At 37.0% G+C, this 144,179-nt stretch overlaps 1 protein-coding gene across 3 annotated transcripts; it reads right to left on the bottom strand.

Moving 5' to 3' along the window:
- Positions 1–44,029: 44,029 nt before the first annotated feature.
- Positions 44,030–113,811, bottom strand: DMRTA1 (DMRT like family A1). 3 transcript variants are annotated; one of them, XR_009223471.1, is made up of 4 exons: positions 113,337–113,811; positions 103,903–104,050; positions 101,506–101,689; positions 45,340–45,391 (listed from the first exon to the last, which is right to left on the bottom strand). XR_009223471.1 is itself a non-coding variant. In XM_058565905.1 (2 exons), exons 1-2 carry the CDS (start codon positions 49,368–49,370, stop codon positions 44,547–44,549), a joined length of 1,497 nt encoding a protein of 498 aa, XP_058421888.1. In that variant the 5' UTR covers positions 49,371–49,444; the 3' UTR covers positions 44,030–44,546. The 3 variants fall into 3 exon arrangements, 1 of the variants encoding a protein (XP_058421888.1); XR_009223470.1 differs by lacking the exon at positions 45,340–45,391 and adding an exon at positions 89,137–90,906; XM_058565905.1 differs by lacking the exons at positions 101,506–101,689; positions 103,903–104,050; positions 113,337–113,811 and adding an exon at positions 48,719–49,444 and having other exon boundaries at positions 44,030–45,391.
- Between the last annotated feature and the right edge of the window lie 30,368 nt (positions 113,812–144,179).

The following is a 144,179-nucleotide window of genomic DNA, read 5'->3' as shown; positions in this document are numbered from 1 at the left end:
GGGATGCAGGATGTTTAAAGTCTGCAGGATGTTTAAAGCTGACTGCATCACCGGCACTTTTGTTTACTGGGAAATCTTAGTTAATCTTCACAAAGAGATGTGACAAAATCATTTGTCATCAGGGTCAGTTACAGCGGCGTCTGTGCAAAGCAAAGGAGAGGATGATGCCACAATGCTATAAAAGATCTGTCTGTGTCTCGTGCCTGCTCTTATTAAGCCTTTCTTCGGCACATCTTTCTTTCTACATGGATATCCGAAGTATCCCCTGCTCAGAAGTAAATGACCTTTGTTCTATGCAATTTACAAAATTTTCACATCTCATAAAATAACCTCTGACAGAGTCATTTTCAATCCATCCATTACCATCTATAATATCTAAATCCAGCACAGACTGAGGAGCCAAACTGCCTAAGTTCAAATCTCAGCTCTGCTGCTTACTAACCAAGTGACACTGGGCAAGTTCCCTTAACCCTCAGTGCTCAGTGTTCTATCTGTGAAACCGGGAGGATAACAATAGAATCTACCATAGACAGTTGTTTTGAGAATTAAATGAGTTAATACATGTGCATGGCATATAGTAAGCATCAGTAAACATTAGGTACACTGAATCAGCTCATATGCAGTGGGCTGACCACTATCAAAGAATGGACAAACAGGCGACTCACAGAGAGTTTCTTATCACCACATTTCCTTAAAGGACATTATTTAGCAATAATTTTTCTTTTAAATCCTATTAGAACTGTTCCACTGTTTTCTACTACTTCCAGTGATTAAAATCCTATTTAATAGATAAATGATTTTGCTTTTAAAGGTTTACACCCAACTGTTTAAATAAAGCAAAATATTCTTTTAAAAAAAGAATTATGAAAATAAGATTAGAGAGTGTGCTAATATCTTTATTAGTTACTGCGCAAGAAATTTGTTTATTTGGACCATGTGATCACAACCAAATCATATCACTTGTTTTTTGGCATAATGCCCTAATTTCAAGGTAAGGTATCTAAAGGAAATAAGCAGAATTTGGGGTGTTGGGTTTTCAGGTAAGATCTATATTACAGGAATATTACAGCAGTAGCACACAATACAGTGAAGCAATAAAGATGACTACACCAAAGTGCAATTATGGTGACACACTAGAGAACCTTAAAGGATATCAAATCAGTTAGTGGCTATTATGTAACATTCCTTATATAGAAATATTACAATTGATTGTTCAAAAATATTTTCTTCTACATCAGAGCAGTCTATATGAAATTGCCATTGAAGATTGACCATTGGAAGAGAACGATCCCCAGGTGAAATACTTTAACCATATAGCAACACGCATATGCATAACAAGTATATGACATAATTTTTCAACACGTATATGCTTACCTAAACTGCGGTAATGTATCCTCAAATTATTCTTGTTCAAAAATTGTGTGACTTCTATTATGGTAATTTTTGTTAAAAATTTTCTTCCCCAATCTCCTATGCACATTCCAAAATCAGTTAGGAATGGACCACAGGTGCATAAAATCATCAGTGTCTAAATCACTGAGTGTATATTCAAAGATCTGTGCACTCTTTTGCATTAATTCATACTTCTATAGGAAAACGTTTATTTCAAAAGTCATCACAGTTTCAATTCAATTCCATTACAGGTTATTTGCCTACCATTAAACAGGAAAAAATATCTCTCCATCCAAATTAACATAGACCTTGATTATTGATCGAATGGAGATAAGTGATCCCTGGCCCCATGGCCATTTTGGATAAAGATTCCTCCAAAAGATCTGTCTAGTGTTTCAATATAAGAAACTCAGAGGCAAATGTCTGGAGGCATTAATTCCTGTAATGCTTCACTGGATAAGAAATGAGGTCCAATATCCCTAACCAAATAGTCACTGTGTAACACACACCAGACACTAAACTCAGTTTTCTGCTTGGGTAAAATGGAACAATAGTTTGCCTCCTTTTCCTATTTATGGCTTAAGACTACTGATGACACTCAAAAACAAAAAGTTAAAACTTCAAAATAGAGATATTATTGATAATTTCAGTAATCATCATTTAAGAAGTCTATAAATTTTAAATATCTTCAAGTAAGGAGGCATCAATGAAAAATAAATCATTGCTGATACTAATTTTCAAATTCCAGGCATTCAAAAGCATTCTGTAGTAGGCTAATCCAACAATGGCCCCACCTCAAGTTAGTTTTCAGAGAGTTTAGGACATAACCTGTGAATTATAAATAAAGCAAACATAACTTTAAAAAATCAAAACCTATTATCCTGATCAGGAGAAATGTATCAGAGTCAAATGAGTCACATAAATAAAATTCAGAAAATTGCATATGCCAGCTATAAAGTCTCAAGACTTGTGTTAATATTGCTCAAGTCTAGGCACATGCTGACTATATTCAGCTTTAATTTGGAGTTCAGAAAGTGATACAGACTGCTTCTTACAAGTTTAGATACTTTTTCTTTTATTAGTATAGCACTTTTAGCATTAAAAAAAAGGGAGCAAAAGAATCATAGCTATCTTTGCCTTCATACACTCTAATCTTGTTATAGGGTTTGCCTATAGCTGAAATGCAGCTGTACAGCTAATTGCAGGCCCACCAGCCTTAACAACACTCTCCTTCACAAGCAGCTGGTGATTAGCCGTATGGGAAGTGTGATTGAACTCCAGATGGAGTTGACTTCATATAGCTCCAAACTGGTCGATGTGGGGACAGATATCTTTAGTGCTACTGACTGTTGACTCACCTATTTCTTTAAAATTAGATGATGCCAAAGGATTCTAATACGTGAAAGAGAAAAGTGAATTAAGACTAAGACTATGGTTCTTCTCTATCTGTTGGGAGTGACTACAACAAAGAGAATACAGAGTTGGGTAGCACTCTCCAGCACTGACCCAGCTAGCAGCACATTTACACACATGTGCAGAGATAAAATTCCAAATGAGGCAATAAGTGTTCTACCACTTTCTATCTGTCTTGAGAAGAAGAATTTATGACCAGAGAAGTTTCAAAAGATATCAACGATAAGTGTTATTCTGGTCAAAGTAATTAAATGTTTACTCCCTCTGGGGAACTCAGCATACACTACTCAAAATGAATGCTTTCCTAAATAATTACTCTGTTTCTTCCAAACATTATCGGAAGTGGCAAAGGCAATGAGATAGTCAAATCAAAGCAAGGCAGTAGAATAATTTTTCTTCCTCCTAGAATAAAATAACCAATTTACTGCATGTATAAATGTTAGATTTATAGCCCTTGAATTTGAGAGGCCTTATTTTTACTTAGAATTTACACAATATTTTTGGAATAAAACTATACATTCCAATTAAATTCATAATTTCCCACAGAGCAATTCATAGAATTTTGAAATTATAAAAAATTTTTACATTCATCTGTGTTCATCACCTATGATGTACATGACCGTCCATAATTTTGTAGTAAATACAACACTTCAACTTCAGGCTAGAGCCTCATTCCTATAATAATCCAAAGCACCCATATGAGATTTTTTTTTTCTTTCACTATAACTTTTAATTTGAAATTAATCTTAAAAATTAGTGAAGTGTATCTCCTTTTACTCTCATCTTTTACTTTAAAAAGCATTACTAAAAACTTGTATTAAAATGAATCTACCATAAGTCAAAACTCAAAAACTAAAGCCAATGCACATTATTTAAAAGATCTGTACAACATATACAATAATTCATTTCTTTATTAAATCTGTCTAAAGCTATAACTTTCTTTAAATTATTTTTTTCTAGATTCTAAGTCCTTGTACTTACCAAATAGATAATATTCACTCATTGCTCCACCAATTTATGTAAGAATGTGGTTAATGGATTTATCATATGCAATCTGGTAAATCTACTTAGTACAACAGACCACCCGTCATTGAATATACAAGCACCAAGTACACATAGATAAGAACAAACAGAATAGACAACCCATGTCAGCAGTGGTTTCAATGATTAGTTGACTGAACTGCCTCTCAGACGGAAAGACGATCAATCATATTTCTCATACAAGCAATTTACCACGTGTTGAAATACTTAATGAAATCTCTTTGTTGTATATGACTAATTATGCAATCTTAGCTTAGAAAGACATATGTAAATCAAACATTTCTAAAAAACTGTACAAACAGGCTGAAATAAATATTTATAACATACAATAAAACACAATAATATCTCATTAAATCCTGACCCACAATAATCTAAGACAATAAATAGCACAATTAAGTCTCTCTAGTCATTAAATTAATTTATCCCTTGTATAAATAAAAATACACACAACAGACAACATTGCTGATAATCTAGGCTCTCTCACAAAGACAAGAATGAGCTGGAGGAACCATTCAGAATAGCACTGTAAGAATCCAACTCTATCATCCCGCATCATGCTAACTCTGACCTCTATATTTTTCACATCTTGATTTTTTCACCCTAAAACATCTCCTTCCAAAGCCAAGCATCCATATCTCTCAAAGACCACCTCTTCTATGAAATTTTCCATCATATTCAAGCCATTATTGATTGCTTCTTCCCTATTGCATTGTCTATGGTGACAATGGATATCCTAGTCTTTTTTTTTTTTAACTTTTTCCAGCTTTATTGGGGTATAATTCATGTTACGCTTTTATCTATTTCTCTATTTTTTATCAAAAGTTTCTTTATTAAATTTCTAATTTCAAATGACAAAAGTAAAATAGAATTATTTAGTATGTGGCCAAAAAGTCCTGTTTTTTAAAGTAATCCCTGTAGTTTACAAGTAGATACTGTAAAAAAGACTTTTTTGAAGTGATATTTTACTAACAATTCCAAATAAACATGGCAACTTTGCTGACCCAGGGCAAAACTGCTGGTTTAAAAGACAAAGCTATAAATGTTGCTTATTTATTTATTTGGATCTTGTTTTGTTTTGTTATCTTTTGTTTTTGTTTTGGGAAATAGCATTTAACTTCAATTTCTTGGACCACTTTACATTTCTCCCAAACAGAAAAAAATCATACAAACTACTAAATAAATTTCATTTATAAGCTTTTATACTTGCAATTCTCTGTAGGGAAAAAATAGTATGCTTTCAATACTACACACTTTGGCATTTTTTTTTTCCTCCAATTAATGTTGTCTACTTTAGATTATATATTGAATTGGTCACATCACAATCAATTCAGGGCACTTGGGTCATATTAAAACTGTTTTTCTATAGCATATTGAAGCATGTAGGACACTGTATATATTATCCACTTAGCTTGTCTATATGTCTGGTCTGCACATATCCCAAAACGTTTCTTCTTTGCAGCTTGACATAGTCTTTGATTCTAATGTTTAACAGATACTGTATTTGACCAACTTGCTCTGTGCCAAGTCACCTGCAGATGGACAATTATACATTTTCTGTTGATATCCACAGACTCCATTATGTTAACATATTCTTTTTTTCATTTGATACATCATTTTCACAGTAAAAAAGGAAAATAGAGAAAGATAAATAAGAAGATCTACAAATTGTAATGTGTGCATTTATGGACAGCAGCTATCATTTGTTGAATGTCATCTATGAGCCAGGAATTTTATATACATTTTTAAAATTTATACACATAGAAAGAGAGAAAATATTGCAAATCATTCATCTGACAAGGGGTAACTATCCCGAATATACAAAGATCTCCTATACCTCAACAACAAAAAAAACACATACAGCTCGATTCAAAAATGGGCAAAAGACTTTGTATTAGTTTGCTAGGGCTGCCATAACAAAATACCACTGACTAGGTGGCTTAAGCAACATAAATTTATTTTCTCATAGTTCTACAGGCTAGAAATCCAAGATCAAGGTGTGAGTAAGGTTGATTTCTTCTGAGGCCTGTTTCCTTGGCTTATAGATGGCCATCTTCTCCCTCCATCTTCAAGTGGCCTTTCCTCTGCATACACACTGTGTATCCCAATTTCCTCTTCTTATAAGGACACCAGTCAGACTGAAATACGGCCCACTTTGAAGATCTTGTTATAACTTAATTACCTCTTTAAAGACCTTGTCTCCAAATATGGTCACATTCTGAGGTACTAGGTATTAGGGCTTTAGCATATAAAATTTATGTGCCATAATGGACTTGAATAGACATTTCTCCAAAGATATACAAGTTGCCAATAGGCACATGAAAGGATGCCTTACATCACTAATCAGTTAAGGAAATGCAAATCAAAACCGTAATGAGATACCACTTCACACCCATTAGGATGGCTGTTATCAAAAAAACAGAAAATAATGAGTGTTGGTGAGGATGTGGGGAAACTGGAACAGTCATGCACTGCTGGTGGGCATGGAAAATGGTGCAACCACTGCAGAAAACAGTTTAGCAGTTCCTCAAAAAATTAAAAATAAAGTTAACCATACGATCCAGCAATTTCACTTCTGAGTATATGCCCAAAAGAACTGAAATCAGGGACTTGAAGAGATATTTCTACACCCATGTTTATAGCAGCATTATTCACAATGCCCAAAAAGTGAAAGCAACCCAAGTGTCCATCAATAGACAAACGAATAAACAAGATGTGGTATATACATGCAATGAAATAGTATTCAGCCTTAAAAAGGAAGGAAAATATGACACATGCTACAGCATGAATGAATCTTGAGGGCATTATGCTAAGGGAAATAAGTCAGTCACAAAAGAACAATTACTGTATGATTCCCCTAGTACATGGAACTTAAAATAGTTAAACTCATAGAGACATAAAGTAGAATGGTAGTTGCCAGGGGCTGGTGGGAGGAGAAAATGAGGAGCTATCATTTAATGGGTACAGAGTTTTAGTTTTACAAGATGAAAAATGTTCTGGAGATAGATGATGGTGATGGTTGCACAACGATGTAAATGTACTTAATGCCACTAACTGTATACTTAAAACGGTTAAAATAGTAAATTTTGTATTATGTATATTTTACCATAATTGAAAAATATTTAATCTATACAGCAAATCTAACAACAACCCAGCAAGTATATATTCTTATTTGAATTTTTCAGATGAGATAACAGAGGCTCAGAAAGGTCAAGTTGATATATTTAGTAAGTAGAAGAACTAGATTTCAAATCCAGGTCTGTCTCACATGAAAGAATTGCATATTCAAACAGACCACACTCACCCACACTGACCACACTTCCTCAACGTAGTTCAAATATTTGCTGGAGAAAGTGTTGAGAACTCTAAGACATTTCAAAATATAAAGGAGTTTATTATGATAGTTTGCTGTATTGATACTGTATTGATCATAAGTGTTAGCTAAGCTCTTTTTCTAATGACTTTTCTTTTGGGCAGCAATGATGCACTTCTCCTGTACCAGAATAGTTCACCATTTCAAAGAACTAGTAATAGAAAGTTTTATATATCAATATTAAGGAAAAAAATACACTCCATTGCTGCTCATTCTCCTTTGGAAACCAGTGTTTGGTTTTCCGCCTTCCAGGTGAGAGGAGTATCTATTGAACTGCTTAGGAACCTGAAATGCAAAAGATCCCAGTGCTTTGCCCCAGTTTGTAAAAGAAATTAGTGTTAATGTTTATGTAAGGTATCTGCAATACCAGGCTTGGTGCTTCATTTTCACACTAATAAGCCAGACATCTCTAAGGCTCCAAGGTTAGACTCTCAGGAGAAATTGTTCCTTTAGCCAATTTCTTCTTGACTTGATAGTTTATAAAATAAAACACCATCCGAGATACAAAGAAAATACAAATTAATAAAACACAAGACTAGAGCCCCATATCTGTGCGTCGAGGATTTACGCACATACACTGCCAAGCACAGGTTTTGAAACAGACCCTATAGACTTCCAGTTGCCATAGTAACTGCACAGTTTTATTGAATGTAAAAGTGTAAACAGATGAGCACAGCTCAGGTAAATCATCAGTGCTGCCGTTGTTGGCCTCTGAGTGGCAGAAATTAGTAGTACGTGCTGTCACTTTCCAAAATAAAATAATCATGATCATAATTTACACCCTTGACTTCTTGGTCTGTGAACATCTTCCCCTTAGAACCTTCTTCCAGTGCTGCTTGACTAATACTCATGAAGAGAAAGGTTCTAATGAATTATTAATAATTTTGTTATTGAAACAGGTTGGCGAACTACACTGCAAACAGCAAATAGCGTAAATACCGCAATCCTGCCAAATGCTTGCATTCTGCTCTTTCGTTCTTGATCCTAAACTATTCTTTCATTTGCCCATGAAAGAAGAAGGGTGCGGTGGGCACTAAAACAACTTTTAGACGTGCAAGCCTTCCTCTGAGATGGTTGCAGGTTATTTTCAGAAAAAAAATAAACGGAAAACGCTTTCAGTTGGAATAAATTAAAGGAAAGAAATGTTGGTGGAGACAGATGTGAAAGAGCTATAATCATTGAAATACTTGAACACAAAACTACTGCTTCTACAGTGGTTCTTTCTTTTTTCACAACTGCAAATATATGTTTTTGCTCAGAGTTCTAATCCCATATTTAGGCCTATTCTAAAATCTTTGAGAGAAACAACAGAAAATAAATAACCCAAACCTTTCTTTTTTTGGAATAAGGAGAATACAACCTGTAGTGGTAAAAATAATATGCTCAAAGTCACAATATTAGTTAATTTCAATGGCTAAGATTTACATTCCGCAAACTAAGCATTTCTTCTTTTAGAAACCAAATGAGAATATGGAATACGTATTCTTAATGCCATAAAGTTGTTAGAGGAAAGTATGTTTGATTTACTGTTTGATCATAGGGCTGGGAATGAGAAATCTCCTAATTGTTTCATTTATGAGGAATATATTACAGGAAAATCTTGCGAGAATAGTAGTATAGAGTTTATGAATGTATGTGATAATAATAGAAAGACAGACTAGAATGCATTTATTCATTCATTAGCAGGCCCTCAAATCTTATGCAAAGACAGTCTTCATGCTAATAAAACTGCTATCACTTATTGAAGACTTACTCTGAGCTGGTGTTAAATGCTTACATATATTAAAGTTGACTGTTTAAGAGCATAAGTTTTGAAGTCAATGTTGCGTTCATATACTAATCCCACTGCTAATGAGTTATAATCTTGAGCAAATTACTTCACCTCTAAATCTTAGTTTCTTTGTTTGTAAAATGAAGATAATAATAACCTCAAAGTGTTATTATAAGACATTAAATGAAATACCCATGTAAAATATTCAGTTACGGTATTAGTAATGCACAAATGTTAGTAATTTTGTATTATTATCACATTTAATGTTTACAACAACAGCAGAAGGTTGATAATATTATCTCCATTTCACAAACAAGAAAATTGAGGCTTAAAAGATTTCACTAACTTGGTGAATTAATAGAGCCAAGATATAAACTTTGAGATATACCTTGTTCTAAAATCCATGTTTTTAACTGCCATGCATACTGATTCAATGTGGGAACTAATGTTTTGTGGTCTGGTTACATTTCTTATTCTTTCTCTGTAGTCTTGAAAAAGTCCTTTGGTCAATCCACAAGTGTTTATTAAGCTTCTACAATATTCTAATGTTTTTCTACATATCAAAGGGATACAAGAGAAGCACAGTTCATGACCTCATGAAGGTTATAGTTTATCTGAGGAGACAATATGAAATAAAGACACAATAAAGGATTAAACTGCATGGTCTCATGTCTAAGATTCAGGATTCAGTTACAGAAAGCAGAGGTTTAGGTGTACAGGCATCAGAGAAGAATTCATAGAATTAATCTGAGTTTTGGAAGATGAATATGTATAAATATTCTTAGAAAAGGAGAATAATTTTAGTGTAAGAAACAGAATCAGGAAATACTTCAGAGTGCTCATTGAAAAATAATTTGGAAATAAATTTGGAAGCCATAAATTATAGAGCTGGAAATGGAAATAAATGGGTAAATTGAAGATGTAATTGATAGGATAATTGTATAATATTATTTTTAATTATATAACATTACATATACATAATAGAACTTAGAAACAGATTTGATAAAGAATGTGAACACAACAAAAGAAACAAAAATGGCTTGCAATATTCTGGCCTGGGACATGAGAAAATGTTTCCATGTGCCAGAGACAAAAGTAGAGAAACTTAAAAAGAGAACACTTGTATTGGAGAACATGGGGATGATATTTTCAGTTTGAGACTTATTTTTTGAGAAGCTGCTAGAATAACTATTGGCTTATTCTGAAGACAATTGTAAAATAAAGAACAGCAGCAGGTGATATTCAAGACCTGGAAAAAATTTTAAATACTATGCACGTAATGACAATTAAAGACACAAGATAGGTTTTGTCACTTTGCAGAAAGATTGATATCATCTTGGGAGAATATATTGGGTTAGTAGAGATGTTAAAAATAAGAGTGGTCAACATCCAAGGTAAGGAAATTACAGGCAGAAAGGAGGAAGATAACCAGAAAAGTACAGTTTTACAGAAGCCAAGGAAATGCAACCAGGATGTCAAGGATGATTAAAACAGAGCTTTATCAAGACGCTCCTCTTCTTGTAACATCTACATTCCCCATTCTTGTATCTGAAAACAGATACTTAGTATAATGTTATACAGCTTGAGCAGAAGAGTTTAGGTTTTGTAATTCATTGACAGCGTTTCGGTATTATCTTCTGCAACCTTGATTAATCTAGGCCTCTGCTATGTGGACAAATTTTATTTCCTCATTTGTAGAACAGGGGAAGTTACACAGTCCTCTGAAAAATCACAGCAAGGTACCTCAAAGATATTACGTTCTCAATAAATGGTAGTAATATTTAGTTTTGCTTTTATTTGAACAAAAAAGGGAGCTGATTGGGATGGTTATCCTGCAAGTACAGTTCAGATATACAGGTCTGCTTTGGCCTGAAAGATCTTCAGTTTCCTATGTCTAAATCTGAGGTGGTGGAATCTCAGCAGATATTTTTTGTACCCAAAATAATTCCCATCGCAACCTTAAAAGACATTGATATGCCACTGAATGCATGGAGTGCTACAACACCATCTCATATCTACCCTTTATCATCCAAATGCAGAATTGGTTGTAGTGCCCTTATCCATGTGTATGCCTTCAAATGTCCTCCTCCTTATTTAAGATTCATCTTTAAGGCTGCTTCTGAGAAGACTTCTTAGCCAAGGTGGAGGTTCAATCATTTTGTCCACGGGACCTGCTCTCTCAACCTTATTTAGTACTCTTGCTGTACTTTGGTATTGCTTAGTACAGAGAGCAATTTTAGCCCTCACTTTACGCTTAATATACAGGTGAATTCACAACATACATATTATATGTGTGTGTGTGTATCAGGTTTCATACAATACATTCCCATAAACTTTATTTTCCATAACAGTACTGAGTTTATAAAAAAATTTTGTCAGAGCAAAGAGAATGTCTTCTGTCAAGTGTAAATTTCCCCCAAACCCTTCTCCATCACATATATACTTCAACTAAGCAAATAATACTTTTCTGTATCAAAAAAGTGTTTTGAAAGGTACACTCATTCATTCTTCTAAAGATCACAGAGTATGTTAGAACTATTCTCATTTAAGTTTTTGTTGTTGTTGTTGAGGAAGATCAGCCCTGAGCTAACATCTATGCCAGTCCACCTCTTTTGTGCTGAGGAAGACTGGCCCTGAGCTAACATCTATGCCCATCTTCATCCACTTTGTGTGGGATGCCACTGCAGCATGGCCCGACAAGCAGTGCGTCGGTGCGCTCCCAGGATCCGAACTCCGGCTGCCAGCAGCGGAGCACGAGCACTTAACCGCTACGCCAGGGGGCTGGACCCTCATCTAAGTTTTTTTGTTGCTTATATAATGTACCTGGGTTTATGGTCAAACAGAATACCGGAGCTTTTCTCCTTAGAGTATGGGCTGAATTCTAAAACTGTGCTCCTCTTTATACCAATGATGTTCTGACTAGTTTTAATTATGAAAACAAGGATGCTTTTGCCTATGACAATAATTTTCTTTTTCTTTTTTCTTTTTGTGAGGAAGATCAGCCCTGAGCTAACGTCCATGCCAATCCTCCTCTCTTTTTTTTTGCTGAGGAAGACTGGCTGGCCCTGGACTAACATCTGTGCCCATCTTCCTCCACTTTATATGGGACACCGCCACAGCATGGCCTGACAAAGGGTGCATCGGTGCGTGTCTGGGATCCGAACCCCTGGCCGCCAGCAGCGGAGCACGCACACTTAAACACTACGCCACGGGGCTGGCCCAATGACGATAATTTTCTTAACTTAGCTAGTAGCCTAATAATGACCAATTCAAATAATCAAATTTCAGAAGACCATTTGGCAACAAACAATACCCTCTAAATAAATGTTTTTTTCATTTCTTTGGTTTTTTTTTAAATTTCCCAAAAAACAAATTTCAAAAATATTTGTGCATATTCACTTTGACACTTAAGTTCAAGGTTAACAGATATGGCCTGAGGCCAATTAAGGCCAATTGGAAACATCAAAACTTGGACAGGTATGGTAGACCTTCTCAGCATAATCTCCTACACACATCAGGTGCTCAAAAAAATCTTTGATGAAGGTAAAAGAAAGGAAATTGTTTTTTATATACAGATAAAAGTGTTGTATAATAAAGGATTGTAAGAATGAATCTTTTTGGAAGATTAATTTTTGTTCTGTTTGTATTCTTTCCTTCATAAAATGTGCTGGTACCAGGATGCTAAATAGAATTGGTTTTATAGAAAAATTCACTTGAGTTACCTATACATGTTCCCTTTCCCAAACAGAAGAGATAGAACATAAAGATTTTGCCTTCTGGCACTATTTTATTTTAAGGCCAGTTAAAAGAGAAATCATGTAAAGTTCTGATCATTGCTAAGGTTGAAACCCAAGAGTTTGCCGATTAAGCTTTTCTCTATGTTAAGTTGAGTTCAAATACACATCTGTACTTTCAAAGCTCAGGAGAGAGTCCACTTAGGAAACAAAACCTCAAGACAACAGTCTCTCCTAGTTCTTTACAAGGACTAGAAAAATATAAAAATATAAGTATGTATATATTTGGTTTTACCAAAATTTCATAAAATTTAGAAGATGTCTGATTCATGTTTTATTTTGAGTGTCTCTTCAACCCCTTCCTCTCCCATTCACACCACAAGAAATGGTAAAATCATAGCTTTTCTCTAGGAAGGCAAATATTTAGTCACAAAATAAAAGTAATCAAATCTTAGAAAAGTAATAAATTCTTGGATACAGAGAAATGTTTCAAAAGTTAAGAAATAATGTAAAAAATGTAGTGTAATGCCTGATACATAGTTGACTCAATCTTTTCTCATCAGTCTTTTGAAGATATTCTACAGTAATATATGAAGCTAGAATTTTGTATCTGTGTGTAACAGATACTTTTTAAAGAAATCAACAAATGATAAAATCTCCCAAGGATGCTTTAGAAAATGTACCTCATATTTTTGCACATCTCAAGGCATTTGGTAGAATCACTCTTTTAACCTCTTACCGCCAAAAGAACAACATTATCATTGAATCACTGTACTGGGAATAAAGAGGAAAGATGAACGGGAGAAGATATCACTAATGGCAAAACTGAGAACAAATGTGTAGACTGTGATTGCCATAATGGACATTTGCCTAAGACAACCAGATAAATACCCACAATCCGTAAAATGTGTTCTTCTGTCTCTAACCGTTGGATGCAGGCTTTCAAATTTCCCATCGTCTTTGAAATCAGATATTTATGGTGCAATTCTCTCAGCATAGCATATGGTAGGTATTCATCTAACATCCTCAGCCAGAGAACATTGCCTAACAACACAGCATTCAGGAACACTAGTGTGTGTTTAGCAAATGCTTGACCCGCCAGGACGGAAACAAAAAGTATGGAAACAACCGGCTCTATTATACATTCCCACAAGTTTGTAGATTTGACTTCATATGACATGGCAACAAAAATCACTCTGCTCTTCCCAAAGCAAATACGGCTGTAGTTATTAATCAGCATCTTTGAAAGCCTAAGCCTGGCTTATATATTTATAGATGCAGACATCCTAGAGTTACCATAGGCTTAACTGGATAAGTCTTGTCGAGGGACTCTGTAGCCTCTGCTATATGCAGAACCAATAAAATCTGCTAATGCTGTTATCAAATACAGTCCTATCAGCACTAAACACTTGGCTTGGCATTTTGATAGTAACATTTTAAAGGAAGTGGACAAAATGAGATTCTCTTTTGTACGGTAAATGGATAAGAAGAAGCTTCTCATATTGGTTTTGCAACTAAGAAAACTAGATGAAGTTTGTAACATAGGAAACATAAGAGATGGCATCCATGATAAATTCTCACGCTGGGAAATGAACTCTCTAAATAGCTGTTTGTGAATTTGTACTGTAATTCCAGCTGAAAGGCTGCTCATTCACATGACTATTTCACAGGGAATAGTTACAGACCTTGCAGCGTTATACCGTAAGACTCCCCAGCGTTACATTCTACTTAAATTCTAGCTTATTCCAATAAGGAAATTGTAAGGAAAGCCTTATTCACAACTCACAGAATAAAAGAGCAAAAATCCCCTACCTCAGAGAAGGAGCACTATGCAGATATAGTTGTAGAAATAAGACTAGAGAAGGAAGAAAATTGTGGATCTCTCTTGACCACAGCAACCCCGTCTTCATTCACCAGCCTGCTCTCTGCCTTCCTGCTCAGCCCTTCACTGTGCCTCTCTAGCTTGCGGCTTTTCTTGCTTCTTGCTAAAATTAAGAAAAGAGGAAAAGTGTTGTCTGCTGATTTTTAAATCTTTCTCATGGATATGTTTAAAAAAAAAAAAAAAAGCTGACCACTCATTTGAGAGTTAGCAGAAGGAGTTTTTCTGCTTTTGCAACTACTGTATCTCTCAGCAGTCTGGTGAGTAGGGGCAAGGAAACAAGTCCTGTGAGGCTGAGAGACTTGTCCAAGGCACATGGTGAGCACAAGGCAAAGGTATGTTACCACTCACATTTTCTGAAATCACACCTCATATTCCTCCCACACCTCTATCCTCTCCTCTTAAAAGAATGGTACTACACAAGTAAGAATTGTCTGTGTGGTTTTTCTAGTGACCAAAATCTCTAAAGAAACCAAAATCAGCCAAGTTGTCCCTGATTACCTTATCTAAAGTAACTCCCTCCCATCCCCACTATTCTTTTTTTTTTTTAAAGATTTTATTTATTTCTTTCTTCCCCCCAAAGCCCCAGTAGATAGCTGTATGTCATAGCTGTACATCCTTCTAGTTGCTGTATGTGGGACACGGCCTCAGCATGGCCGGGGAAGCGGTGCGTCAGTGCGCGCCTGGGATCCGAACCCGGGCCGCCAGCAGCCAAGCACGCGCACTTAACCGCCAAGCCACGGGGCCGGCCCCATCCCCACTATTCTTAATCTCAGCTCTTTGTTTATTTCCTTCTTGCCACTTGCCACAATGTATAATTATTTTTCTGATTATGTACTTATCCGTCTTATCCACTAGACCATGATGTCTCTGAGGGAGGGACAGTGAGTGTCTTGTTCATTGCACTCACTGTGTCTAGCTTCTAGCACAATGCCTAGCACATAGCAGAATTGCAATAAATATTTGTTAAATGTATGAATAGTTAAATTTTTTCATAATTTTTCGCAGAAGAATTAAGCAGAGTTTATTGTAATATCACCTAGAAACAAATGCTCCAAGTGCAAGAATTATTCAGTAGGAATAAAAATTGTGGAATTTTAGAACCATAAAAGGCTATAGAAAACACATAGCTTGACTATTTTGTATAATCGGTGAAGCACTGAATCCCGGAGAGGTTATTCAGCTTACCCAAAGTCGCACACACAGTCATAGAACTGGGACTAGAACCAAGTGAAAGTTTATTAACTTTATTCATTTACATGTACTCTGCATTACCGAAAAAAGAGTCTAGGGGAATTGACTAATAACGTTGAGAAATGGCAGAAGTTAGTACCCTGAAACAAAGTTCAATAGTAATTTTTCTTATAACTGGAAACATCTGATTCGGCTTCCAAATAATACTAATTTACACAAGAAAATGTGGTATACTGTATATCACTGGTGAAAACATGCATCCTGCTTCATAACTTACTACACTGTGTTTCAGGATGAAAGACATATTTTAACATGCTTTAGCCCTTCCCCAACAAAAAATCCAGCATTGCTGAAATAAAATCACTTGGGAAAGTAGAATAGTATATCAAATAAAGCCACAAAGAGGAACTCTATGCCAGATTTTCCAATACCTGCATCAACTCAGAGAAAATCTTTAGCCTCTGTGTGGCATAAATAAAATTAAAGCAAAGCAAAGTGTTTTCTCACTTACCTACCAAATATACCATCTCGGGTACTTACAAATAACATTTTGCATCTTGGAATGCAGGCTGCTTATAAATATATACCAAAGATTGCTAATACTGTTTTAAGTTTATACTACTGTATAACAAAAGGAAGGAAAAAAATATCCAGACTGAAATCATCTGTAATTCACACCACAGCCACCAGTTATTACAACCCATATGGAGTGAAGATCACCCTCTGTTGAAAGTTCCATGAGGGGGTGACAAGGTGACATACCAGGAGTTAAGTGTTGTGTGCTAGGTGTCAGCTCATGTCACAGGGGCGCAGAGCTGGCAATATGAAAAGGATGTACGGGAGCAGCCATGCCGACAGGGGTGAACCGGGGAAGCAAACAAACAAACATTGCTGATTCAGAGTTGTTCTCCTACAGTAACAACCAGCCCCAAATGAGCTGCCGTGGTGGAGAGCAAGCTGTGCTCAGAGACTAATTGCTGCACTTGTTACAGTGTGCAAGAAGGTGTTTATTTGTTTTACATGTGTTTGGTGCCAAGACATCCCGGGGATCTGGAGCTGAAGTGGAAATAGAATGACAGTGTTTAGAAAACTAAACACAAAAACAAAAGGGAAAGAGAATTTTTTTTTTGAAAGTGACTTGAGCATTAAACATATGAAAAGCTTGAGGCTCTTATCCTGGGTGATTAATTCTTCAGTGTCCTTCAGATCAACCCGTGGGATCCCACGCTGGAATGGAGTGTATTAAGTCTGGGATGCTTTGATGTTGTTACTTTTATTTAGATGGTGAATTATTCAAAGCAGGGAGGATCGCTTTAAGAGCTACCAATAGAAGTAAAAAGGAATGAACTCAGGAAAAGGAAGGAAGTGAAGCACAAAATGTGGGTGTTCAAACAGTTCCACCTGAATGGCAAAGTTTAGAATATGTACTATGGGGAATTTGCTACACTGTATCTTTCTAGCTTCAGAAATAATAACTAGATTTTGACTGACATTTTTAAAGGTTTAATGATGGAAATACTCCTACTGAACAACCTTGCTTTTCTTCTCTCCTGCTTCATAGGCCTCCAGAGTCTTCCTCTGGACAGAAAATGCTACTCTAAATCTAAGCCTGTAATATTTCTGGAATATGATTAAAAAGTAAGTTAATTCCTCCAACCAATGAACATGGTAAGAATTAAAAATAATTATTGTTACTCATTATTTTTCTTTTGATGTGCAGAGATATTTGAACACCAGTAACTCCTCAAGGACAAATTTGATATGTTTACATTTTCCATGTGATTAGCATATTATGTGGATTATTTCTTATTTAAAACTGAAAGATAATATGAATAATATTTATTATGTATCATATATCATTTCTGACGTACCTGTTCTACATAAACTACATCACAAAAATGTCAAGATATTAGATTTTTTTTAACGTTCCCTTTATTACCTCAAAAACGTATACAAAAATTTTTTTGCTTGGTTTCATACTCTCTCTCTCTCTCTTTCTTTCTCTTTCCCCATCCTTGCCTCTCAGGTATTTGAAAATTTCTCAGGAAGGAGGAAGTGATAACATTCATTTTACACACAAGGACAATGATGCAAATCTACACACACCATAGATAAAAGCTTCATTTCAATGTCATTTACTTTCTATTTTTCACTGCTTCCTGACACTTATAGTGTGAATGGTTCTTTAATGTGTAGTGAAAAACAAATGTCAAATTGGAATTCATGCAAATCACCAATCCTACACAGAAAGCAAATTTCATATCCATGAAAATCTTACACTGTCTCCAAGATTAAATTTTTATTTAATCTGTACTTTGAAACTGTACTCATTTGATCTTTGAAAAGTTATCAGGAAGAGGTTTTTGTTTGTACCCTCTGTAATGAAAATTAATTTCATGCTTTTTATCTGTTCTTTTGTACATATAAGGGAATGTGTTTGCAAAAACAACTTTATGGCAAAGAAAAGTCAACTTGCTTACTGGGGGAATCAGCTTTTGTCTCTGGTTTAATGCAAAATACATTAAGTCAGTCAGCCACATATTATTAGCCCAACTATTATAACTACATAGGAGAATAACACTACTGTTATTTACTGTATAAAGTGATATATAGAGAGAATGTATTGTATTTATAACATATGGAAATGTAATATATGAGTAATGTATTTGCTAAAACAGCACAGAGGAGGTAGGAAAGAGCAAAGATGTAATAGGTTAAAGGAATAACTACAGATGGTAAAGTAATAATTAAGATAATGTATTGTTGGGTTTGTAACATTAATAGATGTAATATGTATAATAATAATAACACAAAAAGGGGAGAAAGAGAATAGAGTTATATAGGAGTAGTATTTTCTATATATTACTGGAATTAAGTTAGCAAAATCTGAAGCTTATTCTGATAAGTTAAAAAATATATATGGTAAACCCTAGAGCTATCACTAAAAAAATATATCTCAAAAAGTATAGTGATAAAATCAATAATGAAGATAAAATGCTACATGAGAAAATATTCACTCAATGCAAAAGAAAGAAGTAAAGGAGGAATAGAAGAATAAAAAAGATACTAGACACATAGAAAATAAAATTTTTAATAGCAGATATAAATCCAACCATATCAATATTAACATTGAATGTGAGTGGATTAAACAAGCCAATCAAAAGATAGAGATGGTCAGACTAGATTGAAAAGCATGATTCAACTATATGGTATCTACTGAAGAAACACTTTAGATTCAAACAAACAAATAGATTGAAAGTAAAATGATGGGAAAAGATACATCACGCAAACGGCAACCACAGGAAAGCTAGAGTAGCTATACTACGATCAGACAAAATAGGCTTTAAAAAAATGTTACTAGAGGGAAGGAAAGACATTTTATAATGATAAAAGGGTCAATCTATCAGGAATGTATAACAATTATCAATGTGTACACACCTAATAACAAAGCACCAAAATATATAAGGCAAAAACTGACAGAAATGAAGGGAAAATAGACAATTCAAAAATAATAGTTGAAGACTTCAATATCCTGCTTTCAATAATAGATAAAAGCAGCTAGACAGGAAATTCACAAGGAAATAGAAGATTTGAACAACACTATAAACCAACTAGATTTAACAAACATCCATAACATGCTCTACCCAACAACAAAAGAATATATATTTTTCTCAAGTACAAATGAAACATTCTCCAGAATAGAACATATGCTATGTCACAAAACAAACTTCAATAAATTTAAAAGGATAAATATAATACTAAGTATGTTCTCTGAATGCAATGAAATAAAATTAGAAATCAATAACAAGGAAAAATTAAGGAAATTCACAAATACGTGGAAATCAAACAATGCATTCTTAAACAACCAATATGTCAAAGAAGAAATAAAAAAGTAAATCAGAAAATACTCTGAGATAAATGAAAATAAATACATAACATATCAAAACTTATGGGATGCAGCTAAATCAATGCTTAGAAGGAAATTTATAGCTCTAAATGCCTATATTAAAAAAGAAAAAATATCATATATTTCAAATCAATAATGTAAACTTCTACCTTAAGACACTTAAAAAAGAAGACCAAACTAAACCTAAGGCAGGCAGAAGAAAAGGTAAATATTAGAGTGTAAATTAATAAATTAGAGAATATAAAATCACGTTCTTTGAAAAGATTAACTAACCTTCACCTAGTTTGACCAAGAGAAAAGACTCAAATTACTAGAATCAGAAAAGAAAGAGTGAACAATACTACCAACCTTATACGAATAAAAAAGATTGTGAAGGAATACTGTGAACGGTTGCACACCAATAAATAGATGACTTTAAAGAAATGGAAAAATTCTTAGAAAGACACAAACTACTAAAATTGACTCAAGAAGAAATAGGCTATGAGAAAAGACCTATAAAAAGTTAAGAGGTGGAATCTATAATTAAAAACTAATCACAAAGAAGCCCAGGCTGATATGGCTTCACTGCTGACTTCTACCAAACATTCAAAGAAGAATTAATACCAATTCTGCACAAACTCTTCCAAAAAATAGAAGAGGAGAGAGCACTTCTCAACTCGTTTTATGAGGTCAGTATTACCCTTATACTAAAATCAGGCAAAGAAAACTAAAAGAAAAGAAAATTACAGACCAATATTTCTTACGAATATGGATGCAAAATCCTCAACAAAATACTAGCAAACTTAATCCAGCATATGAAAAGAATTATACACTATGGTCAAGTGGTTTTATGGATTTATCCCATCCTACTAGGTTGGTGTAACATCTGAAAATCAATTAATGTAATGCATCATATTAATAGAATTTTAAAAATCACACAATCGTCTCAATAGACATAGAAAGAGCATTTGACAAATTCCAACACTCTTTGATAATAAAAACACTCCTCAAACTAGAGATAGAGCGGAACTCCCTCAACCTGATAAAGGGCACCTAGAAAAAATCCATAGTTAATATCATACTTCATGGTGAAAGACTGAATGCTTACTCCCAAGATCATGCAGAAGACAAGGTAACCACTCACTACTTCTATTTAACATCATGCTGGAAGCTTTCACCAGGTCAGTTAGGCAAGAAAAAGAAATAGAAGACATCCAGATTGGAAAGGAAGAAGTAAAACAGTATCTTTTCATGGATAGCATGATCTTATATAAAATCCTAAAAAATCCACTCAAAAATTGTCAGAACTAATAAATAAGTTCAGCAAGTTTGCAGGATACAACATCAATATGCAAAAAATCAGTTGTATTTCTATACATTTGCACTAACCTATCAGAAAATAAAACTAAGAAAATTCCGTTTGCAATAATATTAAAAGGAATAAAATAGGAATAAATTTAACAAAAGAAATGCAAAACTTATTCTCTGAAAACTATAAAACATTGTTGAAAGAAATTAATGAAGATCTAAATAAATGGGAAAGTATTCCATGTTCATGGATCAGAAGACTTACCATTATTAAGAAGGCCATACATGCCAAACTGACCTACAGATTCAATGCAATTCCCGTGAAAATCTTAACTGATTTTTTTTTTAATTAACAAGCTGATTCTAAAATTCATATGGAATTGCAAGGAGCCTAGAATAACCAAAACAATTCTGAAAAAGAAGAATAAAGAAGGAGGATTCACACTTCCCAATTTCAAAACAATTTCAATGCGACAGTAGTCAGAAAGTATGGTACTGGCACAAGGATAGACATGTGGATCAATGTAATAGAACTGAAAGTCCAGAAATAAACTCAACACCTATGGTTAACTGATTTTTAACAAAGGTGTCAAGACCATTCCATGGGGAAAGAGTAGTCTTTTCAGCAGATGGTGCTGGGACAACTAGATAGTCATAAGCAAAAGAATGAAGTTGGATCCCTATCTCATACTTTGTACAAAAATTAACACTTTCTTGGCATGAAAAGGATATTAAGGTTAAGTTGACTCATGACTGATAACAGTTTATTATAGTTGAGAACAGTTCCTAAGTGTTTATATCTGTAAGAAAAGGGGAATAATGTTTTCAAATATAATAGTTTATAAGCAATAAAAGATATTATCGATTTACTGGGTTAGAGTCTTAGTGAGTGGAAAAGTATGAGATTCTCTTAAACTAGTCAGGTTCTTAGTTATCAGGAGCTTAGCATTTGGTACATAATTAAGGTAACACTGAAACACGATTGCATGTTAAATACATATTGAATGTTAAATACAAAAATAAATAAATACATAGTGTACAAAATGAACACTACAGTCCTTATTCCCATAGCATTTTTTCTTTATGTCTTCATAATTTTTACCTTGGAATGCAATGCAGCTTGAATGTAGTGATGGCAACTTTTTCAATCATGGTGGCAAGGTCATCTCTAGTATAATGGGTTCTGGGCTTAGACTTCCCAGTGCAAATCATACTTCCATTATCTGCTAGCTGAATAGTCAGGAAAGTTTTCTCATCAGAAAATGGGTATGAATATAATAATAATTCCTACTTCATTAAGTTATTGATAGGATAAACATACTGGCACATATTATGTGATCAATGAATAATAGCAATTGATATTTTCTCAGTTTCTTTAGGGTTCAGTAGAGAAAAATATTTCTCTGTGTCCTTACGTAAGTCTGATCTAAACCAGAATTTTATTATGATTAATTTCAATTAATGAACACAAGGAGCAAATTTGTTTTCTCTGAAATTTCAGTTCTTTTTCTGGTTTATCTGTTATGTTGAAGGTGACAGGAGACCTAGAGTACAATTTATCTCCAGTCATAAAAATCCTTTTCACAGGGAGTCATTCAACAAATATAATTTGAGCACTTACTATGGATAAGGTACCATGAAAAGTGCTATACAGGTTGCTATAATTTTAAGGCTATAGATGTACAGTTTTAATGGCTCTTGGGTTTAAAATAATATCAACAAGTAAACTCCAAGAAATTGCTTACAATAATAGAGAGAAAGAAAAATGTGAATTGGAAAGATAAATTATATATTGCAAGAAAGTGAGCCCCCAAAAAACAGATTATTACATAAGCCAGAAGTGAAATCATTCTGGTCAGTGATGCTCCAAGCTGTTATTCCAAAAAGACATCTCCTAGTGCTGTAACATAAAAGTTATTGGTCTTTAAATGAAATTTTGCCATTTGCCATACAATAATTAGACTTCTTAGTCAATATCTTTCCTATCATTATCTTCCCCATTGTTATCATCATCATTGTTATCATTGTTATAATTATCATTACCCCCATTAGCTAAGTATTTTAGATATTCAAAATTTCTCCATATCCAAAATATGTTTTGTTCAGAGATGCAAAAATATAATCCCAGTCACTCACTGACAGTAAAATTGTCGAAAAGTATTTGGACCATATTTCTCTAGCATAACCTAGTCCTCAAATCTAGACCTCCAAAATAACTTACCTAGTGAGCTTGAAAATCACAAACCAAAATGTGAAACAGCTTCATGTGGTGACCATAAGCAATGCATAAATATTCCTGGTCTCATGCTTCCAGGTTGAAGATAGGATTGTATTCCCCTTCCCCTGCTTTCAAGCTAAACATGGAAATAATTTGCGTGTGCCGGTGAAATGTGAGTGAAAATGATCCTTCCCACTTCTAAGCAGAAGGGGTGACAAGCCCACACAGGATTCACTATGTTTTTTTCCCACATCTACCAAGGCCAATAACACTCCATTCTGCCTCCAAATCAAACTGTAGCTAATTCATTTAAGTAGTCATTGTTAAATCAAGAGATCTGATTAAATTAGCTACAATGAAATCAAATATACCTCCCATTTTAACAAACATAAAAGACTATCATTCACTGAAAAATAGAAAACAATTATCAGATTGAACTGCAAATATGAACCAAATTCTGTGTTGTATGCATAGATACTGCTGAAAACAAAGTGACTCAGAAACTTTGAAAATAAAAGAATAGTGAAAGGCATACCATATAATGCAAAAAATGGAAGACAAGGATTGTGATATTATTATCAGATGAATCAGATGAGGTAGAATTCAGGTCAATATATTAAAAGTCAAAAAAGTGAAAACGGGCACTCTATAAGTCTAACAGGTACAAATTACAATGAATATATTCAAGTCATTAATATCTACACATCTCATAATATGACAGCCTTTTAAAGCACAAAATAACACAGGAGATACAAGCAAAAATTGAAATATATTAATAGTAGGATATTATTAGGCCACACACAGGAAAACACAATAAATATTAAAATGTAGAAAGAATAGAGGTAATAGTCTCTGAGCAAAACATAGAAAAATAAAAACTAACTTTAAAATCAGAAACAAGTCGTTTTCACTTGGAAATTTAAAAAATAAAACTCTCAAATCTTGTATTAAAGGTATAAATATATATATTTGATGCTTTATTAATAATTGAATATTAATGATACATATTAATTGTTAATTAATTTGTATTATTAATATTTTATTTTATATTTATATATTATTCATATTTATAAGTTTATTTTATTTTAATGGTATTAATGTTTGATATTCATTAGTAATTATAATAATGTATAACAAACCAGTAGAGTAAAACTTGGGGCAATTATTTTATTGCTTTAAAGTAGGCAAGGACTTTCTAACTTGTACTCAAAGTTCAGAAACCATAGAATAAAAGATTAATGTATTTTATTATATAAATTTATAATTAAAAACAAACCCTCTGCAGAAAACAAAATGATGATCCTAAGTAAAGTCAAAGACAGGAGAAAAATTTATATCCCAGAAATAAAATACTAATCTCCTTAATACAGAAAGAGTAGATAAAAAGTTTGTAAGAAAAAGAATAACAACCCAATGGGAAAATGAGTACAGTACATGTATAGATGGTTCACAGAAAAAGAAATAAGAAAATACGAATGGCCCCTAAGTATCTGAAGAGATGTGTAACTTTATCATAAGAGAAGCAGATTAAAACTACGTTGATATGATTTTTATCCAGAAAGCCCAAACTTATTTTGTGTGTGTGTGTGAGGAAGATTGTCCCTGAGCTAACATCTGTTGCCAATCTTTCTCCTTTTTTGCTTGAGAAAGATCAACCCTGAGCTAACATCTGTGCCAATCTTCTATTTTGTATGGGGGATGCCACCACAGCATGGCTTGATGAGTAGTGTAGGTCTGCGCCTGGGATCCGAATCCGTGAACCCCGGGCCACTGAAGCAGAGTGCATGAACTTAACCACTATGCCACCAGGCCAGCCCCCAAAACATTTTTAATCTATTAAAAAACCAAAACATTTTGGATATATTGTATTAATGAAGCTCATGAGTTGCTGCTGAAACCACAAATTAGCTTAACCTATTGAGAGTAGTTTGGCAAGATCTTTCAAAATTATAAATTACCTGGATTCAATTTTATAGAGTTTATTCTGTAGATATCATTGTGCACAAGCAAAACGGCATACATTCAGAGTTATCCATTGCAATATTGTTTGCAGTCACATAAAATTGGCAACCACACAGATGGCCTTCAATGAGAGATCGTTTAAATTGTTACATTCATACACTGGAATACTATGTAGTTATTTTTAAAAGGAGGGAGGGGGGAAGACAAGGAATCTGTTTGAGTTTGATATGGAAAAATCTCCAGTATACACCGTTAAATGAAAAAAGCAAGGTGCTACCTTTTGAATCATATAAAAGAAGGGTGAGGATAAGAATGAAATGTAATACCTGTTTGCTTATATTTACATGAAGAAACTGTGGAAGCATACCAAAGAAACAAATTAAAGGGACTAAGAAAAGAAAGCAAGACAGTTCTGCATTATATGTCTTTTTATGTTGTTTGATTTTTTTAAACAAGTGCATTTTTGTATGGGAAAAAAACTCAATCAGTTAGTTATATATCTCTTTGAGCTAAAATGATTGTCATTGCCAAAGAGTCTCTACATTCCAAGCATTTTGTTGCACATTTATCTTTTATTTGACCCTCTGCTTGCAATTTTTACAGAACTATACAATTCTCTCTATGGAAAATAAACGTTATAATTTTCCCTTTTGGTCTCCAGATTTTGGAATGCACCATCTCCATCTCCAAGCCCCAGCAGTGATCAAGGTTATCAAACCTACAAGTCCTTTGAAGTGCCTTGAGGTCTCAGCCAGGAAGTTCATCTTAAATGGCTCGACATTTGTAGAGGGGACAGGCAAAGCTTTTCAAAAAAGCCGAGGCTGTGGTTGTATGTTTTTGACATCAGCCCACCAGGTTTGCCTGTCAGGCATAATTTGCGGAAAAATGTTTTATCCACTTCTGACATTTCTCAAAGTGATTTCATCAGGAGTGCCTCTGGTGGGCCAAATGAAAGCTTGTTCACCTAGAACTAGAGGCAATGACAGTAGCAAGCCTCAGGCAATTCCTACTCTTGGAAGTTAGAGGTCAGTGTGAAAATTTATAACATATTGTTATTGAACATTAACACTTCTGCTGATGTAGTCTCAAAAAATTTCCACTTTGATGTGCCTGAATCAAAGTTTGTTTCATGATCTGGGTTCTTAAACGTGTCCCTTCAGAGCAAGCATGGACAGAGCAGTCAATTCAGTGGAATATTTATGCAGACACATCCACCAGTTATGAACTAGTTATGAACAAGTTGATCTTTTGGTTTTGAGCACAAGTGACATACCAGACTTTGAAGAAAAGATTATTTTTGCTGTGACTCTAATTATAACTGATTTGGTGGTCTTTGCCCTACTTGCTCACACATGGCATTTTATAAATAAATGTGTCATGTAAAGGGATCACAATCACACATACCACTGACACCACTCTAATGTTTTGTGTGTGTGTGTGTGTGTGTGTGTGTTTGTGTGAGGACGATTAGACCCGAGCTAACATCTGTTGCCAATCCTCTTTTTGCTGAGGAAGATTGGCCCTGGGCTAACATCTGAGCCCATCTTCCTCTACTTTACATGTGTGACGCCTCCACAGCGTGGCTTGATAAGTGGTGTGTAGGTTCACGCCCAGGATATGAACCTGCGAACCCCTGGGCCGCCAAAGCGGAGCACATGAACTTAACCAGTACGCCACCAGGCCGGCCCCAGCACCACTTTATTTTTTTAAAAATTAAAAACAGACTTTCTCCCTCTGATTTATTTCACTTCGCATAATACCCTCAATGTCCATCCATGTTGTCACAAATGGCTGGATTTCATCGTTTCTTATGGCTGAGTAGTATTCCATTGTGTATATATACCACAGCTTCTTTATCCATTCGTCCGTTGATGGGCACTTAGGTTGCTTCCAAGTCTTGGCTACTGTGAATAACGCTGCAATGAACACAGAGGTGCATGTATCTTTATGCCTTGGCGTTTTCAAGTTCTTTGGATAAATACCCAGCAGTGGAATAGCTGGATCGTATGGTAGTTCTATCCTTAATTTTTTGAGGAATCTCCATGCTGTTTTCCATAGTGGCTGCACCAGTTTGCACTCCCACCAGCAGTGTATGGTCTCACTCATTAAGAAGTAGATAACTACAACAACAAACAAACACATAGAGACCAGGTGGTTACTAGAGGGGAAGGGGGAGAGGAGGGCAAAAGGGATAATTAGGCACATGTGCATGATGATGGATTGTAATTAGTATTTGAGTGGTGAACATGAGAACATGATGTATCCATGCAGAAATAGAAGCATAATGATGTACACCTGAAATTTATACAATGTTATACACCAATGTTACCACAATAAACCAAAAAAAAAAAATTTAAACAGAGAAGTATCAGAGCACACATAATCTCTCAAACTCTTGTTTGTCCCACAGAGGTGGCGGTGCTGGGGCCAGGCATAGCTGTATTGCATACAACATGGAAAAGCTCCAGGGAAGGAATCTAACTCCAAAACCCTCTACATCCAGGGAAAGGGGACAAACAATATTTCAGGGAACATGGAGGGGACCAAAGTCCAATAGTGGCTTCCTGGTGAGAGAAGTGGCCCTGTTAGAAATGACTGGGGTGGAGAAGGGGCCTCAGCCTCTTGTATCAGCCTGTTCTTCTCTTGAACTAACTAGACCTGCTGAGCGAGCTTCTTTCTGCACTACCAAAAGATGAGAAGACACGTGCTTCCATGGCTATCCAGGACCATTTTCTCTCCTCGAAATGCCTAGAGCACATTAACTATACTGGATATAACAAAGCACTGTGCAGGAAAAGTTTTGAGTGATGTGGACATCTAGGTGAGGGCCGAGCCTGTCTGCACTGCCCACCTCCCTCTCTCCCACAGCCCTCCCCTTCAGACCAGGCACAACTTCTGTTCTTCCTGCATGAAGCCCTACTTTCCAAAAGAGCAGGAAGCATGCTTTACATCTGCTCAGCACAATGCCTCAGACACAACAAGCATTCAACCAATGCTCCCTATTGATCATGAACACAGTGCTCACTTATACGAAGCTCAAGTGACAATGCTTTCAATGCCCTTCTTAGTCACCTTTCTGTTAATGAGATTGCTCAAGTTTGAAAAATTTGAAAAAAGAGCATTCAATCTTGACAACATTGCAAAGGGAGGGGTGACAAACATCAACTGGGTTACCTGGAGGAATTTTTATATATTTGCATAGAAATGGAATAATAATGCAAACTCTCTCTTTTTGCTTTTACTTATGTTGGGAAATAGTAACTATATGTATATTAGTGGCTTAATCTGCTCAGGAAATTGATTCTCTATAAATACTGATAATATTATAGTCTTTACCTACTTCAATTTTACAAGAAATGGGGGAAAAAAACTCACCTATTAAATTGGCGAGGGTGCTTTCCTTTTAGTTAAAGCAGCTCTTGGTAACTACAAAATGTGTTTTGCTTCTAGACAGTCATTTGGTGTTTTTATATAGCTTGCCAATCTGATAAAACAGTTGAGTGTGCTGGCTCTGCTTAACACATTTATTGCATTATTCAGCAAGAAAACAGAACTTCCTCTGCAAGCAGACAGTTATATCTGTGTATTTTCTTCATCAAGATATTTAATTTAGACCTGTTTTAAAATAAAATCTAAATGTAATTATTAAAATATAATCTAAATATAATATATATATTTGCCTTCTAAATTATAAAATTACATATATATTATATATATGCATACTCACATACACATATATATGTGCATATATGCAATATACATACACACTCATATTTGGGAACATATATATACATTAGAAACAGAGAATACGGAAGAATGTAAATTAGTTTGCAGTTAGAGTGATCTAGGCTTAAGTTTGAGTTTTATACCACACACTAGTTAAGACAATTTGAGAGAATTACTTAACCATTCTCAGGCTGTTTGCTCATTTATAAAATTGGGATAAGTATTCTCCTCAAGATATTTGAGAAGATTAATGCAATGTAATGAAATATCTGATATAAAGTGATCAGCATAGGTCAGGATGACATCCGCCTGGGGCACCAATCATTAAAGAGAGCCAACACGTCACTGGAATACACTAGAAACGTGGTACAAGTTAAACTGAGTTCTGGAAAAGTCCATTGGGTAACTGGACATTTGTGGTATTCCAATTCCCACAGAAGTAGACAGCGCCCTCGGGTGGAAATTTTAAAAATCACTCCTTCTAGAATGGATCCATTCTGAGCAAGGTGTAACTGGCACAGTACAAGTATGAGAAGATTCCAGGCTGGAGAACAGACAGCCGACGTGGCCTAAGGCCATCGTATCTGAACATCTAAAGCACAAGGCTGTGTGGTGGAGTGCTATTTTCCAAAAACAAATGAGTTGTTTTATCAACCAAATTGTAAATCTTTAAAAAAAATCATAGGTTTCATTTGCAGAGGTTTAATGCCGCTCATTTTTGAAGTGATGTGGGTGTGTTATTTCCTATTTTTTAATCTACCTCCTTCCCCAGCCAACAGCCCTCGGAGCTAGGTTTTATTATCGTTGCCCCAATTGTCAGATGAGGAGACTGGGATGTTAAAAAGCCGGCTATGTTGCCCAAGATCAAACAGGAAGGAGCAAAATCGAGAGTTGAACGTTAGGACCTTGCTCTTAGCTTTGATGTCTCCCAATAAATTTTGCAGTTCAGAAAGTCAGAAAAGGAAACTGGAAAACGAACAAAAGCCCCCAAAGAATAGGAAATGTTTTATTAAGAGAAAATACAGATAAAAGAAAGTTCAAACATAGTCTAAACAAAATTTGAAGCTCCCAGGCCTCTGTCCATGAGAGCCGTCTCTTTCATTAGAACATGAATGATAAAAGGAATGCAACAAAAGACAATTCCAAACAAGTTAAAGGTTGTGGTCACTGGTTTATGGAATAAATTCCCTATTTGGAGCATGTATTCCATTTTCATTAATAAGACAACTTTCTAACTGCCAAAATTAAATAAATACTAAGAATATTTTTTTTGTGTGTGTGTGTGAGGAAGATGGGCCCTGAGCTAACATCTGCCAATCCTTCTCTTTTTGCTGAGGAAGACTGGCCCTGGGCTAACATCCACACCCATCTTCCTCTACTTTATGTGGGATGCCGCCACAGCATGGCTTGACAAGCGGTGTGTCTGTGTGCGCCTGGGATCCCAACCGGCGGACCCCGGGCCACCGCAGAGGAGCACACGCACTTAACCGCTTGCGCCACCGGGCCGGCCCCCTAAGTATACATTTTTAAAACATCAGATTTAAGGGACTCCATATTCATAGCCTGACTGTACGCTCAAGTTCCTGTTTAGGGTCTGGCACACAAGAGCTGTCTAGTAAATGTTAATTTCCTGCCACCTGCTTTTTTCCTTTAAGGCCATTTCTGTATTTATCCATACAGCCCCAATATTGTTTTGTGCATGTTGCTTATTGAATTAAAAAATCAATTAACACTTATGCATGAATTGAGAACTTTTTTCTGGCTGCTAAGTTCCTAAACTCCTGGGAATATTTTTAATACTGAAGGCTCTCTTGTGCTATGGGACGGAAGGACTGGGGAGAAATATTTCCTGCCTGTTGGGATCCATTACCAGAGAAAGAGTGGCACTGGAACAGGCACCAGAGTAATTCTTTAACTTCAGCCACGAACTTGGTCTATAGGGTTAAAATTAGTGCAGTCTAATGATGACCCTAATTATGCTCATATATCTGAGAGAGGATTTTTGTATTGGATAAATGAAATGTTTTCCTCTTCTTTATTTTTAAAAAGTTTTAAAGCCCAGAAAAGAAAAAAAGATAATGCAATATACCTATACTTCTTGAATTAATTAAAACTGACATTTTGTCATATTTAAGATATTTTTAAGAAACTAAACGTTAGAGATTGTGTTCAAGCATGAACGTTACACGCCCCCCATTCCTTCCATTCCTGCTTAGAAGTCACAAACATCTTTCTTTACCATAGCCAATCCATGTTTGTACTTTTATTACATGTCTATCCATAAACAGTACATAGCACGTTCTGTATTTTTAGTTTAATTTCCTTGAATACAATTATAGTATACATCATCATTTCATGAGTTTTTTAGCTCAGTATTTTGTCTTGAGATTTATCCATGCTGATACATAAAGATCCAACTAGTTCACTTTAACTGCCGTTTAATGATTCACATCTTCTGTTCATTATTTGGCCAATTTTATTCATTCATGGTATTTATATGGCCTGGATAGTTGTCCTTTGTGTGTTATATATGGTTTGTTATCTCTGGTTATTTTCTGTATTATTATTCAAAAAATTTAATTTTAGAGCCAGCCCTGATGGCCTGGTGGTTAAAGTTTGGCACGCTCCACTTCGGCAGCCCAGGTTCGGTTCCAGGGCGTGGAACCACACCACTCGTGTGTCGGTAGCCAAGCTGTGGTGGTGGTTCACATAGAAGAACTAGAAGGAACTACAACTAGAATATACAACTATGTACTGGGGCTTTGGAGAGGGAAAAAAAGGAAGATTGGCAACAATTGTCAACTCAGGTTGAATCTTTCTGAGCACAAAAAAAAAAAGAAAAAATTTAATTTTACTATAGTTCCATTCATCTGTCCTTTGGGATGTATGTTTTGGGGATGTTGATAAATAAACATTTCCATACCCCTTAGATATATAGTTTCTTACTATCCTCTAATGATTTCAAAGTTTTGTTTTTCACATATGGGCCTTTATTCTACCTGGGATTTATTTTTGCGATGAGGTTGTGCCAAGTATGTTCCTTTATACCTTCAGATCAACTCTCCTGTTTCTCCATTCTACTCTGTGTCCCGAGGGGTTGACTTGTATGGACACATCCACCAGCTCTCTTTCTCTCTCGCTTCCAGTTGAGTTTACCCAGTGAGGAGTCCCAGCAGGAGATCAGAGAGAGGGAGGAGAGTAAGGTCCTGACTCTGTGCAAGGAGCAGAAGGTCTGAAGAAAAATAACTTGAAATGTGTATCAACACATCTCATGGTTTGGAAGTTACAAATGTTATTATTATTCTTTGGTGATAAACTTTAGGTTTTCAATATGCGTACATAGGAAAATATTTTTTCTAATAAGCCCTAAAATAATTCAACATCTCTGTTTTTCTCCCAAAATAGACAAGAATCTTAAAATGTTTTGACTACCCACAAATACCCATTCCCCCACTAATATTTTCCATGTTGTTCTTGCTTAGACCCATAGTCCCACAACCTTTTTAATTTTTAAAAAAGTATACATACATTAGTTTATAACATTTATTGACATATTCTAATTGTTTCTTTATTATTTTCTCTTTCTTCCCACTACTGCCCAACTGAAAATATTTTAGCTATTGTTACTTCTAGACAATTTCCTCAATTCTCTCCTCCTAGAACTCCCGCAGACATATGTTGGAGCCTCTCAATCTATTTCCCACCATCATTTTCAATACCCATTTATCTTTTTCACCTCTTTGTCTCTCTGTGATTGCTTCCAGATGAACTTCTCGGTATAATTTTCCAATTAGCTAATTCTTTTCTCAATACTTTTTATTCCTAGGATTTTTAATTGGTTTTTACCATATCCAACTGTTTTTCAGAAATATATATCAGTCCAAATTCGTCTCATAAGTTAATTTCCTTTTAACTGATATTTGTACTTTTATATCTTTGAGACTCAAACATATTGATTTTAAAGCCATCTCCAAATCATTCTATTATTTGAATTTTGTGGACTTATATTCATGTCCCAATTGTTACTTAAGACAGCTATCTGTCTTGGAAGTAGATTTCCTTGTGTACATTAGAATTTTAACTTGCATGCCTATCTTTAGTGGTAGTTCATTTTTCTTCCTTTCTTATTCTCTATGTTAATTATTCCCTATCTAGCAGTTTTGTGCTTGCCTGCATTGCACCCTCGAGACCTCCAGTCCACAGCCAAGCATTATATGGGCACCTCAAGACTCCTGTTTGACATTAGTATTAGAGTGATATCAAAGACCATAATAGAATGATCCAGATCCTGGTCATGTGATTGTTTCCCCTTTCCTATCATCCCAACCAGGGTAGAACTCTAGGCAAGTTTGGCAGCCTTTTTCAGCCTGCTCTCCTTGGCTGGGAACACCAGCCACATTCCCCAAGCTTCATTCATCAACTGTTTCCTCCAACTACCCGCGAACAGAAGGCAGTGTTGGTTGACATTAACCCAAAGCAGTCAAATTCTCATTGCCTTTGACCACTTGGGTGGTCAAATGACAAATGACACAGCTACTGTGTTTACTACCGTCAGTTCCTGTTCTATTTTTTGTCTATAGAGATATTTATCTTGTTTTTGAGGGAGACTATGTCTTTTTAATTTTTAAATAAGTGTATTTTTATCTGTCACTGCTACACGTATTCAATGGGAAAGGTAAATTGATTTAAATTGTGAATTCACAGCTGCTTCTTGACCAGATGTTAAGACACATCTTTTTTAAATCAAAGTCATCTTACCACAATAAGATCCCCAGTATGTTTCACCATGAAAGTAACCATAGGTTTCTACATTTGTCCATAAAATAAAGACTAAAAGGACTAAAAATTATAAGAAATTAAAATATCTATGCTGATATTTTTATAAAGTGTTATGAGGATGTTAGAAAATTTTAATGTTCAAATAACAGAATCAATAAATTTTAAATTATGGAATATGATTTAAGAACCAAAGTACCTGCTTTCATTTTGAAAATTTGGAGGAAAATGACAAAAACTCAACAGAATTTCAACAGTCACAAAATGATACTATTCCTGATTACTTAATTTACTCATCGTAACATTTTGCACCGGGAGGTGAAGTTGCACGTGTGAGTGTTTTTGGCCAAAACAATGAGACAAAAGCCACAGTTATAGTTCGCAACTTTAATTCCTCACTCTCAGTAATTCATAGAACTACTAGACAAAGAAACAGCAAGACATAGAAGTACTGGACAACACAACCAGCCAACAGTATCTAACTGACATACATAGAACACACCACTAAACAACACAGAACACATATTTTTTTTCAAACATCCATGGATGGGCATGAATACTATTAAACAACAACAACATATTGCTGAAGCAGTAGTCAGAATGATTTGACCTGCAGAGATCTTTGGCATTGACTAATCAATCATTGTGTTTCTAGGACTGAAATAGGTAGGAAAGCGTGCTAAGTCATACTTGATATGTATAAGCGGTCAAGTCCTAAGTCTGATGAAACTAAGTCTTTCTTGAATCACCATAATACAGAGTCATAGCTCCTCAACAAATTTCTAGACTTGAATCTGTTTATAGACTCAGAGCCTTTATAGAAACTGAGGATGAGTCTCCTTGAGTAGGGACCCTGCTACACTTTTAGTAATCTAAACTATAAATCTTCCTCCTAGCTTTCTCCAAAACGATCTGAACCAATTTATCAGGTGACTGTACATTGGGAAAAGAGAAATAATCATACTTTTCAGGGTTTACTGGACAATGGCTATTCCCTAGAAACCTAAACTGCCACTGTGATCCACCAGACTGGATAAGGCTTAGCAAGGAGGAATGAGGTCTAATCATCAATGACATTTTGGCTAAGGTCAGTCTCACAGTGAGTCCAGCGGATGCCCAAAATTACCCCATGTTTATTTCCTCAGCTCTGGAAAGCATAATTGGAATATGCAATTGACATACTCAGCAACTGACAGAATCCCCATACTGGATCCCTGACCAGTGGATTGAGGATTATTATGATAGGAAATGTAAAATGGAGTTCTCTAGAACTTCCACTCCCTACCAAAGTGGTGAAAGAAAGGCAATAGCACCTTCCTGGAGAGACTGCCAAGGTTCCTGTCACCATAAAGGACTAAAAGGGTCCTATCACATCCCCATTCAACTCACCTATTTGGCCTGTGGCAGATGGATCTTGAGGAATGACAGTGTATTATCATAAACTTAATTAGGTAGTAACTACAACTGCAGCTGTATTTCCAGCTGGTCACTTTATTGGAGCAAATCAACACCACCCCTTTTTTCTAGCTTGAGACTATTGATCTCAAAAATGCTTTTTCTCTGTACTTGTTAGTAAAGGTCACCAGAAACAGTAATACACTTCACTATCCCTCCTTAAGGCTCTATCAACTCTCCAGCTGTCTTCTATAGTCTAGTCCACTAGGAACTGTTTGCTTTTCTACTCTGCAGGACATCAAGCAAGTCCGCTACAATAGAATATATCACGCTGATTGGACCTGGTAAGCAGAAAGCAGCAAATATACTAGATATCTTGTTAAGATATATGCATGCCAGAGAATGGGAGAACACCATAAAAATTCAGGGCTATGTCATATCTGTGAAATTTCTAGAGATCAGTGGTCTGGTGTATGTTGAAATATCTCTTATCAAATGGTGAACATGTGTCTGCATCTGGCACCTGCTACCTCTAAGAGGTGGATCTCTGAATTTTGGCTGCAACAGATATCTGATTTGGGCATCTTACTTCAACCTATTTACTAAATAACCTAATAAGCTGTCAGTTTTGGGGCCAGATCAAAACAAGGTTCTGCAACAGAACCAGATTGCCATTCAACCTGTCTTGCCACTTGAGTTACATGACTCAGCATGTCCAATAGTGCTTGAAGTGTCTATGGCAGTTGGGGATCCTAAGAGAAAGCTTTGGCAGATCCCTATAGGTAAATGACAATATACCTCTCTTGGGTTTTGGAAAAAAATTACACTTTCTCTGCAGATAATTATTCTTATTTGAGAAACAGCTTCTGCCTTGATACCAAGTCCTACTAGAATCCTAACACTTAGTATTGGCCATTAAATAACCATGTGACCTGAAATACTCGCAGGAACAGGGTATAGTCTGACCCACCAAGCACTCTGCAGTAGTGTTCAGTTAAGTGGAAGTAATAGAAAGGTTTTTCTCCACAAGTTTTGAAGTCACAAATAGGTTGCATGAAAAGTAGCTCAAATTTCCATGGCTCCTACTCCTGTCACATTGTCTCCTCTCTCCCTCTCTCATGTGACGTTGTTTATCACAGCAGAAGGAGGAAGAACAATTTGGTCTCTGTTCACAGACAATTTCACACACCATACTGGCACTATCCGAAGTGAACAGCTGCAGCACTACAGGTGTGGCCCTGAAGGATAGTGGTGAAGAAAATCTTTCCAATGGGAAGAACTTCAAGCTGTGCACCTGATTGTTCGTTTTGCCTGGAAGGAGAGATGGATGGATATACACATCTAAAATGAGTCACGAGTAGTGGCTAACAGTTTGGGTGGATGTTGGCAACTTGGAAGAAACATGATTGGAAGAAACACAATCTAGAGAAGAGGTATATGGAAAGACCTCTCCAAATGGGCACAAATATGAGAATATTTTTGTCCCATACAAATGCTCACAAACAGCACTCTTAGAAGAGGAAGATTTTATAATCATATGCACAAGGTGATCCATTCTTTTATCGCCATAATTGCTCCATTGGCTCATGAAGACAAGGATCATGGAAGCAGAGACGGATCTTGTATATGGCTCAGCAACATGGATTTCCACTCACCAAGGCCAATTTGGATACAGCCGTTGCTAAGTACCCAATCTGCCAAGAGCAAAGATCAACACTGAACGCACGAAAGGGCACCATTCCCTGGAGGAACCAGCCAGCCACCTGGTAGCAGGTTGATTACACTGGATCCCTTCCATCATTGAAGGAGCAGTTCTTTGTTCTCGCTGGAAAAGACATTTATGCTGAATATACTTTTGCCTTTCCTACCCTCAGTATTTCTGATAAAACCACCATCTGTAGGCTTACAGAATGCCTTACTCACCTTCATAGTATTCCATACAACATTGCTTCTGACAAAGAAACTCATTTTATAGCAAATGAAGTACAACATTGGGCTCATACTCATGGACTCTGGTACCATTATGTTCCTCTCATCCTGAAACAGCTGGCCTAATAAAATCACGGAACGGCCTTTGGAAGGCTCAGTTATGGCACCAGCTGGTGACAGCACTTTATGGGGCTGGAATAATGTCCTCCTGGATGTAAGATCTACTTTGAATCAACTATAAATATATAGTGACGTTTCTCCTATACCCAGAATTCAAGAGTGTAGAAATCACAGGGTAGATGTGGAAATAGCTCCTCTCATCTTAATGCTAATGATTCACTAGCAACATTTTTGTTTTCTTTCCCTACAACTTTTGTGTGTTTTTTGGTTTAGAAGTCCTACCTCCTAAAGCAAGAATGATTAAACCAGAGAATACAACATTGTACTGGCTACTTTGGGCAACTCATGCCACTGAAATACCAAGAAAGAGGTAGGGGGAGTATTTCCAGAGTGCAGGAGATCCTCCAGAGCGTCACTTAGTCTTCCCATATTTTTCGGTAGAAATCAATGGAAAGCTACAACAACCCAATAAATTCAAAACTATAATGGCACAGACTCTTCAGGAATGAAGATTTGGGTCACCCCACCAAGTACAGAGCCACAATTAACTTACAGTTCTCTCATCATGGGCAAAGAGAATATGAAATGAGTAGTGGAAAAAGGAAGTTATAAATACCATCTATGATCCCACGACCAGTCACAAATATGAAGGTGCTAGTAGACAGGAGCATTTATTTCTTCCTTGCTTCTAAGTAAGTACTTGTGTGTGTATGCACCAACTTTCCCTCTCTCTCATTTCCCTACTCTAACATAAGATTTTTTAACAAGATTGGTTAACTATATCTCAGGACTAAAATGATAGGATATTCAAAGGGAGATTTGACTCTGCTAGAAGAGGAATGAGCATCCCTCAAAGAGGGGGAAGTCACTTTGTGTGTCCTCTTTTGGGGAGAGGGTTAGCATGTTTTTATTGTACAAGGGATAGTTGTATCAATTTTAGGTGAAAGAATGAATTTGTTTGTGCTATTATTTAGATGTAAATATATTTAATATAAATAAGTATGAATGCCAGGGTGGCAAGGGATGCAGTGAACTGCTGACCTTGCTGACCCACAGAGGTGGTAGGCCCACCACCATGTGCTGTTTGCAGACCACAGAGTCAGTAGCTATGCGGAGGCACTGGCTTCCCTTAGACCCCTTCACAACATCCCTCTTGGCACCATTTGAGTGACTGGACCTGCTGGGCTTCTCGGATTTCCTGTAAGTTCCCACTCGTTCCTACTTGTTGACCCACACCAATGCTTTAGGCAGATTAGTTAGTGACTCTTTCTCTGATCTGTCAATTTCCCTCTTCCAGACTTTCACTTCCTAGCTCCTCCTGTGTTTGTGTTAAGTTGAATTTCTGTAACAACTCCCTCATTTCCACATATACTTAAAGGGACTCTGTTTTCCTAACTGAATCCTGACTGATAAATGTAGCATGGACACAAAACTGTGGTTTTGCTGCACATTTACTCCAAAATAGCCCTTAAAAGAATTCAAATAACATTTACAAAATCTGTTATGAAAGTGTGGCTCACCTACGAAATGAACCACCAAACAGGAAGTCTGGAACTAGGACAGTGTTTTTCTAGTGATGCCTGCCCTTGGGGTTCCAAGTCCACTGCAAGTGGATTAAATGCAATTACAGTACACTTGTTGAGAGACTGTTGCAGTATCTTAATACAAAGTAATAACAGTGAGAATAGTTTATTTAGCACCCAGGACATAAGGATTACTGTATTATGCAGGTTATTTAATCTATCTTTTATCTCCATGAACTTTGCAAGTTAGATATTATTATATTTGTTTTACTGGAAGGGAACAAATGCTGAAGAGTTTAAGTAACCCACCTAAGTCATACAGCTAACTCATCCTAAGTCTCCCCAACTTCAAAGCAAGGGCTACTTCTAGAAAGACAGTTTGGTGTGTACTTTATGGAAAATATATTAACGCTTATCCTCAGTGCTCATCCATGCTCTTTTTGAGCCCTCCTCTTTTTGCTTATATCTGGTATACCAACTGACCTCGTGCTAACTAACCTCTACTAATCTGAATACCTTGTAAATCATGCACTGTGTTCTATCTCTTCCTTTTTTATCTACTCCTAAGAGACTACCAAATAGGAAAAGTTCTGATGAACAAAACTGCAATATGTTTTATTGATAAATAATGGTTGGGTGTTTTCACTTTCATGGTCTTATAATCGTAAGTCATTTATTAATTTATTCGACAAATATTTATCATGTCTCTGGTTGGCTTTATAAATGATTCAGTCCCAACACTGTGGCAGTAATGAGAATCCCATCAATCAGGTCTCTGGTTGGTAATTTCTACATGGCATTTTCAATGAGTAGAGGATACATTATGATACAAGGCAGCAATTCCACCCTCGGACGGTTGCTAACTGCCAAAAAGTTCTTCCTTATGTTCCCCTGAATTCTCTCTCCATGTAACTTTTACCTTTTTCTGTGCCTTCTACACTATACAGAATAAACCAAATTCATTTTTTTCATATGCTAGCTCTTCAAATGTTTTCATTTCTCCTATCTCTAAAACTCTTTCTCATAGAACACTACCACCGCCCCTACAATCACCACTTAGCATCTTATGCCTCTCTGCTTATATCCCAGGTTTCAGAATCACTTGGTGCATGGCACCCAGAGCTGATCACATTACTTTAACTAATATTTGACCAACCAATATCCCAGAATACGTGGTACTATCACCTCCCTCATTTCACATACTTTCTTCCTGTTGATGTAACCTAAATTTCAATTGACTTTTAGAACAGCCATGTTACATGGTAATCTCATAGTGAATTTACCAATCAAATAACACTTTTTTCTCATAAAAAAAATATTGTAAATCCAAGTCTCTCTTCCTTGTTGTCTATGCGTGCAGTTGATTATTTTTTTAACCCTAAGATCTTGAATGTGATATCAGCTCACTGGAATGGGAGTTAGAGGGTGAGAATCAATCATTTAAAACTGGATTTTGTCATCCAAAAGACTATCTGCCATCCTCAGATGTGTGTTGTCTGTGAATAAGATAACAACGAATTTTATACTTTTATTCCTTCATCTAATTGGTTGACAGAAGTTTTATAAAAGGTCCAGGACAGGAACCTAAAACACCTCCTGTTTGACATGGATTTTCCAATCATCCTTCTTTGGCATGCCTGCTCAACTTTCTACATATCTCTTCCCAATTGTATTAAATCACCTACTCCATTTTTCTTGATTGAACTTGTCTCTAGGATGGATTTTAATAAATATTTGATATTTTAAAGCAATTTCTTGACATAGATATTTCGATAAGGTCACATTTTTGCATCTATTTTAAAACATCCTCATAAGACTACACAATGTGGCCATTTTGACTAGAGGATACTGTGACACAGTCTAAAAAAATTTTTAAATATGAGTTTCTTTTTGTTTTTTGTGTGTGTGTGCATGAGGAAGATCAGCCCTGAGCTAACATCCATGCCAATCCTCCTATGTTTGCCGAGGCAGACTGGCCCTAGGCTAACATCCGTGCCCATCTTCCTCCACTTTACATGGGACACCACCACAGCATGACCTGACAAGTGGTGTCCCGGTGCACGCCCGGGGTTCCGAACCCTGGGCCACCAGCAGCGAAGCGCGTGCACTTACTGCCGCGCCACGGGGCCGGGCCCTGAAATATCGGTTTTTCTAAATTACCAAATTAGCAAAAGTGAGAAGCAGGCATCTTCATAGTTCTCGTCTTTGTTGTCTTGTCTTCCCCGGAGCCCCCCCACTCCCATCACTAGCACGGAGTTTAGAAAGGGGAATGGTTATGAATTTCTCTCATTTGAATAATAGTTAGTAAGCAAAAACAAACAAAAAAAGGTATTTTAATGCTTGGCATAACTGCTCTGAAGCGTTACATCAAAATAGCTTCCATTTTAGAGGGGATGATGCCTAATAACTAAGGGCCTAGCTTTGCAATGCAGCATAAATAACAGGATTATTTGGAGATGTGTGGGGGTGGGAGGAATGGATCAGAGCGAGCACTTTCCCCACTACCCTTGACCTAGAGCACCTGCACTTTAAGAATCAGGCTGCCTTGAGGAAAGCTTTGCCTTCATGAGGCTGATGATGGCCCTCCTTCATCTTGGGGGAAGGATTCTATTTACAGTGGTATATGATAAGGTGTGTTATCCCAAGCTTCTCTTGTATTCTGAAGGCTTTTTAATTTCAAAGATAAACAAATGTCTAAGAAAACGCATTTAGAAAATTAAAGAGTTGAATGGAGAGGGCACTTCATAAATAGTTTTCTTAGATCCAAATTCACAATTAGGAATCTCTAGGAGAGGAGGTCTTAAAACCCCCAGAATCTTTTTGTTTCAGCAGAAGTTGCAGAGAAAAACAGTAGAACATTGGACTCACATGCTCTTCGATTGTCCCCTCAATTCTACGCCATTTTCACAGAATAGCTAGACGAGAGCTTAGACCAGGAGGCCTAGGCACTGAATCAGAGGAACTCCAAAAGACCAACCCTGGAATTGGGAATGGGCAATAACTCTGACCCAGAGGCCACAAGGACGCCAGGATGACTTCCACACACGACTCCATTCAGGTGAACAAAAGCCTCCTCTTTGCCCACTTCTTTCACCATAGACTTGAAAGTTGTTTACCTCTCAAACGAAATAGACTTCCCTAAACACACTACATGGAAATATGTTCTCCCTCTTCCTCCCCATCCCCAATTAGTGGCGTAGGACTTCAGGCCTCATGCAGCATCCACGGGCATAAACTTCAAGATTAGACAGAACGCACTGATGTACCAACATTGGTTGGTTGGTTGTTCTTGTACACATGGTAACACAGATCGTGAGCAACTAGAGGTGAGGTCTTGTATCTTACTCACCTCCTTATCCCCTGGTTCTAGGTGCTTAATAAACGGTTGTTGAGTAAATGAATTTCTAAGCTAACACTTTCTATCTTTTATTTAATTCAATCAATGGAAAACTATTACTCGAGCATCTATTACGTACCAGATACTATACAAAGTGGTGAGTGGACACACTGACATGAATCCTTCCTCAGACCTTACAGTCTAATTGAAATTGGTGACATCACTGTCACTCCTGATGACTGACACTGTTATTGTAACCTTGGGGGTGGACAACACTACTGCTAAGCCTCAGATTCCTCACACTCAATTTAGTGGTTGGACAAAATTATTGTACCTTATTCTATAAGATTATTTAAGTTCTAAAATTATTGTAAATGTTATAAAATGTATAAAGCACTATGTAAATTAAGTTTTAAGATTATAAAGTTGTTTCTTAAAATTTGAATACTGCCCAAAATGGATGTTCTCCCCAGTTCAAAAGCAACTCAGTCTCTCAAATGGATACATGCACATCATTATATAAACCACATAATGAATCCAGCAACTTGAGCATTTGCTGTATTTTTAAACCAGGTCTCTATTGTATAATGTAACTTCCTTGAGGGCACAATGTTTTACATTCAGTATCCTCTAGAGGATCTAGCACTTTTCAAAAAAATAGCATTCAATAAATGAATTAATCCAATGGAAACAACTTAAGAATCACCAAAGATTCTAACGTGAATGGTGAATGGCACTTAGGAGATTCAAGAACCCCGTGAAATTGTATACAAAACTGTGCATCTGTAATGCTGTTTTGTAGAGTTCTTTGGTTTTATGAGAGTCTCAAAGAGATCTATTATCCAAAATGGTTTCTTCACTCAGTATCTATTAATTGAATGTCAACTACTTGCCAGGCATTGTACCAGGGTTTAGTCTTAGAATCTAAAATGTTTTTATAAATAATGAATATTGATTGCATCAAAGCTTGACAAGATCTGCTTTCTCAGGTTCACACCATTAAAAATAATGCATACTCTACTGAACATATTTGCATCCTCAACTAGTATCAGATACTATGTAGTCATTTAATATGATATTTGCTGGTAAAATATACTTTAGAAACATATTCTTATTTGGCTTCATGGAAAAACCTTCATGATGACAGAATTGATAGGGCTTGAGCATATGATACACATATATATGCATATATATATATACACACACACACATACACACATACATACAATTTAAGAAATCTTTAGTGGATCGTGCTGCTCATATTGTTTAAACCATCTCTAAATCATCAACTTAGACCACAGCTGGGTTTCCATTTATTCCTAACAATGACAATAAAGCTACTGTCCTTAAAAAAAAATGACGACGTATAAAGAAAACTTCATAAAATTGTTTTGTAAGCAGTTTTCTCAGGGACTTTCCACTGACTGGAATAAACAGCTTTCAAATGCTCCAGATGGAGAACAAAAAGTATTTTTAAAATCTCAAGAAAACTTCTAAAATTTAATGACAGTTTTTCTCCTTTGGAAATCTTCTATCTCTCCTCAATGCATTGTCATCTATCTAGAGTCAATCAATATTTATCTGAGCAGCTATTTAAATTTTCCACATAAAATTATTTTTACCTTTGAGAATGGCTGCCATACTCTTGTCACAAACATATGGAAAGGGGTATTTCCCCAGATACACGCACAAGCATACTTAAAGATTAAAATCCTAGTCCACAGATGTTCACTCTGTAATATGAAAATTTCTATGTAGCGTGACCCAAAATAACCATTTCAAAAAACGATTAGCTTATACTATTAGGAAACCATTTGTTTTTAATTCATATACGCTACCAGAACTTAGCTGCAAGTAGTGATAGCGGCCAGGAGATGGCGCGGTCTTATTTCCTAAAATACTTCATAGGCCTTTGTGTAATTCAGTGTTCACTTAAAAGAGAAATGTTTTATTAATGGCACTTATCACAAATGGCAGATATTAATGAAAAGACATTCAGAAAAAAATAAGGAATTTAAAATTTTCAGAAGTTTTACTTATTACTAATCACTTATATGCGAATAAAATATTTTAAAATACTTTGAATAACTTTCTTTCCTGTGTACAAGGAACAGAAGGAAACACAAAGTTTAAAATAATTATTTAGAATTATCTCAATTTTTAACTTCTTCCTTTTGGTTCATTTTATATAATGGTGGATTGCTTTACACTTACAAATGTATTTTACAACTATAAACTCTACTTTTCAATAAAATAAAAACAAGCATAGTTTTAAAATAGGGATTTTACAATTGATATTTAAGGGAGAAAACTCATTAGTTTAAAGTAAAAACATTTCCAGAAATGGCTTTATTCAAGGCACATATAATATGTAAATGCTTCTTTCACTTAATAAATGCTAAAGAAGAGTCTTTAGATCTCAAGTTTATCATATTGCTTGTGAAAAAAAAATAGCATTTTTAAGGCCTGGTAATCCACTTACAGACACAGTGAACACATTAATAGATGTGGGTGTGAGGGCTGTACTGCATGCTTCTAGAATTACTCCAGAGAGTGAGAATAGGCAGACGCATTATAGATTGTCCTGATTTGGCCTGGAACACAGTCTTCCACCAGTTACTGAGTCTTTGCTGGGAAGGTAGGAAGAATCTCTAATCATCCCTGAAAAGGCATAATCCAAAGCTGGCCGAAAAGGCAACGCTGGTACCAACCCAGGAGTTAGGTAGGGAGACATGAAACCAGACAGCCCTCTTCCTGGAGAGGAATATGCCAGGCGTAATGGACTGATACCTAGTCTAGGATTTAAGCTGCAGAAACTGGAGTCACCTCCATAAGGAGAAGTAGTTTGAAGAGGAGAGAAAGCTGATTTATTCCCTAGAGTTCCAAAACCAATTCCAGCAAAACTAAAATTCGAAGCTTTCTGAAAAGCTGTATTTTCCAGTTCTCCTGAGCTTGCTAGGTCCCTGGGATCTGGTTTGTGTTCTTTCCCATTTAGGACCTGTTCAATGGCTTGGACCACATCCCCTTTGCAGAACTGTAGAATGACTTCCAGCCGGCTGCGTCTGTAACTTGGGAAAATCTTGGTAAGGATATCAAGAGGGTCTCTTGGTCTCGGGGACACTGCCGGGAGGCTGGCTCTGGTAGCAGTGAAGTCTCTGGCCCACTCACTTTCATTTCCTGATTCCAGATCAGACGATGACAGGGACCCGGGGCTCTCTTCACCTCCCGATTGCTCCCCACCAAGAGGAGACTGGATGCCAGCATCCTTGTTTGAGTTTTCTGAAAGAGTTGACCTGACGTTTTGTTTTCCAGTGACACCATTAGACTTAGGAGATGATCCCAGGGCTAGTTGATGGGATTTAGAGACCAGTTCTTCTTGTCCACTCTGGCATGAGTCCCATTTACTCTCTTTTTGTTCTGAGAAAGAGAAAAAAAAGGAATCAAATAAAAAGGAAACTTCCCAGAACATAATACTGCCCACTCAAAAATAATGCTGGATAAAATAACTCATTCACTCACAATATACTAGTAATACTTAGTCACTGTAAGACACTTCAATGAATAAGAATTTTTAAAGATCATTCAGAAATGCAAGTCTCGGGACAGTGGGACAATGGTATTTATTATGTCATTTCAAGATCACAAAATTATATAATATACAGATGCTATAGTTATTTAGGAATCAGAAAATGAAAGTCTACCGTTACCCCAAACGGTTAATGTAACACCAATATCTCACACCCTTTGCCCTATTGGGCGATTTGAGATTTTCCTAAATGCTACCCAAGTTTAGTTGTTATCCAAGTGAGTTTTTTTTTCACAATGACACTGATAAAATGATTGATTAGATAAGAAATCAAAAGAAAAAACAATCTTAGTATGAAGATGCATATTCTATTTATTCACTAATGCTAAATTTCAACAATGGGTTTTTTAATTCTCACATTTTGGGTTCCGATTAAGTTACCTTAATAATGTGACAAATAACAAAATTGTTAATTTCATTTCAAATCTGACCAATAATGACCACTGCTGTACCAATCTCAAATCACACCAGAGCTCACACGCATATTTCATTTTATGTGAGGGACGATACAGAGCTGGTATTTTTTCATAATCCTCTGTGAAAGACGTACTTTCTTTTTCAATCCCTAGAGAATATCAAGAAAAGAGTTACCAAATTGCTTCTGAAAGAAAATTATAAACTGCACTATTGCATTATTGCAATCCATATATGTATCTTCAAAATGTCTTATAAAAAAACATATTAGCCGTTTGCTTTAAATCACAACTCCCTTCCAATATCAAGGACAATTTTCCAAAAATATTTTTACACAAAAATCTGATTTTCTACCTCAACATGTTGAGCATATGAATATTACTAAAAGAAGAATATCTTTAATACCCTTTTGCAACGCTAATGCCAGGAAAATAATAATAACGTACACATTGACTAAATAACTTTTATTTTGGTTTACTTTTTCTCTTACCTTACAGACATATTTTATCTCTATTTCCATTAGAAAGACTAAACTGTCAAGTGGAGTACTCAGAGTATTTCAAACTTTCTTTTTCTACAAAGTTTATGAATGCAACAAAACAAATATCGCCTAAAGTGGTGATTTACAAACCTGATTTGCAATACTGCTATGTTTTCTCAAGAAGCCGTTCTAAATTCTAAAGAAATATTTATAGTTTATTTTAAAATAGTAAGTGTGTGCAATTTAACACTTTGAGGGTTAAAGTGCTGTCACTGTATAAACATATGACCAAAAAAAAATGTTGCTTCTGCAAAATTACAAAGACACTCTACTATTTTCAACTTTAAATAAAACAATAAAACTTTCCAATGAAGTCTGCCAAGTGGAAACAGATTGGCCTAGGTCCACCATTCCATTTCATTAATAAATATGATTCATTAAATTTGCCCTCTGAACACGTAAGGTGTCGAAATTCCATCTCTAAAGCAATTTATGCATAAAATAATTTTTTGTTATTACATTGTATTCCTGGAGTACAATATAATATAATAAAATACTGACTGCATAAGACTACCTAGAAAAGATGTCTTTAAAATACTGTGACATCATTTACATCATCTCTCTGTTCTCTCAACTACCATAGCTGATTTTACTTCTTTACTTTTATCGTTGTATATTATGTCTTGCATTGTAGTTTTTTGATACATATAGTTTTTCTCCTTTTGAGTATAAGGCTCTTTTGTGTTGGAAAATCTTATTCACCTCTGAATCACTGTTCGTCTTTGTCTACTTAATGAGTAAACTAAATAGACGACTACAGTTCACGGATATTGCGTAAGAGGAGGCAGTCAGTTTAGAAAACCCATGGAAGTAGCTTTTCAAAAAAGGAGATCAATTGAAGCAAAGAACAAAATAAAATAATTGACCCTATAAACAGAACACTTTGGTACCCCTGTACCCAAAAAAATCACATAATCAATGTCTAGCAGAGAGATTTTCAGCCAGATCTCCCTGTCAATTTAGTTTATGGAATTTTAACTTTTTCTTTTTTATAGCAGTTTTGCTTAATAACTTTGTTCTTTAGCCCTCTTTGATTTTTCATGAGACATGCTTAAAGTCTATTTTGTCCACTGGAATAGACTAGAACATGGGCAAAAAGTTGGTATAGGCAAACACAAAATCATATATGCCTTATTTAAACACAGAGAGTCTTTTTCAAAAGGACATCCTGTGATCTGTTAAGATCTGCAATTTTCACGGTTCAAGGGAGTTTTCTAATTAATAACTTATTGTATCATTATCATATAATTTCATATGATACAACCTGTCTTGGATTTATACAAAAATACTGAAATGACATTTTCACTGCTGGTGTGATCTGTGGAAGACTATGAAATTCACTAAAATACAGCGAGATTTACATTAGCAGGAAAAGTTAATTTGGCATAAGCATAGTCAAAAATATATATATCTTTTTTTACCTAACACAGGGGATGAAGATGATTTGTACTCTAATAATAAGAGAAAAAAAATTAAAACTCCTTGGATAAGAAATCCCTAATACCGAACTTTGAAATTCTTACCAACGTTTTTACAAATCTGGTAAAACTAAATTTCTTTCCTATGGGAAGAGCTGAAGCGACAAATATTAGAGCTTTCTACACTTTTGGAGGCTGACACCGTTGGGGTGGGGGGTGGAATGCTTAAAAATTTTAAGGGAAGAGGGTAAAAAAAAGCTTTGGTAGATTTCTGTCTCTTCCCCACTTCCAGCTGGCGCCAAAGGTTTGCCCCAAAGGTAAAGAACACTACTGCCAACCATCAGTGAGTTTCCCACGCAGGATCAGAAGACTGACTCCGGTTTTACAGCAGAAAACAGTACAGAGCAAGCTCAGAAGGCAGCTTCTCTAATTAGCTTTTCACTCAATGTCCGCTGGAAGCTCTTCCACTCACACAGAGAAACTCATAGCAACTTGGACCAAACTCCATTCCCAGCATGAGTAGCTCATCTGATGGCTCACGCTTCACTTTTTCGTGATCTTATCCTATCACCGAAGGGAATAGAAAGCCCTTCCGAAGTGAAAGTGATGGGTCTCTAACACCTTCATTCACATCCACGCTGCAGCGAAGTTTCCCAGAACTTAAGTCAGTGCTTCTTTTTAAACAACTTTCCTTGCCCGCCTCCAGGGTACCGCTGCTTGTATCAGAGTTTCTCTCGAAAACAACCATTTTTCTTTTGCAAAGAGCGAATGAAAGATGAACTCACCTTGTTGTCCCTCTGTATAATCTGGCTGGCAAACCTCGAACGCAGGGCTCGCCAGAGCCCCAGCCCGTCTCAAGGCCCCCAGCCCCATCGCAGTCACTGCCGCAGGGCCGCTCGCCGCCTGGGGAGTCTCGGTTCCGCCGCTGCCTCCGGACGTCGGAGCGCCGGGCCCCGAGGGTCCCGGGTACAGGAGGCTCTGCAGCCCCCGGGCCTCGCTCTCCTCCTGGGCCTGCTGCCTGCGCAGCGCCACCTGGGCGGCCATGACGCGCTGGCGCTCGGCGATCAGGGTGCACTTGGCGCACGCGCAGTCCCGCCAGCGGCAGAAGCGCTTGTGGCCCTTGAGCGCCGACACGACGCCGTGGTTGCGACAGCGGGCGCACTTGGGCGTCCGCGGGTAGCCGCAGCCCACCGCGCGCGCCCCCCTCTCCAGCCCGGGAGCCGGCGGGCAGCCTCCGTTCCCCGTGGTGGCGGCGGCGGCGGCGGCTGCCCGCAGGAAAAGGCTCGGCGGCCGCAGGAAAGTTGCAGGAACGGGTATCCCCGGGGGTCCCGGCAACGCCGGAGCCGGGGGCGGAGGGGCCGCCGCCACCAGCCCCGGGGCCAGCGGGGGTCGGCCGCTGCCGCCGCGGTCTCTGCTGCCACACTGTGACTGCTCCATCCCCGAGAAGGCCAGTGCGCCGTCCAGAGCTAACCCTGCCGGGGTGCGGGAGGCTGGAGGACCGGCCGCAGTCCCGCTGCCGCCCACCTGCACACGGCCAAAGTTCGTCACAACTCCCGCCGTGAGCTGGCGACGACCGCCTCCCGGAGCTGGAGACGCTGAGAGGCGCAGATGCCCAGCGAGCCTCTTAGTGGAGTCCCGGGCGCTCACTTAATGCCCCTCTGCTCCGCGCGCCCTCTGAGCCGGAGGAGGCGAGGCTGGAGAGCCTACCCCGCCCACCGCCTCTACTGGCCGAGCCCTGAAGCCCGGGGAGGGAGGGCCAGGGACGGAGCGCGGGGACCGGCTGGGAGGAGGGCCCCTGGGAGACACAAAAAACCGTCCTGATGGGCTGCAAATGTTCCTTCCCCCAAGAAGCCCTGTTCCCCCACTTGCTTCCCCAGGAATTCTTCAAGGTATATTTTTGTAAATAATCTTCACGCCGTCTCTCACACCTCTTACTGCCCTTCCTCAAGGAAGCAAGATTTGAAGTTCTCCTTCCCCCAGTTCCACGCTTCCCCTAAGCAAGTTTGAAGATTTGGATATGGAGTTCTCCTTTTCTTTCCTTTTCCCAGATGAAGTCTTCAGGATGGTAGCATGGCCGGTGTTAATGAGAAAGCATAGCCTGACAAGCCGCAAATGTTACCCGCTTGAAAGATGCCTTGTTTTAAATGAGTCTTAGGGCTTTGCCAAAACAATGGATAAATAATTAGGAGACTTGATTAACATTCAGATTCTTCTCCTGCATGCTATTTACTTACACATGCAAATTTGGATTCTATGTATTGTTATATTTTGAAATGCAACCACCCAAAGAAATATTTATGAATTTCTTATCTGAACCTATTTATAGGCAGCAATCAGGTTAAAGCTGTTTCCAAAATACTACTTCACATTTCTATTGTCAAGTATTGGGGAAGGTCATTTAGACCATTCTTTAAGTATGCTATCATAAATGCACTCGAAATATGCATTTAATGCCTTTCATTGTAAGAAAAGATCATATTGCTTTTAAACCAAAAGAGCATTTAAGGCAGAAAATTCATGTGTTGGTTCTTAAATGGAAAGGAGAGTCAGGGCTCTGTCAGTTCAAGATAATATTCAACTGCCTTGACAGCCAGTTCATATTCTGGCCCTAAAGTGGCAAATGATAATGATATTTTTACCACTCCACCTACTGACATCCTGGGCAAACATTGATAATCAATCTGGGTTTTCTCCAGCCCACCCACTTCACACCATCACCGTCGTCACCATCCTCCCATATCAACATCCTGACATCCTACCGTAGAGGGTTCCCATCCTTCCTAAGCATTAGAACTACCTAGGGAACTTTTGCAAGATGTAGACACTCCAATCCAAGTATTCTGATTCTTTTGGTCTGAGTCTTTTAAACTCTCAGATGATGATTATATACAACCAAGGTTTACAACTACCACACTAGGAATTCCTAACCTCTGCGGATTCTATAATACCCAAACTTGCTCACTCCACTGTCTTTGCTCAAGCCACTCCTGCCTACAATCTAGTTATTCCGTAACCATGGAAGTCATATCCAACGTATGAGAAATGAGTTTTTAGTGCTACAAGGATCATCAAAGTACAATGAATTACCCAGTGAGAAAACAATTCCCTTTTTCTATTTGTTTTTAAGACCTAGTTACATAAAGGAAAATACTCAGCTTGGTGTAAATATGTAAGAATTTTCTAAGACTTGTTAATTATGCTTTTTAACAACAACAAAAAAAATTAAAAAGAGAGTCAGCAAGTAACAGTATTTACCTGGAATTTAACACTATTTTTGTGTTTTTATTTGATTATCAAAGCTTTATTTGATATCTTCCACTTATGGCAAGTGATGGTTTTCATCCAAGGAAGTGAAAATAATTTTTAAGTAAATGTCTTTAAATAAAATGTGTGTCTATTTAAATGAAAAATAATAAAATGTGTGAAACACTGAAAACTAATAAACTTTTCTGACAAAAATTAAAGAAGCTTTAAATAAATGGAGAGATATATCATATCCATGGGTCAGAAGACTCAACATTGTTAAGAAGACAGTTCTACCTAAATTAATCTATAGATCAATTCGATCTCAATCAAAATTCCAGCAGACCTCTTTTGGTAAAAATTGTCAAACCTATTCTAAAATGCATATGGAAATGCAAAGGAAAGACCTAGAATAGCCAAAACATCTTTGAAAAAAGGATAAAGCTGCAAGGCTAACAATATATTACTTCAAGAATTATTACAAAGTTACAGTAATTAAAACAATGTGGTATTGGTGAAAAGATAGAAAAATAATCCACCAATGTGACAGAATAGAGAGTTTAGAAACAGACTCACCCATAAATAAACTAATTTTAAACAGGGTACAAAGCAATTCAATGGAGAAAGGATATTTTTTGGCAACAAATTTTGCCAGAACAATTGAAGATCTGTATGCAAAAAAAAAAATTTAACTTTGATCCACACCTCACACAACTTACAAAAATTGACTCAAAATAGATCACAGGCCTAAATGTAAGTCATAAAACCATATTACATGGGCAAACACCTTTGTGACCTTGGGTTATGCAAAGATTTCCTAGATACAACACCAAAAGTATGATCCATAAAAAGAACAAACTAATAAATTGTACTTCATCACAATTAAATACTTCTCTTCTTCAAAAGACAATGTTAAGAGACTGAAAAGTCATACTATTGACTGAGAAAAAAGAGCTGTAATACATATAGCTGATAAAGGACTTGTATACATAATATACAAAGAAATTTCAAAACTCAATAAGAAAAAAAATCCAATTTCTTTTTAATGAGCAAAAGATTTGAACAAACATGTCTCCAGGGAAGATAAAGGGATGGCAGATAAGCACAAGGAAAGATGCTGAACATCATTAGTCACTAGGGAAATGCAAATTAAACCTACAGAGAAATACCACTACATATCTATTAGAATGGCTAAAATGTAAAAGATTGACCAAATCAAGTATTGGTGAGAATGTGGAACAGCTAGGACTCTAATGCACTGCTGGTAGAAATGTAAACCAGTACAACTGTCACTGAACTAAGTAGGCTCACCTCCTGGTGAGTTAAAAAAGACTCTACACCAATGGAAGTTGTCTCGCAAAGTAAAGTGTATTGCAGCAAATACAAGGCCATGAGGAATCATTTCCAAAGTCATGGCATCCCCGAACAAAGGGAAGCAGGACCTTTTATTTCAGATGGGGAATGAATATTCAAAAGGGAGAGGCGGGTATTCACTTGCGCAGGCTCAGTTGGAAAACATGCTTCCACGTACACTGCAGGTTACGGTAATGAGGGCTGAGCTCCGCCTGGAGAGATCTTAGCATTAACGTTAAGGCAAAAGTCATGGGCATAGCTCTTGTGGTGAGGCTCGGTCAGTTTCAGAATGGTTGCTGGTTACATCTCCTTAACATACAAGAGTAAAAAACAACTTGGAGAAACAGTTAATTGCTTCCAAACCCACCCTGAGTTTCTTGAGGTGTCTTGTCAGTGACACAACCACTTTAGAAACCAGCTGACAGTTTCTTAAAATGTTAAACATATACATATCATATGACCCAGCATTCCACTCCTAGGTATCAACCCAAGAGAAATAAAGCCAATGTCCATACAAAGACACAAACTTTCATAGTAGCTTTATTCATATAGTGGCAAACGAAAAACCCAAACGTCCGTGATCATTTGATATAACCATATAATGGAGTACTGCTTAGCAACAAACAAACATACACTGACACATGCTACAACATGAATGAATAAAAAAACAATTATTCTGTGAGAAAGAAACAAGACAAAAACGATATATACTGTGTGACGTAATTTATATAAAATCCTAGGAATCTATAGAAATCTCAGAAAGCACATCAGTTGGTTCCTGGGAACAGGTTGTGGAGGGGCATAAAAAATGGGCAGGAGGGATTACAAAGGATCAAAAGAAAACCTTTGGCAATGATGAACATGTTAATTATTTCAATTGTAGCAACGATTTTACTTGTGTACACATGTCAAAACTTATCAAATTGCATACATTAAATATGTGCAGTTTATTGTATGTCAACTATACTCTGATAAAACTGTTATAAAAAATAAAACCCCTTGTTACCTCTGGAAGAAGAAAGACCTAGAATAACATGAAAGCATTTTGAGCAAAGATAATCCTAATCTTGGCATCCAAAACTGGAGCAACAATTTTAAACACTTATATTTCTTCTCAAATACACTGGAAAGCCTTCCAGCCTACTCTGGAAATACACTGGAATCTCTTCTGTTCTCATAATAGTACTACATATTCTCTTTTTCTCAAATTATGTATACTTCTCTTCCTTTTTGACTCCATCAAAAAGCAATTGAGTATTGTGACTGGTTTTTTTGTGTGTGTGTGTGTGAGGAAGATCAGCCCTGAGCTAACATCCATGCTAATCCTCCTCTTTTTGCTGAGGAAGACCAGCTCTGAGCTAACATCCATTGCCACTCCTCTTCCTTTTTTCCCCCAAAGCCCCAGTAGATAGTTGTATGTCATAGTTGCACTTCTTTCTAGTTGCTGCCTGTGGGACGCCACCTCAGCGTGGCCAGAGAAGCGGTGGGTCAGGGTGCGCCCGGGATCCGAACCCGGGCCGCCAGTAGCAGAGCACACACACCCTCAACCGCTAAGCCACGGGGCCGGCCCTGTGACTGTTCTTATAAGTCACTGAGAGGATGTTAACAGCTGCAATTTAGCAGTGGCAACAGTTTTATCAAATGAAAAGGTGAGGAGAAAGAAGAAACATGTTTTTAATTAAACTGTGTGCATCACAAATATATCATTTACAAATTCATTCTAAATAAAGAAAAAAAAAAACACTGGTCTGTTAAATGGAAAATGTAGAGGCATATCAGAAGGAAGGAAAGGAAGCTAATAAATAGAATTTCTCCCAAGCTCAAAGACATCTATGCCCACCCCTTTTTAATTATTATTCATTTCTACTCCAATTCCGTGTTTACTCTAAACTCTTAAGTTAAGTGCCACTTTTTGTCGGTTCAACATACCGACTGTTCAGCACAGAGGAGTGGACTGCGAACAAGCAGTTGTAAATACAGGCCTGGCTCTGATCGTAACCAAGCTATTAGACCTTGGGCAAGACATTTATCCTCTCAGCTTCACTTTTCCCACTGGCAACTGAAAAGTCAACTCCAAGAATACTTCCAAGTCTGTGGTTCATTGCATTTGCCAAGTCTAGTCTGAAGTTATTTTTCATTAACATTCTTGATCTCCAAAAAACCTCATTACTGCCTCCCTAAGGCCTCAGTCAAAGCATCTCTCCTGCTGGTAGAACATGCTGCGCCAACCTGCTGATGAAGGAAAGTTAAAGTATATGCTTAGCTTGGCTGGAAGGTTTTGGAAAGAGGGCTGGGGATTTGGAAAGAAAGGCTCTCAATTGCCTATTCTTTCATGCATAAACATGTACAATTCACTCTATGGCTTTGGAATGTATGTGAGCACACCTTATCTAGCCCATCTACTCCAAGGCTTCCCAGAGCCATACTATGTATGCTAATGTCATGTTTTGTCAGTGTTGAGGGGAAGTTTGAACTGCACTTCTCTTTCCCTGGGGTTCTTCAACAGGCAATTGGGCATTATCGTGATTGAGAGGCCACAGTCTGCAAAGAGACATAAATTTCAGCCCTTGGACTGTGGCTCATCAAACAGCTAGGCATTCCAGGCCTGGGAAGAAACAGGCCTCCTCTGAGACATAGCCTTTCCTGGAGTATTGCTGGGGGAAGGATGGACATGTTTGGTGATATATATAATTGGCCAAGAAATGTCACTCCCCAAAACCACTATCTACCAGTAAATGCTCCCTCCTGAGAACCCCTTGCAGCGGGGGAGAGAGAATTCATTACATCAGAGCTCTAACTGAACACAGCACTGTGCATCTCAGGAAATAGGAGCTCCTTGTAGGACATCGTCTCTGATCCCTTGCCCTGGGATGGTAAGAAGCCAGTTGGAGACCATACATCAAGGGGACACAGGTTGCAGAAGAGAGTAGAATGTGTTTTCTTTTGTTGCTTTATGATCTCTTTTGATACCAGTTGAGGATGCTCACGTGGAATCACAAGAAACTAACAAAGACAGGGAACAGAGAAGTACCTATTTTTTTCTATATCCATTTCTAAATGCCCAGGACATAGTAAACACTCAATACATCTTTGAAAATAAATAAAGAATGTACGCCAAGGACTTACTTGCAAGTTGGCTGAATAGGCACTAATATCAATAACTTTTCTTTTATATTCTGAAATTTTTGAGAAGTAATTTCCGTGCACTAAAAAGCAATCTTTTCCAGTTTTACCTCTGTGGTGTTTATATAAGCTGAAGTATGATTTATTTTTAAGTATGGTTTATTGTTTACTTTGTTTTCTGTACTTTTGATTAATAATTATTATTTTTTTACTGAAGTATAGTTGACATACCATATTATGTTAGTTTCAGGTGTACAACATAGTAATTCGACATTTATATACATTATGAAGTGATCACCACAATCGGTCACCATACAAAGTTATTATATTATTGACTAGATTCCCTATGCTGTATATTACATGCCTGTGACTTGTTTATTTTATAACTGCAAGTTTGTGCCTCTTTGTCCGGTTCACCTATTTCACCCATCCCCCACCTCCCTCTCCTCTGGCAACGCCAGTTGACTCTTTGTATCTATGAGTTTGTTTCTGTTTTGTTTTGTTTGTTCATTTGTTCTGTTTTTTAGATTCCACATATAAGTGAAATCATACAGTATTTGTCTTTCTCTGTTTTATTTCATTTAGCATATCACCCTCTAGGTCCATCCACGTTGTCACAAATCACAAGATTTCATTATTTTTGTTTAATATTAAATACTGTTGTATATATAATACTTTTAACTTAATATTGTGTTACAAACATTTCCCATTTGTAACACCTTTTTGAAAACATCATCCCTAATAGCTATATAATTTTCCATTATTTAGCCATACAATAATTACTTAATTCTTCTAGTTTAGGACATCTATAATGTTTCATTTTCTCCCTGTTTTAAATAAGAAAGGAATGAATATGTGAGCTTAAAATGTTTTCTATACTTCATATTATTTCTTTAGAATGAATTCCTATAAATAAAAGTACTGAATTAAAGGTTGTGAATATTTTTAAAGCCTTTGACTTACATTACTAACTTTTTTCCTGAAGAGGTCATATAAATTTGAATTCTAACAGGCAGTGCATTTCATCATCATCCTATGTATTCTTTCTTTTTCTTTTAAACGGCAGTGGTTTTCTTAATATGAAATTTACGCTGCTTTCTCCTGAAATAACAGTGACAACTCAGAGTTCCATTGGAAAAATACTTCTACAAGGTTTCAGTTCACAGAAAGATGATCACCGTTTTGCAAATTTCTGGTTGAGTATGACTGGGGGGAACTGAAGCAAAACATGGCAAAAGCTCCAATCATTGTAACATACCCTGATGGTTCTTTGAGTAAATTACACCACCTTTTGTGAACTTGCTGATTCAAACAATTCTTTATAAAGGAGTGCTGTTGACTTAAAGTCTATAACAAGAAACTCTGGTGCCTTTGTGGTTAATTGCGTAAGCACATGTTCAAAAGCTATGCTCTTTATTAGTTTACTCTAATGGATCTAAGTCTACTGTGTAAATAGGGCTCAAAACTTATGAAACTTGTTTTGTTTTTTAACTCCTAGGATATTTAAAGTAAATTCATGCTCAGGGATTTAGATAAGCTTTGTGATTTGTCTTACACTGAATAGAAGCCATCTTCATAAATGAATGTACGTGAAAACATTTTCTGGGAATTCAGTCCTTAAACAAACAGACAGCAACACAGTTTTACTCAGGAAGTATGTGAAAGCCCTTTATGTGGCTGTTAAAGATCATCACAGAATGAATAGCACATATTAAACATTGAAGCATTTTAGTAAGAAGTTTAATTAAAAATTACATCCTAGGTAATTAAAAGGAAAAAACAATAATTAATTAATTAAAAGGAAAAATCAATAAATAAAGGAAACATCGATAAAGGGAAAAAATCAATAAATTTCCCTCATAAAATGTTGCCATCCTAAAGGATCTTCAACTTACGAGGGACAGCTCTCCTCGTTGATTACAGCTACCTTTTAAGAGCCGATTACCATGTATCATGCATGTGCTTGGGGTTTGTACATATTATGCCATATATTCCTCATAATCAGCTTATTGAGGACAATTATATCATCCTGATTTTATAAATGAAAAAAAAACAGAGTTTCAAAGAGAACAAGTCCTCAAGGTAGTCTAATATTCAGACTCCTTTCACCCATGCTTCTCCCCAGGAGTCAGGCTAGCTCCCACTGCTCGACAGACTCACAAAGCATCCTGTTAAGAAGAGTCGTTCATGATACAGATACTCAGAAGGGGTGCTTATTAGCTGACTCATTAGTAACCTTGAAAATGCATCCGTTCTTTCAGTTAACAACAGTCCCATGAAAAACAGAAGGTATGAAGAAAAAAAACAGAGAAATTCAAAATTCCATATTTTGCATATCTTCTTTTATTAAGTTTAATGATGGAGTTTTGTCGTTTTTCTCTTTCTTCCCCACATCCCAGGATGTAAATAACAAGAAGACAAAAATCAAGGGAAAAACTTAAGCTGTTATTTACTTATGCCACAAGAAATTTAAAACATGTTTTCCTTTTACTCTCAAGCATCACCCAAGTCAGATTAAATACTAAATTTTATTCCTTTCAAAACCTGACATTCAATTCAAAGGTAATCTTTTCTTCTCGAAGTATCTGTTGTGAGACCCTACCATTCAGCATTAGAAAAATAGTTAAAGGCGTTCATAAAATAAAAATTTACAAAAGAAGCTCATATGTATCCATATTGGAAAACAAAATAGTTAACTTTAAAAAAAAAGATACAATTTAATGTGTTAGCTCCCACTGTATTCCATTGATTGAACACAAACAAGACATGTAAAAAATACCCTCAAATCCCTATTTCTTCATGACGAATTGCCATAGGACCTAGAAAATAATTTCTTGTTCATTATCGTTATAAAATATGAAGAAATTAACTTCGAAAAGTATTATACATTTCTGCCTTTTTCTCTTCTATCCTTTGTGGTGCCAGAGTCTGTCTTCTGGAGCTTTCATTAGAAGTGTCCCAATTAAAAAGCTGTGTGAGTGAAAAAATGGCTTCCATTCACACAAAGATTCTAAATAAGAGGTAAATTCGGTAAATCAGTTCCTCCCTGGCTCCTAGCCATTCACGTCATTGGGTTTTGAAATTCATTTCTTTGTGAGCATAAGGTGGTGGTTATGAGGTGTTGTCAGGCCTCTGACAGGGTTATTGTGCATGGTAGAAGGTGGTAGTTTTTGATCAATGTCTTCAAAGTCAAAGCCTGGAAAATAATAGCTGCACATCAAAACCCAGCGCCATAATGCAGTTCACATTGGGCTCTTTCTGGCGGCCCCAGGGAATGACTTAATTCTCATGTTGAGCTTTACTATAATTAGTCATTCATAATGGTGTAGTAAGATTTATGTGAAGACTTATAACTTGAGATTCGTTATCAAATGTGGTTCAGGAAAATCATTACCAGAAGAAAAATAAAGACACCTATCTATTTATTGATGTTATCCTCCCATTTTTTCCTGAATTCCTGATGTATTGCATTTCTGTTCTTAAGACATCTCTTATGGAACCAATGTCTTTATAAGAATGCCCATGTTTAATTTTTTAGGCCATTTATACAATTATTTCATGATATCCTGCCAAGTAGATCAAGTTACTGACTTTAAACCATTTTGTTGTACCTTTTTTTATATTCTTATTACTTTCCAAAAAGTTTTAAACGTTCACAATGGTTTTAAAATGAGGATGGGTTTTTATGTTGTTTTTAGTTTTTTTCTTCTAGAGCATAGAGTCATTGGTAACATTTAAGAAGAAAAAGCCATTTCGTTCATATATCCATACAAATAGCGCAACTGGCATATATCATCTATATGTGTATATATATATATGTGTGTGTGTGTTCTTAAAGATACTAGAGTCATAGGTGGAAAATACACAATAAAAAGTCAAATAAATCCATAGCTAAGAGTTAAACGTGCCATATGTTTCTCTAACACTGAGGCACAATGGGGTGCATTAAGAAACTCATTAAGTCAATAGGAACAGCAGCTGGGCTCCATTTAGGTGTCTATTCACTTCACTTTTGAAATAAGAAAACAGAAAAGTAGTGGACACATCCCACTCCTCCTCAGGTTTGAACTGATCATGTTAGCATGGAGTGAGTACGATGTAAAATGCTAATGAATCTTTCCTCTCAGCATTTAATTTGATAAACTTCATTTTCATAGCCTTTTCTTTATTTTTCCCAGGAAAGGCAATGATGTCCATATCCTCTTAATTTTTCAATTTTTCTCATAAGAGAATTAAAGCCTTGCCAATGCACCTAAATAGTACAGTGGAGCCATGCAGCAGACAAATTGAGCCTGATAAATGACTTGAACAGTAAAGAAAGTCTTAATATGTCTGGTTCAATTTCATGGATTTTAGAATGAAATGAATCTCATAGTAATATAAATCTTTCCCACTAAAATTTTGTGCAATTTGGGGAAAAGCCTTGGTTCTCAAGGCATTGGTCTTCTCCTCTGTAAAATGTAGTTTTGGATGCCTTTTTTTTCTATGTCACTTACTTTAAGAATCTGAGGAAATCTAGAGAATCTGAACAAATGCACATATGAACAAAATTTACATAGCATTTCAAGCCCCCTTTTGGTTTGAGAGCCATAAAGGATTCCTAAAGCCCCTTCCTAGTTTAAAATTCTACAGTTCTATGCTAATATCAATACAAAACTTCCTGATTCATAATGCACATCCACAAAACTGAGACCAAGCCTCTGAAGTCTCCAAAGTCTACCATGGATGGAATTTAACACAGAATTATGGGATCTTAAGAGTTCAAAATGACCTTAGCGTTGATTAGTTTTCTCTATTGGTAGATTACAATTCATGATACCTATATGCATGTTTTAACAAAAAACAAAGCTCTGAAACAGAATGAGAAAATAAGCCTGAAAAAAGGTAACACTTCCAGCCATTTTGGCTCAATAATAATAATTCATATTCTTGAATCCATTTTCTTCTTAAATCATCTTCAAAATTCTCACTGAGTTGAGAAATGTTTAAACAACTAAAAGCACAAAACAAATGTTTTCTCTACTTGGTAGTCACCACATTGCAAATGTTAAACTCCTCAGAGATCTTTCAAGTTTTCACGAATCAATAATGAATTCAGAAACACAACGCTTAAATTCTAAAGGCAAAACCCACATTATTATCAATAGTGGCTTCAATGATTTGAAATCCTAAAACACGTGAAGTGAAGTGAGGTCCTTCCTATAGTCTTTCAAAATTCCAAGCTTTTCAAGGGTTCCCTCTTAATGTTTTCTGCAGAATTTTTAAAAAATCAATTCAATGGTATGAGCTTTTAGACACTACTCAAATTATTTAAGCTTGCATATTTTAAAATATATGTCCAACATAATTTTAGCTGAGGGAAGTTTCTTCCCTGTTCAAATGTCTGCTTTCCTCTTCAGTGAAATGAAAAAGTTATCCGGATTCATACACCATTTTAGATAAAGAGACATATCTTTATGTCAATAGTTTCTGAGACTGTCAGATTCTCAACCAAGCAATGGACATTTGAAATTTGATTTGGGGTGGAAAGCAGGAGGAGAGATGCTGATGGAAAAAAGCAAGTATCCCCTCTCTTTGCTATCTCTTTCATCTTTTACTCTTGACTGATCTCTTGTCATAAGCGACCAATATGCTCTAATATCTGCTAACTTACCAAGTCCTCCTTCAACTTTTTAAATATACTATTCCTTCTTACCTCTCTCCTTCACAGCCAAATCTCAGAAAGAGTAGTCTATGCACTCTGTCTCCACTTCCTCAACTAGTATTGAGTCCTCAGTCACATCAAACAAGTCTCTGTTCCCTCTGCCCACCAACATATTTAGTAAGGTCACCAATGACTCCCATGCTGACAGATCAAAGGTCGTTTTCCATTCTTCATCTGCTTGACTTCTCAGTAGTATTCAACACAGTTAAATGTATTAAAATCCTCTTCTCTTGACTTCCATGATGCCATAATTTCCTGTTTTTTCTCCTACTTCTCTATTTCTTCTCAATCTTTTTTGTTCAACCCTCTGCTTTTCCTTTTTCATATATAAGCCTGTCATAGTTAGTTTGTGTAATTATGATTATTTAATACCTGTCTCCTCCCACAAGGATGGGAAACAGGACTTTTTTGTTTCCCACGGTGTTCTCAGTGCCTTGATCACCTATTATGGAAAGAGGGCAACTAATAGTGGCTCATTTATCAGCAAACATGGAATCAAATCATACTGATGCTAGAAAGGCATACTTTCTAGTATGGAGCTTGGGAGAAATTCCAGAACTGGAAAGATGTTTGCTAAACATGTATTAGCTAAATGAATGCAGAAGGCCTGGAAGGGATCAAGGTATGAGATGTCTTATGGGCATCTGAAATCATTTTAGGGGACTATGAAAAAACAGTTCATTTCATTACAGAGTGTTTCAAGTGTGTGATCAGAAAAAAAAGCCTTAATCTCTTCATTATAGAAACTGTATCAGTACAAAAAAAGTATTTCCAGATACAGGGAAAAATGTAATAACATAACATTAATTACTATGTAGTAATTCATTCTATAGAAACATATTTGTTTAGCATTCTCTGTGTGTCAATTCAGGCCCTCTGGGAAGCAGACATCAAGACATAATTAGAAGTGCAAGACACTGATTGAGAGAACACCTAGGAAGGATAAGGGGAATGAGAGCAACAGTAGGCAGAAGAGCCTCAGATTGTGATGCAGGTCTTACATATGCAGACAGAGGGAGGGAAGGTGGGGGATTGGGTAGCAAGAGCCTCAGACTACAGTGTAGCCCTGAGAGTGTTTCCATCAGGCCAGTAGGCATCCCTAAAGCAAAGGCTGACTGTTAGAGGAATCCTGCTTTGGGCAGAAATGGTCTAAATTTAGTCATGGGCCGGGAGAAGCCTGAGGAGAGTCTGACATCAGTATGAACACTGCATTGGACCCTTCTTTGCAGCAAGTTATCTCTTAGAGGGAGAGCTGACTGGTGCACTTGCATGGGTGCTAGTCAGAAATTGTTTCTTGGTGAGGAAGATTGTCCCTGAGCTAACATCTGTGCCAATCTTCCTCTATTTTGTATGTGGGATGCTGTCACAGCATGGCTTAATGAGCAGTGTGTAGGTCTGCACCAGGGATCCGAACCCACGAACCCCGGGCCGCCGAAGCCAAGTGTGCAAACTTAACCACTATGCCACTGGGATGGCCCCACTAGTCTGAAGATTTTTATAAGTCACATCTAAATGTGTTAAATGAGTTAGCTTGTAACATTACTCTCTGGGCAGGAGGTATGTTCCTAGAATTGGCCCCATTATTATTTTTCAAAATAATTTATAAAATTTTCCCACAATTAACAAACATATAATAGGTATTTTTTGGCAATGTAGTTGTTTTTCCTTTCTGACTCTTAAGAGTTTATTAAAAAATTTGTGGAACGTTAATGTGCCAAATATTGGGCTAAGACCTGGGGATAGAGGCAGGATTTCTGCCTCCTCGGAAACTAGTTCTTTCTCAAAGAGTTCCTCTTACACTCTAGATTGAAGTAAACTTTCTATCCTATGAACTTGGCAATGAGTATTTCAAGCACTTTTTGCGTGTGTGTGTGTGTGAGGAAGATTAGCCCTGAGCTAACATCCGTTGCCAATCCTCCTCTTTTTGCTGAGGAAGATTGGCCCTGGGCTAACATCTGTGCCCATCTTCCTCTACTTTATATGGGACGCTGCCCATATTGATGAGCTGTGTGTTGGTGCGCGCCCAGGATCCGAACCTGCCAACTTGGAGCACGCGCACTTAACTGCTTCGCCACCAGGCCAGCCTCTCAAGCACTTTTTTAAATTCAAAATGTCTGTTATTGTCCCTCTCAAACTACCGTGTATTTTTTTACATTGCTCTTTAACTCTTCACTCTGCTTATGTATTCTCTCCGCTGAGAGAAAGATGGCTGCCTTAACTTTTATATAGATTTTCATTCATTTATTTAATCAACAAGCATTTATCAAATATCTACTATATGTCAAAAATCAGGCTGGTTAATTTAGTTCCAGCATCTCATTTAATCCCTGTAACATTCCTGTGAGATAGTTATCATGCCTGCTATTTTAAAATGACAAAACAGATACAGAAAGTTTATATACAAATCCAGATTCGCCTCATGCCAAACAAAGCTCATGCTCTTTCTATGGCGCCTGCCGACTTATTTAAGGTTATTAGAGATGGAGGGCAACTAATAGTGGCCCATGTATCAGCAAACATGGAATCAAATCATACTGATGCTAGAAAGGCACACTTTCAAGTACGGAGCTTAGGAGAAATTCCAGAACTAGAAAGACGTTCTTACTTCAAGTCTCTTGGCTCTTTACCACCCGATCCGAAGTATCAAAAGAATCTTCCTTAAACAAAGTTTCCTGAACTAAATTCCTCAGAACTCATGGAGATTTCAACAAGGTGTGATGAACGTTATGATAGCAGAATTATGCTGTCTACCTGAATCTTTATCTTTACAACAATTAAATTCAATTCTCATAAAATTCTTTAAAAATAATAGTAGTACCAAAATAAAACTAATAGCAGCAGTGTCTTTCAGCTATTACTATTTGGTAGATTTACTTAGATAGAATGATTTCACTTTAACCTCTAATTTTACAATCCATTAGTCTCAAAATTATTTATATTTGGTCTAGAGAAGTTCAAATGAAGTCTGGCTGCCTAACTATCAACCTACATTTATATGTCTGCCTCCTAATACCAGATAGTTCTATCAAAATTTTTCTAATATTTATTAATTTATATTATTTTATTTTAATTGAAAACTAGTGTATAATTTCTGAAAGGCTGAAGATCACATTCTTGCCCACTTTTCTTCTGAGCTCTTATTAACCTCCTCAAAGTAAAACTATTTTTAGTCTGCAGTCTCTCAGAATCCACAGAACACGAAGTAATAACAATTAGAAACAAAAATACAATAATTTATCCTTCAGTAATTAAAGATAATAAATAGAGGCACAGTAGCTAGATTAATTAGGGGCCAGTAAGTGTAGATAGATATTGATAGCTGTTTCTCAAGGTGCTCAGGCCATTAATATAATTTTAGAGAAATAACATTTACCACTTGTTTTTAGCAGCCATTGTAATTCTCCATTCTAATAACCATGACAAGATGTAGGAATTTGGTGACAAAGAATCTTCTCTTTTTTTCAGTATACTTAAGCTTCTCAGGATAATCCCTTTACCTCTGGAAGGTCAAATAAAACCGTGACTATTTTAGCAGTGAAGAAGAAAGAATACTCAGATGAGAAGAATAATTATCAATTGGGAATAATATAAGTCAGAAAGACCAAGTACAAATCTAATTTCTTCATCCACGAATTTGCTGTTAGTGTCATCAAGTCGATTCTGACTCCTAGTGACCCTCTGTAGAGCAGACTAGAACCCTGTCCAGTCTTTTTTGCACCACCCTCTCATCTTCTGGTGCTGTATCAGACAAGGCTCCGCTGCTATTCATAGAGTTTTCATGGCCAATGTTTTTGGAAGTGGGTGGCCAGGTCCTTCTTCTTGGTCTGTCTTAGTCTGGAAGCTCCGCTGAAACCTGTCCACCATGAACGACCCTGCTGGTATTTGAAATACTGGTGGCATAGCTTTCAGCATCACAGCAATAGCAGCCTCCACAGTATGACAACAGACAGAGGGGTGATGCGGTTCCCTGACCGGGAAACAAACCCGGACCATGGCAGTGAGAGCATCGAATCTTAACCACTAGACCACCAGGGCTGGCTTGCCCACCAATAGCATAACTTAATAACAAACAATAGCATACCTTCCCTCAATCTATGTCCTTCCCATGTAAAAATGGAGTGTGTATATAGAAATTAAATGAGATGATATATGTCAAAATACCTAGAGAAGTGCCTGACATACATAGGCATTCAGAAGATATGAGTTGGCTTAATTATGTAAACATTGCTAGTTATTCTATTCCCTCTGCAAAACTTTTCAAAACACAGGAAACTCTTTACCATATTCTCTAAGATGCTAAAAGTCAGGTAAAACTAGAAATATCAGCATCACAGAAGTGCATTAAATATACTTCTAGAGACTTCTAGTTTCCATTCTAACATTTAAAGAGCTTGGAAATCATCACTCCATCCTAAACAAGTAAAAAGCTGAACAAACTGAAAAATCAACGACTTTTCTTAGATCAGTTAGAGAAGTGAGATCATGGGGCAAATTGCTGCCCCTAAAATTGGAGAGACAGACAGGTAGATACAGAGAATCACAACTTATTGGAGCAGAAACCCATGAGAAGAAAATTCCATGGGAACCAGTACCGGGTAGGAAAACTTGAACTGTAATTGACAAATTGATGGAGGCCCAACATGGACAAGTCTAAGAGTTAAAAACTCCAGAAGGGCCCAACATTTTTGTGAGTTTTACCTCGAGAAGTTCAACCAGGTATTCACAGTGAATATCAGAGAAAAAAAGAGGAGAGGGAAAAAAGTAACCATTTGTAAATAACCAGAGCTTTCTGCTCTTTTTAATAAGACCCGACCTCAAGAGAAACTATTTTAGCAGAATCTCAACTATTGGGGTAATATCAGAGCCTAACCAACCTGGAAGAAAGAAATGTGCAACTCCAGGCCCTTCTAGCCAAACTGTCCCACCCAAGGAGGAGGAGAAAAGAAGCACTTACGAAGTTCACAACCCAAAGTCATGGGCTTACTAAAAGACTGAGACCTAATCATAGGATTACAGAACTTTTCCCCTCCTCCCACACCTTACCACCGAATTACTAAAGGCTTGTTGACAGTTCCTTTTACCTATTACACCACGTCTGGCTTTCAACAAAAAATCACAAGGCATACCACAAGGCAAAAAACACAGTTAGAAGAAAGAGAGCAAGCGTCAGAACCAAATGCAGATAAGGCAGAGATGTTGGAATTATCAGATCAGGAATCAAAAACTATGATTAATACACTAAGGACTCTAGCAGAAAAAGTAGACAATGTGAAAGAACAGATGGGAAATGTAGGCAGAGAGATGGAAATTCTAAGAAAGGATAAAAAAACTGCTAAAGGTCAAAACCACTGTAACAAAAATGAAGAATGCCTTTGATGGGCTCCTTGGTAGACTGGACATGACTGAGGAAAGAATCTCTGAGCTAGAGGATATGTCAATAGAAACTGAAAAGCAAAGAGAAAAAAGACTGGAAAAAAAAGGAACAGAACATCCAAGAACTGTGGGGTAACTACAAAAGGTGTAACATATGTGTAATGGGAATAACAGAAGGAGAAAAAAGAGAGAAAGGAACAGAAGAAATATTTGAAGCAACAATGACTGAGAATTTCCCCAAATTAACGTCAGACACCAAACTAGAGTTCCTGTTGGCTTACAAAACACCAATCCGGATAAATGCTAAAAAACAAAACAAAACAAAACAAAAAACTACCCCTATGTATATATTCAAACTGCAGAAAATCAAAGATAAAGAAAAAATCTTGAAAGAAGTCAGAGGAAAAAGACACCTTACATATACAGGAGCAAAAATAAGAATTACAGCTGACTTCTCAGAAATCATTGCAAACAAGAAGGGAGCAGATGGAGTGAAATATTTAGCGTTCAGATTACAAACAAAATAACAACCTAGAATTCTGTACCCTGTGAAATTATCCTACAAAAAGGAGGCGAAATAAAGACTTTCTCAGAAAAACAAATACTGAGAGAAATTTGTTGCCAATAAACCTGCCCTGAAAGAAATGTTAAAAGATGTTTTTCAGAGAAAAAGAAAATGACGTAGATCAGAAACTTGAGTCTACGTAAAAAAGAAGAGCATTAGAGGAAAAATAAGTAAAATTAAAATTAAAAAACTTTTTTATACTTAATTGACCTAATAGGTAATAGTTTGCTCAAAATAATAATAGTAGCAACATATTTGATGATTATAGCTTATGTATAAGTTAAATGAATGGCAGCAATGATATAAGGGATGAGAGGGAGGAATTAGGAACATTTTGTTATCACGAAATACTTGTGCTACCCGTGAAGTGGTACAGTGTTATTTGAAAGTGCCTTGGATTAACTGTAACTGTGTATTGCAAACTCTATGGCAACCATTTAAAAAAAGTAAAGAAAAGAAGTAAAATGAATATGCTAAGAAAGGAGAGAAAAAGGAATCATAAAATGCTCAAGTAAAACCACAAAAGGCAGAAATTAGTGGAAGACAAAAATAGAACCAAGAACAAGAGTAATAAATAGAAAACAGTAAAAAATATGGTAGATATTAATCCAACTAATCAATAACCACTTTAAAAGTCAATGGTCTAAATACACCAATAAAAAGACAGAGATTGCCAGAACGGGTCTAAAAACAAGACCCAACCATATGTTCTGTACAAGAAGCCCACTTTAAATATAAAGACATATGTAGATTAAAAATAAAGGAAGGGAGGGGCCGGCCCAGTGGCATAGTAGTTAAGTTTGCACATTCTGCTTTGGTGGCCTGGGGTTCACAGGTTTGGATCCTGGGCACCGACCTGCGTACTACTGATCAAGCCGTGCTGTGGCAGGCATCCCACATATAAAGTAGAGGAATATTGGCACAGATGTTAGCCCAGAGACAATCTTCCTCAGCAAAAAGAGAAGGATTGGCAGCAAATGTTACTCAGAGATAGTCTTCCTCACCAAATAAAAAAAATCAAAAATAAAAAAAAATAAAGGAATGGAGAAACATATACCGTACTAACACTAATCAAAAGAAAGCTGAAGTAGCTATAATAATAAGTACTTTCATGTTGAATGTTCCTTCAATGCCAATATAATCGTTTTTAATACTTTAAAAGACCACTCAAACTTCTGCTTTCCTGATGGAGAAACAGGAATCAGATTTACCCTCCTTCTTGACATAAAAACATGAAACAATGGTTTTCAGACATTGGACAATAGTAAGAGCATCCAAAAAGTAATAAAATAATTAGGAGAGTGAGTGTTCATTAGAGACAATGAAAAACTATGAAAAAGGAGGACATAGTCAAAAGTGTCAAAATTCAAAGAAGTCAAGCAAATTGACTGAAATGTGTTCACTGACTTTAGCAAAAAAGAAGATGGCATTCTTGAAAAATCAGGAATAAATCAGGCAAAATCTCATACCTACTTTGCACTCCTAGTTTCAACCCTGACCATAAATGCTGCTATATCATCAGGTCAGAGAAGAGAGAAGTAATTATTTGTTGGAATGTTGTGGAAGCATCACATAAGATGTGTCTAGATTAGGATCTCAGCAATGTGGTGACATCACATCCTTTTGAATGCACCCAGTTTCCATCAGAAATCCAGAAGCAGCTAAACAATTCTGACTCTGCAGTCACATAATTTCATAATTTTACACAGAAAAATGTCTTCTTACTTGCAGACTATTTTCCTGCAATTGGGAGAAACTATAAGCTCTTTAAAGGATCTTCTCTATTTCATTTTTAAATTATCTGTGACATCAAACACAGGTCCTGACCCATAGTATGCACTCACTGAACATTTGTTGAGTAAATGAATGAACATGTGAGTAAAAGAATGAATTAAGTAGCTGTCATTGACATTAAAAATATTCACTACAATGTTCAACTTTGCTTTATTGCTTGGAGTCTGCAGATGTGTTATTTCCTCATATTTAATTATGCTTTAAAACATTCTTCTGAATCAGCAGTTTGGTTTTATAAAAATTACAATAGTATTTCAGAAAAAAAATACTAGTGTTTGTTTATGAAAAATGCCCAGGTCCCTTGTAATATACCAATCACAAAACATAATAGTTTCTCCTTTTTTCTCTAATGGAGCAATGTGACACTTCATTACCTTTGTATTTCATTATGTATGTGACTCTGGCTCTGTGATGCCAGTGTCTCCCACAGACTTCAGAGTACACGTCTCCCAGAACAAAATGGAAGGTTAGAATGACCTGCCAAATTTATTGAAACTACCCAGAACAATTGCTAAGATGTACCTTACAAAAATAATGTTAGAGCTGCTTAAAGTTAAACAATACTATATTGAAATCCAGGAAAAGAATTAAAAGTAATAAATACAGTGTCCACTGTGGGAGGTGAGAATGGCTGCAAACAGTTCGAAAGGCACAGAACCATGAATGACTCCTTCCTTGAATGTCTTATTGGAGCTGGTATTACCACTGCAGCAGTAATACTTTATCCATTAACTAGTGTAATATTTAGTAAAATGGTATTATCAATACTAATCATCAATGTAACTATACTATGTCCTCTATTTACTTATGTAGTTTGAGGTTTTAGTCCCTTCTTTGTCAATATCATAATGAGTCAATTGAACTATGAAATAGTATTTTTTTCATTGGGTGTTTGTAAACATTAAATAAAAAAATGTATGCAAAACACTTTGAATATAACATATGTCCGCTATTACTATCTCAATGCAAAAAAAAAAATTGCAAGTTTCTACACTTGGTGACTGAATTATTAAAGATATATTTCTCCCAAAATCATAATGTAGAAATTACTTCTTTTGATTCTTCAATAATAATGAACTGGCATACAATTTTGCCTTGCAGGAATTCCTGTGAGTCAACCTTTATTTCATCAGCCCTCAAACTATTTTATGCCTAATGTGACAGATTTCTTCATAATTCCCACAAAACTCTCTAGAGGCCTTTTCAGCTAGCTAGCTAGCTTTTTATTCTATTTGCTTTCATATGACTCATCTCCAACAGCTTCTCTCAGTACCTGAAAATTGATCATAATTCAATTTAGAAAATTTAGAAACTAAGAGGAACCAAACAGGAAGAGAATCTTAAAAAAAAAATGCTACATAGGAACTGCAGGGAATATTTCAAGTTGATATTTCAGAACCTGTTTACTGTTACTCATTTGCTGGTGATGGTAATTCAAAGAATATAAACAGATCCAACTGAAAGAGACCACCTGTCCTCTAAACATCAGATATCCAAAAGCTTTTGAGGTCAGTCAGTTTTATCTTATTTAATTCTATACCCTAAAGCAGCGATGCTTAACTTTTTATGATCAGAAAACATTTTGAAAATAGAAACTATGAAAAATCGGCCCAGGAAAATTTATATACAAAAATTTCACATATAGCGTCAATGGGTTCCAAGGGCCCTCTCAAGTCCGTCTATGAATTCTCTAAGGCTGCAATGAAAGCAGATTTTAAAACCTTGATTTTGAATGTGATAATATACCTGAAAGTAGTCCTATTACTTGTTTTGGATTTATATTTTCCCATAGGCAAGTAAGTAGTTTGCACGGAACAGATGCATGCACATAGGCAGATGTAGACCCCTACCCAGGCACATTCATCAACTATAAAATATTCTGTATGTTAACTCCTCCCTGAGCATCCCTCTGGTAAAATGGACTGCAAGGTGGCCACATTGCTTAGATATCCCGAAAGGCAAATACCAACTCACAGACACTCCAGTGGTGCTGCAGCTACAGTCTCTTATCTCAACATCAGGTTGAATCCATTCCTGGGTTTTAGATATTCCTATTAAATTTCCATGAAGAGTTCTCCCCTCGGAGTCCCATGCTTCCACAATGACCACCAAATAGGTCATCAGTAACAGTCTCAACAATTTCCAAAAGAACATGCCCTCAAAACTAATGATGGCTATATTTGTCATGCATTTTACATACCTAATTTCCAGTTCTTATAAGAGCTCTTCAAAGTATGTATTATTGTTACCATTTTACAAATGAGGAAATCAGACCTCAGAGAGACTGAATGATTTGCCCAGTACCAAATACCACACGCATACTTTCCATTACATCACAGCCAAACAAAGAAACAAATACCACTTTAAGAAAATTATTCTCTGGATAAGTTGCACAAAAACTTATATTCCCTGGCCAAATGCCCTTAGTGTTCACCAAAATAATGCATATGAAAGATAGGGAGTATAAAATACGTTCTCTCTCAGCCGTGGTTCACTAACACGGACCCAGTCTTTCTCTCTGGACATCTTTCAAAATCAGTAAGTCACAGCTACTGTTTCAGACTTGCCACAGTGTCTTAGCGGCCACATTTTTATTTTAAGCCATTGCCTCTATACCTGCACATCAATCACTCAAACACTCAGGTCTAGCAGGATTCTTTGCTTCCTCTCCCTCACCTGTTCCTCCTTCCCGCCTTGTTCTCCACTGCATCCCCAGCTCTTCACTAAATGACAGACTGACAGACAAGGCTAAGTGTACCTTGTTTAAACATCTGCTTTATTACTGCTGAGTGACTGCCCTATGGGTTAAGGTAGGGGTTCTTCTTATCTTTCACTCAGGAATTCAGATGGTCTGATTAGAAAGCCGAACTGCTTGGAGGATCTTGACAGATGTCTCTCACTTTCTTTTAAGACCACCGTGAGCGTGTAGGCATTCCACTCAGACAACTTTCAGTGGTGGAACCACCGTCTGTTTAGATACTTGGCTCCGTCAAACATGCATTTAGCTGAGGAATCTCACTTCCACACCCAAGGATTAGTTTTCTCCTGGGAAATAATGAGATAAAGAACTACTTATTCTGTAAATGTTATGAGTATGCTAGGGGTCAGTTGCTGCAATTGTATAATGGCATGACTGCCGAGAAGAAAAACTGTTGGTAGAACTGAAATAAAACCTAGAGAAACCTAAGACAGAAAAAAAGGAAGAAAGAAAGCCCCAAATAGTAAGTATCTAAAACAGAAAATACAAGCAAGAGCATGGGTTTCATAAAATAACCCACAGATTTTTTTTTAATGTATAGCTACTTTAAAGCTTCCTTGTGAAAATAATTTAACACAGAGAATATTTAGGGTTCAGATATCAGAGATAATTTCGGATTCAGTGATACAGATTAATATAAGTACAGACTTCAAAAAATATATGTTATTACACTCTAGAATCTTTCAGGAAAGAAAAATGTTACTCATTCTGACTTCATGTAAAGGGTGACATTCTGCAAAAAAAAAAAATTAGTTATATCAGAGAGTTCTAGAATATTATGTGAAGAAATTGAGGCTCAGAAGAAAGAGTGCTGGGAAGTGTTAACAGGCAATGAGTAAAGATGAAGTACAAAAACGGGGCACCACCAGTAACTTTAGGGGCTATCCTTTATCTCCTTCCCTCAGCCAGCCACCCGCTAGTCAACCCTGGCTTCTCTCTACCCTCCCACTGAATACAGCTCATGGGCTTGGAGAGAGTCTATTTTCTCCACCAGTGATACTCTTTCTCCTATGTGTTTCCCCCATATTTAGTTGTTTCCTCACATTAAGCTGCATTATTCAAAATGTAGCTTCAATGTCACCTCTCAGAGAAGTCTTCCCTAGTCATGCATTTTAAAGAGCTCCCCAGCCACTCTGTATCACATGACCCTCTTTTATTTTCACTATTTTTATATTTTCTTTACTTTTTTCATTTTTAAATCTGTTTCAGAAAACCTGTCTCATTCATCACTGTATTTTCAGCACCTTGCACACAGTAGATGCTCAGTAAAAGTTTACTGAATGAATCAAATAAACATAAAAGTAACAAAGAATCAAATAAAGATAAAATTATTTATTTTATTAATGGTGGGACAATTGCCCCCAAACACAAAGCCACCTCACAGAGCTAAATTGGTGAACGTACCTCCTTTGGTGAATGCATCCTCACTTCTCAAATTGAAGATAACAGGCCATAAAACTAGTATGATCTGACATACTTTTTCAGTTTCTGGAAGAGATTCTGGAGAATGGTGCACTTCCAACACAGAGGACCAGATCTAGAAGACTTACAATGTCCTTGCTTGGAGCAGAAGTGCCCACCTCACTAGAGTGCAACTACACCTAATAAAGCCAGAGATAAGGGATGACCATTCCATACTGCCTTTCAATGCACTAATTCTGCCCCCTAGAATACATATGCCCAATAGATATCAGGGCCTCACTAATTTAACCAGAGCAGTTAACTCATATTTCTAGGAAGATGAAAACATGAAACGAATGGATAGATAATTTGAAAGCATTCATTCCAGTATTTCCATGTGTGAGAATTGGATCAGAAATTGCCTTTCCTCTGTGGAAATGTGAGGACATGGAATAAGGTTCTCCTTTAATGAGTACTGGCACATAGTATATGCCCCATAAACAGTTAATGAATATTTTATCGAAAAATAGAAACAAAATCTAGGAAATTTAAGGAAAGGAATCAAAGACAGAATGTAAAAAATGTCTGTGGTCTCTGTTCCCTTATCTTTAAAAAAACAATTGATGATAAAGGAATAGAGGCAAAACAAGAAATTGTCACATATATAAGAATATCCATACAAAGTACATAAAGTGTCTGACAATTTTCTTTCATGCATATTAATAATTGAGAGCTTCCTGAGGATAGGGACCAAGTCTTTCATCTTTTGAACGCCAGCCCTCTTCTCTCCACTGTCTGGAACATCATAAAGGTTCAATAAATATTTGTTGAATTGAACTGATTATATTTGAGAGTAAGATGATAAAGACTTCCTTGGAACCTACTGAGTTTCTTCAGGGAGCTAGAAAATATATTCCGTACCACTTTGGGGGACATCTGCAAAGTGGAAAATTCAACAAAGTATACGGAACCATCCTCTAACAATTCAGACTAATCACAAATACAACTGGTTGCTTATTTACTGCATTCTGCAGGGGTATGAACTTGCAAGCATGACTGGAAGCGCATATGCACTAGGGCAGAGCTAGCTCTCCTAACTTGAGATGCCTCGTGGCAAGAGTGCCGAATATCCCTCCTGGAAACCAGGAAGGAAAAGCCCTGAGACATGGAGCTTCTCTTGCTCCAGGAAATGAGGTTTGTCAGAGAAAGAGCCAAGACATTGCTAATGTTCAGCACTTCCTCCAACTAGAGTGGAAACTGTGTCCTGTGCTTGTCTTTGTGGCACTACACCCTGAGCGGGGCTTTTGGATAAGAGATATTCAAGGTGGGGCATCTTCTGTGCTCTTGCATTTTGGAATCTCTTCGAGCTCTTGGCTTTACATCAGGAACCTCCCTCCCTAATCCACATAAATCCAGTAGGTGACTTTATGAGAGCACATGACTGTATGAGTCATGAGATCCCTTGACTGTTCATCAGGAAATTACTTAGGAAATGGAAATGAATATTTATGTTTATATTGGCACAAATGAGAAGAAGAGGTGGTGGCATCTTCTCAATTTTTATTTTGTTTGTCAGGCTTATTGAAGTATAAAGAGTACATCAAAGTGTCTGAACTCTTTCTTTGCTACATATTAATAAGCTGTGAGATTCTTGAGGATAAAGATGAGGTAAAATGCACCCTTTGTTAGTGTACACCTTAATAAGTTTTGACAAATGTATATAGTTGTGTAATTGCAACCAACACAGTCCAGATATAGAATTTTTTAATTGCCTCAAAAATTTCCCTCGTGGCCCTTTGCAGTCAACCCGATAACCCCATCCCTAACACCTGGCAACCAATTATCTGGTTAAAGTCCCTATAGTTTTATCTTTTTCAGAATGTGATGTAAATAGATAAATACAGTATGTAGCATTTTGTGTCTGGTTTCTTTTACCTAACACAATGCTTTTAAGATTTACCCACATTGCTGCATATGCCAGTAGTTCACTCCTTTTTATTGCTGAGTAATACTCCGTTGCGTGGAAATACCACAATTTGTTTTTCACTTACCAGTTAATGGACATTTGAGTTATTTCTAGTTTGGAACTATTAAGAATAAAGCTATAAAAATTCTGTACATGTCCTTGTGTGGATATCTTTTTCTATTTCTCTAGGGTAATAACTTAGCAGTGAGATTTCTGGTTCACCGTGGTGAGTGTATGTTTAACTTTAAAAGAAATTACCAAATAGTTTTCTAAAGGGCCTGCATCATTTTGCATTTCTACCAGGAATGTATCAGAGTTCCATTTGCTTTGCATCCTCACCAGCAACTGGTATTGTCAGTCTTTTAAAGTTTAGCTATTCTTGTAGGTGTTCAGCAAAATCTTATTATGACTTTAATTTACATTTCCCTAATGAATAATAATATTGAGCGTCTTTTCATGTGTTTGTCATTCATATATCTTTGGGGAAGTATCTGTTCAAACTCTTGCCCATTTTTAAATGAGTTGTCTTATTGACTTGTATGAGTTCTTTATTCTAGAGACAAGTCTTTATCAAATTGGAATTTTGCAAAGTTTCCCACCATTCTGTGCCTTGCCTTTACATTTTATTAATAATTTCTTTTGAAGAATAGAGGATTTTAATTTTAATGTAGTTCAAAGTGTCAATTTTTCTTTTATGGTTGAGCTTTTTATGAACCGTCTATGAAATCTTCCTAATCCAAGCTCACAAAGATTTTTTTCCTACGTTTTATTCTAAAATATTCAGAATTTTAACTTGTAAATTTAGGTCTATGATCCACATCAAGTTAACTCTTTTTTTGGTGAGGAAGATCGACCCTGGGCTAACATCCATTGCCAATCTTCTTCTTCTTGCTGAGGTAGATTAGCCCTGAGCTAACATCTGTGCCCATCTTCCTCTATTTTGTATATGGGATGGTGCCAGAGCATGGCTTGATGAGCATTGCATAGGTCCGTGCCCGGGGTTCAAACCTGCAAACCCCAGCTACCAAGGCAGAGCGTGTGAACTTAACCACTACACCACTGGGCTGGCCCCTCTAGTTAACTTTTTTATGGTGCAATATTTATTTCTCATATGAATGCCCAATTTTTTGAAAATATACTCCTTTCCCCATTAAATTACCTTTGCTCCTTTGTTAAAAATCAATTGACCCTATATGTATGAGTTTATTTATGGACTTTCTACACTGTTCCACTGATTTATGTTTATCTGTACACCATACCATACTTCTCTGACAATGTAGCTTTATAGTAAATCCCAAAATAAAATAGTAAGAATTTTCCAAATTTCGTCTTTTTTTTATAAAGTTGTTTTGGCTATTTGTCTTTTGTTTTTCATATACATTTTAGAATTAGCTTGTCAATTTCTTTTTTTTTTAAACCTGCTGGAATTTTGGTGGGATTTGCAATGAATCTATAGGTCAATTTAGGGGAGAATGAACATCTCAAAAATATTAGTTTTTGGATTCATGGCCATGGTATCTCTCTCCACTTAGATCCTAATTTTGCAGTTTTCAGCATACAGATCTTGCAAATACTTGATTAGATTTTTCCCTAAGAAGTTCAAGATTTATGAAGTCCTTTTACAAGATATTTTAAAATTTCAATTTGGAAGTTTGTTACCATTATATAAAATACAACTGATTTTTTATATTGAATTTGTATCCTGCTACCTTGCTAATTTTACACATTAGTTTCGAAAGAATTTGTAAATTCTTTGAGACTTTCCATGTAGACAATTACACCCTTTTCGAATACTGACAGTTTTATTTCTTCTTTTTCATAACTATGTGCCTCTTGTTTGTATGTTTGTATTTAAGCCTATTGTTGTGCCTAATTCTCTAATGTTAAATACAAATGATGAGAAAAGACATCCTTACCTTCTTCCTAATCTTGGGGAGAAAATAATCTCCTCAACCATCATCAAGTTTAATGTTACTTGTAGGTTTTTTGTAGGCACACTTTAACAAGTTCAGGAAGTTCCCTGTGCTGAGAGTTTTTTCATGAATATATCTTGACTTTTGTCAAATGTGTTATCTTTTTCTATTGAGATGACACTGTAGTTTTCATTTTTTAGTCTGTTGATGTGGTGAATTGGACCAACTGATTTTAAAATATTGAACCAACCTTATATTCTTGAGGCAACCCGTACTTGGTCATGACATTATTTATTTCATAGATTGCTAGATTTGATTTTGTAACATTTTATTAAGAATTTTCATAACTATATTAATGAAAAGTATTGGTCTTTTTCTTTCTTGTATTATCTTTGTCTGGTTTTGGTATGAATTGGAAAGTGTTCTCTGTTTTTCTATTTTCTGGAAAAGTTTACATAGAATAGGTATTGGTCCTTCCTTAAATGTTTCAGAATTCAATAGGGAAGCCATCTTGGATCAGAAGGGTTTTTTGGAGGGAAGAGGGAGTTATCCACAAATATATTTGAAAGAAATAGTTTAAGTTATAAGTTTCTTCTTGAGTGAGCTTTCATAGTCTGTGTCATTCAAGGAATTTGTCCATTTCATCAACAGTGTGAATTTATGAGCATTAAGTTGCTTATAATATTCCTTTATTATCCTTCTGTGTCTAATAGATCAATAGTGATTTCCCTTCTTTCACTTCTGATGTTGGCAATTTGTGTCTTCTTTGTGTTTTCTTGATCTATCTAGCTAGTTTCATCAAACTTCTTGATATCTAATTTATTCTATTTTTAAATTTATGCCTCAAGTACATGTTAATAGAATTATCATAAACTGTCTTATATTTTAGTTGGTTTTATACAAATTTATCTTCTCCACTGAACTGTGAGCTCCTTGGGTGCAATGATTGTTTAGAATAGTACCTATCAAATAGTTAATGTTTTCTAAGAGACAACAGGATTCTGTTTTGGATATCTTATGTTCTTGAAATAGCTTGTGATTGTTCCCCAAATGATATTTTCAACTTCTAAGAGGTTCTTTTGACTAAGAACATCCTCATCAATGGACACATTTACTTTTAAAATGTGTTTCACCTTCAAATCTTCCTTCTGCTTAGAGCTTAGATACTCTATTTTCAGCAGTGTTCAACTCCATTGTTGGCAGTAACTCTCTTTAGGTGGTGAAACCTTTAATTAGCCTGCTACTGTACAGGAATCCTAGTCTAGCCATATGGAGACCATAGCCTGTCCTGACATTATAAATGGGGCTCCATGTTCTATAACTTATTTTATAAAAAGGAGTCTAGAACATGTCATAATCTCTGGAACCAGTGAACAATACCTCACATGGGAAAAGGGACTTTGCAGATGTGATTAAGGTTAAGGAACTTGAGATAAGATTATCTTGGGTTATCTGGGTGGATCCAGTATAATCACATGAGTCCTTAAAATTAGATGGAAGAGGAGGGTAGAAGAGTGACCGAGGTGCTGCAACTTGAGAAGGACTTCACCTCACCACTGCTGGCTTGAAAGCAGAAGAAAGGAACCATGAGACAGAGAATGTGGTGAAAAAGCTGGGAATGGCCCTCAGTTTACAGTCAGCAAGAAAAAAGGACCTCAATCCTACAAGCACAAGGAACTGAATGCTGCCAAGAGAAAGGAACGAAGCTTTGCTGAGACCTTGATTTTAGCCCTGTGAGGCCGCTGTCAGATTTCTGACCTACAGTATTGAAAGAGAGTAAGTTTGTGTCAAGCCGCTAAATTTGTGGTAATTTGTTATAGCAATAGAAAACAAATATACTCAACAAAAAGGGGCTAAGGATCTAATATAAAGTAATAGCATGCTATATATATGCATTAAATATTCACAAAGTATTCATTATAATTTTTAAAACCACAAATGGAGGACACGTCCAAGGCCAAGAGGGAGTAACAGGAACCAAATATACTCCCACTTAAAACAAGCAAAAAATAATAAATAAATTAAATATTTGAAATAAGTGTTCTCCATACACAGGACACTAAGTAACAAACGACAGTGACGTCTGAGAGGTAGAAAGTAAGTGAGGTGAGCCCTACAACTGATGGCCTTAGTTTACGACCAGGAGAGTTTCCAGGCCACAACGCAAGGACAGGAAATGCAGGCAGACTCCACGAGCTAAGGAAGAGCTGAGAATTTGGAAGAACAGTGTGGGTAGAGTTCACAAGACTGAATACCAGGGAGGAGAGAGTGATGCACAGAGAGAACCCCAGAGATCTACAAAGGGTCCACCTCAACTATTGAACAAAGTACTGATCCATGCACGTGTGTGAGGAAACTACACGAGTTTGGGGAGAGAACCATCTAACAGGACTGAAGGGAACAGTGCTGGGCACACACACACTGCGAGAAAGAGTGCCTGTTCACCAGAAAGAATGAAAGGACTCATAATTCAAGGGGCATCGAATAGAGTACTCAGAAGCATCTTAACTTATTAGTGGGGGATAATTAGCTGTAGACTGAGTCTGCTCTGGGCCCCCAAACAAATCATAAAAGCAAGAACTAAAAAATCATACTGTTTCCAAGAAACTAAACTGTGTCCCAAGACAAAATTCAAGAATATTTATAGAGAGGCCGGCCCCGTGGCTTAGCGATGAAGCACCCGTGCTCTGCTACTGGCGGCCCAGGTTCTGATCCCAGGTGCGCACCGACGCACTGCTTGTCAGGCCATGCTGAAGCGGTGTCCCACATACAGCAAGTAGCAGGATGTGCAACTACGACATACAACTAACTACTGGGGCTTTGGGGAAAAAAAGGAGGAGGGTTGGCAATAGATGTTAGCTCAGGGCCAGGCTTCCTCACAAAAAAAACCAATATTTATAGAAATAAAAGATATCCAACAACAACAAGGTGAAATTCAAAATAGCTGATATCTAATCAGAGATTACCAGGCATACAAAGAAACAGAAGAACATGACCCATAATGAAGAGAATAATCTATCCATTGAAACTAACCCAGAATTAAAACAGATATTAGAATTAGCAGATTGAGATACTGAAATTTATTATAACTATATTCCATATGTTTAAAAAGTTAGCTAGAGACATAGAAAATATTACAGAAACACAAATTTTCTGATGATGAAAATACAATGTCTGAGATGAAAAACACACTAGATGGGATTAACAGTAGATTAGACATTGCAGAAGATTAGTGAACTTGAAGACAGCAATGAAAACTACCCAAAATGAAACACAGAGAAAAAACACCTCCAAGTAAATAAAAAAAGCATCAGTGAGCTGCAGAACAAGTTTAATTAGCTGGATATATATGTAATTGGAGTGACCAAAATAGGGACAAGAAAAAATATTTAAAGAAATAATGGCTAAAAATTTTCCAAATTAAACGAAAACTAGAAACTCTCAGATCCAAGATGCTCCACAACCCTAAACATAAGAAGCAAAGAGGGCCGGCCCCATGGCTTAGCGGTTAAGTGTGCGCGCTCTGATACTGGCGGCCCGGGTTCGGATCCCGGGCGCTCACCGACACACCGCTTCTCCGGCCATGCTGAGGCCGCGTCCCACATGCAGTGACAAGAGGGATGTGCAGCTATGACACACAACTATCTACTGGGGCTTTGGGGGAAAAAGTAAAATAAATAAATAAAATTATTAAAAAAAATAGAAACAAAGAAACCACACAAAGGCATATAAAAATCCAAAGCTCTAAACCAGTTATAAAGAGAAAATCATAAAAGCAACTAGGGAAATAGAAAGACACATTTTGTACAAAGAAACAAAGAGAAAGTAACAGCATATTACTCACTGGAAACAATGCAAGCAGAAAAAAGTAGAGCCACATTTTTAAAGTGCAAAAAGAAAAAAACTTTAAAAATAAAACTCATACCTAGAGATGAAGTAAAGATATTTTCAGACATATAAAAGTCAAAAGAATTCATCACCACTAAATCCACATTGTAAGAAATATTAAAGAAAATCCTCAGGCAGAAAAAAAAAACGATAACAGATAGAAATACAGATCTATGCAAGTGAAGAGCACAGAAATTGTAATTACGTGAGTAAATATGAACATTTGTTTTCTTATTTAAATCTCTTAAAGACAATTTACCTTAAATTAAATAAAACAATAACAATGCATTATGGGATTTATATGATATGTATGAGTAAAATGCATGAAAACAATAGCCTAACGGCCAGAGGGAAAATGAAAGTATACTATTATAAGCTTCCAAAATGACAGATAAAGGGATATAATATGACTTGAAGGCAGACTGTGATAGGCACAAGATATATACTAGAAAACCTAAAGCAACCATTAAAATAACAAAACAAATATTTTTAATTAATTAACCAACAAAAGAGATAAAAGGTCATTATAAAACATACTCAATTAAAAGAAAGCAGAAGAAAAGATAGAAGAAACAAAGCACAGGAGCCAGCCCCAGCGGCCTAGTGGTTAAGTTCGGCACGCTCCACTTTAGTGGCCTGGGTTCAGTTGCTGGGTGCAGACCTACACCACTCGCCTGTCAGTGGCTATGCTGTGGTGGCTGCTCAAATACGAAAAGAGGAAGATTGGCAACCAATGTTAGCTCAGGGCGAATCTTCCTCAGCAAAAGAGAAAGACTGGCAACAGATGTGAGCTCAGGGCAAATATTCCCCAGGAAAAAAAAAAGGAAACAAAGAACAGATGGACAAATAGAAAACCCATAGCAAGGTGATAAACTTACCCCAACCATATCAATAATCATATAAAATTAAGTGGTCTGAACATCTCAATTAAAATGCAGATATTGTCAGACTGGATATAATAACAATACCTAACTCTATGCTTCCTGAAAGAAATCCACTTGAAATAAAAAAACACAAATAAGATAAAAGTAAAAGGATGGAAAAAGATATACCATGCTAACATTGCTCAAAACAAAGCTGGAGTGGCTATATTAATATCAGACAAAGTAGATTTCAGAGAAGACAGTATCACCATATAACTAAGAACATCATTTCATAATGATAAAAGGGTCAATTAATCAAGAAGACATAATCCTAAATATTTATATACCTAAAAACAGAGCTTCATAATACACATACCAAAACTGATAGAACTGCAAGGAGAAATAAACAAGTCCACAAATAGAGTCAGAGATGTCTGTGCCCCTTTCTCAAAAATTGTTAGAAGTAGACAGAAAATCTGTGAGAATATGGTAGACTTGAATGATGCTATCAACTAACATGGACACTCTACCTGATAATAGCAGAATTCACATTCTTTTAAGTGCACGTAGGGCTTTACCAATTAGATCATATTCTGGGCCATAAAATAAGTCTCAAAATTTTAAAGTATTTGCATCATACAACATATGATCTCTCTGCCTACAATGGAATTAAATTATAAATCAACAATAGAAAGATACCTGGAAAATCCCTAAATATCTGGAAACAAAATAATCACTTCTAAATAACTCGTTGGTCAAAAAACACCTCAAAAGAGAAATTTTAAGGTATTTTAAATGAAATAAAAATGAGAACATAATATATCAGAATTTGTAGGATGCCACCAAAGCAGTACATAGGGGAAAATTTATAGCACTAAATGCCAATATTAGAAAACAAGAAATACCTCAAATAAAAGACTTCAGATACTAACTTAAGAATCTACAAAAGGAAGATAAGATTAAACTCAAATTAAGCAGGAGAAAGGAAATAATAAAGATCAAAGAGGGAACTATTAAATAGAAAAGAGAAAACAGTAGAGAAAATTATTGAAATCAAAAGCCAATTCTTTGAGAAGACCAATAAGCACATAGTCAAAATGAACAGGAAAATAAAAGAGAAGATTCAAGTTAGCAATATCAAGAATGAGAGAAGTGATATCGCTCTGTACTCTACAGACATTAAAAGGATAATAAGGGAATATTCTGAACAACTTTGTGCTTATACAATTTAGCTGCTTAGATAAGGTAGACAGATTAATGAAAGACACATCCACCAAAACTCACTGAAGAAGAAACAGAGAATCTGAGTAGCCTGTAATAAATTAAAGAAATTGAATTTGGTAGAAATTCTCACAAAATAAAACCCCAGGAACAGATGGCATCACTGGTTAATTCTACCAAATATTTAAGACAAAGCTAATTCTACACAAACACTTCCAGAAAACTGAAGAGGTGAGAATATTTTTCTACTCATCCTATGAGATAAGCATTGTCCTGATATCAAAACCAGACAAACGTATCACAAGAAAATAAAGCTATAGACTAATAGTCCTCATGCATATAGATGTAAAAATTCCAAATAAAAGTTTGGCAAATAAAATCCAAAATATATTAAAAGGATAACATATTAAGTGTGGTTTATTCTAGGAATGCAGTGGTGGTTTAACATTCCAAAATCAATTAAAATAATGTATTATATTAAGAAACTAAAAAAAGAAAAACCAAATGGTTATTTCAACAGAGGCAGAAAACGTATCTGACAAATGTCAACAACCATTCCTAACAAAAACTTTTCAAGAAATTAGGAATAGAAGAAACTTCCTCAAAGTGAGAAAGAGCATCTACAAAAAACCTACAGGCAACCACAAAATGGTGAAACACTGAATGTTTTCTCCCTAAGATCAAGAACAAGACAAGAGTGTCTGCTCTCACCACTTCTATTCAGCATTGTACTGGGAATTTTAGCCAGTGTAGTCAAGCAACAAAAAATAGGAATAAGAAAGAAAAAGGCTCCAGATTTGAAAAGAAGAAGCAAAACTGTCTTTATTCGCAGACAACAAGATCATCTGTGTAGAAAATCTGATGGAATCTACGAAAAGACTACCAGAATTAACAAACAAATTTAACAAGGTTGTAGGATACAGAATTAATACACAAAAATCAATTGTATTTCTATAAACTTGCAACAAATAATCAGAAATTGAAATTCAGTAAAATATTATAATCTTAAAAGCATCAAAAATATGAAATACTTAGGGGGAAACCTGACAAAAATATGAAGGATTTGTACACTTGAAAACTCTGAAATCTTGGCTGACAGAAATTAAAGAGGGTCTGAAAAATGAAGGTTCATAAGCCAGGTTCATGGCTCAGAACACTCAACACTGTTAAAATGTCACTTCTCCCCACAGTGATCTATATACTCAATACAATCCCAGTACGCTTTCTTGTAGAAAGTGCCAAATTGACTCAAAAGTTCATATGAAAATGCAAAAGAACTAGAGAAGCCAAGATAACTTTAAATAAAAAGAACAAAATTGTGGTACTAGATTTCAAGATAAATTATACTTCATCAAAATTAAAAAGGCCTATCTTTCAGAAGACTGTATTAAAAGAATGAAAAGACCCAACCACCGACTTGGAAAAACTAGCTGCAAAGCATACATCTGATAAAGGACTTGTATCCCGAATAGATAAATAAGCATCAAAAATCAATAAGAAGTCAAACAACCAAATAAAAAATGGGCAAAAGATTTAACAGATGGTTCATCAAAGAAGATGTGTGGACGGTAATAAACACATGAAAAGATGCTCAACGTTATTTGCCATGAGGGGATTGCCAATTAAAACCACAATTAGATACCACTACTTACCTAATAAAACTGGTAAAATGAAAAAGACTCATCATACCAAGCTTGGTGAGGATGTGAAAAAACTAGAACTTTCATACACTTGTGGTGAGAATGTAAAATGGTACAACTACTTTGGAAACCAGTGTGATAGTTTCTTAATAAGTTAGATATACACATACCATACAATGCAGCCATTCCACTCCTAGGTATTTGATCAAGAGAAAAGAAAGCATATGTCCACACAAAGTCTTGTACATGAACAGCTATAGAAATTTCACTGATAATAGCCCCAAACTAGAAACAAACCAAATGCCAATTAACAACAGGTAAGTTGTCAAACAAACTGTGGTATATTTATATAATGGAATACTACTCAGCAGTAAAAAGGAATACACTATTGATACACACTGCAACATGAATGAATCTCAAAATAATTATTGTGTGAAAGAATCTAGAACCCATCCACCCCCTCACCAAAAAAGTACATGCTGTATGTTTCCATTTATATAAAACTCTAGAAAATGCAAACTAATCCATGATGACAAAAAGCAGATCAGTGATTTCCTGGAGAGGAGAGAACAGAAGGGGTTAAAGGAAGAGATTACAAAGGTGCAGGAGAAAATTGGCGGGGGGGTGGGGCAGGGCATGTATATATTCTCCATCTTAATTGTGGCTATGATTTCATGGGTGTATTTATATGTCAGAACTTATCAAATTGTACACTTTAAATTTGTCCAGTCTTGTGTATGACAATTTTACCTGAATTATATATATACATATATACACACACATATACATGTACTCACAACAACTGGAATCTACATTTACTTTCTTTAAAATAATACATTGTAGTAACTATTTAAAATACTATTTAAGGGGCCGGCCCCATGACGTAGTGGTTAAGTGTGCGCGCTCAGCTGCTGGCAGCCCGGGTTTGGATTCTGGGCGCGCACTGATGCACTGCTTGTCAGACCATGCTGTGGCAGCGTCCCATATAAAGAAAGATGGGCACAGATGTTATCCCAGGGCCAGTCTTCCTCAGCAATAACAGGATCGGCACAAATGTTAGCTCAGGGCTGATCTTCCTCACAAAAAAATAAATTAAATAAATAAATAAATAAATAAATAAAATACTATTTAAAATGACTACATCTAAGATCTCACAATAAGACATCACAGGACAAACTATCTCAAAATAGAAAATGTCATTTATAAAACTAAACATTCATAGAAAGTAGAAATAGCATATAGAAATAAGACATAAGAAAAAATTGTAAACTACCAATGCCTTATAAAAGTAAACTCTTTGCCTGTAAAGTCAAGCACCTGTAAAGACACTTATGGCAATAAAAGAAAAAAGCAATTTCATTCAAAATATCCCATAAATGAAATCAACCTCATATCTTTTAGACTAGGATGCGAAAGACAAAAATATAGTGACTTCAACAAATACTCATTTTCCTCCTACGGGATATGGGGAAAATTAAAAGTAACTCATGAAGTGAAAAGTATTACATTAAATTGTTGATAGAATGTGCCTGCTGCAATCTGGTAAAATAGCCAATGTTCAGTAAACACTAGCTCCTTCCTCCATCTCATTAAGAAAACATAAAGTCATATTTGCATGACCACAGAGGAAACATTTGTGGTAGCAAAAGAGAAAATTGCTATATATTCTAATATACATTTTGTTAATCTAGCTGCAATCTTTGAATTAAAGGAGCAAATTATGCACAATATTCTAAATAAGACTGCTTCTGGAGGTTAAAATAAACTTCATGCAAATCCCTTTTGAAGTCCATTTAATCTCAGTTCAGAATAAGAGAAAATATTTGTAGTAGAAAGCTGAAAAGGGCTATGGATAAAGCCCTAATTCTCTGGGGCTTTTCAGGGTCTACATCTAAGCATGTCTCATCAGATACTAGAGGGAGAAAGGAAAATTTTTCAAATGAAAAAGAAGAAAATTATATTTGCATAATATTTTAAATAATCTAGCATGATCTGACCTTGGTTTAAGGTTATACTATTTGGGGAAAAAAGTAAGCTTATGACAAATTTTGTTGATAAGAGAACAGATCTCAGATAGATATTCAACGAGTGAAAGAAAATATTTAGTAGGAAAATGAGTCCAAACTGCTTGAAATTTCTTGAATAAAAAAATATGTCAGGGCTGGCCCGGTAGCATAGTGACTGGGTTCATGCACTCCACTTCTGGCAGCCCGGGGTTCGTGGGTTCAGATCCCAGTGCGGACCTACACACCGCTCATCAAAGCCATGCTGTGGCAGCATCCCACATAAAGTAGAGGAAGATAGGCACAGATGTTAGCCCAGTGCCAATCTTTCTCAGCAAAAAGAGGAGCATTGGCAATGAGTGTTAGCTCAGGGCTAATATTCCTCACACACACACACAAAAATCTGAGGGGCTGGCCCAGTGGCGTAGTGGTTATGTGTGTGTGCTGTACTTCGGTGGCCTAGGATTTGCGAGTTCAGATCCTGGGCACGGACCTATACGCTGCTCATTAAAGCCATGCTGTGGTGGCATCCCATATACAAAAAATGAGGAAGAGGGGCACAGATGTTAGCTCGGGGACAATCTTCCTCAAGCAAAAAGAGGAAGATGGGCAACAGATGTTAGCTCAGGGCCAATCTTCCACACCAAAAAAAAAAAAAAATCAGATATTACCAAACCTGTAAAATTCTAAATTCAGGTTTTACATTCAAGCATCTTAGAAAAGAAAAAATAAACGTGTATGATGGGAACAGAACATGGAAATTCATTCTACTGATTATTCTAAAAAGTTTTTATTAGAGGTAGTTCAGCACACACGCACACGCGCACACACACACACACATACACACACACACTGTGGCCTTAATTCAGCTGCACAATATAACAGGCACTGCTAATCTCATCTGTGTCCCAAAATCTTTACTGTAAATATAGGTTGTGTCTATCTACTTTCAATATCTCTTATTTAGAGAAATCAAGAGATCAATTTCTTGTGACCCTATAAGAAATGATACAAATTTTGGTTTAGAAAACCCAAGCTTGCTAACAGATAGTTTAAAAAGAGCAATTATCAACTTAAATTAGTTACCAATCCCTTTTCACTGGAACTTTTTAAAAGGGGAAACTCCTAGATTGGAGTGACTGGGACAGTGTTTTTCAAATTGAGTAAAGTAAATTCACTCTACAGACATGAGTTTGCCTACATACAAGTAGGACTCTTGATCAATCTCTGCCCTGAGATTTCAGACAGGATTTCTATGTGAAAATGTCTTGTAATGAGTGAGTTTAATCTATTTTCTTTTTATCGTAATACTATTGTTTTGCATCTGTTTGTACTATCACGTTTTGCGTTTTTAATTTATCAACTTTTTTCTTTGTTTGATTTTGTCTTCTTTTCCAGCTTCTGTTGGTGTGCTTACATTTTCTGTAGTCATTTTCTCTACTCTTTACTTATTTAAAAATTCTTTTAGTCTTTTCCTCACAATATTTAGGTTTAAATTTTAATCTGTACACTTGATTTAACAATATCTAACTATAATCATTATTTCTGCCTTCTTCCTGAATAGTGAAAAATCCTTAGAACTCTAACACTAAACACCTTATTACATTGTTTTCTATTATATATATTTGGTTTCAATGTCTTTTTAAATTCCACAGAATTACCTATCACTATAGTTATTTTTATCAATGCATCTTTATATCACCTCACATGCTTCTTATATCTGGCTTCTTTTTCTGGATTCTATTTTTCCTGAATCAGATCTTTCATTGGTTCTTTCAATGAGAAACTGTTAGTGGTCCAATCTCTCAGACTGTATGAAAATGTCTTTATTTCTGAATTATTCTTATATAGAAGTTCAGCTGTACATATAATTTTAAACATTTGAAGACATTATTCCATTTTCTTTTGGCTTCTATTGCTTATGAATGGTCCAAACTAAGTATAATTGTTGTTTTGTAGGTAATCTCTCTCTGCTCAGGTTAAGATTTGCTTATTGTTCTTGGTGATTGATTTTATATATATATAAACATATATATATATATATATATATATATTTTAGTCCTGCTTGGGACTCAGTGTACCTCTTCAATCTCATGATTTTCTTTTTTTTTTTTTTAATTTTTTGTTTATTGCAGTAACATTGGTTTATAACATTGTAAAAATTTCAGGTGTACATCATTGTACTTCTATTTCTGCATAGATTACATCATGTTCACCACCAAAATACTAATTACAACCCATCACCACACACATGTACCGAATTATCCCTTTCACTCTCCTCCCTCCCCCCTTCCCCTCTGGTAACCACCAATCCAATCTCTGTCCCTATGTGTTTGTTTATTGTTGATTCCTTCATTAAGTAGTAGATAATAACAACAATAAACAAACTCATGATTTTCTTTGATTCTGGAAAATTCTCAGCCATTTTTTCAAAAATGTCCTTTATGCCATTAAATCTTCTCAATCTATCCTTTGTATCTCAGTCTAACCTTTTTATCTCTTCCTGTGCATTCTGGTAAGTTTCTCAAACAGCTTTCAGTTCTCTTCATTCTTGTCCTAGTTTGTGTGATCTGCTATGTAATTATTTTTTGAGGGTATTTTTTAACCAAAATTTCAAAAACTATTTCTAGAAGTTCTAGATGGTTTGTTTTCAAATTTGCCAGCTCTTTTTAATATATACTCTATTACCTCATTGTAATTTCCATCCTTTTATTCTTGAATTTTTTTTCCAAACTTTTTCAAATTATTTCATTTCCTTAAGTTCTTTGAGGTGCCAATTTTCTTGTTTGTGTTTCTGCTAAATCTCCTTTCCAGTAAATTGTTTTTTTATGTGGCTTGTATTTTTGGTTGTTATGAATTCATCTTTGGTCCAGATTACCTTTTCTATAAGTCTTGTGACTATGGGTTGTGGAAACATCCCCATTTTGTATTTAATTCTACTATTAATCTCTGGAGTTTCACTGGTCCAGGAAAGTATGCTAATTTCTCATCTTGAAACTGCCATGGAATGCAAGTGGTGTGAATCTAGGTCCCATCTGTGGATAACACTTGGGGTTTTAATTACTTATAGAAGAATTATTTTCTCCTTATCCTCAACTCCAAACCCTTACTTCTCTGTTCCAGGTGTTTTCTAGAAATCTTTTTTAAGAGTGTGAAACCCTTTATGGTTTCAGCTTTACGCTAGGGTTTTAGTTTTAACTCCCCAACTCTTGTTGGCCACAGCCACATTCCTTAGTATTAAATCCCTAGCACCGGTCTTTATCGTTTATATAGACCACAGGCGCCATCTTGGTCTGCCACAGTAGCAACTTGCACACTGGGACTTCTGGCTTTGAGTTGGTATTTTGTTTCTGGATCCTGTAAATTGCCAAGTTTTTTCTTTTGCACTTGACTATGTGTAGTGTAATGCAGAGGGAGAGCTAAGTCTATGTTAGCTTAGTTTGTCATGTGACTGAGAAGTATTCTGGAACATCTATAATCTTAGTTTTTAATATCTTTGGTTTTCTTGTTTCCATCCTATAATTGTATATTTACAATTCCTGGTCTTATCTAATTTTGTAGGATCATTCTTTTTTCTCCTACAACTTTTATTACTAGTAATTAAGTATGTGACAAAGATATATAGTGTAGCCACATAGCACAGCCTGCAGGCTCCAACTGCCCTGTTCGCCGTCCTGGGAAAGCCCACACTCCACCCACCGGGCCCAGGCCCCAGTCTCTGCCTCGACCCTCGGGCGTCCCCCATGGGGTGCAAAAGAGGAGAACATTTCCTGATGGAGGGACTTGGGTAAAGGGGTCAGCTCCCCCATGGCAGTTGGCCCCGTCAAAAGGAGACAGCAAGGCCCTGAGGCTGTCCTTCAGGGGAAAAGCTCCAAGGACAGGTAGCGATGGTCTCTTGGGAGGAATTCTAGACACCTCACAGCTGCCAGGAGAAACGACTGGCCCCAAGGATAATGGTCCAGGTTGCTGCAACCTTGGATCTTGGCAGACATCGCATTGCGGCCCCGGGGTTCCTCACCAAAAGTCCGTGTCGCTGACCCGTCGGCCTCCTGTAAGGCTAGAGCTGTGTGGCCCGCGCATGCGCGGTTCACTCTCCCAGTCTGGCCTAGGGTGGTCAGCACAGCCTTTGGGCCAGAGGCGGTTCCGTGGGCGAGGCCCCTCTGCACTGTGATGGGCTCGAGTGGGGAAAAAGAGGGATTAGGGACTGGGGTTTGCTGGATAGGTGGCAGGCATAAACTGGATTCTTTATGGACGAGACTGCGACGAGGGGCCCCTGACACCCAGGCACCCAGGTGTTCTGCATCCTAGGACCACCCAGCCAGCCCCCATAGAACTACCGAGATCCCGTGAAATCGGCCTTCCTCTGGGAAGAATGACCCCTTCCTCTTTTTGAGAGGTGATATGTGTGTATATATGTATATATATTAAGAAAGTTCAGAATAAATATGTATGTACACATGTATATTCAGAAGTAATCGATACACTTTCCAGACACCATCCTATTTGTCTTCTAAAAATATTTACAAATGTTTGTGGGTGAAGGAAAACTGCACAGAGAAATGAAATACCTGACAAAGACCACCTTAAACTCTTTGGAAGAAGAGACTTTTTCAGTACATATTGAAGTATTCCCAGTTGGCCTTAAAACTACTCTCCCAAGAGACATCTAAAGGTTCTTTCTCAGTAAAGTGTTCCAAATACAATGACAAAATTAGAATATCCTAGCTTTGAGTCCAAATATAAGGAAGTCCCAAAGGGTCCACTAAACTTGTCCCCAAAATGACCCAGGCAAGCCTTCACCAGAATTATATTCAGGAATAATTTCCTATCACCTGAAAAAGGATATAACAGATTGTAAAAATATGTTCTTTGCTTTTGGCTGCCCCCAACCAGATCTGAATTCTGTGCTTTCATATATAAGGAAAACAAAATCTTCAAAAGAGACTTTTATAGAAGTGTAACTGTGACCTTTTTCTAGTGTTTTATTTTTGTTTACATTTATAGTAAAACATATCTCCAAGCTTGGGTCTTCCTGGAAATCTTAATTCTATTAGCCCATTTTGGTTTATGAGAAAAATAAACACAAGGAACCTAACTCTCATATTTGCAGAGCAGAGCCACAGTAGCCAGCCTAAGATTTGGTGGATACTTACACTGTACTTCTTTGTTTCCATAGAGCTGAGAGATCGGAAAAGTCATCCAGTGTTCTTAACAGCTGGGAGGAATTGGAAATGAGAAAAGTCTATCTAGTCATAATTTTGGAGCCCACTTCATGACTAGGAAGGTCCCATATCTATATCCCTAGGAGCTATGAATGCAAGCCCTGTTAAGATTGTTTGCAGATAACAGGTAAAAACCCAGATAAGACTTCAGGTGCAGAGGTAACAGAGCTGCCCTTTTGGGCATAATGAACTGCATGGGACTCTTTCCCACTGGTAGCAGCAGAATCTTAAGAATCACATTTTGTCTTTTCAAATAAATATAGATTTCCTTATGTAATCTGCTCCTTTTCTTTTTTGTTTTTTGATTTGTTTGTTACATAATAGTGAAATCATTGAAGGTTAAAAACTGATACAGCACTTATCATGACATCTTAATTTCAGTATAAGAAAATGAGGAGAAGGAGGTCTTTATGTAAAACACACGTATTTATTTACCTTTAATGCCAATAGGATGTTGAAAAAAAGATCTTATTGAAAGAATTATTTGTTTCTCAATCGAAGTTTGTTCTAATGCTAGTATATCTCAACTATACAACGTAATAGTATATGTGTATTAAATAATCAAATTAAAGAAATATTAATTCAGCACATTGCTTGGATTATGTGGACTCAGTAGATTTGATGTTTGTATTCATTATTTCCTTAATCCAGTCATGCATGTTTTCAACAAATATATACTAAGTGTGGAACATGTGCCTGAACTTGCTGGGTGTTGGAGATAAAAATATGTCCAACATCAAGGACCTTATAATTTCAGGAGAGACATAGACAAGTATACTAACAATTACCAAAAATAAAAAATAAGAAGGTAATTTCTAAGATAGAAATATCCTTGGGATTCTAAGAGGACAGAAGAAAGACATGCTGATGAACCTGAAAAAAGTTAAAGAAAGCTTATCAGAAGAGGTAGTACTTGAGAAGGATCTTAAAATTTCCACTATTGTCTGGAGCAGAGCTCTCAACTAGCCAGTGTCACTCCTCTTGAGGAGAGTTAGATAATGTGTGGGGTTTCGAGTTGTCACAGTGTTTGGGCACAGCCTTACATACGTTTGGTGTACAAGGGCTGGGGATGTAAAACGTCCTGACGGGAGAAGATTCCTGCACAGTGAAGAAGTGTCCTATAATTCACACAGTTTTTTAATGTTTGGACATCATTATAGATAAAAACCCAATGTATAATCATCTGAACTTTAAACTCAACTCTGTTCTATATATAAACACAAAAAGAATTTTTGCATAGTTTATTCACTGATTTTCCAGAATTCACACCACTGTGTAAATCGAGGAAAGAGTAGAGAAATTATTTTTTGGAACTCTTCCAAGAGTAGTTCATCATTCCAACAAAAACAGCATGATATTGGTGAACCCAGTATAACACATTGTATTGGGCTGCATTTGTAGCTGCCCCACTATAATTCAATCTCCATGGATATATGTATGTATAATATCTTCAAAATGTGATGTAAAAAAAAACGTTTTGACACTCTTCAATTCAAAACTGAAAATCCAAATTTATTTATTAATATTATTTATTAATATTAGATGCAAGCATCTGACTACTTTATTATGTCTTCAAATATAGATGATCTCAATCATCTACATATTGAAATATATGTTGTTTAAAAATCTTTTTATTTCTCCCAGATATTACTGTTAGAATTTTATATTGACTTTAATTTTTATTGAGTTATAATTACAAAAAGTAAAATGCATGGATCTTAAGTGTATACTTTGATGAGTTTGACAAATATATAGTCTGTATATTCAATACCCCCATCAAGATATAGAACATATTCATCATTCTGCTCACCTCATGCCTCTTTATTGTCAACCCCCTCCCTTCTCCATCCCCAAAGGAAATCAGTGTTCTGATACCTAATCCTGTTGATTAGTTTTGCCTGCTCTTGAGTATTATACAAGTGGAATAACAAAGAATGTACACTTTTGTAGTAGTTTGCTCCTTTTTATTGCTGTGCAGTATTCCATTTTATGAATTTTCAAGTTTTGTATGTAGGTTGGTTACATTATCTCTATAATTTATTTCATGGTAATAAAGGGGGCCTTTCAAATATTTTTTATAAAGAGGGATGGGGGGATTGAGTCTGAAAGATTAAGAACAGATGATCTAGTGGCTAATAGCACTGAATTTATTAAAAAATGGTCCAAGGTCGGAATGCAGTTCCCAATTCACTTGCTCTTTGACAATGATTCACTTAACCTTCAAGACTTGGTTTACTCATCTGGCAAACTAGGGATCATAATAATCCCTATCTCACTGGGTTGATGCAAGAATTAAATTAAATACCTTAAGTAATATATATATATATATATATATACATATACACGCCTGACACACAATTGAGCATTCAGTTCCTTCAAGCATATGTTATGGTAGAAAATGACCCATTAAGTATTTGGATGAGTTTAAGACCATCCTCTCTCTCTGAGTGTACTGAATGTATTCATCTCCAACCAAATATGTCCACTGACTAGATTCCTAAGCTGGCCAGGCGTAGCATCTGGCTCCTTTCCCAGCAGGAAGTGTACAAAAGGCTGCCTACCTCTATCCCGTGGGTACCTCATGCCAGTATCACTTGGTGCCTGCTGCTCAGATTACATTTTTGAAAGGAGATGCCTCTCCTATTATGAGTCGAACTAGAAGCCAAGGTGGGGCTCAGAGAATAGGAGATAAGCTTAGGCTAGAAGTGACAAAGGGATCCCGGGAGTCATAGATGGCATGGCCTCAGCTCCCCAGGTACGTGACCATATAAGGATCTGGAAATAAGGTCAAACTAGTCATAATTAATTCCTTTGCCCAAAGAAACCTCTGAAAAATATGTATCCATCAGGAGTCAAAGTCAGGGCTGACTTTCTGGTGCCAGAGTAGGAGCAAGGATAGTTTTGTTCTCTTCAGATGAGTGGCTTTTGCATAAACATACAGATTCACAGAACATGTACAAAACAGAAGGTTTAAAGCACTTGCCATTACCTCAGTTTGATATGAAACAAGGGAGAACACCCTTCACTGAAAGGGAAGTTGAAGGTGATAGCTTTTCCAATCATTCCAGGCAGTGTACTTACTGCACAACCTGGTGGTGGAGAAGGGGTTGAGTTCTGTTCCAAGTGTTTGGGGCTTTCAGAAATCTAGGTTCTTTATTATCTGGCCCACGGAGAGTCAGAACTTCCATCAGGAGTCCAAGAAGGTACAGCAAGAGAAGTAGCACAAGCATGTGACCTATTGCTTCAGAACATCCTAGAAAGAAACCATTAGGCTTCCTTTCCGTACTGAGCCATTTGAATCTAGCTTGATTCTTTTAGTGAGTGGTAGGGTAGGCAGGGTTCAAGCTGCCTCAACACACGTAGATAGCAACCACTGTTTAGAGGCTGAACTGATCATGCTGACCAGGGAGTCAGAGGTTGAGGCTCCCAGGGAAAAATAATCCATACATTCATTTAAAACATGTGGCTAATAGCTAACTGCCCACGTAGAGTTGGTGCTTAAATTCATAAAATTGTGCATAAATTCAAACTGCTATGGTTGCTTACACCAAAGGCCTAAAGGCATTATCTACTTGAGAGCAGTGATTGTCAGACTTCAGCAAGCATCAGAATCACCCGGATGGCTTGTTAAAACATGGATTATTGAGCCCCAATCTCAGAGTTTATGACTAATTCTTGGGGAAGGCCTGAGAATTTGCATTTCTAACAACTTTTCAGGTTATGCTGATGCTGCTGGTCCGGGGAACCACACTTTGAGAAACACTGCTTAGAGGAACGTCTGTGGCCGAAAAAAGTCTTGTTACAATGTGACTTTTGCTTGGAGGAGGTAATAATCCTAGGGACTCCTTACCAAATCAGGACCTCATGGGGAAAGTGGACTTTCAGATCCTGGCTACGTTCCAAGCAAAAATAAAATTTATATTATGCTCGAGTTCTCGTGATACTAAGCACCTTACCTTCTGACTTCATTTTGTCCAGGACTCCTGCGTCAATTAAGTGCCACAAGTCACCTCCTGAGAGTCACCAAATTTTGTGCCTGTCTCTCTGCATTAGGTTATCAGTCTGGCCCTGTGTCTGTAGAACTTGCTTTCCAATATTCCCCACCACCCCTGGGAACTCTTAATCAGGCCAAGGACAGTCAGTCTAAAGAAAGCTCTTTTCCATGAATAAATCTTAGGCTGAATTAGCTAAACACAGAAAATCAGAACAGCTCACAGTGTCAAATCTTTACAGCAGATGAGAAAAAGTAGTGAATATGCTCTGTGAAACTATTTTTTTCTTGAATTAATTAACTTAGAAGATAGTATAAGGTCGTAAAGACAGACTTTTTCTTCAGGATATGTAAAAGTATCTCCTGTTCCAAAAAACTTCTTTATTTTATATAAAAAATAGAGATCAAAATAGTGAGTCTCCTTGGTATAAACAGCATACATTCATAATTTTTTTGAAGGGCACAAATAATCAGTAAAAGATGTTATTACAGTAATTTTTTTTCTTTTTATGCTAAGTCTTTAGCGTCTACAGCTGAAATTGTTTGAACGAAGTGTAGCATCACCTATGCATGTGAGAATCTGCGTTCAAGAACAAATTATATTGGCTTTGGGACAAAATGAAACAATCAGCAATCCTTAGAACTTGCTCTGTCTTCTCCGCCCTTCTTATCTTGGAAGACACTTAAGGATAATGTTTGTCTTTCTTTTGTTATTACCTGGAACCTATCTTCTACCTTTCAGGGTCGAAGCTACATTTGCCAAGAATAAAATTCACTTGATCTTTAGGCCTTTTGTAATGTTGGCAAAAAAGGAACTTCCTGTTTCCTATCAATAAAAGCCAACAAGGCTACTCAGGCAGATACATATGGGTTGAATTTCCTTTCTAAAATAAATATTGGTTTAAATCTTAAATGAGAAAGGCTTGGGCCAAATGCATTACATTGGACTTCTGGACATATGATGAAACCACTCAACATTTCCCTGTTCCCTTTTCACTCCCCCAACTAACAAATCTCTTGAACAAAGAGAGATATGTTTGATTCTTTCACAAAGAATCTGGAATATGTCACTGGCCTTTTAATGGAGAATGAACTCTTTTATGGCTAAAAGAGGCCACTGAGTACACAATAGACAGATTTAAATTTGATCCATCTTTCACAAAGGCAAGACAAGGTCAACCTGAGAAGGGGATGTTGATCTTGACATAAAAAAAAGTTACAAGTCCCTAGCCTTGAAACTCAAGGGACTGTATAAGCTAATCTTTGAGCTAACCATAGAATGGATTTTAAAATAAGGAATACTTTTCATTTTGGAGAAAATATCATCCAGAAAACATAGAAAATCCTCTGAGTCACTGTAGTAACTTGCACTGCATTCTTTAGTATTGGATTTAGGATTTTGAAATTGAAGTTATATTTTCTGTTTCACTCCCAGCATACTCCCTCACTCAGATGTTATCCTGTAGATGTTTAGGAAAAACCACAAGGACTAAAACAATAATTAATCAGGAAGATTTCTTTGCTTTTTGAAAAATCCATACCACCCTTTCTACTCTTTTGTTTTCTATTCTCAGTCTACACTATCCATTCACTGCCCCAGCACAGTCCACTTAGAGACACATACAAAAAACCTTTTGATCTTCCTCTCCTCATGCCCCAGCCAGTTTACCTCACCCTGCTGAGATGCAGAGCACAGAATGCAAGATTCAGAAATGAGTGGACCATATTCAGGCCCTGGCTCTGCTACTGACTAGTTAGGTGATCTGGCCCAAGTCAGTGTTAGAAGGAACATAAAATGATGTCTGCATACTGTTCTCATGAATACAAAGTGCTGTATATACGTATTATTATTATTGCTACCAACTCTGTCCTTGAGTAAAAACTGTACCTCCAATGGAGGCGACGGTATAAAAACTGCCCCTGTAGCCCCTAGAGCTATCGTTAAGAAAGAATCATACACAGTGACAACGGGAACATTTGTTTTTACTGTGAGGAAAGTGAGGCATAGAGATGTTAAATCACTTACCAAGGTCACCCAATTAGAACTAGAACCTGGATGTCTCCCCCATGCCATTTTACTGAACTCTCGCCCGGCTAACTCTAGCTTCATGGAAGAAGGATAAAAAGTAGAGAAGAAAGAAATGACTTTGCAGGTTAAGAAAGAGGATACATGGAGAAGGAGTAATAGAACATAACCAACAACACAGAGTTGTCAGTGCTATAGAGGCTGAAGAACACATGGAAATCCATGGGCTAGTGAAGAAAAAGGAGATTCAGCTGGAATATGGTTGGGTAAGGAGGGATGGTTACCTTTGGAATTACCTTACCTTGGGTAAGGATAAGGAAGAGGAGATGGAAAACCTGTAATCTATGAGATGTCTGTCTGAAGGAAATCACGTTGGTAAAGAGGCAGAAATAATTGAATCTATTCAATAATATCAAGAGCAAAGTTGATATATTGAATACACATATCATGTATTTACCCTAGGAATCAAGCAGTTAGGCAAAGTTGCTGATATTACCTCCTCTGTACAGACTTAGAGAGTCCAATAGCCCTATGAATCAGAAGATTTTGTTATATATCTGAGGGAATAACTATCTTAAAGCAAATTTAGGTGAATGAAATAGACCCTAATTCTCAATTGTATTTAGCCCCTTTGAGACCTGACAGACTCTTGTTTGCATACTTGCTCCACCACTTAGTTTAGAACCTGGGGCAAGTCACTTAACCTCTCTGAGCCTCCATTTTCTCATCTGCAAGATGGGAATAATAAGAAGCCTTTGCAGAGTTTGTACAAGGGTTTAGTACCATCACACTGCCAAGCAGAGTGTCTGGTATATAACAGAAATGCCTGGTGTGCTTCAGAAACCCTAGGTCCCTTTTCAAGTGGAAGAAAAAAAATGATGCTAGAGAGGGAAGAAAATCTAAGCTCAGATTTTTAGGCTATTCAGCCAAAACTTTTCCAAGCTGCGTTTCAGTTTATTATAAGGGAATCAAGAAGGATGGAAAATTTTTTTAAAATGTGTTATCTACAGGATAACAGGCACTGTACTAAGCACTCTGAATATCATCTCCTTTAATCCTCACTACCAAATTGTGAGGTTGATATTATTATCCCTATTTTAGGTGAGGCAACTGAGACTCAGACAGGATAAGTAATGCTAGTTTACCAGGGGTGAAGTAGGGATTCCAACCCAGGACTGAACAAAGAAAGCCACATCAGTATTTTCTTGTCTTTACCTCATGTTATAAGTCCAAATGGATGTCACATCACATGAGCGGTATATAAACTCTTCTTTTGACAGAACAAGACGTTAAAGTCTTAATTATACTTTTACACAAACACTCTCACAGTCTTCATTCAAAAACCGGTTTCCATTTTTCCCTCTGGGTTTGAGGCGCTTGCACCTGGCTGTGACAAGGGGCACCCTGCACCTGAAGCTCTGCTTCTTCTATTTTCACCTATATTTTCCTGCCCGGATTGATGTGAGATCATTATGAGGCAATCAATGCCCAAGATTTTTGTCAGTTTTCCACTGCCTCGGCTTAAATAAACACTTAATGTAAAGGAGGGGCACGGGGCGGGGTGGGGGGGCACTCACTCACACAGATGCACTGTTGCACAGACACACAACCTCACAAAGACACACTTTGTCATGGTTCACTTGGAAAAATCCACATGAAAAAGGAGGAGGTGGATGAATAATAAAGCAAAGGAGAAAAGGGAACTAATTTAGGGATAATGAGTGCAAGACTGCCTCAATAAAGAACAACCGTGTGTCATTAGGTGGCAAGCTTAGCCTTCGGGCAAGATTACACTTGGAGGCCCTGCTCCAATTACCTGTTCTTAAGCATAAATGAAGGGGAAATGGAAAGAAGGGGGGGAATACTCTTTCTCCCTAAACTGTAGTAACATTCGGAGGGAATTAACTGTTGCGCTCACAAGGAGACTCTTTTTGCAATTGCACCTGTGAAAGGTGCGAATCCACCAGGCCCGTGTGAAACCACGCCTTTGATCATCAGATAGAACCCCGTTTCTTCCAATGGTCAAAAAATGAACTGAGGAGCGATGAAAGAGTGTCCCCATATTTGCATCTTGCCCCAACATCTGGGACTCTCAGAAGCCTTTGAATAGAGCAGCAAGCCTCCATCTGAGGTGACCTGCTGGCAGCATGGGTCAGTTCATGAGAATGAGGCTCTTTTGCCACTAGGACTAATGACAGGGCAGGAGAGCCTGCTGATGAGAAAGCCCCGAGCCTTGGACAATGCAGACAAAAGCCTGGTTAAGGAGCACTTCCCAAGTCATTCCTTCCTCACCCCACCAGCACTGTGTATAAAGCAGGGATGGGGTGAGAGGATAAAGACGATCAAGGAAAGGGAACCATAATAAGAGGTTTATCTCTGAACGACTCGAACTTCCCCCCTTCCCAGATATCAACTCTATTACAACTGATGGCCTTATCTAATCTTAGCCCAATTTGGGGGTAATTGTTGGCTTTTACAAAGGTGAGCAGGAGATATTCTTTTCACAGTTGCCTGCTTTTCTCAAGTGTCCAGCTTCCTAAAATCCCCTTTAATAAGGATTACTTGCATGTAAGTCAGCTTCCTTTTTTGATGCCATAACAACAGTGTTCCTTGTAATCTGGTCAAATACAGGCTATTTTAAAAGCCATGTAGCTAACAGGTGTGTTCTTCCTGCCTGCAGGTGGAATTGGCAGCTGCCCCTCAGATTCCAAAATATGTGTAAGCACTGCCTCCAGGGAGGATCAGGACTCGTTTCCTTTCTCTCATGCTGTTTCCCACAGGGAAAGCAAAGTTTGAAAAGGAGAATTTTTCAGATGTCCTGAATATGCTCATCCTCGCCTTCTGTGGCAGGAGCAAGATAAGAATCATCTTAGCATGTATATGGTGATTGACAAACAAAAATGTACAACCAAAATTTCACAATGTTATAAACTATAAAGACATCAATTAAAAAAAAAAAGAATTGTCTTAGAAAGATTTTATCATGTGAATGTATTTGTCAGCCTCAGATAACTGCATAAAATATAACGATATATTTTTTAATTCAAATTTCAAATCAGCAGCAGATCCTATTAAATTATAAAAAAAGGTGAGATGATTGCTTTTTTATAGTCATTACTTAATGAGATCGGTAATACATTAATGAGATAGGCATTTCAAAATATGGTTTAGACTAGTACTTCTCAAACTTTGGAGTCTGTCAGCCTCTTCTTGAGAACTTGACAAAAACACAGAGGCCCAGGCCTTCCCTACTGGGCTGCTGATTCTTTATGGGTTATCTAGGTGATTCTGTAAAATACCAAAATTTGAGAATCTTTGGCTTAGACAAACGTTAAGTACTTAGATTGACCCCTACCCACATCTCCTAATGGCGTAGCCTCTTAGACTCCTGGCTCCATCCGTCTTATTTAGAGCAGAACTTCCCATATGTTAAATTACTCTGCCTTTAGTTTCACAATCCCACAAACCACTCTAAGAATGGGGAAAACAGGCCAAAAAGGAGTCAAGATTGCAAGTGCCTTTCACCTGTTGTGTACGTGTCACTGATGCTCCCAAGCCTCTATCTCCGGTCCTGGTCACTCTCTCTCTGGAGGTTAGGTCCCATGTATCCAACTCCACATGGGTGTATGGCAAACACCTGAAAAAGAGCATGTCCAAAGCCAGGTTCTTCACCACTCCCCTCAAACTCCTGCTTTTCCACCGGTGTTCCCTATTTTGGGATATAAAAGAGGAAAGAAGCATTATTCTTACATAACCTTCTAATCATAAAAAGGCCATTTAAGAACTCTTACAAATCAGTGTAAAGGGCCAGTAGCCTACTGACTTGGAAAGAACTTATGTTTACAGCTATTCAGATCCAGGTTATAATTTCAACTCACTTACCAGATAAAAATGTGGGATAATTTATGAAAACTCTCTGGGCCTCCTTTTCCTCAGCTCTGAAATGGGGACAATCAAACATATCACCTAACCTTAAACTTAAATTAGGTAATTAAATGAGATAATTCCATAAAGTGCATAAATGGTCATAACAGACTCAAATCAAACATTAAACTTTTTCCTTAACCAAATCTGAAGTTAAGACAGGTTGGCTAATTGTTAAATTATTGATTCTAGCAAAATAGTTATGACCCAGGACATATAGGTAAAGGAAACAGCAAACGCATATCTCCGGAGCCTAGGAAAGGAAGGGAAAATGGTGTGTGGAGAATATTTTATCATCGGAGAAAAGGGTGCTGCCTCTTTTCATTCAAGGCCATATCTAAAGAGAATATAACAGAGGCTGGAATCATATCCCCTAACTAACAATTTAAAAGACAGAGTAACAATATAAATACTCTGCTGTATCTTATTACACGAAATAACTGATGCAAATATAGTTAGCCATGCTTCAATCATTCTAAAATATAAACATTCTTTCAGTAAAAAACAAAAAGAACTAGAAAAAATTGCTGGGTTGGAATGATTAGCATTTTTTCACCCTAGATAGATTATTCTATACTACTATATTTAATCACTAATAACATCCCTACATAATTGCTATAAATGTACTGCTTACTTTTTAAATTTCAAATGCTTTGTTTTATTATCAAAATCTTCCCTCCCAGACTATTAAAAAAACATTCAACTGAAATACTCTCAGTGGGAAAAAAAACTTCGGAATATATGGTACTACATTTTACAGCTCACAGAATTTAAAAAGCAGGCAGTGATAACGACAAATGACAGCCCTCCACAACAAAGGAATAAGTACACAATGTTCTTGGTCTTCACAAGAGCAAAATGATGGCTGTGTGCCTGCAAGACAGATCAAGATGATTAACTGAATACGCATGGAGATTTAGACTGTGTCATGAGACAGACATGGATCCAAAAATCCTTCTGTAAACAAGGGGATCAAGTCTGAAGGCATTTATAAAAGTAGGATCTATTCTCCCTGAAGCCTAAGGCAATCACCGGTACTGGTTGGGTATTTAAGAAATCATATTCAGGTCTTTCAAACATATAAATACCCAGAGGTATTATGATGAATCAGTCTTGCTCTTTAGTCTTTGAGAGAGAAGAAAAGAAGCAAAAAAAGAAGGATTTATCAAATGTCAACTAGGTGCCATATGCTTTCATTTACTCATCTCATTGGTCTTCACAACACCCCTGCTGTGGGAATGTTATTAATCCCAGCTTGATAGGTGGAGAAACCGAGTCTCTATGAGGGCAAGTACCTTGCCCAAGGTGGCACAGAGAGTTTGTGGCAGAACTGAGACTCAAATTCAAGTTTGCCTGACCCCCAAATCCAGGCCATTTACTACATGACTCCAACGCATTAGAATTTTTTTAAAATTCTGTTTTTCACATTTAACTTTGCTCTGTTTTCTTACCTCTATTTATCTACTTTGAACTTTCTCACCCAAACATCACTTCCATTCCATTCATCATTAACAAGAGCATAATAAGCAATTTACATTTAAATATATACCAAAAAACTTAACTAATAGGACTTTATGCTGTGAGAAATATCCCAGGTTACGAGATGTTTTCACACATACTACCACATTTTTACTTCACTACAGAGAAAGAGGCTAAGAGATGCAAAATGGCTCTCCCAGACTAGTAGAAAAAGTGAGGAGTACAAAGAGAATAGAATCAATATGCTGATCACTTTACAAACCTGGGTTTTCATCTCCCTAACAACCATGCAAGTAGTCACCAGTATATCTAATTTTATAGATGAGGAATTGAGGCTCAGAGTGACATAAGTGATTGGTGGTGTCAATATTTGAATCCTCATTTGTCTTTCTTCAGAACCCTTTCCTCTTCTGTCATGTTACGTTGCCTTTAAGCCATGATTAACCCAAAAGAGACATGCAAAAGGAAAGGAAAAAAAGAGACAGTATCTTGAAAATATTTTAGACTTTTAAGACTAACCTCAGAAGATGCCTCCTCTCTCAAAACTTTTCTGATGCTCCCTCTTGACCCCTCCTGTGTTGACTGTTGTGTACCATACACTTGTCACATGTTGCAGGGTCCACACAAATAAATAGCACATTGTTCCTGCCCTCAAAGAGCTTGCAATCTAGGAAAGAGGGAAAAGATGACAATTGAATTGGCTCTAATATCTCGGAGCATACATCCAAATAAATTGAGTAAATTAAATATTAAATGCAAACTGAAAACATAAACTAGAAAAAAATATGACTGACCAATCCTGAAATGAGGAAGGATTTCATAAGTTTAAAACAATGGAAGAACACACAGAGGAAAAGAGCACATTAGCTCTGATGTCTTTCTTTTCATGATATAGATCATTTCTATTCTTTTGTGAATTCCCTTTCCATAATCTTTGCAAATTTTCTCTATTGGAGTGCTCTTTTCCCTACCAATTTGTAAGAGATCTTGATATTTTAGATACACTCAGACTTTGAATGCCATATATCTTGGAAATATTTTTTCCTCGATGGCATTTGCCTTTGAATTTTGAGACTGGGTTTTTACTGGATTTTTAATGTTATGTTTAATCTTTTTCTTCTCTTGCTTTTTTTATTTAGAAAAGTATTTCTAATCTTGACATTAAATAGTTATTTCTGATATCTTTCAAGTATTTTTAAGAATTTTTTTAGATTTCATATCTAATCAATCTGAAAATTATTTTGGTGTATGCTGAAAGGTAAAAATCCAACTTAAATATTTTAAAGCAATTATTCACAACCATTGCATGAAATATAATTTCCCATTGATTTGACTTACTATCAGTACTATATGTTCAATTCTTATATATAGCAAAATTTCTTAGCTTTCTATTTTGTTCCACTGGCAACTTACTCCTCCTTTTTCTTTTTCCTCTTTCTCCTCCTCTTCCTCCTCTTCTCCTTCTTCGTTTTAAGTACCACACACCATTGAACGTTTTTGAGCTATAGAGTGATACAATTAGTCCTGATCTTCAGAATGATTCATTAAGGGACTGTGTGTAGCTTGTACTGGTGACAGGAAAGACAAAAAACTGACAGCACCCTGGGTTAGGGTAGAGGCAACAAAATGGAAAAGAGAGAAACAGATGTGAGACTGTAGAAAGAAGCTGCTTGATGGAGATATCATCTAGGGGTAGGTCATGAGAAAAAAAGGACAGTCAAAATGCCCCACATCGCTCCATGGCGCAGAAGTTAAGTGCACGTGCTCTGCTTCGGTGGCCCGGGGTTCGCAGGTTCGGATCCCAGGCGCGCACCGACGCACTGCTTGTCAAGCCACGCTGTGGCGGTGTCCCATATAAAGTAGAGGAAGATGGGCACGGATGTTAGCCCAGGGCCAGTCTTCCTCGGCAAAAAAGAGGAGGATTGGCATTGGATGTTAGCTCAGGACTGATTTCCCTCACAAAACAATGCTCCACAGACTAACAGTTGAACAGGATGGGTGGTAGTATTAATAAGAAATAGGGAACCTCAGAAGAAGGAAATGAGTAGAAGGAAGAAAGAGAGAGTGAGATTTGGAAGGAACTGATGATTGACCCCATCTTATATTCCTAAATGATTAAATCCTAACCTGAGCCTGTGACTTTGAGAATGGTCCCATGTCAACAGGTAAAGTAACATTCAAGATGCAAAAGAAAAGCTTGCTACACCTATGACCTAACTGAACAACCACTAAATTAGTAAGAAATTACTATTCCATACACTCTGAGAAAATCTCAGTGTCATTTCACTTCCCTGCCAGAATGAGAAAAGATACAGAAAAACAGAATGCATGATACAAATCATGATATTACAGATTTTAGTCTTAGTTTTTCCTCCCTTCTAGGAAACACAAAATACTACGAAAAAAAACAAATGTAGCATCCTCTTTGGAACACCACTGAGCTTTTGGGAACTAGTTGCTTCTCTTATTTAATGATAAGCCACAGTCTCATCACAAATTATTTCTCTTGAAAAGTTGTTGGATCTGCTGAGATTATCAGGACAATGTATGAAGAAGGGGCATCCAGAGTGCTCTTTAGGCTTCCAAATGATTCACTTCCACCGGTCTCCTCTACTTCCCAGGTATCTTAGACGCCACTGAATCCAACACTCTTCATCAAGATCTCTCCATTGATCAGCTGCAAAGTACGAGGAAGGATAAAGTGGGATCAGCGGACAACGGCGAGGGATGAAAGGTTGACTAACAAGGCTTTGGATGAAATTGTTATCTCCATTCAGTGAACCAGATGTTAACATTCCACGCTCATTCAGAGAGAGTTCTCTGATTGATTTGACAAGGACTTTGAGAAATGTAATTCATTAGTATGAGGGCTTTGTCATGGTTCAGTTACCACTAAGCTCTCTTCATCGTCTAACCATGGGTACACCTATGTAATGGTCCCTGATTTATTACAGTAACATTGTTTCGCATTTAAAAGGGAACTCTTCATTTATACTAGTTCATGGATGAAAGTATGAGCATTTAATTTCTTTTCCCTTTTCTTCATCTCCATTCTCTGATATTCTTAAATTTATCCACTCTTGTATGGTTTTCTTTCTTTTCTTCTTTCTTGTCTGTAATCCTCATTCATCCTCATATTTTTAAAAATTTCAGTTGGTTTTCCTTTCCACTTACTACCCAATTCCTGCTCTCACTATCTCCAAGACACTATGACAAAAAAAGGAAAAAAATAACAAAGAAAAACTAGAGCCAGGAGGCCTAGACCCTGGTGCCAGCTCTGTTCCTAATTAACCAAGTGACCTTGAACCAACGCTTTCACTTTTCTGGGGGGTATTAACTGAGATGATGAGACCTGGCCCCTTCCATCTCTAAACCTCTGTTATTCTGATTCAAACACTATTAAAAAACATTATCAAGTCAACAAATGTACCCTAATTTTTCTTCACTTGCTGTGAAACAACAAATGAACGAGAGCTGCAACGTTCAATGAGGTAGTCACTAGCAACATGTGGCTATATACATTTAAACTTCAGGTAATTAAAATGAAATAATTTTAAAAATTCAATTCTTCAGATTCACTAACCACATTTCAAGTGCTCGGAAGACACATGTGGCCAGTGACCACCATATTGGACAGAGTAGATATTATAGAACATTTACAGCAGCATAGAAAGTTTTATTGGACAGCACTGAGTTAGAACAAGCTGGTAGGTATGAAACACCATGCAAAATACAGACATAGAAATTATAACTTTGCCTTCAAAGAGAGAGAAAAAAAATCCAAACATACTTGCAGTGTTAAACAACAACAAGACTGTTCATGGCTGCATTAAAGAGAATGTCAAAATGTAGGATATCAGATCTATCAGACCCTCCTTATTTTCAGTTCCCATGTCTGTAAAATGAAGAGACTATACTAGAACATCTATACAGTCCATTTGGGTTTTAACTGATTAAGATTCTATGATTCTGCTGGTTCTATTAGTTTATAGAATCATCTTACATATAAGAAGTTGTTAAGGAAATGGTAGGATTTAAGTTGGGCCTTGAAAGATATACGAGGTTGGGATAAGCAGGGAAATGAGGGGAAGGTGTATGTGGAGGATGGGGAATTAAAGACAGGGTGTACCAAAATAAGTTTAAGTCAACCGAGAAGTTCCCTTGACACTGATAGTTTCAAGGAAGACTTAGTGACTATAAGTCAGGAATGGGCTTTCCTGCTTAGGCTGGGAAGTTTAACTCTAAACTAAAATCCTGTTCAACTCTAAATGTCTTAAATTATGAGAGTATGAATTGGAATATATGACTGCAGTGAGAGCGGAGGGCATATGAAAAGAAGACGGGCAGAAATTATTTGTTACATTATGGTATCCAAATCAATAAAAATTTAGCTTGGATCCTCCGTCCCCAGTTGGGGGTGGGCATTGAGGGAAACCACGGAGAAATGGAATTGGAACAAGCTCAAGGACAAGAAATGTAAGAGGACCCTTAAGGTCTTTCTACCCTGTTGAAGAACATTGTATAAAGATAAAAACGCAATAATTTGGCTATCTGGAATTCTTGAAACTTCCTCAAATAAACCTAAACTTCCTCTAAGACTAGATTGGTTCAGAACCTCCTGAAGCAATGCTCTGGTCTCATGAAAACATGATTAAGTCATTCCAGAGAACAAAATCGTCCACTTTCCCAAGAACAAGGAATATGTTCCCTGCCTACTTAGAAGGATGTTCTTTCAACATGTCTACCTTCCCGGTGGGAACTAGTTTCAGAAGTCTGTAATCTCATCAAAGGAAGCCAAGTGGCAGGGACTCTCTCTACAGGGGGAACTAATCAGCAAGTCTTCCTTTCTTTTCTTCCAGGTCCTATTCATTGTTTTTCTGGGGACTAGTTTCCAAGCTATTGAAATTTCCCTTGATCCCTCTCAACCTTCAATCAGATTTGAGGAAGTGATGATTTCCCCTGGATTCTTTCTTTTAAGTTCACCCTTTTGAATTAAAGCGTTCAGGCAGGTCTTAGCACAATACTTGGTCAGCCTAGCATTTGACATTTTGCAGTCTTAGACGCTGGTCTGAAATGATTCCGGATGCAGAGGCCCCCAAAATGGTTACCTTCATTAAGCAAATTTCCCTTCACGTCTTGGCAAACTGTTTGGGATATAAGGTAATCTGATGGCGAGTGTGTCAGGAACCTTCAAGACTGAGAGCCATGTAGTGTAGGCTATACCCTAGCTAAATGCTTCGAAACCGAAACTCTCCAATTCAAAAGATAGGGGGCGCTGTGGCAAACCTCAGGAGCTGAAGCAAGTTTATTAGAGAGGTCATTGAGTCTGTTCATTTTTATTCCACAAATCCACAGGGAAGTCCTGACAATCGTTTTTGTTCTTATACAAAAAAAATGTGGCAATCCTGACTACTTTTTTGTTATCTTTCCTTTGCTAACTAACCAGAAGCATACGGAAATCTTCTTAGAAAATGGGAGAGCAGTGGCTTCTCAGCTAAATGCAGATGGGTGCTTAGTAGGTAAGTCACAGTCCTGCTAATCCACTCCCATGATCACTAGGCTTTGGCTTCCCATTCACACACATGTTGGAGAACCAGACTGAATGTCATCTTAGGAGTCGTGAGACAAGTTGCTGGGAACAAGAGTGAAGGAAAAGAGGAACAGCAGAGCGTACTCTTTTGAATTAAAATGTTCAGCTTTTTAATATTACTTTGATAAACTGGTACTGCACGATAGCCGTTTTGATATTGCTTTCAGGTCAACAGCTGACTGAGCCATCACCTTCTCTAGTCGGTGAAGAAGTGGTTGCCCAGGACTATAGCAGTGCACATTCTGTTCCCTGCTATAAATGAAATATGGAATTGTATTGTTTCTGACATGAATTTTCCTGCTACCTGCTATAATGTCAGTTATATTACGACACAGTTAGCCGAGACAGACCAGACATTGTGTGGCTTCAAAGGTCTTCTTATTTTGCTTTTCCAGCTCCCACTGAGGGGAAGTAGCAGCTGAAACCTGAGAAGAAGAAATGCTTCTAAGTTGGTCGGAAGCCTACAAGAACTGCCCACTTAATTATCATCTTTATAACAGCAGTGAGAGAATGTAACACTATCCCAGTCACACAATAGATGTTAGCAATAATCAAATGATAGTTTCCTTTCCTTCTTCATATAGATTCCCTCATGCTAGAAAAGCATCCTATTTTGTGTATACTTTCTAAACAATGTGTTTAAGACATATTTAAATACTTTTATTTACAAGCACCAGAAAACAGCTGTTCAGCTCCAAATGATAGATCTTGGAGGGTGCCAGGGAAATAAACACGGAACCACGTAATGATTCTCATAAACAGTTGAATTTATCTCTTGGCAACTTTTCACAGCACCTTCAGCAAACAGGGCACCCAGGCGTGAAAGAGCAATAATCAGGCACTTGCCCTTAAGTGACAGGCTTTAGCATGTCACAAGAAAGGCAGCCTTTTTATTCTCCCCGCTCCCTGCTACCCACCAAACCCCCACCCCCAATGCCATTCGAGAAATCCATCAGTATACAGAGTCAAACAAATCTCACTCCCTCCAGAAACGTTTTTGCACCTCAGGATGTTTTCCTCCTGGTGAATCCTCTGAAGATTCACTCCAAGTGCATTAGGGGTTTGTGGGGCAATAACACCACGTCATTCTCTAACAAAAGATGTGGTCTTCTAAGAGTCCTTCCTAGCACGGTATGGGAGTGGTCACTACTACCTTCTGGATTTAAAAACGTCTTATATGTCCGTAGACACTGTGTATGGGGTCTGTTGTAGGGAATCTGTGGTTAGGCTAGGACTCTGAGCTCCAGATGGTAGCCTCGCTTCCTAGACAACACCCAATTTCAGACTGGACAAGTAGCTCACCAATCATTCTAGTTTCTGAATTTAACACAGAAGAGTTGTGAAGGATAGCAGAGTATGCCACCCCAAAATATGACTGTAGGAGTTCAGGACATGCCCCCAAAATATGCCACTTTGATATATTGATTATTTTGAGCTGTAGGCATTTGAAAAACAGCAAAAACAGGGAAGGGCTTTTACTGAACTCCCCTCATCTGCCTAAAGACAGATCCTCCAAAAGGAACTCAATTGCCATAAATCCCCTCCCGGGGATTTTCATCAGCCAGGGAAGAGTGACTCTTGTCACAGAAGAGACTAGAAGTCAACACCACACCTAGACAAATTTGCCACAAACTATCATACCTCCCATTTATTCTTCTAAAGGCCCATTCATCCTTCCTAAAAATCTTTTACTCTCCACTAAGAGGCCTATATGCCCCCACCCTTTTCCCTATTAAGATGATATTTAAGCCATCTCATGGAGTTGCTCATTTTTCCCTGCATATCTCCCATGTATACATGACATATACATATTAATAAACTTCTGTTTGTCTTTCTCTTATTAATCTTTTATTACAGGAGTCTCAGCTAAGTCAGAAGGGTAGAGGAAAAATACTTTTTCCTCTCCTACAGTTGACACTGTAGGAGAAGAGTTTTTCCACTTAAGTGGAACTTAACATAGTGGAAGTATCAAAAGGCACCCAAATTCTAGACAAGTGCTATGGCAAGAAATATCAGGTGTTCCATCACCCACATTAGCACTAATGCCAGTGAGTGACGGGGAATGACAGAGGTGGGGAGTGGTGGAGTTGGGCCCCAGCTGACCTGTACTCACTTTATTAGGAAGAAGAGTCAGCTTTTAGAGTACTTGGGATTTTCCCAGAAAATGTGTGAATTATTCTGAATGCACATTTGCCTTCACCAAAACCCTGGAACTAGTATTAACCATTCCGAAAAAAAGTGTCTTCCAGCATCCCATTGATATTTTAAGATTCTCCTGTCTAGGCTAACACAGATGGCCTTGAGATATGCTATAGTGACCATCTTACTGATGAAAATAGGCATTAGCAGGGGCTCAGACCCCCTGTCACAGTGTGGTTTGTGGAAATCTCTCTGAATCCCAGCCAGGATACCATTTAGCTAAAAGTGAGTTGTCTCTGTACCCACGCAAAATGTTTTGTCCTTCCAGTGTTTCCTCATGACCACAACCCAGTGAGGTAGGGATGTTAGCCAATTTTTGTGAATAATGAGCTAAGACATACAAAGACTAAGTAATGAGCTTAAGGTTGCACAACTGCTAAGTGCCAAAGCAAGGTATGCTTTCCCAACTTAGAACTATTTCCACTATCCTACAAAGGCATCAATATACTACACAAGACAAATAACCAGCACATGTTATTGCACATATACTTAATGTTTCTTTTTTTTTCTCTAGGAATCCATCTCATTTACCTATCTGCTTTGATTTTTTTTAATATAACTTACTCATCACATCAGCTGTTAGATGGTAAGCAGGAAATTATTCTATATAAAATTGTTTACCTCATTATTCCTAATAAAATAGTGCTATCCGACATTTACTAAGGCCCTAATAAGTGTGTCATATTCTTAACATATACTATTCCTATGTCTCAAAACTACACTTATATATGTGTGAATGGGCTCAGAGAGCTTGCATGACTTGCCCGTAATAGGTGGTGGAATACAAGCTTAGGTCCACCAGAGGCAGCAATGCTTAAGGGGCTGTATGTACTTACACCTCACAAGTTTATGTGGCTGTGAAAAGTGATTCCATTATTTAAAATAATGAAGTTAGGAAAGGAAGTGTTTTTGAGTGGATAAAATTGTGAGTTTCATTTTGGCATGCTTTTTTTAAGGTGATGGTTAGACAAGCTAGTAGAAATGTATAGGAGGGCACTGAGAAGACCTACAAGAGAAATCAACAGGACATCTTTGGGACATACTCTGAGTGAAGTTGAAATTTTAAGATGTTATTCATTTTTAATGGACAACATTTATTGAAAATAAAGAAGGTTGAAACACACTTGGAGAGTATCCAAAGTCATGGAAATGTTAGGAAAAGAAAATATCATTTTCTGAGTGCCTACCGTCTGCCATACGTTGCCTCACATGCCCACTCTAGCCCAGTGGTTATCAAACAGGGATGATTCTGCTCCCCCCTCAAGGGACATCTGTCAATGTCTGGACACATTTTTGTCACAACTAGGCTAGTGATACTGGAATATGGGCAGAGGCCAGGGATGCTGCTAAACATCCTACAATGTACAGAAGAGCCCTCAACAACAAAGAATTATCTGGCCCAAAACATCAGTAGTGCTAAGGTTGAGAAATCTTACCTCTAGCTGAAAAAGAAAAAAAAAAAAAGACTGTGAAAAAAGGGAAACATTCATCTGGCATTTTGGGGGCAAGTTGTCACAACAAGGAAGCATCTTTTGAGGAGACTGGCTTCAGGGTAAGCAATCAACATTTTCTAGCACGAGTAACATTTTGTTACAGAGTATAACAAGGGCCTTGCCTAAGAAGTTATAAAGGGAAGTGAAAAGTGTCATATAAAAAGAATTTGCAGAAGATGGCGGCGTAGGCAGACTCTGAACTCACCTCCTCCTGTGGACGCAGCCAATTTACAACTACTCGTGGAAAAATTACCCCTGAGACAGAACTGAAAACTGGATAAGAGGAACTCCTGCAACAACGGACAATCCTAACTGAGGTGGAAGAGGCAGAGACTCCCTTCTGGAGAGGAAAACGCCGCCTTCACAAGCCGCCAGCTTCACGGCCGCCGGGAGCAGCTCACAGGTACGCAGCCTCCCTGGAGGCGCGGGGCCCTGAGCCGGGAGTTCCCCCCGCTGTGGGCATTTTGTGGACCCAGCACAATCGAGACCAGCGGCATAATATCTGACTGTGCCTGCTACTAAAACATTGGGGAGCACCCCCAGAAAACCCGGTTCACAAAGAAACTAAAACTGGCTCTTACAGGGCCCGCGCGCAAACTCACCCGTTTCAGGAAGCATCCTAAAATCACCAGAAAGAAAGGTGGACAGTGCTGTGATGAAAAGAGACTCACCTAATAGGCCCTGAGTGCATCTCGGTGAGGGGTGAGACCTCTCCAGGGACTGGGACATTGGTGGCGGCCATTGTTGTGGCCTGGTGTGGGCGTGCTGACACAGACGCCATTGGAGTTCTCCCTGAGGCCTGCTAGCCCAGGGTCTGCCCCACCCGCTAGAGCAGCGATTTAATCCAGCTCAGCCAGGGCAGGCAGCCCACCCTAGAGACTGGCCCCACCCAACAACAAGCCCTCAGGCAACTTGTGGGCCTTCATAGATTGGTGACTGGATTCTCTGCAGCCTGGCAACTGAGCCGACTTGAGCGGGGCAGGGTGTGCACAAGGAGCGGGTGGAGAGTGTGGGGCGGTGGCAGAGTGTGTGGGGCTCCCGCCATGGAGAGACTGGGTCCGCTTGGGGAGGTCGGGGCACTCACACGGGGAAGGACTGTGTTGACTGTGTGTGTGGACCTGTGGGCGGCAGGGCTTGTCAGCTGCAGAAGACTTGTGCTTCTCAAAGACCCACATAGGAGGTTTGCCCCACCTTCCAAAGCCTGAAACAATTGGGTGCTCCCGTGTCTGAGGCCAGCCCCACCCAGCTGCAATCCTCAGAGAGCTGACGAGAAACCCAGTAGGCTAGAGGCTTACAGCAATTGTAAGGCCCTGAGCCTAACAACCTGCCACGCTGGGGGCCTACTCACTTAAAAGAAATACTGCAACACAAATGTGGTATTAGAACTTGCAGCCAACTGTGCTGGGGCTCCCCACACCTGATAAAGAGACTGAAGGGCCCACAACAACTACAAGCAGCTGAGCATTACAACAGCTGGCCAGGAGCGTAACTCAGCCTCCCTGGGCACCTACGGGGAGAGCAAACAGGCCACAACAGAAGGACACACGTAGCCCACATAGGGGTCACCCCTGGAACATTGAGAACTGAGGGAAGCACACTGGAAGCCTCCTAAGGCATCACTTACATAAGGTCACCTATCCAAGAGCAGGAGACATAGCTGACCTACCTAATACGTAGACACAAGCACAGGGAAAGAGGCAAAATGAGGAGGCAAAAGAATACATTCCAAGTAAAGGAACAGGACAAAACCCCAGAAAAGGAACTAAGTGAAACAGAAATGAGCAACCTACCTGACAGAGAGTTCAAACTAAGAGTGTTAAGGATGCTCACTGATCTGGGGAGAAGAATAGATGAACTCAGTGAGAATGTCAACAAAGAAATGGAAGATATAAAAAAGAACCAATCGGAAATGAAGAATACAATACTGGAAATGAAAAATTCATTAGAGGGACTCAAAAGCAGAGTAGAGGATACAGAAGAAAGGATCTGTGAGCTCGATGAAAGACTAGAAGAAATTACCCAAGGTGAACAGGTAAAAGAGAAAAGAATTAAAAAGAGTGAGGACAGTCTAAGGGACCTCTGGGACAACATCAAGTGCAGTAACATCGATATTATAGGTGTCCCGGAAGGAGAAGAGCGAGACAAGGGGGCAGAGAATCTATTTCAAGAAATAATAGATGAAAACTTCCCTAACCTAAGGAAGGAAACAGACATCCAGGTACAGGAAGCACAGAGAGCCCCAAACAAGATAAATCCAAAGAGGCCCACACCAAGACACATCATAATCAAAATGTCCAGAATTAAAGATAAAGAGAGAATCCTAAAAGCCGCAAGCGAATGTCAAGTTACATACAAAGGAAACTCCATAAGGCTATCAGCTGACTTCTCGGCAGAAAACTTACAGGCTAGAAGAGAATGGCATGATATGTTTAAAGTGCTAAAAGGAAAAAACTTACAGCCAAGAATACTCTACCCAGCAAGGTTATCATTCAAAATGGAAGGAGAGATCAAAATTTTCCCAGACAAGCAAAAATTAAAGGAGTTTGTCACCAAGAAACCAGTGCTACAAGAAATATTAAAGGGACTGATTTAAGGGGAAAAGAGAAGACCACAAATAGGAAAAATTATCTATTTCCATGATTAGAACGTAATGGATACAAATACACAAAAAAGAGGTTAGATATCATATCAAAAACAAAAAAGGAGGGAGGAGGGGAGTTAAGAGGACAGCTTTCAGACAGAGGTCAAACTAAAGTGACCATCAATTCTGTATAGAAGAAGAAAGGAACAGAGAAGGACTACTAAAACACTGAGAGAAAAAAAAAAAGTTAAAAAATGGCAGTAAGTACATACTTATCAATAGCTACTTTAAACATCAATGGACTAAATGCTCCAATTAAAAGGCATAGGGTGGCTGACTGGATAAAAAAACAAGACCCATATATATGCTGCATACAAGAGACACACTTCAGACCTAAAGACACTTACAAACAGAAAGTGAAGGGATGGAAAAAGATACTCCACGCAAATGGCAATGAAAAGAAAGCTGGGGTAGCAGTACTCATATCAGACAAAATAGACTTTAAAACAAAAACTGTAAAAAGAGACAAAGAAGGGCATCACATAATGATCAAGGGAAGAATCCAACAAGAGGATATAACACTTGTAAATATCTACGCACCCAATGTAGGTGCACCTAAATATATAAAGCAATTATTAACAGACATAAAAACAGAAATAGACAGTAACACAATAATAGTAGGGGACTTTAACACTCCACTTACACCAAGGGATAGATCATCCAAACAGAAGATCAATAAGGAAACATTGGCCTTAAACGACACACTAGAACAGATGGACCTAGTAGATATGTACAGAGCATTCCATCCAAAAACCGAAGAATACACGTTCTTTTCAAATGCACATGGAACATTCTCCAGGATTGATCACAGATTAGGCCACAAAACAAGTCTCCATAAATTTAAGAAGATTGAAATAATACCAAGCATCTTTTCTGACCACAACGGTATGAAACTAGAAATCAAGTATAGGAAGAAAATCAGAAAAGCCACAAATACGTGGAGATTAAACAAAATGCTACTGAACAATGACTGGGTTAACGAAGAAATCAAAGAAGAAATCAAAAAATACCTGGAGACAAATGAAAATGAAAATACGACATGCCAGAATTTATGGGATACAGCAAAAGGGGTTCTAAGAGGGAAGTTTATAGCGATACAGGCCTATCTCAACAAACAAGAAAAATCTCAAATAAACAATCTAACAATGCACCTAAAGGAACTGGAAAAAGAAGAACAAACAAAGCCCAAAATTAGTAGAAGAAGGGGAATAATAAAAATCAGAGCAGAAGTAAATGAAATAGAGACCAAAAAAACAATAGAAAAAATTAATAAAACCAAGAGCTGGTTCTTTGAAAAGGTCAACAAAATTGACAAATCTTTAGCTAGACTCACCAAGAAAAAAAGAGAGAAGGCACAAATAAGTAAAATCAGAAATGAAAGAGGAGAGGTTACAACAGACACCTCAGAAATACAACAGATTATAAGAGAATACTATGAGAAGCTATATGCCAACCAATTCGACAATCTGGAAGAAATGGATAAATTCTTAGAATCATACAACCTTCCAAAACTGGATCAAGAAGAAGTAGAGAATTTGAATAGACCAATCACCAGTAAGGAGATCGAAACGGTAATCACAAACCCCCCCAAAAATAAAAGTCCAGGACCAGACGGCTTCCCTGGTGAATTCTACCAAACATTCAAAGAAGACTTAATACCTATCCTTCTCAAACTCTTCCAAAAAATTGAGGAGGGGGGGAAGCTCCCTAACTCATTCTACGAAGCTGACATTACCCTGATACCAAAACCAGACAAGGACAACACAAAAAAGAAAATTACAGGCCAATATCACTGATGAACATCGATGCAAAAATCCTCAACAAAATACTAGCAAATCGCATACAACAATATGTTAAAAAGATTATACACCACGATCAAGTGGGATTTATTCCAGGGATGCAGGGATGGTTTAACATTCGCAAATCAATCAACGTAATACACCACATTAATAAAATGAAGAATAAAAATCACATGATCATCTCAATAGATGCAGAGAAAGCATTTGACAAGATACAGCATCCATTTATGATAAAAACTCTGAATAAAATGGGTATGGAAGGAAAGTACCTCAACATAATAAAGACCATATATGAGAAACCCACAGCTAATATTATCCTCAATGGTGAAAAACTGAAAGCCATCCCTCTAAGAACAGGAACCAGACAAGGATGCCCACTGTCACCACTCCTATTTAACATAGTACTGGAAGTCCTAGCCAGAGCAATCAGGCAAGAGAAAGAAATAAAAGGGATCCAAATTGGAAAGGAAGAAGTGAAACTGTCACTATTTGCAGATGACATGATTTTCTATATAGAAAACCCTAAAGAATCCACCAGAAAACTTTTAGAAGTAATGAACAAATATGGTAAAGTTGCAGGATACAAAATCAACATACAAAAATCAGTTGCATTTCTGTATACTAACAACGAAGTAGCAGAAAGAGAAATTAAGAATACCATCCCATTTACAATTGCAACAAAAAGAATAAAATACCTAGGAATAAACTCAACCAAAGAGGTGAAAGATCTGTACACCGAAAACTATAAAACATTTCTGAAAGAAATTGAAGAAGACACAAAGAAATGGAAAGATACACCGTGCTCTTGGATTGGAAGAATTAACATAGTTAAGATGTCCATACTTCCTAAAGCCATCTACAGATTCAATGCAATCTCTATCAAAGTTCCAACAACACTTTTCACAGAAATAGAACAAAGAATGATAAAATTTATATGGAACAACAAAAGACCCCGAATAGCTAAAGGAATCCTGAGAAAAAAGAACAAAGCTGGAGGTATCACACTCCCTGATTTCAAAATATACTACAAAGCTACAGTAACCAAAACAGCATGGTACTGGCACTAAAACAGACACACAGATCAATGGAATAGAATCGAAAGCCCACAAATAAACCCACACATCTATGGACAGCTAATCTTTGACAAAGGAGCCAAGAACATACAATGGGGAAAAGAAAGTCTCTTCAACAAATGGTGTTGGGAAAACTGGATAGCCATATGCAAAAAAATGAAAGTAGACCCTTACCTTACACCATACACAAAAATTAACTCCAAATGGATTAAAGACTTGAATGTAAGACCTGAAACTGTGAAACTTCTAGAAGAAAACATAGGCAGTACGCTCTTCGACATCGGTCTTAGCAACATCTTTTCAAACACCACGTCTGACTGGGCAAGAGAAACAATAGAAAAAATAAGCAAATGGGACTACATCAAACTAAAAACCTTCTGCACAGCAAAGGAAACCGTCAACAAAACGAAAAGACAACCTAACAATTGAGAGAAGATATTTGCAAACCATACTTCTGATAAGGGCTTAATCTCCAAAATATATAAAGAACTCATGCATCTCAACAACAAAAAAACTACCAACCCAACTGAAAAATGGGCAAAAGACCTGAACAGACATTTCTCCAAAGAAGATGTACAGATGGCCAACAGACACATGAAAAGATGTTCAAAATCACTAACTATCAGGGAAATGCAAATCAAAACTACAATGAGATATCACCTCACGCCCGTCAGAATGGCTATAATTAACAAGACAGGAAACCACATGTGTTGGGGAGGATGTGGAGAGAAGGGAACTCTCATACACTGCTGGTGGGAGTGCAAACTGGTGCAGACACTATGGAAAACAGTATGGAGATTCCTCAAAAAATCAAGGATAGAACTACCATATGATCCAGCTATTCCACTGTTGGGTATTTATCCAAAGAACTTGAAAACACCAATTTGTAAAGGTACATGCACTCCTGTGTTCATTGCAGAGGTATTCACAATAGCCAAGACTTGGAAGCAACCTAAGTGCCCATCAAGGGACGAATGGATAAAGAAGCTGTGGTATATATACACAATGAATACTACTCAGCCATAAGAAACGATGAAATCCAACCATTTGTGACAACATGGGTGGACATTGAGGGTATCATGCAAAGTGAAATAAGTCAGAGGGAGAAGGTCAAATACCGTATGATTTCCTTCATTAAGTAGTAGATAATAACAACAATTAACAAACACATAGGGACAGAGATTGGATTGGTGGTTACCAGAGGGGAAGGGGGGAGGGAGGAGGGTGAAAGGGATAATTCGGCACATGTGTGTGGTGATGGGTTGTAATTAGTATTTTGGTGGTGAACATGATGTAATCTATGCAGAAATAGAAGTACAATGATGTACACCTGAAATTTTTACAATGTTATAAACCAATGTTACTGCAATAAACAAAAAATTAAAAAATAAATAAATAAATAAAAGAATTTGCATAGAAAGAACTAAAGTTTGATGGGATGGCAGGTAACAGAGAAAGAGAGAGAAAGCAATAAAAAATGGCCTTGAGATTTAAGATTGAGGCTGATGGGTTCTTCATTCTAATTCACTTATTAAACTTTGCAGCAGACAAGGCATATTCCCACTAATGTTTGTTATGGGTTGAATTGTGTCCCCCCCCCCCCACTCAAATGGCAAAATCCTAACCCTGCAGTAGCTCAGAACGTGACCTTATTTGGAGAATAGAGTCTTTACAGGGGTAATCAAGTTAAAGTGAGGTCAGGGCGGCCCCATGGCTTAGTGGTTAAGTGTGCGCGCTGCGCTACTGGCGGCCCCTGTTTGGATCCCGGGTGCGCACCCACTCACCACTTCTCCGGCCATGTTGAGGCTGCGTTTCCACATACAGCAACTAGAAGGATGTGCAACTATGACATACAACTATCTACTGGGGCTTTGGGGAGAAAAAAGGGGGAAAAAAAAAGGAGAAGGATTGGCAATAGATGTTAGCTCAGGGCCGGTCTTCCTCAGCAAAAAGAGGAGGATTGGCATGGATGTTAGTTCAGGGCTGATCTTCCTCACAAAAAAATTAAAAAATAAATAAATAAAGTGAGGTCATTGGGATGGGCCCTAAACCAATATGACTGGTGTCCTTATAAAAAGGGGAGCTTGGACACAGAGATGCACATAGAGGGAAGATGATGTAAAGAGACAAAGAGAGAAGACAGCCATCTACAAGCCAAGGGGAAAGACTTGGAACAGATCCTTCCCTCAAAGCTCTCAAAAGGAACCAATCCTGCCAACACCTTGACTTCAGACTTCTAGCCTCCAGAACTGTGAGATAATAAATTTTTTGCTGTTTAAGCCACAGTTTGCGGTACTTTGTTATAGCAGCAGCCCTAGCAAACTAATAGAGGTGTAGAGCACAGCAGCTTTTGACTTTGATGATAAACCTCTTTGATGGAATATCTGGTTTCTTTTGCATCAGACATGGATAAAGACACTAAGCATACATGTTAAGTAGAGATAACCAAGGGCACTGCCTACTTGTGGTGACTATTTTATGAAGATTATGAGAAATAGTATGAAATTACTGTGTCACTGTTTAAACACTATGGCAATTGAATGCAATTTACATTTTTTTCCTATAGCCAGAATTTTAGCTATTTGGTAAAAGAAAAAAATCTGAGCATCCAGATTTAAATCCTGACTCCACAAGTGAACTTGGGCATACTAGTTAATTTCTCTGAGTTTCAACAATTCTTGTATCATAGAAACAGTGGCTATGAAGTCCTTGGCTTAGTTCTTAGCACAGAATGCAACTATAAAAAGCAGACTTAATTATTATATTAAAAACCTAGTGCAGTGTACAAGAGTATGTGATCTGAGCCTAACAAATGTACATTTGTCCTAATTCATTTAATTCTTAAAACGTATTCAGTACTTTTGCCAGACTTGTGTTAGTAACTTCACATGTCTGCATTATCTCATGCAATCACCATAATCCTATGAGATGGAGTCCATTGTTATTAGTTATATTATTCCGATTATACACATGGAAAGACTGAGGTCAAGAAGGTTAACTAATTCAGCCAAGGTCACTTAGCTAAAAAGTGGCAGAACCAGCCCAGGAAGTCAGGTCTATCTGGTCGCTTAGCCCATGTTTTAACCACAAGTAGGATGTCCCTCTAATTGCTTCCTTATCAAAGAAAGGCAAGGGAAGAATAATTCTGTAACTGTACTTGGAACTGTAACAAGTGCAACTTATCAGGAACTATAGTGTTTCTCTGATTGAATAAGGTTTTTGACATTAGCTTGCCAAGCCCTACTTCTTACATGCTGAGCTCTAAAAAAGGTGACCTGGTATTTAAGCTTTGGGGGAAAAATTACCATTTGTTTTAGTAAAACATGGAAATTGTCTCCTATGACATTTTCCAAACAACCAGGCTGGTAACTTGGTGGGTTGGGGTGGGGGTGAGGGGTAAGTACTATGAGCTGGGAGAGAAAGGTCTCCTCCTGCCACCCCCTCACCTTCTGGTGCAAGGGCACAGCTGGTGTGCTGGCCTGTGTTCCAGGCAATATGCTTTTTCTGACCTTAGTCCATATGGCAGTGCCTCCCCAACTAGAACAGGAAAGCTGCTTTATTTTACTGAAAATTAAGTTCATATATACATAGTGTTGACAAAGGCATTATAGGAGTAAGAACCATTTGTTAACTTGTAACTTAGCAAGACGCCCCCTTGGAGAAGAAAGAGGTTTTCAAGGAGCCAGGAAAGCGCATTCCTGCTATTTGCTCAATACGAATCCCCCAACATCACTGCCGGCAACCAGACAAAAGAAAACTGACATAGCTGTTGAGGAGTTTATTTTTCCAGATGGCCAACCAGAAGCTATAGTTCACTGGCAAATTAAGTCTCCTCATATAGAGAAAGCCAGCCCAATCCTGTGTTTAATAAAAAGCACAAAGTATGCTTCTCAAACAAATTATTTGGAAATGTGGAAGGTGCTGGAGAGAGTATATAAAAGGAAGCCCTTTCCACATACTGAGTTTCATCTTTCATGTTTGGTCAGTTGGTAAGAAAACAAAGCTGTGAGAACTGCTTTCCAGTTGTCCCGGTGACTCCTGTCTATATTGGTCTAATTCTTCAAAGACAGCCACTTGCCTTCCTACCTCAACAAGGTCAAGCTGTTTCTGTTTCTGGGCTCCCAGTGAGTTGATCTTCCTTCTTTAATATTTCTCTATGGCAAGGAAATATCTATACCTATACAGATATATGATATATAGAACATATAAGTAATGTAGGAGATGTATATATTTATACATATACATTTGTATATGTGTACATTATACATTTATGTTTATACATATACATCTCCTAGATGTGCATATATACATATATATTTCTCCTATATATGATATATGATACGATATGTGATATATAGGATACATGGGTTATGTAGAAGATATGTGTGTATATGTACATGTGTGTGTATATATATATCCTAGATGTATATACATACACATATATCTCTCTCCTAGAGACATATTATACTTCATATATAGATAGATATAGATATAGATACAGAAATAGATACAGATACAGATGCAGATACACATATAAATATAGATATATGCTAGGGCTTTGACTGCATGGGGGCAGAGAGTCAGAGAGCAGGCTGGAATAACGAAAGAAAAGAAAAATCATTCTATCCTACTGTTCAGCAAGTTTAGTTAGTATAATCATAGGTTATATCAATTCAATTTTTCAAATCAGAGTTATGTTGAGCAGGAGAGAGTGAGAGAGAAAATGGTTAGGAATTAAGAGCTTAGTTGTCTTTATGATAATAATATTGATAGTAATAATGATAGTTCTCATTTAATGAAATAAATGCTGAGTGCGTGTCAGGGAGTAGGCTAAGCACTTTGCACATATTTGTGCCATTTAACCTCACTGCAACAGCATGATATTGTAATTTCCATTTCATAGATGAGCAAACAGGCTTAGGAGGTTGTTATTCTGCTAGTAATTGATGGTGGGATCGGGATTCAAAATCTGTTGGTCCTATTCCAAGGATCTTATGCTTAACTAGTATGCTCTCATTTGTTTACTCATTCAGGTCTTCCACAAACATTTACTGAATACCTGCCCTGTGCCATACACTATCTAAATATTGGGCATTTAGAAAAAGACACTCTTTATTCACTGAGCTCTCCATCTATTGGGGGAGACAGTCATAAAAAATAAGTGCAATGTGGTGAAGTATGTGCTAGAAAGGAGTTGTGGAAGGGTGCCAATGGCCCCAAATAAAGTGATCCCTACTGACCCTCTGGAAGGGGAGATGGAGGCTCAAAGGCAGAAAATTAACATCCAGAATACCTATCTTTCTTCTTGTGCCTCAAAACCAAGAGAAATGTTCTAAATAGGATTTGTCTGCAAAAAAAATACTCGTTTTTGTGCTTGGTTTTCCCTAAGATTCCATTTTTAAATTCCATAAAATAGCCCTGTTTCAGATGTAGAAAAATCTATCTCCAGAATTTCTCTTGTCTCTGCTCCAAGTCCACAATCTCTCTCTACCTTGTAGGCCCTCATCCTCTATTGTTTAATGCTTTCCCAATAGATTTCCTGTCCTTCAACTTAGTCCCTGTGCAGCCCAACCTCCATCTTGCTACAGAGGTGAACTTTCTAATAGGAGAAACTGATTATCTCATGTCCCTGCTAAATATCCTTCAGTGGTTCCCCGTGATCCTTACTAGAGTGTGCAGTTTGGTTCACCAACTTCAACTCCCTCCATGCTCCACCTTCATAACATTAACAGCTGTTTATTCAGTGACGACATGTTTCAGGCAGTTTATACAGCCCATCTGTAATAGATTTCACAGAAATCTTGTAATGCAGGAGAGTTTATCCTCATTTATAAATGAGAGAATAGAAGATCAGAGCAATTGAGTGACTCACTCAAGTTCAAGCCAATAATAGATGGCAGAATGACAACCAATATCTGTTATCCTCCCCACTAGACAGTGGGCACTGTAAGACAAAATGCTACATATTTTTCATCTGTGTATTACCAACTGTTAGCATAATGCCAGATAGTGAATGGATGAACAAATGAACAAATGGGTACATGTTTCCAGTTCTGCTGCATATAAAATTTGGTTGTCAATTCCACATTTCTTTCATCTTATTCTCAGATTGACTGCATTTTGTAGACTTCCTGAAATGCCTATTAGAAAATAAAACCTGTTTTTGGTTCCTTCTTTCACTGGGTTCCAAGTGGGAATCCCCAATCCACTTAGACTTCTCTTACCCACAGGTAGAAAGCTAAAGTATGCACGATCATTCCAGTCCTTCGTTATTCACTGTTTGCAAAGGGCTGTCAAAATCCCTGAGATATCAGTATTGTGTGGAGCCAGACTACCTCAATCCATATTCCAGCTCTGTCAATAAGTTGTATGACTTTTGGTTGTACGTGGCTAAATGCATAGATTTTTAGTCGGAACATACAGGATGAATTAGAAAAGGAAGATGTTGCAACTTCCCTGTTGGGATATACAGTAGTGCCCACCTTCAAAGGTTCTTAGAAGAATCGATGAGTTAATATACGTGGAATGCTAAGAACAGTAGCTGGCACAGAGTAAGCATTCCAACTGTGTTTGCTATTACTAATATAATTTTATCTTATCCTTGCGCCCATGCTGCGGTAGGTGGTGTAAATATTATTATTTCAATTTTACTGACAGGGAAATAGAGGAGAGATTAATCACGTTCCAAAGGTCATTGAATTCTAATAACTAGAAACTCATCTCCATGACACTTTTGACTACATGGTACACAGGGATAAAAGGAGTGTATCAAACAGTGAAGGTCTCTCTCTCCTGTTGGCATGGTGAAGAGGCCCCCAATGGGAACACCCTGGTAGGGTCCTCAGTTAGGCCTTTGTATTAGAATTTGCCAATTGCATTTCCACTCTATTCGCTGAGTTCAGGCCCTGAGGATCAAATGAATAAAAGAGTTTTCAGAAAAGTACTTTATTTTATAAGTGATTGCCTTTAATTATGAAGTAAATTATGGATATGTAGACAGAGGTCACTATGTATCAGTCCCCTTCCCCTGACTAATGCTATTTACTAAGCGCTATTTACACATTGGCTTATTTAATCCTATTTTACAGACGAGGAAGCTGAGAGACTACAGCTCAGTATGAGGAGAAGACTCAAACCCTCAGTTGTCATATTTGCAAGACTGTGCCCTCAAACAGTTTTCTATCAAATAGATAATCATAAAAACAGCTCAAAGCCCATGTTAGAGTATGGAGAACTGAGAAGCATGATCTTTATTTTTTTTCTTTTAAAGCTTCTATAAAGTGACAGACCTCTTGTTTATGGTAGGCCATACACCATGTCCTGCTTAATCTAACTGGTCATATTCATGCTGCAATAGATTTTTTTAGATGCCTAATATAAGGCTATCAATTTATGCTAATTCCCAAGCTAATAAGAATGTTCAAAGGAAAATCAGAATGCCATTTGAAAGGAAGAGTAAGATGCAATGTGATTTTGCCATTACACCGTCAAAGACATCCTCTACATTGATGAGAGAGACTGCCCGCTATAAACGGAACAATATATGTGGTGAAAATTATGGAAGACCTAGATGATTGTTTCATCCATTAATATATTGTGAAAATCAATTTTTTTCACCAATAATTATGGAGATGCAGGGAATTTCCTGATGATTAAAGGCCTTCCAGGGGCTATAGACATACAAAGGACTATTCACCCCAGTTTTTCAGTAACCCTTTGGAAATAAATGCTCATTTCCAGAGTCATTTTGCACTGATAGATTATCCTTAGGAGATAAGGAGGATAAAAGTCCTAACAAAGAATACATGAAGATTCTTTTAAACTGGTAGGCAAAAATGCAATATATGTCTAGAAAAAACAGTGCATAGTACTACAAACTAAACTTCATTATCAGAGACTCATTGTTTCAGAGTTTGAAGGTGCCTCTGAAGACAAATTATCAAATATTCATCCCTTTCCTCCTCCCCACACTGTCCACCATATAAAACATGAATCTATCATCTGTATCATATTCTTTACATGAGGTTTTCCCCCCTCTGTAGTTTCTCTGTGGTAATGAGCATTTGATATTTGAAAGCAATAGGTGGGTAAGAACTAGTAGTTCATCTTGAGACATTTGAACGAGAAATAGGAACTCAAATGTACCCAGGAGATTCTATTGGCAGCAATGCTCATACATTTAATAGATAGGTAAGTGTCCTCTCAAATCAATACTGTTCCTTTTCTTTTCTCTGTATTTCTTTTTCCTAACCCTACCTGTCAATCATGGTTCTTTCTTAACCTCCCACAAGCATTTCTTAGCCTCCTAGAAGTTTTACTGATTACCCACTACATGACCTCTCTGAATTTCCATAATATTTAAAGTCCAATCTTCCATAAAAATATATTATGTTTCTTAGATTAAAAATTCTTTGGGGGCTGGTCCCATGGCGTGGTGGTTGAGTTGAGTGTGCTCCGCTTCAGCAGCACAGGTTCGTGGGTTCAGATCCTGGGCACAGACCTACACCACTCGTCCTCCATGCTGTGGTGGCAACCTACATGCAAAATAGAGGAAGATTGGCACAGATGTTAGCTCAGGGCTAATCTCCTTCAAGCAACAAAAAGAGGAAGATGGGCGACAGATGTTAGCTCAGGGAGAATTGTCCCCACCAAAAAACAAAAACATTTGTTTGTGCTATGTTTAATAAAATCTAATCTATTTCTTTTGTTCTTCCCTTATTATCCTCAGTACGTAGGTAGCATGAAACAAGGCAAGGAGAGAATCTTCAATAAATACTTAAGGTTGGAATTGTGATTTGATGGAAAAGGACCCATTCAGTAACCTCACCTAAAAACCTTCACAGTGCTCAAAATTCCCACACACTAAACATTTCTTTGGCATGTCTCATTAAAGCTATTTAAAATCAAACATTTTCATAAAGAAGTAGAAAACCTCATATTATCCTCAATCATTAAGTCTTCAGTATGGGCGTATTTGTAAGACCCACTAGTCACTGTTCAACAAAGCCCTAGGCAACTGAAACCCAGAAGCAATAATTAAAATAGTTAAAAACTAATAAAATCAAACACAATAAAATATTTAGGAATAAATTTAACCAAATTGGTAAAAGACCTGTACACAGAAAACAATAAGAAACTGATGAAAGAAATTGAGGAAGATGCAAATAAATGGAAAGATATCCCATGTTCATGAATCAGAAGAATTAATATTGTTAAAATGTCCATACTACCCAAATCCATCTATAGAGTCAATGCAATCCTTATCAAAATTTCAATGGCATCTTTCACAGAAATAGATATAACAATCCTAAAAGTCATATGGAACCACAAAAGACCCTGAATAGCCAAAAGAATCTTGAGAAAGAAGAACAAACCTGGAGACATCACCCTTCCTGATTCCAAACTATACTACAAAGCTATGGTAATCAAAGCAGTGTGGTACTGGCATAAAAATAGACACATAGATCATTGGAACAGAATCAAGAGCCAGAGATAAAACCATGTATATACGGCCAACTAATATTGGACAAGGGAGCCAAGAAGACTCAATGGGAAAAAGATGATATTTTCAATAAACGGTGCTGGGATAACTGGATATCCACATGCAGAAGAATGAAACTGGACCGCTATCTTATACAAATCACAACAGTTAACTCAAAATAGATTCAAGACTTAAATGTAAGATCTGAAACTGTAAGTCTCCTAGAAAAAACATAGGGGGAAAATCTCCTTGACATTGTTCTTCGTGATGATATTTTGGATATGACACCAAAAGCACAAAAGACAATAAAAGCAAAAATAAAAAAGTGGGACTACATCAGGGGCCGGCCCCGTGGCGCAGCGGTTGAGTGCACACGCTCCGCTGCTGGCGGCCTGGGTTCAGATCCTGGGCGCGCATCCAGGCACCGCTTGTCAGGCCATCCTGTGGCAGCATCCCGCATGAAGTGGAGGAAGATGGGCACGGATGTTAGCTCAGGGCCAGTCTTCCTCAGCAAAAAGAGGAGGATTGGCATGGGTGTTAGTGCAGGGCTGATCTTCCTCACACACACACAAAAAAATGGGACAACATCAAACTAAAATCCTTCTGCATGGCAAAATAAATGATCACCAAAATGAAAAGGCAACCTATGATAATCCTAAGGAATGGGAGAAAATATTTGCAAGTTATATATCTGATGAGGGAGTAATATTAAAAATATATAAGGAATTCATACAACTTAACAGCAAAAAAACCCCCACAAATATCTTGATGAATATGTAACTGCTTCTTATAATTGGAATTTGGAGTATTGACCATAAGCAGTATGTTGAATTATTTAGTGACAGAGGCACAAGTGATTATAACTACTACTTACATAGCCTTCTAGAAACACCAAATTGCTGAGTAGAATCCAACTAATTCATGAATGAACCATATCTAAAAGACTGGACCAATTCTATCTTTCCAGTATTTATGCACATTTGTTCCCTAAAAGGGACAACTATTGAAATCTTACCCAACTCTCTTCAAACAAATCTGCTGTATAACCCTTCAAGCTATCTACATACAAAAATTATTTTGACAACTTTAATCTAATCATAGATATATATAATCTATAAGATTTATATGTATATATAAAACATATATATATATATATATATATATATAAACATTTAAAACAACTCATGGGAGGGAAAGGCTTTTCTTAAAGTTTTCAATTTTTTGGATTATTTATTTTAGTGGTTATATAAATATTCTATCCCCGTTGTTCCTAGTGTTTGCTTAGCGTTAAGATCCCAAATACTTGTCATCAGTGGTAGAGACAAACCAAATATTATAATCATGTCAGTAAATAAAGCAACCCTTTTTTTGAGAATATTTCTACACTTCTCTTCCAATCCAAGAGCTATAAAATTTGTGGGAACATTATTCTCTTAACCAGTCATGTGTACAACAGAGTTGGCCCCATGAATCAATGAAATTACCTAGTTTCCTATTACTGTCTATAAAGCTTAAAAATACATTGCTTTGAAAATGAAACTTAGGAACTATATTTCCAAAAATTTAGAAACTTTCCTTTTCCTATCTGACTATGATGAAATAAGTAAATAATTGAAGAAGAACAAAGGAAGAATGAAAGAATAATCTTCATTGAGAACAATAAAAGGAATCCTAAAAAGCAAAGCTTAAGCAAATGCTATAGTTCTTTTGTCTTGTTTCTAAAGATGTAACATTTTTGGAATCTTCTTGGGATTTTCAATCTTCTTTTCTCTCGCAAAACAAAAACAAACACAAACACAGCACCTATAATCTATGCTTTAATTTTGAGGGAGATTGAGAGAGTGGGATGAACGATTCTTTTACATAGATATTTCACTGTGAAAGACAACATTTTGATGTATTTATTCAAATTGAATGTGTTTTGTGAAAACAGCATTATCTCCTGGTGTTAATATCTTATGATGCTTTTAATTGCGTGTAATTCAGTAGCATTCACGATCATTTGCCAGCCAGCCAACACGGGCACTTCATTTTTCAAAGAACAATACGTGCTCTGATAATCTTTATACTGAATTGTTCACCTGACAGAAAATGGAAATATATACCTGTATCTTTTTGTGAGTTTCCTGTTGCTATTTCTGTTCTGGAGAAACTGTCCTGAGTTAACCAATAAATTGGAAACTCCACTAGCTCAGAAATACTCCCCTGGGGTGATTTGTGTTAAATTAGCATTGCTGGTAAATGCTTTCAAGAAGACTATACAATTATGGCCAGATGAACACATTCCTCGTACGATTTCAGGATTAATATTAGTCTCCTAACAACCTAGAAACAAAGATCATAATTACTGACTGCCATTTCCCCCCATTGTCCAGGTAACTGGCCCTCAATATACGACCAATTTGAAACCTGGGAATCTTGGGAGAAAGCATCACGTCTGCTGTTGGGAAATTGAATTCAAGTGCAGCCCTGCTCCCTGAACACTCATATTCTTCTTTTCTCTTTGTGCTATTTGTTCGTCTCTATTGTGTAGAGCTATCGTTTGTGCACACATTCTGTGTTAGATTTTCTACCCGATTGAGCTTGAAAAACCAAAGCTTAAGTACTAAATGTTTCCCTAAGGCCTGAATGGACTTAAAAGGACATAGGTGCAAAAAGAAAAGAAAGGAAAATAGGGGGAGAAAACACGGCTTGTTAAGTTGTTGCAATAATCTCATGCTGAGAATAAAGACCTTCAGAGTTAAAAGAATGAAAAACACTCTTCTAAATAGATTGCTTGCTTTTGTTGCACAGGTGGCAAGGCCTGGAAATATAAGATACAGGGAACAGCAGGACAGCCTGCTAGCATTTCACTAAGTTTAGAGAATAGTAGAATTGTAGAGTGGTTTCTTCCCACTTTACAAGAGACACAGGCTCTTGACAACTTGGACTTCAGAGTGTTAGTTTGCTGGTATGTTTTCTACCAAGAAATACTCTGGGGAAAAAGTCCATCTCCCTAAATTTTGTAGAGATTTATCCTCCTTCCCCTTTATTAAAACAAAGCCTTTTCACATGGAGCATGGACTCATGATCATCATTTCTTTGGATTTTCCAACATTTAGTTACTGTCATGCCTTTAATCTAAAGTCAGTATCATCTGTTAGATAACACAACTTTAGAGAAAAGGCTGTTAGTAAACACTACCACTTAAAATTATGCAAGAGTAACGTGCCATGGCATTGGGCAATTCCTTTGATTCAGGAACTAAATCACTTCTCTCAAAAAATGAACAATAACTAAAAAGCTTCTTCACAGCAAAGAAAACAATCAACAGAATAAAAATGCAACCTATGAAATAGGAGAAAATATTTGCAAACCATGTATCTGATAAGGGGTTAATTTCCAAAACATATAGGGAACTCATACAACCCAGGAGCAAAAAAACCACAAATAACCCAATTAAACAATGGGCAAAGGACTTGAACAGACATTTCACCAAATAAGACATACAAATAGTCAACAGGTATATGAAAAGATGCTCAACATCATTAATTATCAGGGAAATGCAAATCAAAACTACAATGAGATACAACCTGACACCTGTTAGGATGACTATTATCAAAAAAATAAAAAGATAACAAGTGTTGGCAAGAATGTGCAAAAATTCAAACCTTTGTACACTGTTGGTGGGAATGTAAAATGGTACAGCCACTGGAAAACAGGCTGTAGCTTCCTCAAACAAAAATAGAACTACCATATGATCCAGCCATCTCATTTCTGAGTATATATCCAAAAGAATTGAAATCTAGATCTCAAAGGGATATCTGTACTCCCATGTGCATTACAGCCTTATTCACAACAGCCAAGATATGGAAACAACCCAAATGTCTAGATGAATAGATAAAGAAAATGTGGTATATGTATACAATGGAATATTATTTGGCCTTAAAAAAAAAAAGGAAATCCTGCTGCTTGTGACAACATGGATGAACCTGGAGGACACTATGCTAAATGAAGAGTCGGTTACAGAAGGACAAACGCTACATGATTTCACTTATATGAGGAATCTAAAATAGTCAAACTCATAGAAACAGAGAATACAATAGTGGTTGCCAGGTGCTAGGGGGTGGGGAAAATGTGGAGTTCTTGTTTAATGAGTATAAAGCTTTAGTTATGCAAGAGGAATAATTTCTACAGATTTGCTGTACATGTACCTACAGTTAACAACATAGTATTGTGCACTTCAAAATTTGTTGAGAGGATAGATCTCATGTTAAATGTTTTTACCATAAAAACAAAAAGAAGAACAAAGGGACACAAGGAAACTCTAGGAGGTGTTGAGTATGTCTGTTACCTTGATCACAGTGATGGTAGCACATAAGTCCAAACTCATCAAGTTGTACACATTAAATACATGCGGTTTTCTTATTTTAATGATATATCAATAAAGCTGTTAAAAAATAAGTGAACAGTAAAATGAAATGTAAGAATAATTAATATTGTTTATTGTGAAGAATGGAGAAAAATTTAAATAAATACACAAGTGTTGGCGACTTTCATTGTTGGAGGAAGTCATCAAGAGTATGTGACTGTCGGTTGACCCTTGAGCTGGACCTGGGCAATCAGAGGCTCCTCATCCCCTCCCCTGTCCTTGAAATGTACGTTCTGCCCACCATTCCCACAGCCAGAGCCGTTTTCATGGACATAGCCTTGAGAGAGCAATGTGCTGTTGAGACCATCTGGAAGGTATACATGGCTGAATCCAGTTAAGGTCTGTATATAAAATTTTAAGATTCTACAGGGCAGATGCAGAGATGTGCTTGTCTTGCGTCCACCCGAGACAATCTTCATATGCAAATTCCCTTGCTTATTAAGCCTGCCACCTACGAATCTGGAGTGGTCTGCCTCTTCGGTCTCTCCTTGCCCTCTGTGTACGGGGTCCAGGTTGTGAACCAACATTCATCTGTCTCCAACACAATGTCAAAAATAACATGTGTTGGCCACAACTCATAAGTTATATTTCCCAGCCTTAACTAAAAGAGTTCTAGTAGGATCCTTAATATCATGCACCACTGATTTTAATTTGGTGGCTATTTCCAATCAGGTTAAATATTTGTGTTCCGATGTCATTTTATTCTCAATACAGCCTTTTCCAACTTTGGGAGTTCAGTCTGAAAAGGGGAATCCAACCTGGGGAACTGAAGTAGCAGCTAATAGTTAATATTTATTGAAAGCTTATCTATATTCCAAGCCCTTTGTGAAATGATTGTCAATGCAATATTTTATTTAATCCTCACAACAACTTTATGAAGTGGGTACTCTTATGGTCCCTAATTTAGGAGGAGAAAACTAAAGCTCTGAGAGGGTAACTTACCCAAAGTCACAGTTGTGTTTGCAACTTCACAACCCAACCCCACACCTGTCCTCATGTTGACCCACAATGTAGCAAATCCTTCAAATTCCAAATGCTTTTCTGCATATCAGAAAGTCACAAACACTTCTCTCCTTAATTTTAAAGTAACAAAGTGTCTACAAAGTAAATGTTTTAGTGCATGAAAAAGGGAGGGGGCAAAGAGAGAAAAGAAAATTATATTTACTGAAGACTACAATTGGCTAAACTGTGGGTACATGCTTTCTATTTATTACTTTACTTAATCTTCTCCACAACCCTATGATACAGGGAGTGTCATCTCAACTTTGAAAAGAAAAAAACTAAGGCCTAAAAGGTTAAGTAAACTAGGTGAATCCTCACATTTCATAGAGAATCAGAATGTGAAACTAGGTCTCTCTTTTTCACTTACTCACCAACCAATCCAATTCTACATAAGCCATTTTGCTTCCACCTCTTGGCCATCAGTCTTCTCTTGGGAGTAGAATCACTTCATTGACGTGTTCAGGGAGATATTTATAACAACTCATAGAGCCAGAGAAATTCCTCATTCAGTTATTCATTCATCCACTCATTCATTCAGGAATATTTATTGAGGACTTACTATTTGCCAGGTACCGAAGCAGGGAATTCACCTACATTACCTCCTTAAGCCTCAGAATGACCTTAATTTTTTTGTGTGTGTGTGAGGAAGATTGGCCCTCAGCTAACATCTGTTCTCCATTTTCCTCTTTTTGCTTGAGGAAGATTGGCCCTGTGCTAACATCTGTGCCAGTCTTCCTCTATTTTGTACGTGGGTTGCCACCACAGCATGGCTTGGCGAGCATTGTGTAGGTCCATGCCTGGAATCTGAACCCACAGGCCGCCAAAGTGGAAGATGCGAACTTAACCACTATGCCACCAGGCTGGCCCCCAGAATGAGCTTAATTTTATTTATGCAAAACAGAGGCTTAGAAAGTTGATTATCTATCCCTATTACGTAATTAATAACATGTCCCATCCACCATAGTGCACTGTCTCCTTTGGGAAATAGCCAGACCACATTCAAAGAAAAACCCTGTATGAAACATAATGTTAGTGGTAAGCTGCTATAACATCTCTTCATGGATAAGAAAAAAAGTGTGGCTCAGAGAAAATAAATGGGTTTCTTTAAACAGGCATTTTAAAGATCTGGAGGGAATGGAGGCATCATTGCTCTGAAGTTTCTAGTTAGTTATTAAATTCATGTTCTTCAATGTTTACTGTCTTGTATAGCTCTTCAGGCTGTCAGAAAAATAATAATTCAAGGAAATGCAGAAGCAAAGTATGAGAAATGTTTTCAACTTTACACATCTCCAAAGAATGATTAAATATATGGTTCAGGGGACAATGAACGTTTAGGTCAAATAAAGCAGAAGATTGTGACTTTACTAGTGTAAACTTCTCCCAGATGACTCTCTAAAGGAAATCTAAGGTCCTGATTCAAATCAAAATATCTGAAGCTGGTCTCACTTGGTGTCTATCTCCTACTCCATCTTTCATTCACTTGCTCAAAATTAGTCGTTAAGAATTTACCTTGTTCAAAGCACAAATAGTCCTAAATATTTTCTTGCACTAAATGCCTCAAGTAGATTATGGTGATGGTTACACCACTCTGTAAATATACTTTAAAAAATCATTGAATTGCACACTCAAAATGGATGAATTTTATGGTATATAAATTATATCTCAATAAATGTTATCCCTTTCTGGTAAGAGTATAGGATGGAAGACTTTAGAGAGACATCATTGCCTAGTGGAATAACATAGACCTTGAAGTGAAATAGATTTGGTTTAAATCTTGTCTCAATTTGGTGGTTTTGGGCAATTTAATTAACTTCAATGAGTCTTGGATTCCTCATAGAGAAAATGAGAAAGACAATGAATATCATTACAGAAAAATTGCAAAGAAAAAAGGAAGAAATATTGATGAGTGCCTAGTAGAACATAAGGTATCAAGTTCAATAAGTACTCATTTTAAGAGCTGACAATACACTTTCTAGGACTGAAACTACAAGAGAATGGAAACCTTAAAGTCTGACATTCTCTCCACTGCTGCCAGTGCTGGCCCAAGCCAACAGCAGCCTTAGTCTTCACAGATCCAGTACTCCTTACTTCCTTTAACTAATCATGTCCCCAAGCAAACAGTTCCATCTATCTCCTCTGTCATCCTTAAAGCGATGCCTGCAGCAATGCCCCTACTGATTCTTCTAGATGTTGCTACATGGCTGCCTGAGGTTGGGTCAGGGAAATAACTCTATGTAACACCAGCCTTTAAGAATCAGACCGACGCCCAGCCATTCTCCATAGCAGGGCATAGATCCACTGACTCTGATTCAAATGAGTTCTACACTTAGTAAAGGTAGTTCCCAGTGGTTGCACTGTAGTACCTAGAAGTTCTGATAAAAGTTGTTCACATTTTTCCTGGGAGCTTACCAGCAAATTTTTCTTTCTAAGAGTCACAGGGGATCAAGTGAAAAATCATATCTTCCAAATGGCCCAGCAAGAGATATGCAAAGAAAAACTAAAAGAGATCTTGAGATGCCTTCATTGTTAATATTCAAAGTAAATATTCAAATTCCAAATAGTTTATAGTCCAAGAATTGTGGCACAGTTTAGTGCCACAATTAACTTAATTAAGTTGGTTAACTGCCTTAACCAACTTACATAATGATATTCTTTCTTGAATTTTTGGCTGGGCACATGTTACTTACCCTGTTGTGCTAGGGTATTATGTACTGGATGAGTTAGTAACTTCATAACCAATAAGTCCCAAATCACCTTCTCTCTGCTATATGGCACAGCTTTCTGGGATGCCAACCAAGTGCATGCCTATTAGCTCAAATAGATCCAGAGATCTTATTTGAGGAAAACATTGATCCTTTCTGCTTGCCCCCATGATTTCTAGGAAGAGCTGACAGTGACTGGCCAGATATCTTGGAAAAAAATAAAAACTCCAATTGGGCTCTTAAAAGTTTCTAAAGAAAAGTCTGCTTCCCAAATGACTAGTATCTAAAGTCTTTAATCAACAAAACATAATATTTAAGACCCAAGTTTCTTGTCTCAGAAATAAGGCATAAATAGCTTGTGACCCCAAATTGGCCAAAGGCTCAACTCACACGTCTGATATTTGAGAAAGACAGTGTAATGGATATGTTAAGTTTTTGTTGCTCTCAATTCTCTATGCTCTGGATTAAATGTGTGGTTTATTGAAGTTTATCCAATAACATACATCAACTAGGATTTAATATTTTGTCCCCATGTTTATAAAAGAAAACGAAAAATACAACCATTTGAATAAAGTTGCACTTTTATAAAATCTTTATGCACCATTTTATTTATATAGACTATTAGTACAGGGACTTTGTCTTACTTGTCTATATATGTCAATACCTAGCACAGTGCCTGATCATATAGTAGGTGCTCAATAAAAGAAGAAAATTAATTAATTAACTAATTTGGACCAGTAAATATATAAAGAGCAATAACTTGACCTTCAGTTCAATGTCAGTAAAAATGCTGCTCCTGCTCAGAAAATTACGTGTTTCCTCTTATCTGACAAATAGCATTACATATTCCAACACTTTTCACTTTTTGTTTTAGCAGTCAGGAAACTCTAGGCCAAATTTTGCGTTCCACCATAACTTTTGCAGGAATGTCAAAAACACAGCATTATGAGGAAATTACAGTGCATTCTTATTCATTCATTAAAGCACACATGGGCAAACATTGTTAGCCTGACTCTTGTTGCCAAATGTAGTTGAATGCAATAAAATTGCATTTCACTTAAGATAATCTATACTGCTCAGGGGCATTCTTTCCCCCCTTTTCCATAAATTCAGGCCAATGAGATTTTATCATATGCATATTCCTACTTAATATGACCTTAGAAATAGAGTCCAGAACAGAACTAAGACCTCTAAAAGCCAATGTATTAAGTATTTCTAGGCAGAAAGTATTCATTCAAAATGTACAAATCTCTTTTGAGGACCAGATGGACTATATGAACAAAAGTTGTATATCTGCATAGCTTACCCATGCTCCACGTTATAGGAATGGTTTGTGACAGAGTGAGTTCCCTAACAAATTAAAAAACTTAACATCAGTAGTTTCTCATATAGCACTAGCAGGCTCTTTTTCAAAGGAGAAAGAACTCTTCCAACAGAAGCCAGTAAGACGATGGTCTCCAAAAGGCAGGCAGATGGTAGTGCTAGTCTTTACGACACTGGTTTTACAAAAGCATAAGGTTCAAAATAATTCTGATGTTGGCAGCTGTATATAACTCAGTACTTGCGGTGGCTCACGGATAAGGAATGATAATCTCTTCTCCTTTATAAAAGGGATAAATCCGAATTTGTTTGCACAGACTAAGGTTGCAGAGAAGGCCTGAAGTATAGAGGGCTCATAAGCTTATTTGGTTACAGATATGATCTTTAACTTTCCCTAGCCTGGGAAGCCAAAAATAAACATTTCATAACTTTTAATGTGTGGTTAGCAAATATAGCTGGCCCGTGGTCGTGTCCCTGTAGCCTGGAGTCCTGGACAGAGTCAGCTTAGCTGGATGCTTGTAGCTGCCTGCTCAGAGCCTTCCCCTGTAGTTTCAAAAGAACAGAGTCTTTTTTATCCTCTTAGCTCAGTTGCTATAAACACTTGCTGTATGTTAAATGACTTCAGGTCCATCCAATCCGATTTGCACATCATTAGTCTGTGCAGGATGAAATGGATGCCTTTGGATATTTAATTTTGTTAAATACTGAGATCTTTGTAAGTGAAAAGCCCTTCATATAAAGTATTACATCACGGTTGGCTATCATTCCTGTTTCATGAATCACTGGTACCGCTAAGTTGTCCTTGAAATTTCAAATTCACTGTAGATGCTTCCAGACACATACAGTACTTCTTTTTTTGTTTTATTTATTTATGTTTCGATTTGGATGCCAACTCTGCAATGAAAGAATGTGCAAAATTTAGCATCAGAGCAAATGCCCTCCATGTACATCAAAAACGGAAAAGCAGCATTACAGACCCGAAAGGAAAAAGCTAGTCCAAATGCCAGAAAAATTCATCATAGGTCCGTGCTTTACCCTGACTTAACACACCATTATTCAGGACCATCACTCACCTTTTCTATTTCTCTTTGGTAATGGCCATATTAATACCTGCTACAAGCCTCTACTTTTTACATGCATTCAGGTTTGGGTTAAAAACCGATAAAAAAGCAAATAGCTACATCTACTTATAAAACTTTCATTTTGAATTTTGACAGAGCTCACGCAATAACTGCTTATAAGTACAAATAGGACAGATGATGACTTTAAAAAACTAGATTTTAAATAGAACAACAATCAGTGCTTTAAAAGCTGCTCCTGTGATATTATCACATTGAGGTGACTGTGATGGTTCACGGCCTTTTCTGAGATAGTGTTTTAATGCTGCTCTGGGACCTGCCTTCACTGAGATGTCATTGAGGTAATGAATTGCTACCTTAGCAGCGACACAACAGAAAAGAAGCTTGACAGTGCAAACAGCGTCACTATCATTTCTTGGGAATACCCCAATATCATTTTTCTCATGAAGTTTTCTTGTGGCTGCTGGATTATAGGCATGGAGCCAAACACATCTGGAATACTTACCCAATTTCAGTGTCCTATCATTTTGTCTGCAGCATTCCTGGTAGCAGATCTTACCTGAGAAATTTCAGGTCCTGCAGATAAAGAGGATCTATTTTGCATGAGCAACACTTCCACAACTCTTGGGTCAGAATTTTTTTTTTTATGAGGTTGAGTTTTCATTAAGATTAAAGACAAGGGAGGTTCTTTGATATTTATTGAACATATTTTGTGGTAAGAGTTTAAAATACATGTGTGTCTCATTTAAACTCCAAAATAGCCCTGTAAAAGAGAGTACCGTATCCTTGCATTAAAAATACAGAAATTGAATCTCACAGGTCCTTGTTAATTGCTTTCTTCCAGGAAATATTTTAAATAACTCATCGAAAATGTGACACGAAGAGCAACCACGATTCTACCGAAAATTACCAAAATTGTGGCAGATTTTTTTTTAATCCAAAACATTGTTGAGAAACAAGAAATGGGAGGAATTCCTGAATGATAGAAAGTGGATGGGATTATGTCTTAGAAAGTCTAAATCAGGGGAAAGCACAGTTCAAAACACACCGTGGTGGAAACTGTGGCAGAGCTAGGAGTGGTTGAAAGATCTTCAGAGCCAGAAGCGATAGATGCAGGACATCATGTTTGGACCTGAAGAAAGCAGCAGGGGACTCTTTGGAGAACTGCAGAGGGCAGTGGAATTTGCCCAGGTTAAAGCCAAGATTATGGACACTGAGACGAAAGAGGCAGGACATGGCTCCAGGTAGCCCCATGCCCCGAAGGTAGCTAGTGGCAAACTCAACAGCACGTTTCATGCCTTTCCTATGGTCTGCAAGCAAATAGAATATCATCCATAGACAGGTGAATGGGGAATTTCAATCATAAGGATGACTGTATAGCTAAGAGTCACTAAGCTCAACATTGAAGAGACAATAATTCTCCGTAAAATAATTATAAATTCAATATGATCTCAGCCAAATTTGTAACAGGAATTTTATGGGACTAAAGTCAATTTGGGAGGGACAATTGCAATGATATCAAAACATACTATAAAGCTACAAAAAATGCAAGCAGTATATTAGCACAGGACTAGACAAGTAGACCAATGGAACAACCTGGAGAGTTAGAAGAGGTAAATGTGCAAATGTGTGTGTGCATGTCTGTGTATGTGCATGTGTGTGTGTGTGTGTACGAATATATGACAGAAAATGGAAGTAATATATAAGAGAAAATGGAAATTTAAGTTACCAGAGAAAGGTTGAATTTTTAAAGAAGTGCAATTAGCCCTTTAAATATAGATTAAATTAGAACTCTACTGAACGCCATATGCAAAATAAATTACAGAATGATTAAAGTAGTACTGTAAATAAGAAAAGTGTTTTAAAATTTCAAAAATAGAATAATGACTTTTTAATCTTGAGGAATAAGAAAGAATCTCCCACAAACTAAAAAAAATGATTAACAGATGAACTATGTAGAAATCTTAAAACTTCTTCTTGGCAAAGATCATCAACAACAACAATAATAATAGTAAAAGACAATACTGAGAGAAAATATTTGCAAAAAGTTTTAGAGACAAGTAGTAATTATTGTTGTATGGAAGGACCTCTCATGTTATTAAGAAAAGAGGCAATGATCTTATAAAAAATTGGACAAAAGATACAAAGAAAGAATTCACAGAAGGAAAAACTGTATACTAAGTATATATGAAATTATGCTAAACCTTAATAGTAATCAGGGAAATGAAACTAAAACAATATCATTATATAACTTTTACCCTCATATTATATAAACTTTTAAAATTTGGTAATATCCATTTGAAGTCATAAACCTTTTATAAGAGTACTTTTGTCAATACCTACCAAAATGTAACATTTCCATAAACCACATACATGAATTTTACGTCTATGTATTGAGCCTATAGAAATTCATATTTGCTCAAGATTCATGTATAAGAAAGTTCATTGCTGTATTTTTAAAAACAAATAAATCAATCTAATTTCTGTCGAAGAGTAACTAAATAAATCATGGCCCGTCCGTTCTATGGAATACATTGCACTTAGTAAATAACGATGTATATCTATACAGATTGACCAAGATAAACTCTTAAAACAATAATCTACCTCATAATGTATGGTAAGATCTCATTTATATTTTTCAAGTGTATGTATGTGAGTATGTGTGTGTGTACAAGAAAAAAAGTATGTGTGTAAATGCAAGAGATAGTGGATTATTTTGAACTAAGATTTTTGGTGGAAGAGAACTGGCTGAATTTGACAAAGGAAATATCTTTCATAAGGTATACAGCAAATTTTTAAGTTTCATCTCTGCATGTGTACATAGAGTGCGTACAGCTAAGGTATATACACTTTGTCCTATAGGCTTAAAACAAGCCTTTGTATATCAGCCAATAAAAATTCTCTAATTTTATAGGCTTCGCCTAGCAAAAATATTTCTTCCTCCCTATACCTAATGGAAATTTCATAAAAAGAAATTACAATATTTTAACAACATCTAAATGAAATCTAAGTTATCAGTAATTTTGTTTAAAACATAACATTTGCAGTTCTACTCGTTAATTCAATTATGTGGAATCATTTTATTTTTTTACTTTCAAAACCAAGAGAACAAAATATGTAAATAAAAAAGAAAACTGGTCTGGAGGAAAAAAAGACTCTAAAAACTTAACCATGGAAATGTCTCTTTTTGAATTTACCACAGCTTTTTACTAGACCTTAAATCATTTTAACACTCACTCCATGGATAAAAATTCTAATTTTGCTTCAGTTACTTGGATATTTGAGACCAAATGAGTTTAAGGTATAAATAACAAAAATAATTACTTTAAGCTTTCCATTTTGGCTAGGAAAACCATTATGTTCATACTTGGCAAGATTTCCCCACATAATCTAATATACAGCTAGCCGATGCATTTGGCATTTTTCTGTGTATACAATTTATTCACTGGTGTCATAAAATAACATTAAAAATGAGGTAGTCTTACAGTTTTCTTTAAAAAATTAAAGATGAGTAATCTGTTTTGTTGTAAGTCTTTAGAACTAAAAATAGTTGAAAACAAGTTCTTGTATGATTGCAGTAGCAGTACTCAATGTTAAACAATAACTGGAAACAAAACGAGAGAATATCATTCTCATCCATTACAAAATCTCTTCAAGAAAGATTTTTCTTCTTTAATTCTAATCAGAAGCCATAAAATCCTCTTTTTGTTTGTGTGTATTAGTTTTAAGGATCTTCACAACGTTCATATAATGTCCGGAATTAGGAGACGTGAGAGCTTAAATAGAATTTGTTAAATTATTTCTCTTCTTGCATTGAGGTTTTTGAGCTCCTTGTAAAAGATAAAATTCATTTCAACACTCTCGCTAAACGCTGGTCTTTGGAAGCTGCAATGAATGGGCCAGAGGCAAGAACAGGTTTGTGTGTAGAAGGCAGAAGTGCGAGGATTTTGCATTTAAATTAAAGCTATAGCCCAGGAGTTTGGAATGAGACTAACTGATCTTTGAAAATATATGGACAAAGTTCATTGCATTCGGACTATGTAATTCAGACTTATTGCTCTGAGGTTTTAATGGTTATTTTGAAAGACTGCATTTTAAATGTGACTTTTGTAATGGTCAAGTAATGGTACACAATGATAATTTAGACTCTGGAAATGCACAGATTATTTTCCTTTATAGGTCTGTCTCCCCTACTACACTGAATTCCAAGAAGATGGGGATAAGGTTTACAAATTTTCTGAATCCTCAAGACCTAACACAGTGACTATTGGAGTAACTGCTAAATAAAGTGCTAAGTAAATTAATACATTAATGCATCAATGAGTCGATCAATCAATCAATTAGAAAGTGATTCAATATAGCCTTTCCAAATTGTGAACAATCATTATAGCTTTATACAAATTGGTAGATAAACCAATAGTTATTAAGTATTAAGGGCCTACCATTTATTTAGTCATATGCTTATCTATCTGTTGGAGAATATTTTTAAAGTGTGAACAATGGTTCGTATTCTCAAGAAGCTACAATCTAGTCAAGTGAAAAGACAGGAAAACACTATGAAATGACAACAACAAAAAGCAGCCAGCACGTGATTAAGTAAAAGTGTGTAAAAATCCAGAATCAGGAAGGCACACGGCACAGCTGTCTAAGAGTCCAGCACAAACAGCCAACCTACAGATGTGTGAGCTAAATAAATGCTATTGTTTATGCCATTGAGATTTTGGGATACTTGCCATGCAGCAATGGTTAACCCAAGCACCTCCAATGTCCCAACCACCATAAAATTCTGAGGTTTACTTCCCAAATCCCCTTACCAACCTAGTCTAAACCACTTTTATCTCAATCTGAACCACTGCCACCACCTTGCGGTTGGTCTCCCCGTGTCCCTTTTCCTCTCTCTTGTTTTTGTCACGGTGCATCTAGAATGATCTTTTAAAACGCAAATCTGAATATATTACCTGTTTAAAATCTTCTGATAGCTTCCCACTGAACTTAGGATAAAGCCCAAAATTTTTAATGCGCTACAGGGCCCCACGTGACACGTCCCCCGCCCTGTCTCCAGCCTCATCACAGCCTCTCTTCCTCACCCACCACTCCCTAGGCACACTGGCTTTTTATTTTTTTCAGCTTTAAGAATACACCATGAGTCTTCCTTTTTCTGGAACTTTACAGAGATTACTCCTTAGCTTGCGATGCTCTTCTCCAAACCCCACTTTCCTACCCTGATTAACTCCTACTTATCTTTCAAATTTAGCTAAAATATCACTTAACAAGCCTTCTCTGACCCTATAGTCTATGATAAAACCCTCTACTATGTGCTCCCATAGCATCCTGTATTTTTCTTTCATGTCACTTATCACAATTAGTCATTATGTATTTATTAATGCAACTTGGATTAATATCAGCCTTTTCCACCAGATTGGGATGGCAGGGATCATGGGTCTCTGGTTGACTACAGTATATTCGGTGTCTCTAGTACGTTCAGGACCACAGTAGGTGCTCAATAAATATTGGTTTAATCAATTCTGATATCTAATGGGCTTGTTCAGGCTCTTTTCCATACCATGAAGCACAACCAAACTATCTGAAACATTAAAAAAAATTTGCCTCCAGTCTTTGTTGCTTTGAAATTGGAGCAAATATCTTTATAAAGGAAAATGTGTACTTATGTTATTTAGAATACTGTAGCACTTTTCTGCCTTCTTTCTATTTACAGTCCACAAGAGAGTGTTGGACAAATAATATCTCTTATTTCCCTGTGGGGAATCTAGATTCATAAATATTCCAAGCTTTAACCCACAATGGAGTTTCAGGGTAAGATAGATACATAAAGAGATGGATGGGTAGAGCAGTAGGTGAATAGATTGATCGACTGATAGATAGAGACAGATAAACAGACAGCTAGATACACAATGTCTTTAGCTTCGCTTGCTCATGGGTCCACTGGAACTCAGTTGATCTGGGCTGGGCATGGATGCAGCAGCATGGAAGTTCACTGAAGGCCCA

The sequence above is a fragment of the Diceros bicornis genome, chromosome 22, assembly GCF_020826845.1.
Source record: "Diceros bicornis minor isolate mBicDic1 chromosome 22, mDicBic1.mat.cur, whole genome shotgun sequence".
Lineage (NCBI taxonomy): Eukaryota > Metazoa > Chordata > Mammalia > Perissodactyla > Rhinocerotidae > Diceros > Diceros bicornis.
Note: the sequence above shows the minus strand (reverse complement) of the source record. Positions and strands in the feature narration are given on the sequence as shown.

What these genes read in the sequence shown, in the direction of transcription:
- DMRTA1 (XM_058565905.1), bottom strand. Translation starts at nt 49,370, where the DNA reads ATGGAGCAGTCACAGTGTGGCAGCAGAGACCGCGGCGGCAGCGGCCGA. An exon ending in TTATACAGAGGGACAACAAG is followed by an intron (nt 45,392 to 48,718) that starts GTGAGTTCATCT and finishes TCTCTTTCTCAG; the next exon opens with AACAAAAAGAGAGTAAATGG.